The 144,179-nt window shown below is 42.4% G+C and overlaps 1 protein-coding gene across 1 annotated transcript; it reads left to right on the top strand.

Moving 5' to 3' along the window:
• Positions 1-61,963: 61,963 nt before the first annotated feature.
• On the top strand, positions 61,964-142,992 carry TRABD2A (TraB domain containing 2A). The gene is made up of 7 exons (XM_040417400.1): positions 61,964-62,362; positions 83,651-84,211; positions 122,409-122,555; positions 122,720-122,894; positions 129,836-129,926; positions 130,908-131,150; positions 142,537-142,992. Exons 1-7 carry the CDS (start codon positions 62,255-62,257, stop codon positions 142,715-142,717), a joined length of 1,506 nt encoding a protein of 501 aa, XP_040273334.1. The 5' UTR covers positions 61,964-62,254; the 3' UTR covers positions 142,718-142,992.
• The last annotated feature ends 1,187 nt before the right edge of the window (positions 142,993-144,179 follow it).

Here is a 144,179-nt window from a genome sequence, read left to right as displayed (position 1 = left end):
TTGTGTGGCACAGTATAGAGGTATACTGTACATTGTGTGGCACAGTGTAGAGGTATACTGTATATTGTGTGGCACAGTGTAGAGGTATACTGTATATTGTGTGGCACAGTGTAGAGGTAAACTGTATATTGTGTGGCACAGTGTAGAGGTATACTGTATATTGTGTGGCACAGTGTAGAGGTATACTGTATATTGTGTGGCACAGTATAGAGGTATACTGTACATTGTGTGGCACAGTGTAGAGGTATACTGTATATTGTGTGGCACAGTGTAGAGGTATACTGTATATTGTGTGGCACAGTGTAGAGGTAAACTGTATATTGTGTGGCACAGTGTAGAGGTATACTGTATATTGTGTGGCACAGTGTAGAGGTAAACTGTATATTGTGTGGCACAGTGTAGAGGTATACTGTATATTGTGTGGCACAGTGTAGAGGTAAACTGTATATTGTGTGGCACAGTGTAGAGGTAAACTGTATATTGTGTGGCACAGTGTAGAGGTATACTGTATATTGTGTGGCACAGTGTAGAGGTATACTGTATATTGTGTGGCACAGTATAGAGGTATACTGTACATTGTGTGGCACAGTGTAGAGGTATACTGTATATTGTGTGGCACAGTGTAGAGGTATACTGTATATTGTGTGGCACAGTGTAGAGGTAAACTGTATATTGTGTGGCACAGTGTAGAGGTATACTGTATATTGTGTGGCACAGTGTAGAGGTATACTGTATATTGTATGGCACAGTGTAGAGGTATACTGTATATTGTGTGGCACAGTGTAGAGGTATACTGTATATTGTGTGGCACAGTGTAGAGGTATACTGTATATTGTGTGGCACAGTGTATGCTATATGTGTATAACAAACATATTTCACATGAAAACTTACAATTACTTGGCTTGGCCCTTGGGGATCTCGGACACCACTTCAACACTTGGCTGGGGGGCTCGGTGGAGCTGTTGTGTTTTATCCTAATAAGAAAGATTTCATAATAAGGATTTGGAGAAGGGGCAGAGCGATAGCAGAGCAGGGAGAGGCTGGTGCTGCTACTAGGGGGCTCAGACCATGGGGGAGTAATAAAGCCCCCCCCAGTAGAAATAATTCTCCTTATAATGTGACAGTGCAAAAAATACCCCCTTGTAATGCCCCCAGTTGAGCTAATGTCCCCATAGTGCCCCCATAATGTAACAGTATAAAATACCCCAATATAATGCCCCCAGTAAATGCCTCCATAGTGCTCCTCTACCCCCTTCCTCCTAGTGCCCCCCATAATGTACCAGTATAAAATGCCCCAGTAGATGCTCTCAGTGTCCCCCATAATCTGCAAGTATAAAATACCCCTTCTTAGTGCCCCCCATAGTACCCACCATAATGTGTCCCAGTATAAAATTCTACTGTACAGAGCCCCCCATATAAAATACCCCTTCTTTGTGGCCTCAGTAGATGCCCCTATAGTGCCAGTAATAAAAGCCCCCCCCCCCCCCCCCCCAATCATGTGCCAGTAATAAAAGCACTCCCCCCAATCATGTGGCAGTAATAACAGCCCCCCCAATCATGTGCCAGTAATAACAGCCCCCCATTATGTGCCAGTAATAACAGCCCCCCCATTATGTGCCAGTAATAACAGCCCCCACATTATGTGCCAGTAATAACAGCCCCCCATTATGTGGCAGTAATAACAGCCCCCCTTCATTATGCGCCAGTATTAACTGCCCCCCCCCATTATGTGCCAGTAATAACAGCCCCCCATTATGTGCCAGTAATAACAGCCCCCCCATTATGTGCCAGTAATAACAGCCCCCCCATTATGTGCCAGTAATAACAGCCCCCCATTATGTGCCAGTAATAACAGCCCCCCCATTATGTGTCAGTAATAACAGCCCCCCAATTATGTGCCAGTAATAACAGCCCCCCCATTATGTGCCAGTAATAACAGCCCCCCATTATGTGCCAGTAATAACAGCCCCCCTTCATTATGTGCCAGTATTGAGTGGTAGGACCCTTTGCCATGCTGAGTGACCGTGACGTGGTGCATGAAGGGCTCCGATATTTTCCTGACAGGAATATATTGGCGAAAGTCTCAGCTTTTAATATCTGCATTCATGACTAGCCAGTATAGTCAGTGGCATATCCGTTTGGTGCATTTTTTCTGTGATTTATATGATTGTATTTACATCCGCACAATGCTCCGTTTTGTGTAGGATGCTCTTGTGGTGCATGTGGACCGCGCCGACATCCTCCACCGTATGCATTTTTTGCTGGGGATCGTCGTTTGCTGCGGTCCACATGCGGTGGGGCTGCTCCCCCAATGAAAAACACGCTACAGTGTTAGGGGTTGAGCCGCTCCTCCAGTATTGCCACTATATGTCTGTGTTTTTGTCTTGTTTTATATGTAGTGTATTTGCCTTTACCTGGCATTCAAACACTCTTTTGCACCTGGTGACCTCCATTACAGGGTCTGATATGGGTGTGACTTGCAGTCTGGCTTTGTTCACATTGCACTAGTTGTCCTGCTAGGCGTTTGTGTGGAAGCCTGGCTGTGAGCTGGATTACATCACCTTCAGACCTTGTTCACACCATAGTTAGCGTAGTGGTAGGACCCTTTGCCATGCTGAGTGACCGTGACGTGGTGCATGAAGGGCTCCGATATTTTCCTGACAGGAATATATTGGCGAAAGTCTCAGCTTTTAATATCTGCATTTATGACTAGCCAGTATAGTCAGTGGCATATCCGTTTGGTGCATTTTTTCTGTGATTTATATTCCAGTATTGACTGCCCCCCATTATGTGCCAGTAATAACAGCCCCCCATTATGTGCCAGTAATAACAGCCCCCCCCCCATTATGTGCCAGTAATAACAGCCCCCCCATTATGTGCCAGTAATAACAGCCCCCCCCCATTATGTGCCAGTAATAACAGCCCCCCCATTATGTGCCAGTAATAACAGCCCCCCCATTATGTGCCAGTAATAACAGCCCCCCCATTATGTGCCAGTAATAACAGCCCCCGCCCCAATGTGCCAGTAAAAGTATTGTATATATAAAAAAAATAAACACTTATACTTACCTCCTTGGCAGCTATGCGACGCAGGCCTCTTCCGGCCTGTGTCCCTCGCTGTACGGCTCAGGCGGCGCGATGACGTCATCGCGCCGCCTGCGCCGGCCTCTGATAGGCTGCTGGCACTAGGCCGGCAGCCTATCAGAGGAACAGGGAAGGGACACACCTCTCCCCTGCTCCTCTGCACAGCCTTCTGTATCGCTGTCCTGAGGACGGCGATACAGATGACTATGGAGATGAGCGCTTCCACAATGGAAGCGCTCCTCTCCCTGTGCCCTGCCGCCGCCGCTCCCACCTCTGAGCAGCTCGAGGGGGGGGGGCAATTGCCCCGTTGCACCCCCTGGATCCGCCACTGAGTCTAAGTTACTCATTCACGACACCACTGCAAACAAAGGCGACGGTGGCTAGCTTTCAATGGCAGGACACGTGACTAGCACTATGACACCTGGAAAAGGTCCAAGCAGAGACATGAATGTGTAATGCAAGTGCCCTCTGTTTCTGGATGGTTGATAATGAAACTGTGGGAGCCACTCGTGTTTGTTGGCAGATCAAATGATTCTCCTTACTGATATTCTTATCTGGGGTATCTGGAGCCTGTTTGCCATGTGTGGGTGTCCTCAAGTAACCACTGCTCCCAACACCTCCTTGCAGCTAAGTCAGAACAGCCTAGATAGTGGGCAGTTCATTGAAAAGACTATCTTGCTTCTCTCAGTCAAATAATGCACCCACTCTCAAAGTCTGTCAACAGGACAAAATGTCTTCAAGTATGTCATAGAGCAGGGGTGGACAACATTTCATATGGACCCTGGCTCCCTGACCCCCTGCCAGAGCATACCGTATTTTTTGGGCCCTGCTTCCTCTGGGCCCCGCTCTGTGTCCTGATTCGTGCTGCGTCAGGACGCAGTTGACATAGACGTGCACTATGACCTGACAATGTGCGCCATCAGGTCACAGTACACAGCGGGACCTGGAAGATGGGATGCAGAGTGCAGGGAGTCCTGAATCTGCAGCGCCGCATGGAGCAAGCTAGGTAAGGTTTTCAGACAACACCTGTAATCATTTTTAACATATCTGCCTGAGACATAAATGAATGCCAGGTTTTGCAACAATCCTATATTTTTATCTGGGTGTGTTATTTGTATTTTTTTTTTTTTGTCAATGAGTGTATTTTACAAAACAATTACATCCAGTGAATCACATGTAAAAGTCTAAGGCCTATTGTTAAACCATAGACTTTTTCCAGGGCATGGGTCCCCACAGAGAGGGCTCTGAGTGCTGCCTCTGGTACCCGTGCCATAAGTTCGCCACCACTGTTATATACTGTATCTGTATGTTACTTTAGGGGTTTGGGTGCATTAGTCCCATTGACTGTCCATTTTTCATTATCTGGTATTACATAATTACAGTTGGTAATGTTGGGTAAAAGATACCGGTAACCTGTAAGCCTATGTATTGATCCAAAGGAAGGTAAAAAAAAAAACTATGATACATAGTATAAAAGTTAGCTCTTGAAAAAAAACTAAAAAGTAAAGAAAATGAAAACTGGCCCAGTCCTTTAGGCTGGTATCACATCACTTTTTTCCCATCCATTTAACATATGCCTCAAACTGATGCCATCCGCTTAGCATAGAGTTCCATTGTAAAAAAAAAATGCATAGTTTTTTTTCTACCTGACTCTGCAGGATACAAGATCGTGGTGTGCTGTATTTTTGTATCCTTTTTTTCTAACGTATATCTCAAACAAAGCCATAAAACGTGATATGAACCCACCCTAAGAAGGTAAAGGGGTATTCCAGTTAAAGAAAGTTATCCCCTATCTGAGTGCTGTACTCGGCTATCTTCAGCACCCCCTTATCAGGGGCGTTCCACTGGTACAGGGGCCTCCGTTCTCATTGGTGGGGTTCCCAGCAGTAGGACCCCTACTAATCTGAGTACTACTATTGCCAAAAGGAATAGTGCTATAGCCAGTGGGTGCCTGCTATTTTACACATCAGGAATGTAACGGCAATGTCCATGATTAGTGATAACTCCAATCAGGGAAATATAATGCATCAGATGCAAGGTCATCTGAAAGTTAATTTAGAAGAAGATGGCTTAAAAGGAGCATAGCACTTTTGCCATAGACTGCAATACTATTTGAGTGCAGTCTATTGTATAAGCAATCTAAGAATTGCATGTTGAAAGTGATTGGGGGAGGGTTGTGGTATTTTTTTAAACCGTAGCAAAAACTATATAAATTTGGTTTCAATGTATCAATCATACTTAACAGCAGAATAAAGGTAACTTGTCGCACAGGGAACACCATAAAAATTAAATCTGTAAAACGATGATGCAGTTTTGCTTTTTATTTTTTTTATTCCATCCACTGATATTTTCCTCGACCTTCCCAACAGATTGTATGTAATAAATGATGCCCGCAAAAAACAAGCCCTCATAGAGAATTGTGAATAGAAAAATAAAAAGTGGTGAGGAAAAAAAATAAAATGATAAAATGAAAATTTTAAGGAGTTAATAAGAGTGGATATTTGGTATCTGTGTGGTACTTTGCTTTCAGTTAAATTAAAATGGAACTTTTGCGTCCTGCCACTAGATGGCAAGAGTGAGCTCTGTCACACTAAAATCTAGTTCCCTTACGTCCTCAACAGCAGCACAGATGGGGTTAACTGCCCCTGTGGACTGGTAGGACCGGCGGAATTTTAATGAGCCCAAGAACCAATAAACGATCTTCAGCTCCCTGAAAGGGAGGAGATCACCACCCAGCCCACCGTGTTTTTTTCTGTCCTCTGGACAGGTGGACTGGCGTGTCGCTCCCTCCCTGGGAGCTGAAGATTGCTTAGGGGTTCTTTTTCCCTCCTTAAGCTTAGCTCGCTTTCTATGGATCTCAGTGCCTTTATTTTAGGCCTGATCATGGCGATTTCGGTCTGGGGTACCGTCGGGGAGGGGGGCGTCCCCTCCCCTCTTCTCTCATCATCTTAGGTAGAGCCAGTATAGGCTCTGGTTTTTCTACAAGAGAAAAAAAAAAAAGGGAGTGGTGCTGATCTCGTTTCAGGAACCCGCCCATTGGGCGGGGCTTCCTCCTTTTAAGCGCCCAGAGCCCATCAGTCAGTGCTCTGGTTGCGTTGCTTTCACAAGTTAGCTCCAGAGCTCTCCTGTGCTTTGTGATATTCCTGCAGTATTGCTTTGCTTGGGTTTTGTACTTCCTCTTCTTTCAGCTCTATTTCTTCTAGTGCTGGTGGGCCCCCTTAAGGTCTGGTTTTCTCCACCTCCTGATATTGTAGGTGTTATGACCTGTTTTGTTTCTTCCATTACAGACTATGGCTTTCCCTAAGGAGCAGGATCAGCGGAAGGCTGGGGCCAAGAGGAAGCATTTGGCATGTTACGAATGTAACACACCCCTAGATGACAGCTGTCCTTACTCCAGATGTGAGAGTTGTCGCACGGCATCCACGGAACCCACGATGCAGGAGATGTTCCAATGGACCAAGACATACGTGGATGATTCCATCAAGGGAGTAGTTCAGCTGCTTAATGAGAGGCTACCAGGTCCCTCTCAGACTCCCATGGAGGTGGTCGCACCGGTCGAAAGACCTACCCCCTGTTCAGTGGGGTCTTCTTCTTCTGAGGAAGAAGAATCTACTTCTTGCTTTTTCCCTCCAGAAAAGACGCAGAAGTTACTCAAGTCCATCAGGTCGGGGGACCAGGATGTTGACATGGGGGAGTCCTCCGATCCCGCCGGTCGGACACAGCGTGTCTTTAGAGCGGATGAGACCCTCCTCTCTGTGATGCGCACAGAGTGGAAAAAGCCTGAGAAGGGTCCAGTGCTTACCAGAAAATTCAGACTCATGTACCCGATGGCTAAACCCTTGGTGGAATCGTGGGGTTCCGTTCCCAAGGTGGACATGGCTATAGCCAAGTTGTCCCGGCGCACTCTAGTCCCTGCAGACGATGGGTCTAGCCTGCAGGACCCTCTAGACCGGAGGGCAGAGTGCACCCTTTGGAGGGGTTACGCGGCGGCCGCTGCCTCCGCATCTACTTCCATTGCGGCCACTGAGGTAGCCACCTATCTACGCTCTAGGCTTAATCAAATCCAGACGGATGTGGACCAGAGCGTATCAAGAGACGACATCCTGGCAGCCTTCAAGTCAGCCAACCTGGCTATGGACTTTTTAGTTGATTCCTCCCAGATGCAGCTGAAGCTGGCCGCCGAAACTATGGCCCTAGTTTCAGCTGCCCGCAGACCACTCTGGCTGAAACCGTGGATCGCGGATAACGCATCCAAGTTTAACTTTTGTGGGCTCCCCTTCGAACCAGATAGGTTATTCGGGTCCGAATTGGACAAAATAATGCCTCCCCCAGCAGCCCTTTCGGGGACGCCCCAGACAGGAAAAGAAGGGCGGAGGTCGTCCTGGGCAGCAGTCTAGGCGCAGAGATTGGGGGGGGGGGCCGTCTCGTAAATATCCGAGACGCCCCCGCAAACCCACCAGGGAGGCAAAACCCTCCTGACTATGGGCCTCCTCGAGGCTCTTGGATAAGCCCTGCTGCCCCTGCAGTGTCTCCTCTAGATTTTCCCGTACCCCTCCCCCAGATTCCCGTGGGGGGCCGTCTTACCCATTTCAAAGACTCTTGGAGCCGGTTGATTGCAGACCCCTGGGTCCAGGACATAGTTTCCGCCGGGTACCGGGTAGATCTTATCTCTCTCCCCCCAGAGAGATTCATCGCCACACGAAACTTCGGGTCTGCCAAACAGGTGGTCCTAGAATCTTACATTCAGGACTATATTTCCAAGGGAGCCCTAGAGGAGGTACCGGCAGGGGAGAGGGGCCTAGGGATTTATTCACCAGTGTTCCTGGTTCCCAAGAAGACAGGAGATCTCCGGATGATCATCGATTTGAGATTCCTCAATCGATTTATAAGGAAAACAAGGTTTCGCATGGAAACCATAAGGTCAGTCAGCCATATCCTCAATCCTGGGGACGTCATGGCTACTCTGGACCTCAAGGATGCGTACCTTCACATTCCGATCCATTCTGCTTCCCGGAAACTCCTCAAGATCGCGGTCCAGATTTCAGGGGTTTGCAGGCACTTTCAGTTCGCCGTGCTTCCCTTCGGAATCTCTTCTGCCCCCCTTATCTTCACCAAGGTGGTGGTTTCGGTGGTGGCAGCTTTGAGACTCCAAGGACTGACTATTATTCCTTATCTGGACGATTGGCTTTTCATAGCCTCTTCAGTTCCGATCCTTACCCACCATCTTCAGGTCGCAATCTCTTTTCTCTTCCGCCTAGGCTGGATTATCAACTGGCAGAAGTCGAATGTGAGCCCATCGACTTCAATCCATTACTTAGGATTCGTGGTCGACTCTGTGGAGATGTCTCTCCGGTTGACTCCAGAAAGGAGAGCGCGGATTCAGGACCTGGCAAAGGTCCTTTATGTCCCTCGTCGAGTCTCTATCCGGACTCTCATGAAGATGCTGGGGCTCATGTCAGCGGCTGCGGATGCGGTCCCTTGGGCGCTATGGCACCTCCGTCCTCTTCAGTCGGAGGTCTTACACCTATGGAACGGCAGCCCTGCGGGGCTAGATTCCCTGTGCTCCCTGTCCGGTCAAACCCGAAATTCCCTCAGATGGTGGTTTCAGCTACCAGCAGGGAAGTCTATGACCCAACCAGCTTGGGTCATATTGACTACAGATGCGTCCCTTGTAGGCTGGGGCGCTCACCTGGACGGATCCCCAATTCAGGGATCTTGGTCTCCTCTGGAGCGGCATCTTTCCTCCAATCTTCGCGAGATGCGAGCTATCCGGCTAGCCCTCCTTCACTTTGCGCCTCAGATCCGGGGCAAAGCAGTGAAAGTCCAGTCAGACAATATGACTGCAGTTCTCTATATATAAACAAACAGGGAGGCACAAGATCATTGCCCCTTCTGTCAGAGATCGGGGTAATTCTTCGGTGGGCAGAGCTGAACCTTTCCCATCTATCTGCCGTTCACATTCGAGGCTCCCTCAATATGATAGCGGACCGCTTAAGTCGAGGATTACTGACCATGGAGTGGTCTCTGCATCCGGAGATCTTCAGGCAGCTAGTTCACAGATGGGGTATGCCAGAAGTGGATCTCATGGCAACCAGGTTCAACGCCAAGGTGATGAGGTTCTGTTCCCTTTACAGGGAAGACAACCCCCTGGCGATAGATGCTCTGTCAATACCGTGGAGGTTCAGGCTGGCTTACATCTTCCCTCCCTTTTCCATGATACCGAGGGTATTGATGAAAATCCTCAGATTCGTTTTGTAAACTGGGATTACTTTAAAACATAACATTTACTAAATCATTTAAAATAATGGTTTCTGTAAGGTGATGGACAACAACAATATCTCCAATATACCACTTCAAATGCATGAAAAAAGGGTGGATCTTACCCCATTCTGTGGGATCCACATTCAATGGAGAAATTTCCTGGTCTTGAATAGTACCAGGAACCGGTGTGACCAGGGTGCTTGCGTCCGTATTGGCACTGCAGATAACTCCTAATAGGCCCTATTCTGCCTTTCCTGCCTTATTAGGGGTCAGGGGCTACAAGCAGCGCCTACCTATCACACATGGAGCACCCGCCCCGACAGGGGCGACCCCACACCGAACCTTTCCCTCAGTATGGGTCTAGTGTTCTATATGGCCCTAATTACAAAGCCCTACATGCCATGTTTCTGTCTTTCTTTTGAGACATCATCAGGGGACTTCACACATGTATTCAAGGGCAGTAAAGATCAAGGTGGTTTTGGCCTCGTGTCTTCACTCAGGATATTCAGTTGTTCCTATCCATGCTGTACAATGGGAAGTGTCCCATGACAGCCAGTGTCTCACCACAAACAGCAATGATTTGCTGTTTGTGGTGAGACACTGGCTGTCATGGGACACTTCCCATTGTACAGCATGGATAGGAACAACTGAATATCCTGAGTGAAGACACGAGGCCAAAACCACCTTGATCTTTACTGCCCTTGAATACATGTGTGAAGTCCCCTGATGATGTCTCAAAAGAAAGACAGAAACATGGCATGTAGGGCTTTGTAATTAGGGCCATATAGAACACTAGACCCATACTGAGGGAAAGGTTCGGTGTGGGGTCGCCCCTGTCGGGGCGGGTGCTCCATGTGTGATAGGTAGGCGCTGCTTGTAGCCCCTGACCCCTAATAAGGCAGGAAAGGCAGAATAGGGCCTATTAGGAGTTATCTGCAGTGCCAATACGGACGCAAGCACCCTGGTCACACCGGTTCCTGGTACTATTCAAGACCAGGAAATTTCTCCATTGAATGTGGATCCCACAGAATGGGGTAAGATCCACCCTTTTTTCATGCATTTGAAGTGGTATATTGGAGATATTGTTGTTGTCCATCACCTTACAGAAACCATTATTTTAAATGATTTAGTAAATGTTATGTTTTAAAGTAATCCCAGTTTACAAAACGAATCTGATAATTATTTGGGTGTAATCAGATATCGCCACAGATTTATCCAGTGTGGTGATATAATTAATTTTATTATTGATGAAAATCCGTCAGGATCAGGCCTCGGTAATAGCCATCATACCGTTTTGGCCCAGAAGATCCTGGTTTACCCAGCTCATTCAGATGAGTCGGGGACAATACTGGAGACTCCCCCCGGAGCAGACCCTGGTGTCGTGGGACACTCACCTCTGCCTAGATCTGCACAGGTTCAACCTGACAGCCTGGAGGTTGATCAGTCCCTTCCCAACATAGAAGGGCTTTCCGAGTCGGTCCTGAGAACTTTGTCGCATTCCCGAGCAGAGTCTACAAAGAAGGCCTACTCCAGGATCATGAGAATCTTCGAGGCATGGTGTGATTCCAGACAGGTGGCGTCTGCAGATCCGCCCCTTCCTGCGATACTTTAATTTCTTCAGGATGGATTAGATAGAGGCCTATCTCCAGCTACCTTGAAGGTACAGGTTTATGCCATCTCGGCCTGTCTCAACAGGCCACATTCTCGGGACCCACTCATCAAACGCTTCCTGAAGGGAGCTGAAAGACTAAAGCCTACTATACTGAAACCTATCCCCCAGTGGGATCTTTCAGTAGTGCTCAGGGGGCTAGCATCTCCCCCCTTCGAGCCCTTGGAGGAGGTAAATTTTAAATTTTTGACTTTAAAGATGGTCTTTCTTCTGGCTATAGCTTCAGCCAAAAGAGTTTCTGAATTGCAGGCTTTTTCCGCAATTCACCCGTACATTATTTTTCTACAGGATAGAGTACTCCTGAAGTTTTTACCTTACTTCAGACCTAAGATGCCTACTTTCCAGAACATCAATCGGGTAATATCTTTACCAGTTTTGTTTACAGCCTCCTCCTCTGATACTCCAGCTAGAGACCCGCTGGATATTTCAAGATGCCTCCAGATCTATGTGGATAGATCTAGTGAGTTCAGGATAGATGAGAATCTTCTTATCCTGTTTGCCGGTAAGTCTAAAGGCCGTAAAGCGTCTAAAGCCACCATTAGTCGCTGGATCAAGGAGGCCATTATGGAAGCTTTCGTCTCCCAATCCTTAGATCCTCCTGAGTTTGTGAGAGCCCATTCTACTAGGGCGGTCTCCACCTCGGTTGCGGAGAGAAGACTCCTCCCCTTAGAGTTGATCTGTAAGGCGGCCTCCTGGAGCTCTGAGTCAACCTTCATCTCCCATTATAGGATAGATGCTAGGATGGCAGAGTTTTCGGCTTTTGGGCAGACTGTTCTTAGTTCTGCCAGGCATGAGGACCCTCCCTAGGGGATTCTTCTTGCTATTTCCCCATCTGTGCTGCTGTTGAGGACGTAAGGGAATCGTTAATTTCTAACGATAATTTGTTTTCCCTTAGTCCTAACAGCAGCACACAAATATCCCACCCTAAATACATTATGCTTGTTAAAAACACGGTGGGCTGGGGGGTGATCTCCTCCCTTTCAGGGAGCTGAAGATCGTTTATTGGTTCTTGGGCTCATTAAAATTCCGCCGGTCCTACCAGTCCACAGGGGCAGTTAACCCCATCTGTGCTGCTGTTAGGACTAAGGGAAAACAAATTATCGTTAGAAATTAACGATTTCTACATATGATGGATATAGTCACCTTAAACTTGTACACATGAAACTAAGAAGTGAAGCAATAAAGCATTCTAATATTTTTAATTAGCTTGGAGTTTGTACAAAATCAAAATCTTGATGTCTACTTCGCAAGTAAAAAAAAAAGTTAAACTTTTCAGCAACAGTATTAACCGGAAATCGTCATGCATAGTAAGTAAGCAAATTAAAAGTGGTGGTGCCAAATTCTGTTATTTAGCCAAGTACTTTGCTAGGACCCCCACGATCAATAAGTTATTCCCTATCCTGTGGATGGAGGATAACTTGAAAACTTGGTACAGCCCATTTAAATGCATACACTACTTATCCTTGCTCACACTACTTAAAGAGACTGTGAAGTTGACAAACTGAATGATCGTAAGCTGTGGTCAATTTAAAAACTCCCCTGTCTGCAACCCTGCCATTCCTTGTTTCTGCATAATCACCTCACCTGTCCCTGTTAACTAAGAACAAGCAAAAAACAAAGAACGGAGCTTATAGTACCGTATATAAAATAAAATTTTTATTGTAACATGATTAAAATATGAAATAAATGAATAGTATGCCGTTAAAAAGTGAAGGAGAGTAGCAAAAAAGAACGCCATCCTGGCGCTGCACACATATTGAAATAGAGAGATCTAATAATAAATGACACTGAATATATCCAAATGTAGTATAATAACCAACTATTAAAGAATAGTATATGTAAAGAGAATATATAGCAAGTGTTAGCTGAGAATGAAATAAAAAAATGGCTGCGCGGAAAAAGGAGAAGGGATTGCATGCAAGTGCTATGATGACCAAATAGAGGCAATCCACAATGGTGACCAGATGTCAATAGGCACCTACACTCACCTAAAGAATTATTAGGAACACCATACTAAAAGGGTGTTGGACCCCCTTTTGCCTTCAGAACTGCCTTAATTCTACGTGGTATTGATTCAACAAGGTGCTGATAGCATTCTTTAGAAATGTTGGCCCATATTGATAGGATAGCATCTTGCAGTTGATGGAGATTTGAGGGATGCACATCCAGGGCACGAAGCTCCCGTTCCACCACATCCCAAAGATGCTCTATTGGGTTGAGATCTGGTGACTGTGGGGGCCATTTTAGTACAGTGAACTCATTGTCATGTTCAAGAAACCAATTTGAAATGATTCGAGCTTTGTGACATGGTGCATTATCCTGCTGGAAGTAGCCATCAGAGGATGGATACATGTTCTCATTCTGTTTACGCCAAATTCGGACTCTACCATTTGAATGTCTCAACAGAAATCGAGACTCATCAGACCAGGCAACATTTTTCCAGTCTTCAACAGTCCAATTTTGGTGAGCTCGTGCAGCCTCTTTTTCCTATTTGTAGTGGAGATGAGTGGTACCCAGTGGGGTCTTCTGCTGTTGTAGCCCATCCGCCTCAAGGTTGTGCGTGTTGTGGCTTCACAAATGCTTTGCTGCAGACCTCGGTTGTAACGAGTGGTTATTTCAGTCAACGTTGCTCTTCTATCAGCTTGAATCAGTCGGCCCATTCTCCTCTGACCTCTAGCCTCCACAAGGCATTTTTGCCCACAGGACTGCCGCATACTGGATGTTTTTCCCTTTTCACACCATTCTTTGTAAACCCTAGAAATGGTTGTGCGTGAAAATCCCAGTAACTGAGCAGATTGTGAAATACTCAGATCGGCCCGTCTGGCACCAACAACCATGCCACGCTCAAAATTGCTTAAATCACCTTGCTTTCCCATTCTGACATTCAGTTTGGAGTTCAGGAGATTGTCTTGACCAGGACCACCCCCCTAAATGCATTGAAGCAACTGCCATGTGATTGGTTGACTAGATAATTGCATTAATGAGAAATAGAACAGGTGTTCCTAATAATTCTTTAGGTGAGTGTATATCCAATGCCGTATGAAGCCAAAAAAGACAAAGACTCACCTAAGAAGAGGGTGTGCTGTACCAACCAGGATGTGAATCACATATTTATACGTCCTCTCTATCAATCGGATGTTAAACCATGATTGCATATGCTTGTCCCCACCTGTGTATGTATACTGGCGCGCGGGGCACCAGTCAAACTGCACCCAGCAGACCTCCCGGCCGGCGTCCCGCCAACACGCCCACATCACATTACATAGTCATATGATCGGACGGTTGCGGTGTGAGGACGCACAGGCGAGAGCTGCTGGGTGCGGCGCCGGGCACCGCGCGCTCACATCACAGCAGAGGAAAAGAGTAACATTCGCCAGTTAGTGAAAAATCACATAAAATGTCTGTTTATGTTTGCGCATAATGTGAGAAACAGATATAATAGAAAACATAATAATAATAATAATAACATAGAATATCTGATCCCTTTCAAGACTGTACATGATTATAAATATCCATTGCACATGATTATGATAGAACAAAATGGTACATAATAATACATATTATTGTGATAGTAGATGATTGAGGATAACAATCACAAAACACACAACATGAATAACAAAAACTAAAAAAATATATGTACATAAATATATATAAATATATGTTAATAGTGCATACACTGAATGTATAGGCACAAAATAAATATATAAGGTAAAGATTGAGTGCATAAGTGAACAATACAGAAGTAATAATGCATATAATAGTGATAATACATGATTATAGAATTTAATGACAAAAACAATTATATTTAATAATAGTGATGAATCAAGAATTTATTAATTGATTAATATGTGTGAAGAATAAGGTGCAAAAAATAAATAAAAAGAAAAATGTGACAATACATGATTGTGATGATATTAATAATAACATGATTATTGTTATGTGTTGCATAAAGAAAAAAAAAAGAAAGGGAGAGGGAAGGAAAATTCATTGCATCAGTTATTACACAGAAGAGCACGCACGTGGTGGAAGGCATTCCTGGAAAAATATCTCCAGAGAGGCCTTATCCCCCGCGGGCTTAGGATACAAGTCTTTCCCTCTTTTCCCATAGAGGATGAAAATTTTGTCTCCAAATGGGAGGATACTTGCAATCAAGGCTCCTTTAAATTTATGGAGCTTTTGATTGGTCTAAACAAATGAAGTCTGGAACAGATGAACATTGAAATTGATCAACTACAAGCACATTTATCCAGTGACTGCAGTGCAGAATCACTGAAAATTTCCAGGAACAACTAGATATAAAATATCCAATTTGGGAAAAGGAAATTCAGGATGTAAAGGTAAAGAAATTTACCAGAGATTGTAATGATGCACAACAAAACCATGTCTATACATGAAAAAATAAAGAATACAACAGAAATAGGCCCCTCAGTAGATCCTCCTCAGTGTCTTCCCTATCATCTATGGGGGATTCCCAACTACAGGGGGCTAATCCAACCCGCCTGACTCGTAATAAGAGGAAGATGGACCATGGAAATGGACCTGGGAGAAAAAGACAACAAGACCCAGCCACAAATACAAAACATCCAGAGAAAGAGCCCAAGGTAATTCATTTATCTAGTTATGTATTTTCCGATACAGACATTTCACTGTTGGAGAAGGGCTTATCATATGCACCCAGCTCCAACTTTGATCAATTTATTGCCATCAAGGACTTACATTTATTTGGGCGTTCCCTGATGATGAAGAGGTGGCATGCTAGAGGGGATCCCTCAGGGATTTTCATTACTGAGGGTGAACAACAAGCCCTCCATATTTTGGAGGAATTGCGGTTGGAACAAGAGGGGCCTATTACAAATACTGTAAATGATATACCATCAGAGATACAAAAAAGATCCGGGTTCATATCGCCCCATCTCATTAATCAACACTGATAATAAAATATTGGCTAAGATCTTGGCAACTAGACTTAGAGGTGTGGTCCGGGGACTTGTTCATGAGGATCAGACGGGATTTATGGCTGGTAAAACGACAACTGACAATATAATGCGATATTTTGTGAACACCCAGCTTGAACCCACAAACTGTGGTGAACGATTGATTGTTACCATAGATGCCTCAAAGGCATTTGATATCATAGAATGGCCCTTCTTGATTACAGTATTGATGAAGATGGGATTTGGTGACAATTTTATATCATGGGTAAGATTGTTATACACAGAAATTTCAGCAAAAGTGATATTAAATGGGGAATACTCTGATAGCATAAACATCTGCAGGGGGGTTAAACAGGGATGTCCCCTCTCCCCTCTGCTGTTTGCTATAGCTATAGAGCCGTTAGCTGATATGATTAGACAAGATGAAGAAATTGTGGGATTCAGGTTTAGTGAACATGAGGAAAAAATTGCATTGTATGCAGATGATATTATGCTGTTTGAAGGTTCTCATAGATCACTTGTGAAGATTTTCCAGGTTTTTGACCAATATGGTAAATATGCTGGGCTTAATATAAACTGGTCTATATCAGCCTGTATCCCGCTTGATCCTCTGAATGATTTTATACCAGGAGCACTGGAAATTAAGAAGATTAATGAATTCGTCAAGTATCTGGGTATTCAAATAACTCCAAATTCCAAGGACTATATTCCGTTGAATGTGGCCCCTAAAATACAAGAAATTAGGAAGAAAATAGATGTATGGAAAAGATTATACGTCTCGATGGCAGGACGGATCTCTTTGATTAAAATGTGCCTACTACCGTCCCTGAATTAGATATTATGGAATTCTCCAGGATTAATCCCCAAAAAAACATTTAAAATAATAGCTAGTCTCTTAACGGATTTTATATGGAGAGGGAAAAGGATAAAAGCACAAATACTATACATCCAAGAGAGGGAGGGCGGTTTATCCGTCCCAGATCTGGAACTTTATTTTGTTGCTGGCCACATAAAAAACCTAATAATGTGGAGTAACACGTTAAGATATAAGGCTATGATTGCATGGATAAATTATCGGTTAGAAAATAGTAATATCTTCCAATTAATAGAAGCGGGAATTTCGTCACAACGGGGAAGTAGTAAGATTCCGATATTTGAATTGATGGATAGGGTTTGAAAGGAAGCAAGAGGGCTGTGGCCCCAGTCTGGAATCCATGCTGATAACCTTATTGTGGGATAACATTCACCTTACAGAACTAAAATCAATTGAGCAGAAAATTTGGTGGAAACATGCAGTCCATAAACTGGGTCAGGTATGGAGACAGGGGGACCTAATACCATATGAAGATCTTAAAAAGGAGTATGGTCTGGGTAACATAGAGTTGAGTTTTTTTTACCTACAACTAAAACAAACACTGCGAACTCTGTTGGGAAAAGGCACATAAATTGATACCCTCCCGCAGCCGTTAATGAATATCTTTAAGATAACACCAGGGGAGAAATTACTTTCTAAAATTTATGAATGTTTACTATACCAAAAGACCAAGAAAAAAGCAGTAAATAGTTTAATGTATAAATGGAAAGACTCTATAAACCTCCAACAAGAAGAGTTCTGGGAATTGGCTATAAAGGGGAAAAAATTGAGTTTCAAAGAACTTTTCCTACAGGATTACCCAATTCAATATATTATACCGCCTTTATTACTCCCCTAAGATATTAATGAAGTGTTATAAAACTAAAGTGTTTAGTTGTTTAAAATGTGGGGAGGAAAGGGTGGATGATGTCCACATACTCTGGACATGTAAAAAGATTCAAGAGTTCTGGGGTAAGGTCAATGACAGAATAGAGCAATACCATTGGTTTAAAGTCCCTAGCCAGTTTGAGACATGTATACTAGGATCGACCACTGAGGAAGGGACTTGAAAGTGTCCCGAAACGCGTCTGGTCTGAGGAAGCAGTGAGGACTATAAAGAACACAGGGATTTGAACTGAAAATCACCTGTTCCAGCTAAAGAATACAGGGCGAAAATATTTCCAACAGCGGTATTCTTAAAATTCCTTACAGCTAACAAGATTGGCCAATCAGGAACCCGGAACCGTGTGACGTCGGGCTGCATCATCATCACGTGCAGCATCACATGGTAAGGCAAGTGATCACGTGGGACGCCATGCAGGTCCTTGCAGGACGGAGGACAACGCAACAGACTGAAGAGTGGTAAAGTAAATGCACCCTTTACTGTCCATCCGCAATTCAATATATGTACTTTTTTACTGATAACGGCTGTATCCAATAAGATCATCTGGAAAGCCTACTTGTGAATTTCAGTGAATTGAAAACATGTCAGGAGAGACGCTCTCTCTTTAAAAGGCGGGTGATCTAACACTTGGAAACCCTGTAAATACAAGACTTAACACATTCTGCGTCCACTACTGCAGTTAATCTATAGTGTTTTAAAACAAGAACACTGCTTTTATGCTTTTTTAACTTCCTTGCAAGCTTTTATGCTAATTAATGCTAATTAATATTTTGGTTGCGCACAATATATATTTTTACTCAATTGAGTATTTTCTACACCATCCTTTTTGCACAGCCTTTTTGACCTATACTTTATTGGATTTTTTCACATGCGAATATATTGAACACCCTTCAGGAACATCACTACTTTACAGGACTGAACCAATATATCCTGAAGGACCAGTGTGATCTTTTATAGACTTTGTTATATTCACTGAATTTGTTGAATGAACTTTTTGAACATTTTAATATCAGCCGCATTCTCTGGGACACATTGATCCCATTCATCATTGACCATCCTTATTATATATCCCAGTTCAAATCAGACCTCATCCTAAATAACGATCACGATTTGCCACTTCACTTTACCATTTTTTATTTACTTTTCATTTACTTATTTTTACATATTTATTCTCAATAAATAACATTTTAATCAACAATAATAAATACCTTTTAGCTTAAACCAAATGCGAGTGTGCCATCACAATTCTTCTTTTTAATCTTACATGTATACTGGGGGTGATGGATAAAATTGAAACCCCACAACATCGGGAAATTGCTTCCAAACTCCTGTTTCAAGCTAGGAAATGCATTATTGGACATTGGGGAGGCAGTGTAGTTCCCACGGTTAGGGAATGGGAGAAGATTACTAGATGCCAGAGAGGAATTCCATCTAATAAATACCAAGAAAAAATATAGATTTGCTAGAACATGGCAGAAATGGCTAATATAGCTTCCCTCTGGGAGACGATGGGTGTTACAGGTTGGGCCGAGGGCAGTGGGCCTGATAGAGGGGACAGAGACAGGAGGATTTTTTTTTTTTTAGCAGACAATGAATAGGGGGAGGGGAGGGGAATATAATGTTATGTATTTAAAGATTGTTATAATATTGATATATGACTGTATTTTAAAGATGTTATAATATTGTTTTATGAAGTAAAAAAAATTTACAATAAAAATTTTATTTAAAAAAAAAGAGATACGAAAAAGATCGAAAAAATTCCCCCCTCTGTCGCTATGTCCCGCAATAAATTTGTTTGTGAAAATGGTCAGTAAAGATTTTGAAAAAATGTCCACATCCATCTATCATGATAATCTTAGGGACGGCCAGCGACAAAGTCTGAAAAGACTGAAAGACATGTCAGATGTGGTTTATAAACCAGCTGACAAAAGGGGGAAACTTAGGGATATGGCCCCATGATATGTATCTAGCGGAAGCCTACTGACAACTGAGAAATCAAATGTGTTATCAAAAATTAACATTTAATCCCTTATTTTCCTTTAGAGGTGAATTGTTGAAAATCCTGGATACTGGATTGGAGAAAAACATCATCTCCAAACAGATATATGAAGCTCTCATCATTCAGGAACCCTCTATCCCAACCTTGTATTTGCTACCCAAAATTCACAAGAACGCTTCTGTACCTCCAGGTAGGCCCATCATATCGGGATGCAATAGCATGGTAGAAAACATCTGTAAACTATTGGATTTTCATCTAAAACCCATTGTTAAAACTCTACCCTCATATGGTAGGGATACATCAGACTTCCTACAAAAGATACAGAAAATTAACCTAGAGGAGGACACCTTTATGGTGACTTGTGACGTAGAATCCCTCTACACGAGTATTCAACACTCTGATGGTTGCAAGCAGTGGAATTTTTCCTTTCTGCCAGCAACATGTCAAGGGATTTTGCCTCTTTCTTGTTACAACTCCTAAAGTTTGTCCTCACGAGGAATTTCTTTTCCTTCAATGGGTCCTTCTTCCTGCAGCTCCAGGGGACCGCTATGGGGGCAGCATGTGCGCCCTGATATGCGAATCTGTTCCTGGGGCTGTGGGAGAGGGACCTTTTCCTGTCAGACAGACACGTCATCATGGACCGCGCCATGCTTTGGGCGCGGTACATTGATGACATTTTCTTTATCTGGCATGGAACTGAGGTACAATTACATGAGTTTTTCAAATTACTCAACAATAACTCTAGGAATATCAAACTCACCTATACGTATCATAAGCAGAAAGTCGATTTTCTAGATGTATCTGTGATTAGAGACACTGACTGCCATATCAGGACAGATGTTTTTCGCAAGGAGTCTGCTGTAAATGCTTATTTGCATGCAACCTCCTTGCATCCTAGAAGCACTATCAGTGCTATTCCGGTTGGTGAATTCTTGCGCATTCGTCGGATATGCTCTGATGATGCGACTTTTGTAAAACAAGCCAGTGAACTTAAGGATCGCTTCCTCAGAAGAGGTTACAGCCATCGCTCTATCAAGAAAACGTACTGGAGAGCAAAGACACAACAACAAATACAATTATTACAACCAAAAAGGGAGAAAGTACCTGACAATAAAATCAGGTTCATAAGCACATATGACTCCCGTTGGGAAGAAATGAGGAAGTGTTTGGCTGAACATTAGCCCATACTATTGACAGATCCTATTCTAGAACAACTCCTATCCACACGGCCTTTAGTCACAGCTCGTAGAGCAAATACGCTACGAGACAATCTAGTCAGGAGCTATTTACAACCACCATATCCCCAACTTTTTGCTGGACAAGGCAGACCAAAAACTGGTTTCAGACCCTGTGGTAGATGTGTTGCATGCCTAAACATGGAACGAGCAGATGATTTTGTGGATTCCTCTGGGAAGAGGTCCTTTAAGATCTATCACTCTCTTACATGTTGTAGCTCCAGGGTAGTGTATTATGCATCATGCCCATGTTCCAAAATATACGTGGGTCTGACAACGCACGAATTGAAAGTTCGAGTACGCGAACATGTAAAAGATATCATCAATGCACAAGAAACAAATGGGAGTGAAATACTTAAACCCATTGCTAGACATTTTAAGGAATTTCACTCATGCAATCCCAGACTTCTAAAGGTCAGAGGGATCGATTGTATCCAAGTCGATCTACGTGCAGGCAATGTATCCAAAAAGCTAGCTCAAAAAGAGAGCCGGTGGATTTGGACTCTAAACGACAATTTGGGTTTCTCATCTTTCCTGTAACTGCTGGGGCCACGCCTGTGAATCTCTAGTTATTTTTAATTATTTTTAATCATTTTAATTTATCAATCAACATGTTCTCTTTCCTCTATGGTAAATAAATATCATATCCTAATCTGATGTCTGCGCAATATGGATTCTTCCTTTGTCTGTTTCTCCTTCCATTGAGCCTCCATTTTTCTCTGGAGTTGATTCTCATATTTTGGGACAATATGATCTTATTTCTTGACATTTCCTTTTTAATCATTCATGTATTTTCTTATTATAATTGCGATTGTATTTTTATAATCCTTTCACCCTACCATATATTATTTCATTAGTATATTTTTTACATACTCACTTTGTTTTTCCCAACTCTTATATTCATATTTATTGCTTGCAAACATATATTTGTGACAATTTGATGTCCATTATTGTTTAAACATCTATCCACAAGTCACACGTTTGTTTGATTTTGGGTTGTACGCAATATATGTCATTATATTGTTGTGTCACATATATATACATATACGTGGGGTCACATTTTTCACATTTTTCCTTCCCTTCCCCTTTTTCTTTTTCCTCTTCCCCTTTCCCCCTCTCTTCCCTCCCCCCCCCCCCCCCATCCCCTCCTTCTCCTCCCTTCTCTCTTCTTTCCTTCCCTCTCCCTTTTTTATTTTCTTTATGCAACATATAACAATAATCATGTTATTATTAATATCATCACAATCATGTATTGTCACATTTTTCTTTTTATTTATTTTTTGCACCTTATTCTTCACACATATTAATTTCATCAATTCGTGATTCATCACTATTATTAAATATAATTGTTTTTTTCATTAAATTCTATAATCATGTATTATCACTATTATATGCATTATTACTTATGTATTGTTCACTTATGCACTCAATCTTTACCTTATATATTTATTTTGTGCCTATATATATTCAGTGTATGCACTATTAACATATATTTATATATATTTATGTACATATATTTTTTTAGTTTTTATTATTCATGTTGTGTGTTTTGTAATTGTTATCCTCAATCATGTACATCACAATAATATGTATTATTATGTATTATAATTTTGTTCTATCATAATCATGTTTCTTATGTGCAATTGATATTTATAATCATGTACAGTCTTGAAGGGGATCAGATATTCTATGTTATTATTATTATGTTTTCTATTATATCTGTTTCTCACATTATGCGCAGACATAAACAGATATTTTATGTGATTTTTCACTAACTGGCGAATGTTACTCTTTTCCTCTGCTGTGATGTGAGCGTGCGGTGCCCGGCTCCGCACCCGACACCTCTCGCCTGTGTGTCCTCACGCCGCGACCGTCCGATCATATGACTATGTCATGTGATGTGGGCGTGTTGGCGAGACGCTGGCCGGGAGGTCAGCTGGGCGCGATTTGACTGGAGCCCCGCGCGCCAGTATACATACACAGGTGGGGACAAGCATATGTAATCATGGTTTAGCATCCAATTGGTAGAGAGGACGTATAAATATGTAATTCACAATGATGGCTGGTTGGTACAGCACACCCTCTTCTTAGGTGAGTCTTTGTCTTTTTTGGCTTCATACGGCATTGGATATAGGTGCTTATTGACATCTGGTCACCATTGTGGATTGCCTCTATTTGGTCATCATAGCACTTGCATGCAATCCCTTCTCCTTTAGCCGCGCAGCCATTTTTTTATTTCAGACTCACCTAACACTTGCTATATATTCTCTTTACATATACTATTCTTTAATAGTTGTTTATTATACTACATTTGGATATATTCAGTGTCATTTATTATTAGATCTCTCTATTTCGATATGTGTGCAGCGCCAGGATGGCATTCTCTTTTGCTACTCTACTTCACTTTTTAACGGCATACTTACTATTCATTTATTTCATATTTTAATCATGTTACAATAAAAATTATATTTTTATATACGGTACTATAAGCTCCGTTCTTTGTTTTTTGCTTGTTTTCACTCGGGAGCTAGTACCGAGTTATCTACATAGGTGACCTTTGGTTTCATTGGGTGGGCACAGTTTCCACTCTCACCATTTGGTAATCTCTGGTCTTTCTTTTCTAATCTGTTAACTAAGAAGTAGAGGAAGGGGGTGGCAGAGGACATTGATTGAGCAAGGGTGCACTTAACTACTCATTTGCATATGGATTGAAAAACCTTTTTCTCTTGAATGAAGCAACAGATCACTAAGTGAAGGATACCATTACAGTCAGCTGAGCTAGGCCTATAAGATATTCTGCCTGGTTTAAAACTGAATTTCCTGGTGACAGATTTCCTTTAATTTCAAAATATATATTGCTATAGGAATCAAGCCCTGCTTTCAGAATTCCAATTCTCCTGCTTCTCACCCTCACAAAGCTATTGAACCATAGTATACAGTGTACAATCGCTCAATTGTTTCAAAAATTCAATTCGGGTTCGAATCAATTCTACCAGAATCGAAAATGCTCTATTTGCCTTAACAATTGGTATATGAAACTCTGAGATATTCTAGGATTTATATTTTTTTTCTCGCCTCTTTTTTTTTTATTGATTTATTTTTTTATTTTTGCTCTTTCTCTCCCTCTCTCTTTTTAGCTCTTAAATGATAGCAATAACAAATAATGTAAAAAAATACTAACATATATTGCTATGGGTAAATACATGTACAGTGACCCAATAGACCACTACTAAAAGCTAATTTTTTTTTAATAGTTAAATGTTGTGATTTAATACTAAAAGCACTTGTCTCCTTATGCACTCTTTATCCCAAATGGTTGTATATGGACAACAGTTAACACTGGCAGTGCTAGTTTCTATAGTGATGGGCTGGTCATGCACCCTGGCTAGTGGAGGAAGTCATAGTTAATCATAGCTAGAGTCAAGACCTACATGTGTGAGCATCTACCAAGTAGGCCCAAAGAAAAGCCTCATCCAGAATACACCATTCCTGAGACTGAACAGCTGCCAGAGAACAACTTAACTGAGAGACTACCCCTGAGGGAAAGAGAACAGACTTTCATAGAAGGTCTACAACCATCAAGACCACGCTGGAGTCAGACAGTAAGGTGCCGCACGTTTATGGCAATAAGACTTTACTGCTGTGGAAAGGGCATATTCAATGTCCATCACACTTTGAGACAGACTGGCCATCTGGATCTAAGAACTGCATGCTTTTGGTTTTTTGGGAAGATTGCAAAGTGAACTTAGAGTAAGACTCATGCTGGGTTCACACCAGAGCGTACTGAACGTACGCTCTGTATGCGCGATTGTACAGGCGTTTACAATCGCGCCGCGGAGACAAGCGAACGTCCATTGTCGCGCATTCCCGGAAGTCTATGTACGGGAGCGCGCGACACTACGCCCCAAAGAAGCTCCTGAACTTCTTGGGGCGTCGGGCGTTTTACAGCGCGGTGAGAACCTGATAGGGAAGCATTGGTTTCTCCTTGTTGAGCGTTTTACAGTGCGTAGGAACGCGCTGTAAAACGCTCAGGTCTGAATCGGCTGTCAGGGAGGATTACTACAATTTTTGCTACTGCCTGTACACAGCTACTGGAAGAAGCCTACTCTGTAACATAGTTCAGAACTGTTCCTATTGCTACTATATGTACTAATACTATTTACATCATCAGTTCAGTAAAAGAAGACTTTATGTATTGTAACCAATGGGCCTGGTCCTTAACTCCACCATCAATTCCCTGGCCCCTAAATATGCTCTCCTGTCTTTCACTCATCTACCTAACATCAAGGGCACCCCACCTAACACCAGGAAGGATTCCCAAAAAAAACCAGTGTGTAGCCAAAGGCAAAAGGGTGCGCCCTCTCTTCACTGCATGACTCCACAGAGCAATGGAGTGAGACAGCAACCATGAACCACCATCACTCGTATTGGCGCCACAACTACCACTCCTCTCCTCCCTTTTTTGGGAGCAACAGCAGTACAGTGTGGATGTGGAAAGGTCCAAGGTGTGTAAGAGTAATAGCGGCATGTGGCAGCAATAGCAGCACAGCATGGCACAGGCAAGACAGTAGAAGTGTGTGCGGCTGTGTAGGGGTAATAGCAGTAGTAGTAGTATCAGATGGGTAGGGCGAATGGTAGTGGCAGTGTGTGTGCAGGTGTGTGAAAATCCTTATGGATCCATGCCTCACTCATTTTGACAAAAGAGATGTTTTGTACCCTTGTGGACTGTGACAAAACCCCTCTCTGAAATGACACTGGAGGCTTAATAAGACAGTACAGTGAGGGAAAACTGGAATAGTCTAGCCAGAGTTCCACTCTGCCTACACAAAAGTTCATGGGGTCAGAGAAAGGCCACAGTCATTTAGAAAACAATACAATTTTAGAACGCACCTGAATTTTCTAAGAAAGTTTACTGTGAAGGAACAATTATGTTTGGGCATTCCTAATGTTACTTCAACCATATTATTCTCTGATTCAGCTGCACAGCTAGATGCATTTCAGCTAGATTCAGCACCATACTACTGTGACATCCTTTCCCTTACTTCCCACTATGTTTGCTTTCATCTCTGGAGCTCACAGAACAGATCAGGATGGATGAATCACACTTAGGCAGGAGGCTCCTGAGATGTTAAGAAGCTGTGTAGAAGCAGTTGTTTTATCAGGCACAGGACCTCAGCTAGCTCTGACATGCTCCCACTTCCTATCAGCCATCTTCTGAGTCTCTGTTACTAGGGACAGATTTTGCCTAACACTTAGGTGGAAGTGAGAACCCTAGTGGCCATGACAGATTTTTTCAGGTGGATGCAGGCATATTTTTTAAATGAAGTGGTTTAGAAATTTGCTAGTTACACCATTCTCTATTAAATGAAAGGAAATTGTGTGGAAGTACAGTGACTCTTTATGCAATTTCTTTTTTTATGGACCACTGGCCAGAAGTGCACAGAATTTAACCTTGGAGAAGGTACAGAACTAGGCCACGTTTGTTTAACCATGAGAATTTTTATGGACTCTTGGCGAGAGCTAGTGATGCCTGGTGAATTAAATTTTGTGGAAGGCGTGGAATTGCATCAAATTTCCTTGACAATGAGAGAATTTTTACGGGGAGCTGGCCAGTACTAGTAATGATGCCTGCTGAACAGTGGCGTCGCCAGGGGGGGGCCAGAGGGGGCCACGGCCCCCCCTACATCATGCTGTGCCCCCCCAACTAAAATGCCCCCCCCCTAAGTGAGCCGCCGCCGGGCACAGGGAGATGAGCGCTTCCATTGCGCTCATCTCCATTGTAATCTGCCTGTGCCAGCGGAGGTGCAGGGTAGGGAGAGGCGTGTCCCTTCCCCTTCCTCTGATAGGCTGCAGGCACTAGGCCGGCAGCCTATCAGAGGCCGGCGCAGGCGGCGCGATGACGTCATCGCGCCGCCTGAGCCTTACAGCGCGGGACACAGGAAGAGTCTGCATCGCATCGCTTAATACTTAATACTGGCACATGATGATGGGGGGACTTAATACTGGCACATGATGATGGGGGGACTTAATACTGGCACATGATGGGGGGCTTAATACTGGCAACATGATGGGGGGCTTAATACTGGAACATGGGGGGGCTTATTTCTGGCACGTGATGGGGGGCTTATTACTGGCAAGTGATAGGGGGCTTATTACTGGCACGTTATTGAGGGCACTTATTACTGGCACATTATTGGTGGGCACTATAGGGGCATCTACTGAGGCCACAAAGAAGGGGTGTTTTATATGGGGAGCTCTGTACAGTAGCATTTTATACTGGGACACATTATGGTGGGTACTATGGAGAAGGGGAGACAGGAGTACTATGGAGTCATCTACGGGGGGCACTAAGAAGGTGTATTTTATACTTGCAAATTATGGGGGACACTGAGGGCATCTACTGTGGCACGATATATGGGGCATTTTATACTGGTACATTATGGGGGGCACAAGCAGGAAGGGGGGAGAGGAGCACTATAGGGGCATTTACTGGGGGACTATATAGGGGTATTTTATACTGGCACATTATGGGGGACATTAGCTCAACTGGGGGCATAAGGGGGTATGTTTTGCACATTATAAGGAGAATTATTTCTACTGGGGGGCATTATGGTGGGTTTTATTACTCCCCCATGGTATGACCCCCTAGTAGCAGCACCAGCCTCTCTCTGCTCTACTATCCCTCTGCCCTTTCTCCAAATCCTTATTATGAAATCTTTCTCATTAGGATAAAACACAACATCAGCTCCGCCGAGCCCCCGAAGTGGCGTCCGAGCCCCCGAAGTGGCGTCCGAGATCCCCAAGGGCCAAGCCAAGTAACTGTAAGTGTTCATGTGAAATATGTTTATTTTATATATGTACACTCCTGTGTGAGGCGGGGAGGGAGATCTGTGGATGACACTGTTATGGAGGGGGAAATGGGGATGACACTGTCATGGGGTGGATCTGTGGATGACACATATAGCATAAGATGCTATATACGGTATGTGGCATCCACAGATCCCCCTGTCATCCACAGACAGCTGGACTTTTCTTCCCTGTTGCGGTTTTAGGTATTGGGTAAAGTATTGCAGCATTTCTAAGCGTACTTGTGTAAATGTATCGTTGTTATAGCTGCCCCCCCTACTTTTGTCCTGGCCCCCTGTGCCCCCCCAAAATTTGAAAGCTAGAGACACCACTGCTGCTGAACTAAATTTTGTGGAAGGCACGGAACTGTGTCACATTTTCTTGACGAGACAATTTTTACAGGCGACTGGCCATAGCTAATAATCCCTACTGAATTAGGTTTTTGTCAAGTCGCCGAACCTTATCACATTTCTCACAACTATGTGGTATGGCAGCAACTACACCGTCAGCAACTTGGCCAGGGAGTTCAGCTTGCATACAAGCTAATTGCTGTTCACAAATCATTTTCTCATGACCAAACATTAGGGATGTCTCATAATGGGATGGAGTACAACAAGGAAGAGTTGTCTGAGCAAGAGAAGAAACAGCTGATGATGATGACAAGGACACTGTACTGTTTTGAGATACAGACTGGCTGCCACAAAGAAGACTGGGAGAAGGACATACTTGCTCAGATTTGGAATGTTTGCAAGTTTTATTTTGCCACTGGATCCGATAAAGCCGCTTCATGTGTTGCAATAGAGCCCTGGTACCTATGTGCAGTGGGCCAGGATACAAGTATTTAAAGTTCTGTATTTGTCGTGACACCAATTGCAGCGTGCGCAGGGTACTACCCCAGGGCCCCTCCATGTTAGAATGCACGTCCCAGATTAGGAATGCCAGAGTAGTGTAATGGCTTATAATGTCTCTATAGGGTGGTGATAATTGTGTCAATGGCGTCTCCTACCTGGGTACGGCTGGACTCCTGGCTCCTGGCTCCCTTGCAATAAATTTGAGTGTAGTGATAGTAGGAGTAATAGAGGAATTTTGCAGCAGAAATAATGTCCAGACCTTTAGATGAAGTTCAAACTTTTGTTTACTGAAGATAACTTGTATCCAAACAGTATACAGCTTTGGTCTCTGGTCCCAGCAGGTTTTGGCAATGATTGGCAGGAATAAATGCTTCTGCTTGATATGTGGGGAGCTTGCAGGATAGAACGTCTGCTTGGTAGCTCTGTTACTGTGGCAGGAATTAATCTTCTGCACTTTTCTGTACCTTCTGCTTTGTGGGGACAGACTAGCTGAGGAGGAATGGCTTCTCTTAGGTCACAGGACTTAACTCAGAGGATTTCTCGGGGGATGCTTTCTTCCTGGAACTCTGGAGGTTGTTTGCAGCTTTCTGCTTCTTTTCATCCAGTTGAGCTGCATGGCTTCCCTATGCAGGGTCCAACTAGAACTGGTTCTAACTGTTTTCTTCCTCCCTTGCTGCAGGAAGCAGGAAACCTCCACTTCTCATCAGTAGGGGGGGCAGAATAGAACAGGAGTGTTCCACTCTGAACGGCCATAACATTAAGACTATCTCTACCAATGATGCTGCCACCTGCTGGCGGACCTGTAAAATTACAAGGAAACAATTGTATTTAACATAGTTTTTGATGCACATTTGTGGAGACATAATATAACTTATATTTGCTGACAATATACAGGCTCTTAACAGATAATAGCGGTGTAGAGGCGTGTAGTAACACAACTCTGGGGTGTTACATATGTTTGTGTTTAAATGCCCATGGCTTATTTTCATCACACAGACCTTGCACATGGCAGGGATTTTGTGTATCAGCCTTGTGGAGAAAAATCACCATACGGAACATACTTGCACAGATCTAGAAGCCAAGCTTAGACTAGGTCTAGTACGTTTTTAGCTGGTACCCACAGTATGAGCGTCATCACCAGTTCCTGAGGTGACCACCATAGAAGCAGATATGTCCCTGGCAGTTTTTTTTTTTTTTGAGGTTTTGGCCATACGTTGCCTCTGATTTTTATTGCTGCTGTGGCCACCAGCCTCCTCTGATGCCACATCCTTCTCAGCACCCCAATCCTACTCACAGGTCCTGTCAAACACTCAATCATCATTATATTCCTCCCCCTTCCCACCACTTTTATCAGAATATCATATGTCAACATGGGCTCCACCCCCCCCCCCCCCCCCCCAATTCCCTTCTCTGTATTTGCCCCAAGTGCCACTGTCCCTACCACCACCATGGCTAAAAGTGCCCTCGCTGCAAATATTAATGTGATTGAGAGCAGTGGGTCCCTAGCTACTGTTGCTAGGCAGGGCTGGCACCACTCCTTTACCGCTAGGAATAAATGAGTTAGACAAGTGTGAGCTGTGGATCTGTAAAGGAGCAAAGCTGTGCAGGAAAAGAGTTATTAGATTTTACAGAGAGTTTAATAGTTCTTCAAGTAGGAGTGCAAAGCATTCCATCAGAACTGCACCTTGGCTACAGACTTCCCTTCATGTGATGGGATCTAATAAGCTTCGAGTTACCCATCATGCTAAAAGGGCAGACTTATTACCCGTTTAGAGAATGTGCTATATTTAGGGGATAACGATATAGTGAGAGTGAGAGGAACAAGTTGCACCCTTTATTTGAGCTGGGAAAGATTGAGCAGATTATAAGAAAGAGACTTAAAGGAGTTGTCTCACTTCAGTAAGTTGCATTTATCATGTAGAGAAAGTTAATACAAGCCACTTACTAATGTATTGTTATTATCCATATTGCTTCCTTTGCTGACTGGATTCATTTTTCCATCACCTTATACACTGCTCGTTTCCATGGTTACAGACCACACTGCAACCCCTCTAAGCCTCTGCCTTATACATATTCTTGGGAAACTATACATGATGATAGTAAAGATTGTGCTTGACATATTCAGTGCCTATGTCAAGTGAGCCATCTGCAAACTGCCTCAGTAACCTACAGCAAACTGTTTGCACTAAAATTTTGCCTCCTTATTGTACCACACTGACGCCTGTATCACACTGCAATACCAACCTGTCCGCAGGACCCCGGCCTTGCACCCACAAAATCTCTAACACCAAGGGCACCTCCACTATCACCTGCAGAGGGCCCCGGAACCAGAATGTGCCCAGAGGGTGGGCCCTCCTATCACTTCATGGCCTAGGGAGTATCAGAACTAGAACCACCACCATGAATACATCTTTTCCACCGCCACCGTGGCTTGCATAAGGCCTGAACCTACAACTCATGGTAAGCCAAACGATGACTGTTCTCAAACAAGTCATCAACAGGAAGACTACTTTGAGTATCTTCTATAGCCTATGGGATATTGTTGCCTCTTCTTAGATAAAAAGATGGCGCCCCATTAGGAAGGGAAGTGAAGACAGAGATTTTTTTTATATTTATGTATTCAGAGCTGTGTAAGGGCTTATTTTTTTATTTTTTTTGGGGGGGGGGGGGGTGATCTGTATTATTTACTGATATTTTTGAGTGTCATTTTTTATCACTTTTCACTCCATATTTTTTGTGAAATAAAAGGACCAGATAATGCCGAAACGCCTATTTTGATTTTTTTTCCGTTGCACCGTTCACCATACAGGATAAATACTTTTATATTTTAAAAGTTCACACATTTTCGGATGTGGCGAATCGATATCAATCATGTATATTTTTAATAGTTTATTTAGTTTTATTTGCTAAATGATAAGTCGAGGTCATTTGAATTTTAATTCTTGTTTTTTTAATATATTTTGTAAAATTTTTAATATGCCATCTTCTGATTGCTTCTACCATAGACTGCATTGATCTACCATTGCAGTGTATGGGAGAATCAGCACCTTCCAGAGCTTGTTAGGAACTTCAGAAGGCCCCAGCCCTCCCTAGCAACCGAACAGCTTCCACAATCTCATTGTGTGAGAACCGTTTGGTCATTGAGACCGCTCAGATGCCATGGTTACAATTGACCACTACATCTGGGGTTTAAAAGTCCATGACTGGAGTTGTGTAAAATAGTAAGCACTTAATGGCTATGTGGCTGCTAAGCTTCTGAGCTGATGCCATCATTAAAGACCCGACATTCACCGAACATGTATGGCAGATGTTGGGAAGGGTTAATACTTTCTCTCATTTTATGATTCAGAGCAGAGAGCACTCATCCCAGAAATCTGACTTTCTATGTTAGTGTGCCATCCAGTGCTGTGCTGTGGCTTGAAGTGAAGTTTGTTTCTATCCCTGTTCATTGTTCCTCCTACTCCACACACCAGCAGCAATGTGAGCTACTGGGGAAGGGGGGTTAAGGAGGTACTGAAGCTACTGTCTTTCACCTGTCGGTGAAAAAACAGGCAGCAGCTTCTGTGCAGTGTTTTTTATGTGACCCCACATACCACTGCATTCCTTGTGTACCCTCTTGCCCCTTCAGAAACTCCTGCCCACCCACCAGTGGTGCAACTAGAATTGACTGGGCCCCACAGCAAATTTTTAAACATGCCTCTACCCCCAGCATCTTCTTTGCAATCCTCTCCTCATGCAACCCCCACTTCTGTGGATAGTGAAGATCACTCTTTCAGACCAGGCCCAGCAGCCGCTGTGTCCATTTCCTACACTGTATACTATACTGTATGTTATGTCACTATATATAATATCACTGTCTTTGTATAATACTCTTGAGGGGGCCCTGATGATAAAAAAATTTTAGTCCTCCTCTTGGATGGGCCCCTTCTGAGTTTGGGCACTGTAGTAGCTCTTCCACTATTTCTACTATAGTTACACCCCTGCCACCCACTGTCTCCCCTTTACCCTACACAGAGCTCCAGCTAAGCTGTGTCTCCTCAGTGACCCCCTTCTCATCAGTGGTACTTTTAATTTTCCCAGACCCACATCTCCACACAGCTCTGCCACCTAGTGTCTCCCTTTTGATTCCGACAGAGCCCCTGTCCAATTACTGTCTCTTTCTGCTTCTCCACATTGCTCCTACCAGGAGGCGTCTCACGTTTGACCTCCTCTAACCCTGCCATGTTCCAATACCTCCTTCCCTCCTCCCCCTCTACCATACAGTCCTGTCACATAGTGTCTTGTCACGCAAATCCCCTACAAACGTAATATCTCTCCCTCCACAGTCCTTGTCCGGCTCTTTCTCCTCCTGTCCAACCTACTATCCATGTTTTTTTTTTTTTTCCTTTCCACCACAGAGCCCTTACCTATTGTTGTCCCTCTCTTTCATCTCCTCAACTTCCACCTAATGTCTCCCCCTTTCCATCCCCTGTCTCTGGATGTTTCTTCCCCTGCTCTCTTTCCCTCAATGCAAATTTTATGTGTTAAAGCAGCAACTTAGAATAAATGTTTTTGCTGTGAATTCTCAAAATCTTGAAGACTGAGAAGTGGATAGCCTTTTTATCTTTTCTTCAATATGCATTCGGCTGCACTTAACCATACTGCATTGTAGTTGAATTGTGTTGTGCACTTTATTTTATCGTATTGTGAAAGTGTTGGCAGTAGTAACGCTTGTCTCATGAAATGGTCAACTTGGGCGGTTCATTCAGGGCACTACGTCCTGATCATATTTGTAGGTATGACCAAAGAAGTAGTAAGGCATGCCCCATAATGTTTGTTGAGTGGAACCAAAGCCCTGATAAGTAGGGCTGGGTTGACACCAAAAGGTTGTTGGGTGTAGGCCTGAATTAAGTGTGCATCCAGGGGCGTAGCTATAGGGGTGCATAGGTAGCAGTCGCTACTGGGCCCAGGAGCCTGAGGGGGCCAAAAACCCTTGTGGTGCATAAGAAGACACCAGTATTATAGAAAGTGCATGCTGGTGAAGTTACACCTCTGGCTGGAGGGAATGGGTTAGGTCAAGAATTTGGCATGGGTGAGAAGGTGCACTTTAAATTTTTGCCTCAGGCAGAACGAAGGCTATGTGCTTCCCGTCACCTGACGACAAAGTACTGAGGAAAGCTGTGCCCAAGCTGAACTCTTGCACTAGGGCCCATGAACCTACGCCCCTGTGTGCATCTACTGCTAAGAGGTTAGGTCCCCAGAGTGATGCAGGGCTTTTACAACCAAGCAAGTACCTGCAGAGAAGTGACGTCTGCTTAAGTCTGAGGGAAGGTAGTGAGTACTCAGCTAAGATGAGAGAAGGTCCAAACAAGCCTTTGTAGTGGTGGCCATTAAGAACCAGACACATTGTGTAAAGTATTTGCAGAGGAGCGCTATCTCATCAGGTGCCCTATTGGCCCACTGTAGGTAGGAGTGTTAAACCCCTGAGTGTGATCCTAGACATATGGGATGAGCACATTCAATTGCTCATTCCAACCAACTTTTATGTGATTATGACCTATTTCTCTCTTTAAAACAATTCTCTGTTTTAAAGAGATTACTGCTGTACTGTGTTAGAAAGTTTGTCCCAAAGAGGCTCCCATAGAGCAGCGGTGGAGACTGCATGCACTTCACCATAAATGTTGGAAGTGAAATGGAGCAGTAACCTTCTCCATCCACTGCATAATGGGTGGAGCTGTATAGTTCCTTTGCCTATTTTAAGAGTTTAAACAAGCACAGAACAGCTGATCGGCAGGTATTAGGGGTACAGGACCCAAGTGATCAAATAGTGATAGGCCATCGCTTGCAAAGTAGCAGACAACTAGAGTTGAGCAGACACCTGGATGTTCGGGTTCGACGGGTTGACCCGAACTTGACCCCGAACCCCATTGAAGTCAATGGGGACCCGAACTTTTGAGCACTAAAATGGCTGTAAAAATGTCATGGAAAGGGCTAGAGGGCTGCAAATGGCATCAAAATGTGGTTAAGAGCATGGAAAGTGCTCTGCAAACAAATGTGGATAGGGAAATGACTTTAAATAAAATACTTAAAAATGAGGCTACTTTCACACCTGCGTTCGGGTGTCCGCTCGTGAGCTCCGTTTGAAGGGGCTCACAAGCGGCCCCGAACGCATCCGTCCAGCCCTAATGCATTCTGAGTGGATGCGGATCCGCTCAGAATGCATCAGTCTGGCAGCGTTCAGCCTCCGCTCTGCTCAGCAAGCGGACACCTGAACGCTGCTTGCAGCGTTCGGGTGTCCGCCTGGCCGTGCGGAGGCAAGCGGATCCGTCCAGACTTACAATGTAAGTCAATGGGGACGGATCAGTTTGAAGATGACACAATATGGCTCAATCTTCAAACGGATCCGTCCCCCATTGACTTTCAATGTAAAGTCTGGACGGATCCGTTCAGGCTACTTTCACACTTAGAATTTTTTCTAAGTTATAATGCAAACGGATCCGTTCTGAACGGATACAAACGTCTGCATTATAGGAGCGGATACGTCTGAGCAGACATCAGACGGACCCGCTCTGAACGGTAGTGTGAAAGTAGCCTAAAAAATTATAATCTTGATCTAGGAGGACGAGGTCCATATGGAGTAGGAGGTTAAGGTGCCGGTGGATGTGGTGGTGTAGGTGGAAGCGGCTGTGAAGGAGGAGGAGGTAGCCTACACTGCTTTTTGGTTTTAAATTTATTTATATTTTTTAAATTAGGGTACACCCCAAAACATTGGGAAATATAACCTGTGATAACGTCCCCTGACGTGCTAAACACACGTTCAGACAATACACTGGCTGCAGGGCAGCACCTCCAAGGGGTAAAGGGCAAGCTCAGGCCATGTGCCCAATTTGGAGACCCAGAAGTTGCAGGGGCTGACCCCTGTCAGTCAGTTTGTGTAGGCGTGTGCACACTTACTGCCCCACCATGTCGCACGGCCCCGTGATGTTCACGTTCCAATTTGATATCTGCTCTATCAACTTTCGATGTTCTTTTCTGCGCCTACCATGGTGATCACGGGTGGCGGGGAATCAGGGGTCCAGGCCGGAGAGGGAGCCTGAGAAAAGGATACCACATGCAAGGTAGGTCAATGGATGAAATTTAATTGTGATCAAGCGGAAATGTGGGAGAAGATATTAAAACTGAAAAATTTTGAGGAAGTTAGGGGGCGCGCGGCAATTACCCACTCCCGACTGGGGGAGGTAGTGACGATAAATAACAATACAGGACTCTTAAGATGCCCTGTTATTGGAATGATTAATAAAAAATTATAGGGAATGTCACTGTGGTATTTTTGATTTGTAAACGTTAGCCAGGAGAGGCCCTGCTGCTGCTTTGTTGACTCTAGTTAACTTCTGCCTGATAGCACGTCCCTGTGACGTCCACCATCAATTTGGATATCTCCTCTATCAACTTTCGATGTTCTTTTCTGAGCCTACCAGGTTGATCACGGTTATCGGCGAATCAGGGTTCCACGCCGGAGAGGGAGCGTGAGAAAGAGAGACCACATCCAAGGGAGGATTAATTGTTTCAAATTAAAAATGATAGAGCGGAAATATGGGACAAATTATTAAAGCATAAAAGTGGGACAACTTTTTAAAGTTTAAGCATAGAATGAAAGGATGTGGCGCGCATCAATTAATGAAGAATTTCTTAAATTTTATTCCCTGTCAACTATGCAGAGCAGGTGTTTCTATCCGGCAAAATTAGAAAAATGTCACCTGACAATTTAACAGACGATTTTTTTAAATGTATGTTTTTGTCACCTATGTAGAGGTGCCCCAGTGACATCCACCATCCATTTCGATATCTTCTCTATCAACTTTCGATGTTCTTTTCTGAGCCTACCATGTTGATCACGGTTATCGGCGAATCAGGGTTCCACGCCAGAGAGGGAGCGTGAGAAAGGGAGACCTCATCCAAGGGAGGTCAATGGCTGCAATAGGTTGAAGCGGAAATGTGAGAGAAGCTATTGAGGCGCAAATGTGGGACAAATTACTGAAGCGCAAATGTGGGAAAAGATATTGAGGCGCAAATGTGGGACAAATTGATGAAGCGCAAATGTGGGAAAAGTTATTGAAGCGCAAATGTGGTACAACTTGTTAAAGTTTAAGAAAGAGATGGACCTCCCTGCGCTCCCTTTGTTTAGATGTGTAAATGTCAGCCTAAATTGGATGACACCGCAGCTGAAATGTCCTAGGAAGGAGCTGTTGTACTCCTTGGAGTAAGGTAATGATAAGGGCCAAATGTGTCACCCGTGGGTGATACTGGACATGTGCGCAGGAAATACACTCTAAACGGCTACTGTTGCTGGGTGAGGGGACTAGATGGATCGGGGACGCGGTGGATCGGGGACGCGACAAAGAAACTAACTCAATTAGAAGGTGTCACATGAATCCGCTAGAGCTGGGGATATAAGAATGGTACTGGTGTGGTTCCTACCTGACGAAGGAGCCCGCACGGCCCCGAAACGCGTAGGAAGGTTTTTTGTCCTACGGAGGCCACAGTACTCCTACCGGTGACGTCACCATTTTGGTTTCCAGGACAACCACAGTAACCAGTCACCTCGCACCGCGCTTGCTTCCGGCTGGGGCAGCGCTCGTGCTAGCAGGTGAACGAAGAGGACACGCTCACTTGCAACAAAGAATACTAATAAAGAAGATTCCACACAAGCCGTCTAAGAAGGAAGGCTATCCGAACCGGAACAAGAACGCACATCAGGACGAACCTCCCTTCAGGTAGGAACCACACCAGTACCATTCTTATATCCCCAGCTCTAGCGGATTCATGTGACACCTTCTAATTGAGTCAGTTTCTTTGTCGCATCCCCGATCCACCGCGTCCCCGATCCATCTAGTCCCCTCACCCAGCAACAGTAGCCGTTTAGAGTGTATTTCCTGCGCACATGTCCAGTATCACCCACGGGTGACACATTTGGCCCTTATTGTTAAAGTTTAAGCATTGAATGAAAGGAGGTGGCGTGCATCAATTAAAGAAGAATTTCTGAAATGTTATTCCCGGTCACCTATGCAGAGCAGGGGTTTTATTCACGTCCAAAATTGTAAAATGTCAACCCAAGAATGTAACAGAAAAATTACAGAAATTTATTAACCTGTCTACTTGGTAGAGCAGGGGTCTATGACAGAAAAAAATTGTTTATTGTCACCCGAAAATGTAAAATAAAAATTAGGCCTCATGCACACGACCGTATTTTTTTTTCGTGATCCGTGACCGTTTTTTCGTCCGTGGGTCTTCCTTGATTTTTGGAGGATCCACGGACATGAAAAAAAAGTCGTTTGGTGTCCGCCTGGCCGTGCGGAGCCAAACGGATCCGTCCTGAATTACAATGCAAGTCAATGGGGACGGATCCGTTTGACGTTGACACAATATGGTGCAATTTCAAACGGATCCGTCCCCCATTGACTTTCAATGTAAAGTCAGGAGTTAATATACCATCGGATCGGAGTTTTCTCCAATCCGATGGTATATTTTAACTTGAAGCGTCCCCATCACCATGGGAACGCCTCTATGTTAGAATATACCGTCGGATTTGAGTTACATCGTGAAACTCAAATCCGACAGTATATTCTAACACAGAGGCGTTCCCATGGTGATGGGGACGCTTCAGGTTAGAATATAATAAAAGAACTGTGTACATGACTGCCCCCTGCTGCCTGGCAGGTGCTGCCAGGCAGCAGGGGGCAGCCCCCCCCCTGTAGTTAACACATTGGTGGCCAGTGTGGCCGGCCCCCCCTCCCTCCCCTGTAGTTAACTCATTGGTGGCCAGTGCGGCCGCCCCCCCCCCCTCCCCTGTAGTTAACTCATTGGTGGCCAGTGGGCCCCCCCCTCCCCTGTAGTTAACTCATTGGTGGCCAGTGGGCCCCCCCCTCCCCTGTAGTTAACTCATTGGTGGCCAGTGTGGCCGGCCCCCCTCCCTCCCCTATAGTTAACTCGTTGGTAGCCAGTGGGCCCCCCCTCCCTCCCCCTCCTAATTAAAATCTCCATCCTATCATTGGTGGCAGCGGAGTGTACCGATCGGAGTCCCAGTTTAATCGCTGGGGCTCCGATCGGTAACCATGGCAACCAGGACGCTACTGCAGTTCCGGTTGCCATGGTTACTTAGCAATTTGTAGAACCATTATACTTACCTGCGAGCTGCGATGGTCTGCGTCCGGTCGGGAGCTCCTCCTACTGGTAAGTGACAGGTCCGGCCGGGAGCTCCTCCTACTGGTAAGTGACAGTATAAAAACAGTATAAAAACTAACCTACGGCCACGGATCACGGACACGGATGCCAATCTTGTGTGCATCCGTGTTCTTTCACGGACCCATTGACTTGAATGGGTCCGTGAACCGTTGGCCGTGAAAAAAACAGGTCATATTTTTTTCACGGCCAGGAAACACGGATCACGGATGCGGCTGCAAAACGGTGCATTTTCCGATTTTTCTACGGACCCATTGAAAGTCAATGGGTCCCCGAAAAAAAAAGGAAAACGGCACAACGGCCACGGGTGCACACAACGGTCGTGTGCATGAGGCCTTATTGAAATTTATTAAGCTGTCAACTAGGCAGAGGAGCGGTATAACAGCTTCTGTAGAATACAGGCAGGCAGGCCGGGCGGGCGGCAGCGTAACTCCCTGATGTCACGTGCCTGCGCCGCCTACTTTATGAATGAAGCAGGCGGCGCAGGCATGTGACATCAGTGAGTGACACGCCGGCCGCCCGGCCTGCCTGCGTTGTACAGAAGCTGTTAGGATGTACGGTAATATTAGGAGTGAGGGGGCATGTTTAATCACTTTTAATTGAATGAGACATTTTATATTTGTATACTGCAGCACTGGAGCGGTGGGGGGGGGAATCTGTGGATGACTGTTTTATGGGGAACATCTGTGGAAGGCACTGTTAAGGGCTGGGGGGTCTGTAGATGGCACTGTTATGGGGTGGGGGGTCTGTGGATGCCACCCACAGATCCCCCATAACAGTGCCACCCACAGATCCCCCCTGTAACAGTGTCAGCCACAGATCCCCCCTGTAACAGTGTCAGCCACAGATCCCCCCTGTAACAGTGTCAGACACAGATCCCCCCTGTAACAGTGTCAGCCACAGATCCCCCCTGTAACAGTGTCAGCCACAGATCCCCCCTGTAACAGTGTCAGCCACAGATCCCCCCTGTAACAGTGTCAGCCACAGATCCCCCCTGTAACAGTGTCAGCCACAGATCCCCCCGTAACAGTGTCAGCCACAGATCCCCCTGTAACAGTGTCCGTCACAGATCCCCCCAGAACAGTGCATCATCCACAGATCCCCCATAACAGTACCATCCCCAGATCCCCCCATAACAGTGTCCTTCACAGATCCCCCATAATAGTGCAATCCACAGATCCCCAGTAATAGTGCCATCCACAGACCACCATTAGTTCCAAACCCACCAAAAGCACACCTTTTGGTTAAAAATATTTTTTTTCTTATTTTCCTCCCCAAAAACCTAGGTGCGTCTTATGGGCTGGTGCGTCTTATAGGGGCGAAAAAACGGGTAACTGACAAAGTAGTGAAATTACATAAAATAAAATACGTACAAATAAAAAAAAATTGATTTATGAGGTGAGTTCCATATGGAGTAGGAGTTTGAGGAGGCGGTGTAGGTGGAAGCGGCGGTGGAGGAGGATGAGGTAGCCAACACTGGTTTTTGGTTTTAATTTATTTTTATTTTTTTAATTAGGGTACACTCCAAAAGAGTGTGAAATATCCAAAATACAAGAATGAGCAATTGCGCTGCAGTATAGCAATGGCTGGTTAAGGCTGGTATACATGTCTATTCTGCACAAGGTACGGACAAGTCCTGTGGGATCCATGCCTGGTTCATTTTAATGAACGTGAGCTTGTCCACATTGGCTGTGGACAGGCGGCTGCGCTTGTCTGTGATGACGCCCCCTGCCATGCTAAACACACGTTCATATAATACACTGGCTGCAGGGCAGGCCAGCACCTCCAAGGCGTAAAGGGCAAGCTCAGGCCATGTGCCCAATTTGGAGACCCAGAAGTTGAAGGGGGCAGACCCATCATTCAGTACGTGTAGGCGTGTGCACACATACTGCTCCACCATGTTGGTGAAATGCTGCCTCCTGCTAAGACGTTCCATATCAGCTGGTGGTGCTGGTTGTTGTGGCGTGCTAACAAAGCTTTTCCACATTTCGGCCATGCTAACCCTGCCTTCTGAGGTGCTGGCGGTGCCCCAGCTCCGTTGGCGACCTCTTCCTCGTCCTCTGCCTTCGCCTTGTGCTTTCACTGTGCCCCTGCTGTCGGGTGGGAATGCCACCAGCAGCGCGTCTACCAGCGTGCGCTTGTACTCCTGCATCTTACGATCACGCTCCAGTGAGGGAATGTTGTCCTTGTAACGGGGATCCAGCAGCGTGGCCACCCAGTAATAAGCACAAGTTAGAATGTGGGCAACTCGGCGGTCGTTGCAGAGACACTGCAGCATGTAATCGCTCATGTGTGCCAGGCTGCCCAGAGGCAACGAAAAGCTGTCCTCTGTGGGAGGTGTATCGTCTGTGTCCTCTGTATCCCCCCAGCCACGCACCAGCGATGGCCATGAGCTGGTCTGGGTGCCACCTTGCTGTGAACATGGTTCCTCCTCCTCCATCTCCTCCTGCTCATCCTCCACCTCATCATCCTCCAGAACTGTGCCCTGGCTGGACAATTGTGGACCTGGCATTTGTGGGTGCAGGAACCCACCCTCGGAGCCACTTGTGAATGACTGGCCGGAAACCCTACGAAATGATCCCTCTTCCTCCTCCTCCTCCTGTGCCACATCCTCTTCCATCATCGCCAGCAGCGTTTTTTCAAGGAGGCATAGAAGTGGGATAGTTACGCTGAGAACGGCGTTATCGGCACTGGCCATGTTGGTGGAGTACTCGAAACAGCGCAACAAGGAACACAGGTCTCACATGGAGGCCCAGTCATTGGTGGTGAAGTGGTGCTGTTCCGCAGAGCGACTCACCCGTGCGTGCTGCAGCTGAAACTCCACTATCGCCTGCTGCTGCTCGCACAGTCTGGCCAGCATGTGCAAGGTGGAGTTCCACCTTGTGGGCACGTCGCAAATGAGGCGGTGAGCGGGAAGGCCGAAGTTACGCTGCAGCGCTGACAGGCAAGCAGCAGCAGGGTGAGAACTCCGAAAGCGCGCACAGACGGCCCGCACTTTATGCAGCAGCTCTGACATATCGGGGTAATTTTTAAGGAATCTCTGCACCACCAAATTCAGCACATGCGCCAGGCAAGGGATGTGCATCAAACTGGCTAGTCCCAGAGCTGCTACGAGATTTCGCCCATTATCGCACACCACCAGGCCGGGGTTGAGGCTCACTGGCACCAACCACTCCTCGGTCTGTTGTTCAAGGCCCGTCCACAGCTCCTGCGCGGTGTGGGGTTTGTCCCCAAACAGATAAGTTTTAAAACTGCCTGCTGTCGTTTACCCCTGGCTGTGCTGAAGTTGGTGGTGAAGGTGTTATGCTGACCGGATGAGGAGCTGGTAGAGGATGAGGAAGCAGAGTAGGGGGAGGAAGCAACAGGAGGCAAACTGAAGCGCCCTGCAATCCTCGGTGGTGGAAGGACATGGGCCAAACTGCCATCCGCCTCAGGCCCAGCCACCACTGCATTTACCCAGTGTGCTGTTATGGAGATATAACGTCCTTGACTGTGCTTACTGGTCCACGTACTTGTATCCGTAGTGAGGTGCACCTTGCCACAGATGGCGTTGCGCAGTGCACACCTGATTTTGTCCCCTACTTGGTTGTGCAGGGAAGGGATGATTCGTCTGGAAAAGTAGTGGGTGTTTGTTTAATAACTGAATAGAACCACACTATATAGGGCTGTAAAATAGTGGATTTTGCCAAAAAAGGGTGTTTTATTAATAGAAGAATATAACCCCGGTATATAAAGGGTGTATCTCACTCGCCCTGACCCACACTAGGCTGCAATTAAAGATTTGTGCCCAAAATGGGTGTTTGTTTAATAACTGAATATGACATCAGTATTTAACCCTTGAATTTCACACGTGCTCATGGTGCAAGGCCAGAAAAATTGTGTATTTTGCCCAAAAAAGGGTGTTTTATTAATAGAAGAATATAACCCCAGTATATAAAGGGTGTATCTCACACGCCCTGACCCACACTAGGCCGCAATTAAAGATTTGTGCCCAAAATGGCTGTATTTCAAATAACTGAATAGAACCACACTATGTAAAGGCTGTATCTCACAATGACATATACAGCAAAGGCTGCAAAATCAACTTTTTTGCCCAAAACGGGTGTTTGTTTAATAACTGAATATGACAGCAGTATATAACCCTTGAATTTCACACGTGCTGATGCTGCAAGGGCTGTAAAATAGTGGATTTTGCCAAAAAAAAGGGTGTTTTTAAAAACCCAGAAAGTTATAGCTGTATTTCTAGCTTTAATTGCACACTGACTAATCCAGATGTTGGATATTGCCAAAAAAGTGTTTTTTTTTACTAAAAGAATATGAAAGCTGTATATATTAAACTTGAATTTCACACGTGCAGATCTGTAAAATAGTGGATTTTGGCAAAAAAAAAAGGGGTGTTTTTAAAAACCCAGAAAATTATGGCTGTATTTCTAGCTTAAATTGCACACTGACTAATCCAGATGCTGGATATTGCCAAAAAAGTGTGTTTTTTTACTAAAAGAATATGAAAGCTGTATATAACCCTTGAATTTCACACGTGATGATGATGCAAGGGCTGTAAAATTGGGTATTTTGGCAAAAAAAGGTGTGTTTTTAAAAACCCAGAAAATTATGGCTGTATTTCTAGCTTAAATTGCACACTGACTAACTTGCATACAATGTCCGCCGCCCACCTAACTAACAGACGGATAAAATAATTTTTTTTCAGTCACTGGGCTCAGGGCAGGGTAAAAAGATTGTGCCCTGCACCCACACAACTAAATGTATGTAGATCGCTGAGTTAGATTCCAGTTCTGAACAAAGATTCTCTCCCTGAAATCACCAGCAGTATCCTCTCCCTACACTAGTAACAGCAGAGTGATGTGCAGCGCTATGTGACTCAAGCTTATATAGAGCCTGGGTCACATGCTGCACTGGCCAATCACAGCCATGCCATTAGTAGGCATGGCTGTGATGGCTTCTAAGGGCACAGAGTTAAACGCTTGTTGATTGGCTGCTCTGCAGCCTTTCAAAAAGCGCCAAGAAAGCGCCGAACACAGAACTCGAACTTTTACTAAAATGTTCGGGTCCGGGGTAAAAAAAATACTAAAGTTCAGTACGAACCCGAACTTTACAGTTCGGGTTCGCTCAACCCTACAGGCAACCCCTTCAAGAAGTTAATGTCTAACAAAGCAAGGTTCATTTTTCAGATGTGCATATACACATGTGTAAGGATAAGTTTCAGAGTTTGGTTGAGGTTTTCCTTACGTTTTACTGCAAGTATAGCATAGCATGCAGGACCATTCGTGCCATCAAACAGACGGAAACCTCTGCAGAACACTGATGGACCTAATGATAAGAAGACTGTCTGCCATAAGTAATTGGATTAATTACCGGTATATGAGGGATCTGATGTAGTGTTATTGCATCAATTATAAATGGAAGTCATGCCATAGATTTGAGCAAAGCCAATGGCCATAATAATAAAAATAAATGAATAATTCAACATTGTAAATTACAATCATTAAGTCATTAGGTAAGAGATGTACTTAAACCTGAGTAAAATTATGATATTAAACTAGTGACGCCTCTAAGTCATACTTGTAACATATTTCAGGACGTGTACAAGAATGCGTTGGTAAGTATTCCTGTGTGATTTCACATTTCTACCTTCCATAAACTGAATTTATGCTGTATGGTAGAATAGTAGGATACAACACTAGCCTAATATTACACAGCATGAACTACTATAGTCAATAGAACACCCCATGATCTGTTCAATTACTGTGCAAATATCTCAAGTAGGATGAGTGGCAAGAAATGTATGTGCTAATGGATGATCAATTTACTTTAGGCTGAGTAGATGGCCTTTTAACACATCTTTAACAGGTTCATTATAAGGCAATCATTATCTTTTGTAAAGTTAAATGGAGGAGCCACTGGAAAGAGGAAATAAGGTAATTAAATCATCTACTTACATGGATTTACGCACCTCACCTTATTTCCTTCCTCTTGGAATTCATGTTTTCCTAGCTTTACAAGTGTAAGGGCTCAACCTGAAGAGTGGTGAGCACCGCTAGTTCTTTAAGGCTGTCCATATGATATCATTTGTAACACTTGTGTAAAGATGTGCATACGTACGATTCTTGTACTCTCCAGCATAGTGTCCCCTATAAAAACACATAGTAACGATATTAACTGGCTACTGAACAATATGATAAATCAGATCCTTCGTGGTCATAACACTGGAGCACGCACTGCTTTTAAAAGAGTTGTATGAAATTAGTAAAATATGGCTGCTTCCTTCCAAAAACAGCACAGCTCTTGTCAATGGGCAGCATCAAGTATGGCAGCAGTATCAAGTTCAGTCCAGGCTAGCTGTCATCTTGTATTAACTTCATGTGTCTGATGAAGAAGGCAAACACCCTTCGAAATGCATCATACATTTTTTTAATGTTTTTATGCTTTATTATAAATCACTGCTTCCTTATCAACTGAAGAACAGCTCCCCTGTGATATCCTGTTTTTTCTTTGTGTCATTCTTCTTGGATACCCAAAAGACATAGTTAGGCCTCATGCACACGACCATTGTTGTGTTCCGTTCCGCAAAATGGGGTTCTGTTGTTCCGTGATCCGTTTCCGTTTTTGTTTCCGTGTGTCCTCCTTAATTTTTGGAGGATCACCAGACATGAAGGAAAGTAAAAAAAAAAGTCTAAGTCAAGTTTGCCATGCAAATGATAGGAAAAAAATGGACGCAGACGCGGATGACAATCTTGTGTGCCTCCGTGTTTTTTCACGGTCCCATTGACTCGAATGGGTCCGCGAACCGTTTTCCGTCAAAAAAATAGGACAGGTTATATTTTTTTGACGGACTGGAACAACGGATCATGGACGCGGATGACAAACGGTGCATTAGCCGAGTTTTCAACAGACCCATTGAAAGTCAATGGGTCCGCAGAAAATCACGAAAAACGGAACAACGGACACAGAATAAAATAACGGTCGTGTGCATGAGGCCTAAGGGTGGTGTCACACACAGCTTTTTGTGTCAGTTTTTGATGCAGTTTTTTTTCTTTTAGCTACAGCCCAAAGTGGGACGAGGAATATAAAGGTAGTGTGTATACTTCTCCATCCTGCAGGATCCACTTGTGGCTTTGGCTCAAAAACTGCTACAAAAATCTGTGTATCGCCACCCTAAAAACAGGGTTCTTTTTTAACCATGTTTGATTTTGTGGTCATTTCATATACTGAAGGTCTGCAAAATGTACTACAGGGGATTGGCAGTGCTGCCTTATTTATTGGTCCGGACAATCATGTGATTGCTATACGATAGAGCTCTTGGGTAAAACTGGACACAACACTCCAATGAGCAAGACAGACGTCACTTTTTAGGCCTGGTTTCTTTTATAAATGTAATTGCAATACATTGTATATTAAACATCCAAAACGGTAAAATAATTATGCATGTAAAAAAAAAAATACAAAAACAAAGCCCTTACTGTCACAAATAAAAAGTTACAACCATTTAATTGTGCATGTGTACAAAACTGCAAAGCAGCGCCCGGTTTTCAGAACACACAAGAAAACCATCTGTGTGGAGTAGGCAAGGAAAGTTGCACTTAAAGTAAAGCAGGCCCATAAAAATGCAGTGCAATCGGCATGTTATAGAGCAGGAGGAGCTTAGCAGATTGATATATAGTTTTATGAGAAAATATTAACCATAACATGTAATTTGTTTATTGCAATCCCTTCTCTTTCTATACTTAGGAGTTCTGTGGGCAGTCCTGCTCATTGATTGAAACCTTTCTTACAAAGCTGTCAATCACTGAACAAAACCTCCCATTGGACTCCTAATCATACAAAGAACATGTATTGCAATATACAACTAACACATTATACTGAATAATTTTCCACATAGCTATATATCAATCTGCTCAGCTCCTCCTGCTCTAATCTATAACTTATACATTATACTGAATCATTTTCCACATAGCTATATATCAATCTGCTCAGCTCCTCCTGCTCTATAAGAAGCTGCCTGCAGATTGCTCTTCATTTTCATGCTGACAGGTTTAATTTAATTACAGTCTCACTATGTGTGTCCAAGTAGTATAGTTTTTTTTATTTTATTTAAAATAAAGCCTCAAAATATGTATACCAGTCATACAATATTACTAAGTCCAGTGCCTCCCCTGCCTTCCTGAATTCAACTCTACCGCCATTCTTAGGATGATGATGCACAGGAATACTGTGTCGGGGCACAGGTCACAGGGACACAGCCAATGGTTCTTTGCCCTGCCATTAAACATTATAGTCCTCAGATCTAGCAGGTGGTTACAAAGCAATGATCTACCAGGAGTTGCAATGACATCATTGTGACTGCCTGTGCCAGGACAAAGCAGGAATACTTCACTGTGCCAGGATGCAGGCATCTCAGACTATAGGCCAGAAGAGGCCTGCAGTCTGCATCTCAGAGTGTTAGTTTTTTATTTTTTCCTAGATCACTTGGGGACATTATTCAGGAGACATTATTGGGGGCACTATAGGGACATTACTGGGGGAACTATATGGACACTAGTGGAGCACTGTAGGGACATTACTGGGTTCACCATAGTGATATTCCTGGGGGCACTGTGTGAGACATACAGTCAGGTCCATAAATATTGGGACATCGACACAATTCTAACATTTTTGGCTCTATACAGGGAGTGCAGAATTATTAGGTAAGTTGTATTTTTGAGGATTAATTTTATTATTGAACAACAACCATGTTCTCAATGAACCCAAAAAACTCATTAATATCAAAGCTGAATATTTTTTAGTTTTAGCTATTTTAGGGGGATATCTGTGTGTGCAGGTGACTATTACTGTGCATAATTATTAGGCAACTTAACAAAAAACAAATATATACCCATTTCAATTATTTATTTTTACCAGTGAAACCAATATAACATCTCAACATTCACAAATATACATTTCTGACATTCAAAAACAAAACAAAAACAAATCAGTGACCAATATAGCCACCTGTCTTTGCAAGGACACTCAAAAGCCTGCCATCCATGGATTCTGTCAGTGTTTTGATCTGTTCACCATCAACATTGCGTGCAGCAGCAACCACAGCCTCCCAGACACTGTTCAGAGAGGTGTACTGTTTTCCCTCCTTGTAAATCTCACATTTGATGATGGACCACAGGTTCTCAATGGGGTTCAGATCAGGTGAACAAGGAGGCCATGTAATTAGATTTTCTTCTTTTATACCCTTTCTTGCCAGCCACGCTGTGGAGTACTTGGACGCGTGTGATGGAGCATTGTCCTGCATGAAAATCATGTTTTTCTTGAAGGATGCAGACTTCTTCCTGTACCACTGCTTGAAGAAGGTGTCTTCCAGAAACTGGCAGTAGGACTGGGAGTTGAGCTTGACTCCATCCTCAACCCGAAAAGGCCCCACAAGCTCATCTTTGATGATACCAGCCCAAACCAGTACTCCACCTCCACCTTGCTGGCGTCTGAGTCGGACTGGAGCTCTCTGCCCTTTACCAATCCAGCCACGGGCCCATCCATCTGGCCCATCAAGACTCACTCTCATTTCATCAGTCCATAAAACCTTAGAAAAATCAGTCTTGAGATATTTCTTGGCCCAGTCTTGACGTTTCAGCTTGTGTGTCTTGTTCAGTGGTGGTCGTCTTTCAGCCTTTCTTACCTTGGCCATGTCTCTGAGTATTGCACACCTTGTGCTTTTGGGCACTCCAGTGATGTTGCAGCTCTGAAATATGGCCAAACTGGTGGCAAGTGGCATCTTGGCAGCTGCACGCTTGACTTTTCTCAGTTCATGGGCAGTTATTTTGCGCCTTGGTTTTTCCACACGCTTCTTGCGACCCTGTTGACTATTTTGAATGAAACGCTTGATTGTTCGATGATCACGCTTCAGAAGCTTTGCAATTTTAAGAGTGCTGCATCCCTCTGCAAGATATCTCACTATTTTTGACTTTTCTGAGCCTGTCAAGTCCTTCTTTTGACCCATTTTGCCAAAGGAAAGGAAGTTGCCTAATAATTATGCACACCTAATATAGGGTGTTGATGTCATTAGACCACACCCCTTCTCATTACAGAGATGCACATCTCCTAATATGCTTAATTGGTAGTAGGCTTTCGAGCCTATACAGCTTGGAGTAAGACAACATGCATAAAGAGGATGATGTGGTCAAAATACTCATTTGCCTAATAATTCTGCACGCAGTGTACACTACCAAAATGGATTTGAAATGAAACGAAGAAGATGCACTTTAACTGCAGACTGTCAGCTTTAATTTGAGGGTATTTACATCCAAATCAGGTGAACGGTGTAGGAATTTCAACAGTTTGCATATGTGCCTCCCACTTGTTAAGGGACTCAAAAGTAATGGGACATAATAATCATAAATCAAACTTTCACTTTTTAATACTTGGTTGCATCAAATCCTTTGCAGTCAATTAAAGCCTGAAGTCTGGAACTCATAGACTTTACCAGACGCTGGGTTTCATCCCTGGTGATGCTCTGCCAGGCCTCTACTGTAACTGTGTTCAGTTCCTGCTTGTTCTTGGGGCATTTTCCCTTCAGTTTTGTTTTCAGCAAGTGAAATGCATGCTCAATCGGATTCAGGTCAGGTGATTGACTTGGCCATTGCATAACATTCCACTCCTCTCCCTTAAAAAACTCTTTGGTTGCTTTTGCAGTATGCTTTGGGTCATTGTCCATCTGCACTGTGAAGCGCCGTCCAATGAGTTCTGAAGCATTTGGCTGAATATGAGCAAATAATATTGAGAGAAACACTTCAGAATTCCTCCTGCTGCTTTTGTCAGCAGTCACATCATCAATAAATACAAGAGAACCAGTTCTATTGGCAGCCATACATGCCCACGCCATGACACTACCACCACCATGCTTCACTGATGAGGTGGTATGCTTAGGATCATGAGCAGTTCCTTTCCTTCTCCATACTCTTCTCTTCCTATCACTCTGATACAAGTTGATCTTGGTCTCATCTGTCTATAGGATGTTGTTCCAGAACTGTGAAGGCTTTTTTAGATGTTGTTTGGCAAACTCTAATCTGGCCTTCCTGTTTTTGAGGCTCACCAATGGTTTACATCTTGTGGTGAACCCTCTGTATTCACTCTAGTGAAGTCTTCTCTTGATTGTTGACTTTGACACACATACACCTACCTCCTGGAGAGTGTTCTTGATCTGGCCAACTGTTGTGAAGGGTGTTTTCTTCACCAGAGAATTCTTCGGTCATCCACCACAGTTGTTTTCCGTGGTCCTCCGGGTATTTTGGTGTTGCTGAGCTCACCTGTGCGTTTCTTCTTTTTAAAAATGTTCCAAACAGTTGTTTTGGCCACGCCTAATGTTTTTGCTATTTCTCTGATGGCTTTGTTTTGTTTTTTCAGCCTAATGATGGCTTGCTTCACTGATAGTGACAGCTCTTTGGATCTCACTTTGAGAGTTGACAGCAACAGATTCCAAATGCAAATAGCACACTTGAAATGAACTCTGGACCTTTTATCTGCTAATTTAAATTGGGATAATGAGGGAATAACACACACCTGGCCATAAAACAGCTGAGAAGCCAATTGTCCCATTACTTTTGGTCCCTTAACAAGTGGGAGGCACATATGCAAACTGTTGTAATTCCTACACCCTTTACCTGATTTGGATGTAAATACCCTCAAATTAAAGCTGACAGTCTGCAGTTAAAGCACATCTTGTTTGTTTCATTTCAAATCCATTGTGGTGGTGTATAGAGCCAAAAATGTTAGAATTGTATCCATGTCCCAATATTTATGGACCTAACTGTAACTGGGGGCACTGTGGGGGGACTATAGGGATTTTACTGGGGCTACTGTGGGGGCATTGTTATTACTGGAGACACAATAGGGGTTATTATTGTCACTGGTATTACTGGGGGCACTATAAGTGGCATTATTATTCTTGGTGGCACTGTGGGAGGCGTTATTATTACTGAGGGCACTGTGAGGGCATCATTATAAATAAAGGCACAATAAGGGCCATTATTATTACTGGGGGCACATATATTTTTGCAATAGAGTATTTTGGGACATTGAGAAATGCAGTGGGCACAGTATGACACTGTTGAGTCTTCAGGATAGTGACAATGATGGATAAGTGAGGAATCTAGGATGTCTGTGTAACAAACTCTGTAGACATTAGACGTGCCTGAAATAAGTCGCCAAGACAGTCTGGTCCTAATGGAGATAGTGAGGAAAGGGAACGTCTATATCAAAACCTGGAAGCACATGCTACCCCCGGCGAGAATTGGGGGAGCCAGATGCATTGTGCAGCTGCTTCTGTCCCACTGAATGAACAGAAGCTGCTGTACATTAGTTCCTATAGAGCCTCTGCCTGTGGGGCCATGACTGGGAAGACGTAGAAAATGTTTTAAATTTAGGCCGGCAAGGAAGCTTTCTTACATTTAGAACGGCTTTGGATGTGCCAAAGTTATGTAGAGACCGGCGTCTCTACATAACTTCGGCGGATCCACTGCCAGTGCAGAGGCCTATTAAGACCGACGTCTAAAAGACCAGTCCTAATAAATTACCCCCTTAGTGCATTTGCATTTGCTAATGCATTTGAGTCTATTAGAGAAGCAATCTAATGATTGCTTGTTATAGTTCCCTTTGGGGACTATAAAAAAGTTTAAAAATAAATATTTTTATTCTTAAAGTCCCTGGCCCGTTCGTTTTCACCCCACTGTGGGGGAATAGGGGGCTGGAGGAATTTTTCAAAATTACAGAATTTGGTTATTGGACACGTAATGGTATCAATAGGGTGTCTCACCTATTCCATTTAGGACATTTTAAATCACTTTTGGAATTTGGTTTCAATGATAGTTCACCATTAGAGGTATTTATGTATGCACGTTTGAAACATTTATTTGAAGCTTCTAGGAATAGGGGCCGTATTTTTCCACAAAATAATATTTTTTTTTATTATTGTGACGTTCAGAAGGACCAGAAGGGGAAATTATCTAGATTATACGCTAAACTCCGAATGGCACTGGCTACTGTCACACCTTTTAAAAGCCCAAGTAAATGGGAGCAAGAGCTGAATTGCTCTCCTTTACAGTGGCCCACTATCTATAGGAATGTGAGAAAGGCGACAGTTTCCAGTGCTCACAGACTAATTCAATTTAAGATCCTTCATAGACTGTATTTTACGCCCAAAACCCAAGGAAAATTCCCTCAAAACAGGGACCAGGACTGTTGTTGCCCTAAATGTGGATATGTGAATGCGAGCTATGTCCCTATGCTTTGGAGCTGTAGCAAAATAAGACAATACTGGGATGAGGTTTTCTCTGCCCTACAAAAGGAATCCTTAACGAACTATAACCCGGGGATCTTGATAGTGATCTTTGGAGATTGTGGTTCAGAAACGGAAGTCCCCCCCCAGGTTAGACGGATCTGGATGAGAGGATTGATGGTTGCGAAAGCTATATTGGTCAGGCACTGGGGCTCTGTCTCCCAGCCCTCATCAAGGGAGTGGGGTTTATACCTTCAACAAATTAAAATATATGAGGATATGGGAAGGAATCGGAGAGTTGCACGCAGAACCACGTAGAAATAAATTGTTAATGCTTTTTTCTTTTCTTCTTTGAATGAATTGAGGGGAACGACAGCCAATGAGGGGGGGGGGGGGGGGGATATAACGATGTTTATGATTTATATATTATATACATGGTTGTGAAGGCTATCTCATACACTGTTATATTTTATACACTAATGTGATTGACACTGGTCTATGTACTAATTTTATGTGTTTTCTAAAATTAAAATAAAGATAAATTAAAAAAATATATATATTTTTAAAAATTCAAATCACCCCTTTTCCCCAAAATTTTAATAAAAATATGTAAACAATAAAAAAAATATACATCATGGGCATCACCGCGTGCGAAAACGCCGATACTATTAAATATAAAAATATTTTCCCCATACAGCAAACAGCGACATGGAAAAAAAATGTCAAAATGGCTGATTTGCTGTTTTTTTGGTCAGTCATCTTTTCCCCAAAAAAATTTGAATAAAAAGTGATCAAAAAGTCATGCATACCCCAAAATGATATAATTGAAAAATGAGCTCTCACACAGCTCTGTATACTAGTAAAAGTTCTAGAGGTCAAAAAAAATTCAGTATTAAAACGCAAGAAAAACTATACATATGTGGTATTGTCATAATCATACTGACCTGGAGAATACAAATAACAGGTCAGTTTTACCACATTGAAAACAATGTAAAAAAAAAACTAAAACTGTGTGCAATGGTGTTTTTCTTTTATAACCCCACTCTCCCCAAATTATTATAATTCCGTCCCGCAAAAAACAGGCCATAATATGTGAAAGAGAAAATAAAAAAGTTATGACTTTGGGAGGGCTGGGAGTAAAAAAGGAAAAACGGAAAAAGGGAAATTGACCTGGCCTTTAAAGGGTTAAATGGGTGCTGGCTTTTCAATGTAATACATCTTTAATAAAAAGGCCAAAACGAGTTCTTCTAAAGCGTCCACCAAGCTATTCCACAGCACTAAAATATCATAAAATGGAAATGGCCCAAAAACAATCCTGGGGGAAGAGGGAGTTCAAATCCATTTCACTATAAAAGAGGGGCTCAGGGGCTCTCTCCATTATGGTGTTCTTGAGCTGGTTGTAGTACTTGGACTCAAAAACAAAAAAAAAATTTATGATGTATTGTGTATAAGTGTATGATGTAAGTGTAATGATGTATTCATTATGTCTCTGGCATGGTGTCCTTTTTATTACTTAAAGAGGTTGTATAGTCAAAGATATTGATGACCTTCAGAGAAGAATGGCAGAAATCCCCAAATCCAGGTGTGCAAACCTTGTGGAATCAAATACAAGAAGACTGGAGGCTGTAATCGCTACTACAGGTGCTTCGCCTAATACTTAGAAAAGGGTCTGAAATACTTTTGTCAATGCAAAATTTTACATTTTCATTTTAAATAAAATTGCAAAATTATATAAAATTCTAGTTTCATTTTCTTATTATGGAGTATTAAATGCAGATTGATGTGGCACAACTTGAATTTTATTTTATTTCAGCATTTTTTGTCCTCGATATCACAAAATGTGAAAAAATGTCAAAGGGTCTGAAGACTTTCTGAATACATTGTAATTGTCTATTTGCAGTCCATCTGGAAACAACCACCACAAGCTAAATTCCTATATATATTATGCCTAAAGCAAAATGAAGCACTAAATAATAAATAACCGAATCCCATCACCAGAGACAGACTAAGGGAGCCTGGGGGCTAGCATTGACCTGTCTTTCCCTAGTGGTGTAAATGTGTATTTACAGGAGATTAAATCTGCTATGAGGCCATCAAAGGTCACAGCACCTGGGGCACCAATATGATCTGTGATGCTTTCAGGCATGGTTCTGAAGTTTAATCTGTCTGAACTAGCATAGTGGCCTATTCTTGTTTGGGCATTATTTAAATCAACTGCCACAAGGTAAGTTTTGGGAAAATACGAATACACAGTATGATAAAAAACATTCGTGGTCAAAAAAAATGGTATTAGGTTTCTATTAGGGATGAGCAGACCAGTGGTTCGGCCGAACTTCGGGTCAAAGTTCTGGTTCGGGACCCGAACTTGACTCAAACTCGAACCCTATTTAAGTCAATGGGGACCCGAACTTTGGTGCACTAAAATGGCTGTAAAATAGTCATAGTAAGGGATAGTGGGCTGCAAAAGGAGGAAAATGGGGGTAAGAGCTGGAAAATTGCCCTGCAATCAAATAAGTATAGGGAAATGACTTAAAATAACATAGAATATAAAAAAATTGAAAAAATAATAATCTGTAGGTGGAAGCGGTGGTGGAGGAGGAGAGATAGCCAAGACTGTTTTAGTTTTTTTTTCCTTTATTTGTTTATTTTTATAAATTTGGAAAGGCCCCAAAAAATTGGGAAATATAAAAGAGAACGCAAAGAGAAAGTGCGCTGGAGTACAACAATGGCTGGGTGCGGCCGGTATACTTGTCTATTCAGCAAAAGGTATGGACATGTCTTGTGGGTTCCATGCCTAGTTCATTTTAATGAACGTGAGCTTGTCCACGTTGGCTGTGGACAGGCAGCTGCGCTTGTCTGTGACCACCCCCCCTGCCGTGCTAAACACACGTTCGGATAATAAACTCGCCGCAGGGCAGGTCAGCACCTCCAAGGTGTAAAGGGCAAGCTCAGGCCATGTGCCCAAATTGGAGACCCAGAAGTTGAATGGGGCAGACCCATCAGTCAGTACGTGTAGGCGTGTGCACACATACTGTTGCACCATGTTGCTGAAATGCTGCCTCCTACTAAGACGTTCCATATCAGCTGGTGGTGGTGGTTGTTGTGGCGTGCTGACAAAGCTTTTCCACATTTCGGCCATGCCAACCCTTTTGAGGTGGTGGCGGTGCCCCAGCTGCGTTGGCGACTTCTTCCTCGTCCTCTGCCTTCACCTTGTGCTTCCACTGAGCCCCCGCTGTCAGGTGGGAATGCCATCAGCAGCGCATCTACCAGCGTGCGCATCTTCCAATCACGCTCCAGTGATGGAATTAAAGACAGCACGTTGTCCTTGTAGCGGGGATCCAGCAGGGTGGCCACCCAGTAATCAGCACTGGTTAGAATTTGGGCAAACCAGCGGTTGTTGTGCAGGCACTGCAGCATGTAGTCGCTCATGTGTCCAGAGGCCACGACAAGCTGTCCTCTGTGGGAGGTGTATCATCTGTGTCCTCTGTATCCCCTCAGCCACTCTCCAGTGATGCCCATGAGCTGCTTTGGGTGCCACCCTTCGGTTCCTCCTCCTCCTCCTCATCCTCCAGAACTGTGTCCTGGCTGGACAGTTGTGTACATTGCCTCTTTTGGTGCAGGAACCCACCCTCCGAGCCACTTGTGAATAACTGGCCTGTTCCATCAAGGAGCGTTTTTTCAAGGAGACATAGAAGTGGGATAGTAACGCTGAGGACGGCGTCATCGGCACTGGCCATGTTGGTGGAGTACTTGAAACAGCGTAACACGGCACACACGTCCCGCATGGAGGCCCACTCGTTGGTGGTGAAGTGGTGCTGTTCCGCAGAGCGACTCACCCGTGTGTGCTGCAGCTGTAACTCCTTTATCGCCTGCTGCTGCTCGCACAGTCTCTCCAGCATGTGCAAGGTGGAGCTCCCCCTTGTGGCGGGGGGAGCGGGAAGACTAAAGTTACGCTGCACCGCAGACAGGGGAGCAGCAGCAGGATGAGAACGCCAAAAGCGTGCACAGACGGCCCACACTTTCTGCAGCAGCTCTGACATATCAGGGTAATTTTTCAGGATCCTCTGCACCACCAAATTCTGCACATGCGCCAGGCAAGGGATGAGCGTCAAACCGGCTAGGCCCAGAGCTACTACGAGATTTCGCCCATTATTGCACACCACCAGGTCGGGCTTGAGGCTCAGTGGCACCAACCACTCATCGGTCCGTTGTTCCATGCCCGTCCACAGTTCCTGCGCAGTGTGGGGTTTTTCCCCCAAACAGATGAGTTTCAAAACAGCCTGCTGTCGTTTTCCCTTGGCTGTGCTGAAGTTGGTGGTGCGCTGACCGGATGAGGAGCTGGTAGAGCAGGAAGTGGAGGAGGAGCCAATCCTGGGTGGGAGACAATGTGAAGCAACTGGAGGCACTGTCAGCCACACAATCTACTACCACCTCTACTCGTTCTGGCCTCACCATTCGTACACTGGTATTCGGGCCTACAAAATAACGCTGAACATTCTGTCACCTACGTGCACCTGAGGAAGGTGTTTCATTTGGGTGTGTAGCTGGCACAGATCAACCACATCCTCTCCCTGCAACAGGATCTCCACCAACACCAGCAGCACCATGACCAGGGTCATGTCCCTTATTTGATGCTCTCCTCATTCTTTGAGGTTACCCACTAAACTAACAGACAGATTAACTATATTAATTTTCCTGTCACGTATGCAGTGCAGGTGTACCTCACACCAAAAATGGGTATATGTCAACCACCGAACTAACAGACGGTGTGACATAGCAAGGGGTTTGGGAAGGCAGGTATTTGCCTCCCAACATGGGCAGTTGGGCTGATTTCCAGCCAGGTGAGATCAAATACCGGACCAGAGTTTAAGTGCCGGTCCGGGTTTTGGCAGCACCGGGCTGTCCTTTAAATAGGCAGCTGGGCTCAGAATCAAGGTCTCTGTTTTGGGATCTGAGGCATGGTGCCGTGCTAGAGGGCTGAGAGCCGCATGTGGGGAAACATGCCCCCTAAAGCCTGTTGTGGACTGCTGAAAAAACCTTCTAACAAGCTGACTGTTTTGTGCTTTGGACTTTCCTTTGTGTGAACAAACACTGAAGTTTTGTTTTACAAACTGTTTCTTTTGCCTTTGTTCTGCGTCCGCTTACCCTGCCTACCAGAGCGAATCCCCACAACTGATTAACTATATTAATTTCCCTGTCACGGATGCAGTGCAGGTGTACCTCACACCAAAAATGGGTATAAGTCACCCACCGATCTAATAGACGTATTAACTATATTAATTTCTCTGTCACGTATGTAGTGCAGGTGTACCTCACACCAAAAATGGGTATAAGTCACCCACCGATCTAATAGACGTATTAACTATATTAATTTCCCTGTCACGTATAAAGTGCAGGTGTACCTCACACCAAAAATGGGTATAAGTCACCCATTGATCTAATAGACGTATTAACTATATTCATTTCCCTGTCACGGATGCAGTGCAGGTGTACCTCACACCAAAAATGGGTATAAGTCACCCACCTAACTAACAGATGGATTAACTATATTAATTTCCCTGTCACGTATGCAGTGCAGGTGTACCTCACACCAAAAATGGGTATAAGTCACCCACCGAACTAACAGATGGATTAACTATATTAATTTCCCTGTCACGGATGACCCACAGCTTTAGATGCTCCCTCTGTGGCCTTGATAATCCTGCACATGCACCTTTTCTACAAGTATTGATACATGTGCATATAGTATGCCTATGAATCTGCATCTACGAATTTGCATGCATGACAAAACAAATTTTAGGGGTGCATGCACAATCACTGATTCGTTTCTGTAGGCACATCATTGATACTCGCTGTAATAGCATCTGCGTGAAATTAATCGGCTGGCACAGTGGGGAATCCGCTTCAGAAGGACAGTCACTCACAGAGGGATAATTTGTGTAGATGAATGAATCGATTTGTACAAACCAATTTTTTCATCTGCACAAATGTCCCCTGGTGAGGGAGCACCCACACAGCTGTAGATGCTCCCTCTGCTGACAGATTAACATGGCTACACCTCTCGCACGGCCTTCATAATCTTGTACATGAGCAATTACTGTGAGTATCAGTGCATACGGGGATGATATGCCTACGAATCTGCATCAATGAGTTTCCATGCACAGCTTGATTTTAACGGCGCATGCACAATCGCTGATTCATTACACAAGCATCTGAGAGGCCATTTGGAAAGTGGAGGAGCTTGACCCCTTTGGGACCAGGCTAATTTTTGTTTATGTTTTTTTTCTCACCGCCTTCCAAGAGCCATAACTTTTTTATATTTTTATAGCCACATTAGGGCTTGTTTTTGCAGTTTTGGAAGTTTTGCAGTAGCAAGTTGTGCTTTTAAATGGTACCATTTAATTTACCATATATTATATTGAAAAACAAAAACAAATTGTGGGGTGAAATTGAAAAAAATCCACTGTTTTGACATTAGTTTTTGAGTTTTGTTTTTACGTTATTCACTGTGCACTAAAAATGACATGATGGCCATATTCCGCTAGTGTGATTATGGCAATACCAAATTTATATTGTTTTATCATGTTTTATTACTTAATCTAAATTCTTGTTGCATTATCATATTCTGACACTTCTAAAAAAAAAAATTATATTTCTGTCTACAGAACTATGTGAAGGAATATTTTGTGGGACAGGCCGGTAGTTTTTATTGGTACTATTTTGTGGTACATATTGTTTGATAACTTCATTTTTTCAGGGAATGAGGTGACTATCAAATGTCATTTCAACCATTTTCATTTTTTCAGTTATTGCCTTTACTGTTCAGGATAAATACTTTTATATTTTAATAGTTATATCTGATACCAGTCACTGCTGGTGAGGGGGGGGGGGGGGGGGGGTGTATCAGCTGTATTATACAGTCAGCATCTGCTGTGTATGGAATGGACTCCGACATACAGTTATCAAGGTGCGCAAAGAGGTGAAAAAAACTGTAAAGAAAACAAACTTACCTTCAAAAGCAAAGGCTCCTCCAGACATGGGTTGTGTTCATGGGCAGGGAAGACCAGTATGTGTACTTATGGCTATTCCCTTTGTCCCAAGGAAGAAAGTGGTAATCTGAAGTTATTCCATCACTGGTCACCAATATTTAAAAAACAAATGTCAGGGCTGAAGTAAAATGTTTTATTGTGTTGCCTTAAGAAGACCTCCTGTTTTCAAATGGCCCTTTATGAGCCAGAGTGGAGAGCTAGTAACCAAGAGTGACTCTGGCAGTCTCGGCCTATACATGTATTACCATCAATCATTTTAATAATTGGCATGTAATATGACATTTTAAGTGAGCACTAAAATGTCCAAAAATATGATAACAGGTGATCCCTGAGGCTACAGAAACAGGACCCACCTTAATCTGCTGATCTTTGGGCCAACTTCAAGCTGAAAAGGGGTTGTCTTACCTTTAAATATTGTGTTATGGTCTGTACAGTTTATTGATGTAAAGCCCCCCCCCCCCCCCCTACACATACATGCAGTAAGTACCTTAGATATTTAACTTTTTATGTCCATTTTTTACTTAAATTGTGAAATGCAATTGCTGCTGTTTGAATGTTGAGGACATTTAGAGTGCATCATTACACACATTGTAGACCCAAAATGTTTTATGAACTATGAGCTTTTGAAAATGAAAATATATATGCTATGTTGGTGGTCCATGTCTCCTGCTGCTCCTCTCCTCCTCCTGGTTGGCATGGCTGACATATCTTATACCTTGCTTTGGCGCTCCTGTGTCCCTGCTGGTGTTTCCATCCTCCTACACGGCAGGCTTAGAGCTGGAGTAGCGCTGCCATTGTTCCTCTCCTCTCTGCAGACTAAGACCTGCTTCTGCTGTGACTGTAGGTCAAATGCACACACTAACTCCAGGTCTTAAAGGGCGACTCTAATCTTCCTCAGCCAATAGCTGGCCACCTTAGGGTACCTAAAGGGCTTGTGTCACAAAACATTTTATACATTTTTCAAACCAGCAACTGGATGTGAATACTTTTGTAACTGTATGTAATAAAAAATTTAGCATAGCCAGCAAGCTATTCAATAAAATGGATGTGTATAGCACCACCTGCTGTTTGTTCTTTTCCTCATTTTTTTGTCCGTCTCACTGAGCTGGTTGAACATGCTTAGGTTAAATCTTTAACTACCACCAGCCATATGTCCCCTGAGCTGCCAGGCTGAAAATAATCTAGCAGAGCAATTGGAGCATTGAATGCGGAGATCTCTGGACAAATGTGAGGTACAAGGCTGGTTCTAGTTTTGTTAGAAAGGTATTGTGGTACTATATGAGGTCTGATTTTAGTTTTTTACATCAATCATTTACATCAATTTCCCCTGTGGAAAGGTGTCTGAGCAATAGGTTTTAGTTTGATAGTATCTTACAAAGGTGTGCTGTTTCTTCGCTCGCCTGCCCATTTACTGATTTCTGTCTGTTTCCTGGATATGTCCCTTTGCTGCCTGACCTGACCTCTGCCTGATCACTGTTCTGACCCTCAGCTGCCTGCCTTAACTCCGACCGTGTATCAGATTGCACCAACTCTGCCTGCTCTGACCTAGGCTTGTGCCTAGGTACTCCACAACAGTGTTTACCTTTGGACGATCCTCATGTCAAATCTATTCAAGTAACACAACGGATCCACATCCACTTCATAACAAAGTAACTGTGATGTCAGTCATGATGATGATGAAACTGGTTCCCTGAATTCATTATTTCTCAACCTTCTTGACAAGTTCATAAAGTGTGAAAACTACTGGACACGGCTGTCATATCTCATACCTTGCTTCGGCGCTCCTGTGTACCGGCCGCTTGGACCTGCCAGTGTTTCCATCCTCCTACACAACAGGCTATTGTAGCCGGAGTAGTGCTGCCATTGTTCAAGTGACACAACAGATCCACGTCCACTTCATAACAAAATAACTGTGATGTCAGTCATGATGATAATGAAACTGGTTCCCTGAATTAATTATTTCTCAACCTTCTAGACCAGCTCATAAGGTGTGAAAACTACTTGAATGATGCACTCAACTACCAGTCCTGAAGGCCCTAATAATCTCATCTTTGACCATCATTAGTTTTCTGCACTTATTTGTTTGGTGAAAATTAACTGTAAAATGGATCAAAGAACCCAAAACAAAGCATAAATAAAGCAAGGCGTGATCTTTTTAAGTCTGGATTTATTGTAGGTCCATCAAGCATAACCCGTTTTAAAGGAATATCTGAATACATCAATAGAGAATATGTATGATATTCTATTACATACATTTCTATCATGTGATCATTGATGATAATCTTACGTATTAGTAGAATACATGTATTTTTCATAACTGGAATTTTAATAAATTAATTGAATCATAATATTACAATATAAGAGAACAGTAAGAGGTCTGCTGAATAGGCAGCAACACATAATCTTCTTACAGGACTGGATATTTGGTAGCAGTAGAACGTCCTGGACCTGCACAGCTATTTCATTGTAGATAACAGTATGGAGTCTTATAATTTACCTAAGGCTAGTGGTCGACTACAAGTAGGACACCAATGTATATAATGCAGGATAGCGACCAGATTCCAAGGTGTCCCTTATGCAAGCATACAAGAAAGTCTCAGTAGATCACAAGCATGGGGTTAGAGACTTAAGGGGGGAGGAGAAGTCCTCCTGAGGAGGAGACAATTGTATGGAAGCAAATGCAACAGAAGGGAGGACTAGGAGTGCTGTGCACCTCCCACAACTTTCTATTTCACACTGGGCTTGTGAATGTCCTTCCTCACACTTCTCCAAATTTCAGAGCAGGATGGCTGTGAGTGACGTTTGATCAGATTATTATAATCATTGCAGAATAAACAAACTTGTCTAGAGGCGATAAAAAGGCCACAATGGCACAAGTGGCAGGGACTGCTCTGACTGTCTCATTCACAGGAGGCATCAGGCACAGCTACTTCAGCTCATGTCCAGTTTGAAGACTGGATGATGTTACTTTTTCTGCCCTCACCTATGCATTTACTGCATACTTTCTCATTCACTATTGGACGTCACTTCTAGCAAGGCTGCGTTTATCCTCTGGTATTTTGGAGCACTGATGATATGATGATAATCATTTGGAATGTACTTTTACAAGCATTTTTGCTGGCACTGGTCAAAGCAAACCAGAGGAGCTCCAGGGACCCTGCCAACTGCAAGCTCAACAAGAAAGTAAGTGGAAAGTACTCTGGGAAGGGGGAGGCAGAAAGCATAGTCAATGTACTACTGGGCTTGGAGGCTACTTAAGTTATTACAAGTATTGTATATATGATCCCTTTTATTATGTTAGTATGCTGGAAACCACCATAAAATGTTTGTATCTATCTATGTATCTATCTATTTATCATATCTGTGTCGGTCTATGTCTGTATCTATCTATCTATCTATCTATCTCATATCTATCTATCACATATCTATCTATCTATCTATCTATCTATCTATCGCATATCTATCTCATATCTTTTTTTGTTGATCAATATCATCCGTGTGCTTCCATATATTAGTTCTGCAAATTATAGAACATGTCCTATTCTGGTCAGCATTGCGGATGAGCCCTTTCTTTTGGTGGGACTGAGAAAAATATAGACTACACATGGAAGATATCTGTATTTTGCAGATTTGTGATTTGTGGACTGAAATAGGGGCACAGTTGTGTCTGAGTTTATATTTATATATTATTGACAATGTCTCCCTAGACTGTGATGACCTCTATAAAATTGAAGACTGCTCATAGTTGTGTCCAGGAGCAGCTGCAAGCTCCATAGGTTTTATACCATTCCTGATTTCAGAATGTATAACAAATCTGTGAACGATTTCTTCACCAGTGACTAGAGAAATGCTCTTGAAGTATAGGTGAAAAATATAACAATCGGGAGAAATGCATTTACACCAGTGCCCAAGTATAGGCTTAGTAGCAGAATGGATACAAGCAGGACTGTTCTCTGCAGCAGTGAGACTTCTGGTCATTTATATCCTCAGATTTTGACAACTTGCTACCCGAAAAGAGTTGGCCCACCTAAGTAAAATTCTTAACATAATAATGTCTATGATTATAAAGCAATCATTTGTGTCAAATACAACAAATCTATCCAGAAATGTCTATGTAGCATTATAGACCTAATGATTCTGATTATTATTGATAGTCAGAGCGTTACTAGTGTTTCGTATATAAGCTTGCAGACTAGAAGGATAAGATGGAGAAGACATGTGGCTAGGAAAACCTGAGCTTGGTTACTGATTTAGGAGTCACTTTCTACACCTCTATTACATCACTATACATACAGTAGTAGTTTTTTTCTGGTGGTGTTCTCAATAATCTGTTTGGCAGTGTTTATTGTAGCATACAAAATGGTGAAAAATATTTTTATGGCAGTTTTATGACAACTGACCACGCATGGTAATGCACTGTTGAGGGAGCTTTCTGCACAGTATGATACTTTATCCCTTCAGCAACAAGACACAAAACTCCCTGCTGACTAGTGTTGATCACGAATATTCTAATCGCGAATTTTTATCGTGAATAGTGGCACTTCGAGAATTCACGAATATCTAGAATATAGTGCTATGTCTTCGTAACTGCGAACATTCTAGATTTTTTTTCATCAGTACCCATGATCCCTCACTGCTTCTTGCTTGTGGGCCAATGAGAAGGCTGCAATATCTTTGACTTTAGGAGTAGTGTTGATCGCAAATTTTCGTATTGCAAATTTTTATCGCAAATTTTTCGATTGCCGATTTTCACAATCAAGAAAATAATGACTGGAGATCACGAATTCTCGAAATCGCGAATATATGATGAATATTCACCCAAATATTCGCCAAATATCGTGAATTTGAATATTGCCCCTGCCGCTCATCACTGCTGCTGACAACTGTAAACCTGATAATGCAAAGCCATAAGTTACACAAACCCATAAGAAAGGATAACTACAGTGTAGATGAGCCAGGAACTGAAAAAAGTGTAAAAAGTGATTGTGAGATAGCAACTTTGCTGGGTGACCAAGGCAGTATTTCCAGTTGGTGCAGTCCAAGGCACTGTATGGGAAAACACCCACAATTAGCAATTGTCACGACAACATGCTTATTCCCCATTACCCAAAACGAAGCACTTAAAAAGAATACTTGAATAATAAAACTGGACCTAAACTGGACCTAGTTTACCTATGTGGTAAATAAAGCCCTCTGGGCAGCCCCTGTTACTTTCCAAAGTATGCATCATAGAAGTGAAAACTTTTTGAAGTATTTTTATGCATGATTTTAGAAATGTTTGTAGGTTCTAACAGGTTAGAAGATACCATTAGCGATGGTCGAGCTGGAATGGTAATCTATTCTACTGATTGTCCTAATTAAAATCAGTAGGTCTGTGATAAGCATGTCAGACAGAGGTGATGTACTTTGCATTAGAAAACTCTGCAAATGCAAATCAGAGTGCAAATCCCGTCAGATAATTTCAGTGTTTGTATCACTGCAGGAAAAATGATCAGTCATGGTCTCAATAGTAGAACTTCCACTATTAACCCATATTGGAAGGACTTGTCAAAAAGCAGTGGTACCCCAAGGAAGACAAAACCTGTAATATTGTATCCCCTGGGTGTGAAGACATGCTGTTTGGTTACATGCACTTGTTGGCTTAGTATACTAAATCGAAGCGTTTGCCAGAAGCTTTGGATTCATATATAACCTATAGGGATCAGTAAAATGTTTTCTTGACAGCTCAAATCTTAATTGGTTGCTATGGCTTATAGCTATTTGCTACAGAGTCAAATCCTATTAAATCTGCACAAGTTTTTTTTTTAGAAGATGATGCATACAAAATAAAGGCTAGAGCAGGCAATTAATGGGAAGGGACTGTTAATTCCTGATAATTGCTCATCAGTGGAGGAAAGAGCTGCATGTAACAATCACTTACACTGTATTTAGATAGTTTTTTCGGCAGTAGATCGCAGTATACACAGTACAATCTGCTGCCCAGAAATGATGATTGAGGTATCTGCATAAACAACGATTTAACCTGAAGAATTCGTGTTTCGCGGATTCATCAGGTAATCTTCGGCACCTTTACACAGGCTGATAACGTTAGTTCCTGACAATCGGCCCAGTGATTACCCCATGTAAACCTGGCATTAATTACATTACGGAGAAACAGGATTTGAACTAACTGCAATATACAGTTTTGTAGGGAAAAAAAACAGTCTAACTTTCTAATTTGTATCTTTACATCTTTGCTCATTCTGAGCTTCAGAGTCCAATAGGCAGACCTACCCAGTGACTGACAGGTGTCTCTGCAAGTAAACCCATATAGAGAAGACTGTCAATCGCTGAGTAAGACCACCCGATGTTTAGATCATTTAGTTACAAGTTATTCTGAATATTTTCCTTTAAAACTATAAACGTAGTGTATAATTATAAACTGGTACATTGTCCTGTGTAACTGACTGGGGGACTGGTCCCCGAAACGTGTTTTAACTATACACTTTTAAAAGTCATCTGTCAGCAGATTTGTACCTATGACACTGGCTGACCTATTACATGTGCACTTGGGAGGTGAAGCCATCTGTGTTGGTCCCATGTTCATATGTGCCCACATTACTGATAAAAATGAAGTCTTAATATATGCAAATGAGCCTCTAGGAGCAATGGGGGCATTGCCCTACACCTAGAGGCTCAGCTCTCTTTGCAACTACCCTACCCTCTCGACTTTGATTGACATGACCAGGCAGTGTAAACCTAATCATGCCTGGCCCTGACCTTCTAATGTCTTGCACTGCGCCATGCGCTTCAGTATCCGCTGCAGGTGCAGCACTGGAAAGAGGCTCTCAGTACAGAAGAGAACTGTTCTGCTGCTGTTTTCCTGCACAAGTCATCAACATGAACAAACCTGCAAGTGTGAACTCAGCCTAATGAAACTGTCCCTTCCAATACTGATTGCATAATATGGAAATGCAGTTTCTCTGGAAGACAGGAAGGAGTACACATAATTGTGAAGCTCATCTTCCAGGCTGACTCTGAAAAGGTAGGCTTTCTAGTTAGGCAGTGTTTATATACTATTCACAGAGTTTCTTGATCTTGTATTTGCACTTTTTTTATGTTGCTTATGAAAGTTCTGTCTGGAAATTCAGGCCAAAAGTGCTAACTAGCGCTCATTTGCATCTTAAAGCAAAATGAAACTACAAAGTTTGCTGAAGGTTGTTGAATAGGAAACAAAGAGAAGAAAGTTCTTTGAAAGGAGAAGAAAGGTATTTGATATGGTTTAGATCATCATGTGTCTTTATTTGGATAACCAGCACCAGACTTTTTTGAAGTAAGGTTTCATTAAAATTTCAATATACACCAAAGGATTGTAATCCACTTTTTAGATTAAACACTAAAATGGAAACAATTGGCCACACATGCCACACAAAAACAAAAAATTAGGCTTAGTACCAGTTCTGATCAATTGTAGTATTTATATATGAAAAAAAAAAACATTACAAAATATGGGACGCCATTATTAAGACCGGCGTTTTAGACGCTGGTCTTAATAAAGCTCCATCGCTGGCGGACGATCCGCTGAAGTTATGAAGAGGTGCCGGACTCTTCATAACTTCGGCGCATACAGTGCTAATTCTAAAGTAAGACAGCTTCTGAGCTGTCTTACATTTAGATCTTTTTCTACGGCTAAAACTGGCATAGAACAATGGTGGATGAGACGCCCATGCCACGCCCACAATTTTAGACCTGGCGTGAGCGGGGAAAAGTCACAGTACCGGCGCAACTAACCGTTGTGCAGCCATCTGCACCTTAAATGCACCTAATTTAGGCAAATTTCTGATTTGTAAATGACCCCCTATATATTTTTCTAGTTTTTTAAATAACCGTCATCAAAATCAATCGCTCTTAGTGAATGGTAATCAGGATTACTTTATTATATTAATGTAAAATGCTGCAAGAAGGGTTACTGGTTGGCATAGGATTATAAATGTCAGTCCGTTAGTGAAGAAGATGGTTACGGGTCCTCAGAATTAGGGCTCCTGCACACGATCGTATTTTCAGTCTGTATCCGATCCATAGGCATCAAATGTGGACCCAATCATTTCTGTGGCCCACAAAAAATGCGGACAGTGAGATTCATGAGGAGGGAAATTTTTCTTGTAAAGGGACGGATCTTACTTCAAATAGTACCGATACATAAAACTTGGTTCACTCTGTGCTTAACCCTCCACTAGGTTTTTCATCAGAGATTTGATTACCGAAAAAAAAAAATATAATATTCAAACATATATCGCAACCACTCACTTCAACGTCCTAAGTCCTGAGTCCTAAGGATTCATCATTGAAGTCCATTTCACCTGCTTTCCGCTTCCATCTTTCGACTTTTTGTCTCATTGAAGTCGGATTTGTTGCAGTATAATGGATTTTCATGGTATACGTTTAAATACTGTTGTCGGATATTCAAATGTAAGTCCCTGACAGAAAGCCCTGTGGAAGGCTAGACACTGTGTGGACCTGGTCTATGGTTCAGTGGTTCTCAGAACCTAAACAACTGTGAGACTCGGCAGTGCCATCATTCAGACCTTGGTGTAAAGAAAACACATTTGACCATTAACTACACTGCTCAAAAAAATAAAGGGAACACAAAAATAACACATCCTAGATCTGAATTAATTAAATATTCTTCTAAAATACTTTGTTCTTTACATAGTTGAATGTGCTGACAACAAAATCACACAAAAATAAAAAAAATGAAAATCACATTTTTCAACCCATGGAGGTCTGGATTTGGAGTCACACTCAAAATTGGAAAAAGTGGAAAAACACACTACAGGCTGATCCAACTTTGATGTAATGTCCTTAAAACAAGTCAAAATGAGGCTCAGTAGTGTGTGTGGCCTCCACGTGCCTGTATGACCTCCCTACAACGCCTGTGCATGCTCCTGATGAGGTGGCGGACGGTCTCCTGAGGGATCTCCTCCCAGACCTGGACTAAAGCATCTGCCAACTCCTGGACAGTCTGTGGTGCAACATGACGTTGGTGGATAGAGCGAGACATGATGTCCCAGATGTGCTCAATTGGATTCAGGTCTGGGGAACGGGCGGGCCAGTCCATAGCATCAATGCCTTCGTCTTGCAGGAACTGCTGACACACTCCAGCCACATGAGGTCTAGCATTGTCTTGCATTAGGAGGAACCCAGGGCCAACCGCACCAACATATGGTCTCACAAGGGGTCTGAGGATCTCATCTCGGTACCTAATGGCAGTCAGGCTACCTCTGACGAGCACATGGAGGACTGTGCGGCCCTCCAAAGAAATGCCACCCCACACCATTAATGACCCAATGCCAAACCGGTCATGCTGGAGGATGTTGCAGGCAGCAGAACGTTCTCCACGGCGTCTCCAGACTCTGTCACATGTGCTCAGTGTGAACCTGCTTTCATCTGTGAAGAGCACAGGGCGCCAGTGGCGAATTTGCCAATCTTGATGTTCTCTGGCAAATGCCAAACGTCCAGCACGGTGTTGGGCTGTAAGCACAACCCCCACCTGTGGACGTCGGGCCCTCATATCACCCTCATGGAGTCTGTTTCTGACCGTTTGAGCAGACACATGCACATTTGTGGCCTGCTGGAGGTCATTTTGCAGGGCTCTGGCAGTGCTCCTCCTGTTCCTCCTTGCACAAAGGCGGATGTAGCGGTCCTGCTGCTGGGTTGTTGCCCTCCTACGGCCTCCTCCACGTCTCCTGATGTACTGGCCTGTTTCCTGGTAGCGCCTCCATGCTCTGGACACTACGCTGACAGACACAGCAAACCTTCTTGCCACAGCTCGCATTGATGTGCCATCCTGGATAAGCTGCACTACCTGAGCCACCTGTGTGGGTTGTAGACTCCGTCTCATGCTACCACTAGAGTGAAAGCACCGCCAGCATTCAAAAGTGACCAAAACATCAGCCAGGAAGCATAGGAACTGAGAAGTGGTCTGTGATCACCACCTGCAGAACCACTCCTTTATTGGGGGTGTCTTGCTAATTGCCTATAATTTCCACCTGTTGTCTATCCCATTTGCACAACAGCATGTGAAATTGATTGTCACTCAGTGTTGCTTCCTAAGTGGACAGTTTGATTTCACAGAAGTGTGATTGACTTGGAGTTACATTGTGTTGTTTAAGTGTTCCCTTTATTTTTTTGATCAGTGTAGTAATAGCTGAAAAAAAGGAAAATACAAAGTCAATAGAATGAACCAAAAATATCTATAGGTCTGACCCTGCCAGCAACTACTAATAAAAATAGCATTTTCCAATGTTATTATCAAAATTTAACCATCTAGCCATAGGAGTATTCCTTTAATAACCTTCATATTCCCCATGGCTTTACTACTGCCTCCAGCCAAAAACAGTATACCCACCATTACAGCTCCAACTGGGCAAACCTCATATGTTATTTAAGTAAGGCCTCATGCACGTGGCTTTGCTCTGCATGGTCTCCCACTCTAAAGCCTACCTCCATATCCCATGCATTTCATAGGGAGGTACGGTATCTGACGGTTTTTCTGTTATGTGCAGAGCTTTACTCCCCTACAAGTATATCTTCCAGGAAAGGATAGCTTTTTTTTTACATTTATACCAAACAAAACCTGTAAGGCAGCATTATGGACTTCATGTGGCTCCAAACTAAAGATCATTAAACTTTATCCCATACACAGATGCAGCAGAGTTAACAGTCACAGTCATAACGCGTTAACTAGAAGTGTAACTGTTAACTCTGCTACATCAGTACATAGCTAGTGACAACTGCCAGCACACTTTTGGGTTTTGATCAGGTTTTCTGATGCAAGTTTTGAAGCAAAACCGCGTGTGGATCATAAAAGGATCATTAAAGGGGCTGTGTCACTTCAGCAAATGGCATTTATCATGTAGAGAAAGTTAATACTAATGTATTGTTATTATCCATATTGCTTCCTTTGCTGTTTGGATTCATTTTTCCATCACATTATACACTGCTCGCTTCCATGGTTACGGCCACCCTGCAATCCAGCAGCGGTGGTCGTGCTTGCACACTATGGGAAAAAGTGTTAGCCTTTCTGGTGGCCAGGACCATGTGAGCTCACTGGCGTAGGGATCGCCATAGCAGCCATAGCAATGGCTATCGGGCCCTACGCCACTGGGACCCCGGGCTGCCGGCTGAGGATTATTATATATTTTTTCATGTGGCGAGTGGTGGCGTACAGGCGTAGCGTCGCAGGCTCCTCCAGCAGGACAGACCGAGAAAGCGCTATCTGTGCAGGCCAGGGCCATGGGCGGTGTGATACGGGGCGGCCGGAGGCAGAGAGGCGTACCTGCAGTCAGGAGAGGGAGTGGTCCCGCGCCCAGTCTGGGAAGAAATCCTGACTCCTACTGGCCGGAAGTGGAGGAGTCGGAGTCTTGGAGTGTACAGCGAAGCAGTGCATGCTGCTGGGCCTGGTTGGTAGCGCTGCTAGAGTGTGGGCAGCTGGGTGCGCAGAGTGCAGAGCAGACGGTCAAGTGGCTGAGGTGAGGGCTGGCTGACTCTGGCTGGGGAGTGAGGAGGGGACTGGTAAAACTTACTCTGGACTGAAGTCCGACCTGGACCATTATGTCTGGGACTGGGGAGGAGGGAGCAGGACCCTGGCTGGAGGTCTGGACCAGTACAGGAGAAGGGGGGAGCAGGACCTGGCTGGAGGTCTGGTCCGGACCATTATATAGGGGGAGGAGGGGGCAGTGCGATCCCCGAGGTCTGGACCATTATATCTGGGGAGGAGGGGGAGCAGGACCCTGGAGGTCTGGTCTGGATCATTATATTTAGGAGAGCAGGACCCTGGAGGTCTGGACCAATTTATTGAGGGGGGAGCCACAGGATCTTCAAGGTCTGGACCATTATATTGAGGGGGGAGCAGGACTCTGGAGGTCTGGACCATTATATCTGGGTAGGAGGGGGGAGCAGGACCCTGGAGGTCTGGACCATTATATTTAAGGAGAAGGGCCCAAGAGGGGAGCAGGACCCTGGAAGTCTGGACCATTATATTTAAGAAGGGGGGAGCAGGACCCTGGAGGTCTGGACCATTATATCTGGGGAAGAGGGGATATCTGTGACATCAGGGGGTTATATAGTATATGATGCTATTAAATGTCATGGTATTATACACGGATATTTGGATGATATTGTCTTTTCAGCATAAATCCCAAGTATTAGGCCTGTACTGAAGGGCCCATGGCCAGAAGAGCCCCTCATCCGCAATCTTATTGCAGGGCCTGCAGATCAGATAACATGCATGATGCATATCTTAGTAGTAATGTTCGGACGCCTTCACACACGGCAGATTTTTCTGCGACTGTAAATCAGTTCCATTCCTCTGAATGGCGCTTGGAGATATCCATGGAACACAGACCCTGGTCGCGTGCATGCCGCCATTTTATTTAGTCCTTGAGGGGTGTGGGGATGTTGGGGTGGGCGGTCCTGGATGGGTGTTTGGGGGGAGCTCTGGAAGGGGTGGGAGGTCCGAGAGGTATGTGGGGGTGGGAGATGTGGGGGTGGGAGATCCGGGAGGGGGGGCCCATAATTTTTTTTTTGCTATGGGGCCCAGTCATTTCTATCTACGTCCCCTGTGTGAGCTCACATAGACTTGCGCTTTTTCCTATAGTGTGCAAGCATGGCCACCGCTGCTGGATTTTAGGGTGGTCGTAACCATGGAAACGAGCAGTGTATAATGTGATGGAAAAATGAACCCAGACGGAAAGGAAGCAATATGGGTAATAACAATACATTAGTAGGTGCCTTGTATTAACTTTATCTACATGATAAATGCCATTTGCTGAAGTGACACAATCTCTTTAAGAGAGAGCAATAGTACAGCCACACATTCAGGTTTTTGATGCAGTTTTTTTAAGCTAAAAACAGGTGTGGATTGACAGCTTTCAATGACAGGACCAGGCAGTGGCAAAGCAGCGAGAGAGGGTCTGGCCACAGAAAGGAGTGGAGCTTGGGTGCAACAAGAGCAATTGTGATGCCCTCATTGAACCAAAGGCCTACTTTGCCTATTAAGATAATGTATCATAACTCGGGAACGGAGCCTCAGATCAACGAAGGAAAAACAGGGTTTTAATCCGGTGAGCCACAGCTAAGTGTCTGTGCAAACTGTTTGATAGGGAGGTCACTGGTGACAGACTCCCTTTAAATGGGTTCACCTAGCAAATGGCTGGATGGAATTTCTAACAAACTGACATAAGAGAACAATCTTTTACTAAATTATTATTATTTATTTTGGGTGGAGGGGCATGTTCTTCATATAGAGAGATAACTGCACAGAAATCGTATTTATTCAGCCAAGTGATGGCATGGACACGAGTCTAATTGACATCTTGTTATGTGTGATCTGTGGGTAGAGCGCTGTTAGGCCCCTTTCACATGGTCAGTGTTTGGTTGGTGATTTCCATCAGTGATTTTGAGCCAAAGCCATTAGTAGATCCTACACAGAGATAATGTAAAATGGAGAGATTTGCTCCTGTTCTGTTTTTGACCTTCATCTGGTTTTGGTTCACAATCCCTGATGCAAATCGCTGATCAAACACTGACAAAACACTGACTATGTGAAAGAGGCTTTAATGAGATCCAGTGGGTGATATAGTTATGTGGCTTGTGCAAGGGTTTTGTTTGCCTTGTGTCTTCCTTTTTACTAGGGACTATTTATTTTCCCCAGTTCCCATCTCCCTGCCAAGCACTTCATTCACTGGAACCTGACTCTCTTCCTCTGCAGCCACTGATCAGAGGAGCCTCGACATAGCCATTACTGCTTCATTAGCTCCTTTTATTCCATCTCCTGTTCCCTTTATGGTAGTTTCTATTTGCATTTTAATGAACTGAGAATTACACTGTTTGCTCTACCTTTCTTATACAAATTGCACAGTTAGGTTGGATTATACTTTAATATGCAACACCTTTTACGTTGCATGCAAATTCGGAATAACTTCACTCTCATTACTTGTGTTACTAATTACTACAGTTAGACTAGCTTCACGGTAATGTTAATAGCCATTTCTGATACTTTTTATGGCAGAAAAATCATTTGACAATCATATTTATTTCTATAATATGTATACTTATTTCGATCACTTGAGTTGGGATTATAATTTTTCAGGATCTAAAAAATGCATGGGCACTAACCATCCTGGTGTTTTTGTTTCCTTTTTTTTTATGGAGTTGAATGAGCTGCAGAACGAAACAAGTTTTGGGGGGGGGGGGTCAAAAAAGCGGAAACAAAAATATCTGTGTAAGGCTACTTTCACACTAGCGTTGTTTTAATCCGGCGTTCAATTCCGACACCGGAACTGCCCGCCGGATCCGGAAAAACGTGTGAAAACGGATTACATTTGAATCCTGATCAGGATTTTGATCACAATGAAAAAATGCATTGGAAAAAACGGATCCGCCATTTATGGACTTTAACTTTTTTTTCACATTTTTCGGGTTTAACTTGCAAAAGTCGGATCCGGTTTGACTGAACACACGGCGCCGGAACCGGCGTTAATGCAAGTCAATGGGAAAAAGACCGGATCCGGCGTTCAGTCAAAGTGTTCAGGATTTTTGGCCGGAGGTAAAAATACAGCATGCTACGTTTTTCTGAAAAGCCTGATCAGTCAAAAAGACTGAACTGAAGACATCCTGATGCATCCTGAACGGATTGCTCTCCATTCAGAATGCATTAGGATAAAACTGATCAGTTCTTTTCCGGATTTGAGCCCCTAGGACGGAACTCAGCGCCGGAAAAGAAAAACGCTAGTGTGAAAGTACCCTAAGAAAAAACATTCCAAAGTGATGCAGGCTGACATTAGTTTATGCATTAGTTTCCAATCAGTATTAAAAGGTTAAAAATATAAATGTGCAGAAAAAAAAATTCTGGTATGATTCACCATAATTCAATCTAGCCGTATCAACGAGATATTCAACCCACCAACAATCTGACAGTGGATCCTGATGCTCATCCTCTTGAACTCCTGAGAAGCATAGCCACTGCAGATACCCTCACTGCACAACTCCCGCAGGGGTGACCTAGAATGACAAGTTATCACTTATACATAGTCCTTAGGGTCCTTTTACATGGGTTGAGGATTAAGGCAATTATCGTCCTCAATAATTGGGCTGTGTAAATGTGCAGCCTATCACCCAATAAGTGAACGCTCATTAGTTGGGTAATCACATTGCATTTTCCATGTAGCACATAAAATCATGGTTTCTCAGCAGCAAATGCCTGTTTACACTGGATGATCTGCTGATAACAAAGAATGCAACTGCACGGGGATGAATGATCGCAGTAACGATCATTCATTCCCACACAGTAGTGATGATTGCTACATGTGCATTGATTGGGAATTAACCTCCTAATTTCCAATCTCTGAAACTCTATCTGCCATTGTAAAAAGGCCATAAAAAACGGCGGAATCTTTATCAGCATATAAACAAGTGAAAAATATTGCATTGTAAAAATCATACAGAAAGGAACACAGTATATATCTTCCTAGCAGCAGCTGTTCTAAGCTCCAAGATTGTAATAAGATATCAGGTAGAATTTTAGATCAATTGTGTTTCATCCTAGAGAACTCCGCACCCAACGCCACATTTCAGACACTGCTTAGAGTGGCGTAGCACTTACATATTATTTACATCTGCTGTAAGTGGGTAAGGGTGAGATTAGACTGTGCCACGGTCACCAAATGACCACACAGTTTTGCGGCAAAATCATGCAGGTGCCGTGGCTTACCATGGGCAGCCAGCTAAACCATCTGGTCTCACCCCAGGTATACTTCATAAACTAAGACCCCATTAGATGAAACACTAATGTTTTTTTTAATAAATAAGTGTTGATATATGAAAACTAGCAAACTGCAAGTAATTGTTTTCTAACCATTACGTGTCTGTAATAATATTGGTGGGAATTTTTAAAGAGGCTACACCAGTTTTTGTAGTGTAAAGAAAGCAACTAATATTTGCTTTCTTTACACAATGCTCGATACTTTTCTTTAAACTTGGTATGGCGGAGTAGGGGCCAAGCTGGAGAGTCATGGTCTCCCATGGCCCAGCAAATTGATTAGAATTTGTGCCAGAAACATTATAGCTCAAGTCTGTGCCAACTATAATTAGATTTTCTGGAGCCAGAGATATGTCCTGTGTCTCTGTGGCATCAATATCATATTTTGGAGCTCCAACACCCGGCATCCCACTAATCAGAATTACCTTCAGCCTGAGAACAGAGCCTGAAGCAGAGCTCTGTTCTCGGTGGCCATGCCAAGTTACTGGGGCGCAACTCCAGTTCAAGTCAATAGTTGAAAGGTTGCAGTAACCTGGAAAGGTCACCACACTGAGAACGGAGCTGGGCTTCCACCACCAGCAGCTGCCGCAACCAGCTGCTTGGTGGAGATGATGAGTGGCGGACTCCAACAATCTGAAAACTGATGCCCTATCCTAAAATAGGTCATCAATATTGTTAACCCAGAAAACCCTTTTAATAAATTTGGTTCATCTCATTCCAGTGCCAGGTAGATGTATGAAACGGCAGCCTTGAAAAGTTCCCCCATTGTATCACTTTAAGATAAATTTGGAGCTATATTGTGTGAGATTAGAAAACAAGATACTCCTGTCTAATGGGGTGTTTGACACCAAACATTTACAGAATGCAGCCAGAGATGCAGTAATGCGGAAAGCTAGGTGTTAATCCCATCGGGCACTGTGATGGCTGCCTATAGGCGTTCTCTCTCATTATTATCTTTTACCTTTATAGGACACTAAGATAACTCTGAAACAACGTAATGGAATATTATGTGAACAGTTCAGAGGATGTGGCTAAATGGTCAGGCTTAAATGGCTAAAAAGTGTTTGAAATTAAAAACATGGATGGCAAGAACTGAAAAGGAAGAAATAATGGCTCAGTACTTGGCACTGTCCCTAGAAACTGGGGGGAAGAGGCAAGAGACTGATATGAAAGGGGACAATCTCTGTACACCGATCATCCATAACAATAAAACCACTTACAGGGGAAGGGCATGACATTGAATATGTCCTTACAATTACAACAGCCAAGGGGTGGAATATTGGTGTTGATCTAGAAGCAAAATCTGAGGAACTATGATCAGGTCTAAGTAGTAATGGCTTGATGACTGGTTCGGAGCATCTCCGATATGACTTCAGTTTTCAGGTTTTGTAAGTTGTTACCAGTATATAGTGTTTATATCCACCAAATGTGGTCCAAGGAAGTACAAACGGTGACTGTGCCAAGGGCTCCCAAGACACACTGATGTGTGCGGGAGCAAATACTAGCCCATCCCACAGAAGAACTAATTTAGCACAAATTGCTGAAGAAGTTAATGTTGGCTATGAAACATGTCAGGACACACAGTGCATCACAGCTTGTTATGTATTGGACTGTATGGCCGCCTAGTACACAATTTGTGGCACGTGGTTTTAATGTTATGACTGATATATTTTGGCGCAATATAAGCAATTTGAAATAAATAATGAAAATACAATATAAGTTGGAAAATTCAGATCTGGCAAAGGTTGGATTTGCAGATGTAGATAAAAGTCCCTCTAAACTGGACGATGCAGCAGACGATTGTCAAGAAGGAAGCGTTCCTTCCCAGCAATCGGTTGTTTGTCAGTGGAGGAGAATTCTGCATTTACATGTAGCAATCTTCTCCATAGTATGGGGAGGAGCAATCGCTAATACCATTGCTCTTCCCCATACAGACTCGATTTGTGTGTCCGCACAAATGATCTATTACCCGATGAACGAGTGTTTGGCTGAACGCTCATTAGTGATTATCTGGCGGATTCTCGGCCCATGTAAAGGGCCCTTAAGACCTTTTTTTAGTGAGTTCTTCATGCATGCTTACAGCCAACCATCACATGTCTTCTAAGAATAAGTACCTTCTAGAAAACAGTTGTTAGGGCACATTCACATAGTAGTTGTATTTTCAGCTATACAAATGTAACCTAGACCTCCATTTTCCACAAAGTATCTAGTGATGGAGGACATGAAAAGGAGACATTTAAATACTCCTGTGTGATGGGTGGAGGTGAATGTAAATGTTCCCTTAGTATATTATAGTAATGTATTGATTGCAGAATTTCCACCATGCTAGTGCATTTGTACTTATTTTCTACTTTATATGCTCCTTGTACCTTATTCAAACACCATTACTACTATCCTCAGCGGAGAACAGATGGGAACAATGTCATATATACCTTGTAGCAATGTAGTTCTATAACTGAGACACTGAGAAAGAATTGAATCCCTGTTACAGTAGCGTTGTAGCTGACTTTTCATATGAATGGTATTAGGTCCACTCCTTGCATGTGTACTATAGCTCCGTAAAGCGTGTGAAGGAAGTGCTGGCTGCTTCTTCTGTATTGCTTAATTGGTTTGTTTACATGCCAATGGCCCACTGCTGTGCTTAGGAACTGGGCTTAATCCAAAATGTCTACTAAATTTCCTTTACTAAATCAGAATCCAGGTTTCTCGTACACAACTGGTTTCAGAAAATTGCTTTTGCAGTGCTGCATTGCCTGCTTGGAGTATAGAATTAGTTTGATATTAGGCCTCGTTGACACACTTCAGTGTTTGGTCAGTGATTTCCATCAGTGATTTGTGAGCCAAAACCAGAAGAGAAGCCTCCACAGACATAAGGTATAAGGGAAAGATCTGCTCCTGTTCTGCCTGTTCTGTGTTTTTGACCTGCATCTGGTTATGACTCACGAATCACTGATGGAAATCACTGACCGAACACTGACGTATGAATGAGGTATTATACTGATTCTTGGAAAGTGACATGATTCTGGGCAAAATTTTCTTAGGCAGATATGTTTTGTATAATACCAAGTGCAGACCTAAAAGAAGGTTAGCAATCGTTCAGAAACCAGTTTTCATTGGCCCAGTGCAGGTTAGACTATAGAAGCAATGATTGGTTGCGTTTTCCAACACCTCACTATTTTCTGTATTATTTTTATACATTAAGCCTTGTAGCCCTGTCAAGGCGAATTTGCATGGGGCAATTATTGGGAACGAACATTAGTACAAACGCTTGTTCCCAATAATCGGCCCGTGTAAAGGTGCCACAGATCACCTGACGAACAAACGAAATGCTCGTTCATTGGGGTGAAATGATCGTTTTTTGTGGACACCTAAATCATTGTTTCTAGACAGCAGGTTTTTCTGTGTAAACAGTGATCTGCTGCCCAGAAACAATTAATCTTTTTGAGGCCGAGCAATGGCAGTATTCATCACTCATCTCCATTCAGTGGAGAAGATTGCTGCATGTAAATGTAGCTCTTCGCCGTCACTGATGAGCAGATAGTTATTGGGAATAAAAGGCCCCATTCCCGATAATTGCCTGCTCGGTCAGCAAATGTAAATGTGCCTTTAGTCTTTATATTCGTTGGGGAGATTTGTTAGAAGTGACCTTTCACTCCAGGATAGGTGGCTATGGTTCACGCTACTAAGGCTGGATTCACATGTCTGTGGAACACGGTCCGTGTGATATACCGGCCAGGATTTCTTCTGAGTGCAGGAGCGCACGGCGTCGTTGGTTGCTATGATGCCGTGCGCTTCCTGCTGCCGCCGCAGTACAGTGATGCACTGGTATGATATATACCAGTACATTACCGTAGTGCGGCAGCAGCAGGAAGCGCACGGCATCATAGCAACCAACGACGCCGTGCGCTCCTGCACTCAGAAGAAATCCTGGCCGGTATATCACACGGACGTGTGCATTCGGCCTAAACGTCAGATGAACAGTGGCATAAGGCCTCATTCACACATCAGTGTTCGGTCAGTGATTTCAGTCAGTGATTGTGAGCCAAAACCAGGAGCGGCTCTAAACTCAGGACAGGTGCAGACCTTTCCATCATACCTTATGTCTGTGGAGGCTCTAATCCTGGTTTTGGCTCACAATCACTGATGGAAATCACTGACCGAACACTGACGTGTGAATGAGGCTTTTAAATCTTAGAAAAAACTGCATCCCTGATTTTGCAGGCCTCCGAGAATATTCCTGCCTGTTATAGACCAAAATACTTCAGGGTCTTTCATAAAGACTTGTCAGTTTAAGGGCTCATGCACACACCCGTATGTACTTTGCAGTCTGCAAAACACGGATCTGCAAAAAAACAGATGGCATGCATGTGACATCCGTGTTACATCCGTTTTTTTTGTGGATCCATTGTAACAATGCCTGTCCTTGTCCACAAAACAGAGAAGAATAGGACATTTTCAATTTTTTTGCGGAAACGGACTTGCGGACCTACGGATACAGATTGCATACAGAGTAATTTCCATATTTTTTTTTAGGCCCCCATTGAAATGAATGGTTCTGCATACAGACCGCATAAAAAACGGAACAGACACAGACGAAAAATAGATTTTTGTGCATAAGCCCTAACACAGATACCAGGTGCTGGGCCCCAATGCAAAATCTATATCAGGGCTCCCACCTGCCATTTATAATAATGGGATGTCGGAGGAGCATTTGAGCCCCCTTAGGCATCAGGGCCCACATCCAACCTTTTTTAATATAAGTATGCCTCAAACACAAACTTTTTATTTTTATTTTTTATAATTTTATTTCAGCAAGCATAGCCCGAGCTTTTTCTAGTTTATATGCCTTTATGTGCTCACGAGATGCTGTTGATATAAAAGAATGTGTATTTGTTGATGTGCATCCATGGTGATGTATAGATATCAAAACCCTCTGGATTTCATATGTCATTTTTAAATCTTTTTCATTGCTTGCTACCTGAATTACCTGTACATGTGGATAAACATCTGCTAGGTTACAACATTCGGATCCAATTATCCATGAGTGTTCACAGCTAATCCCAGCAGCTATTGTTGTAGAGATTGCATATTTTCCTAAAATTACTTTCCGCTTCAGCTTTAAAACCTGTTTTTGCTTACTTTTCTGGTTGAATCTTAAAGGGGTTGTGCACTTAGATAATAACCAGCTTAGTAGAAATCCGAAGTCAAATCTGTTCAAGTGACACAGCAGATCCGCATCCGCTCCGTTGTAATGTACGAGGGATACCACCAGTGCTTAAAGTGGAGTCTAGCAGAGTTTCATTCGGGTTTCTAAAGTTTTGACGGAAAAAATGGCCTCCAAAGCAAATGTGAACACAGCCTAATACAGTGAGTGCCTAACAATGCAATCATCTCTAGCTTGTACACAAAAATCACTTAGAAGGAATGACTTCCGCCATCCAGGATGGATACAGGTTAAAGGGGTCATGCAACTCTGGATGGGGAAGGGGGGGTGTTTGCCAAAGTATGCTTCCCTTTGCAGTTCTGTACTGGGTAACATCCGCCCCCCATCCCAAAGTTGAACAACCCTTTTAACCTGTCTCCAGCCTGGATGCTGCAAGTCGTTCTCTCTCAGTGGTTGTTGTGTACAAGCTAGGGATTATTGTACTTTATTAGGCTGTGTTCACATTTGCATTGACTATTTTTTCCATGAAAGCAATAGAAACCAAATGGAACCAGGACAGACTTCACTGTAAACACTGGTGGTATCCCTTGTACATCATATCGGAGCGGATGTGGATCCGCTGTGTCACTTGAACAGATTTGATTGGTGCTACTCCTAAGGGCTCATGCACACAACCGTATGTATTTTGCAGTCTGCAAAAAATACGGATGACGTCCGCGTGCATTCCGTATTTTGCGGAACGGAACAGCTGGCCCCCAATAGAACAATACTACCCTTGTCCGTAATGTGGACAATAATAGGACATGTTCTATTTTTTTGCGGAACAGACATACGGACACACGGAAACGGAATGCACACGGAGTACCTTCAGGTTTTTTTTTTTGCGGACCCATTAAAATGATTGGTTCCGCATACGGTCCGCAAAAAAAACTGAATGGACACGGAAAGAAAATGATTTCATGTGCATGAGCCCTAAGGGTGTTATCTAAGTGGCCCCCCAGGTCTTCACCTTTTTACCCCTGCACAGGGATCTGGACTCCGCTACAGGGCAACTACCAGGCCTCTACCTTTTGGAGTAGTCTCAGTTCGACTGCAGACTCACAGGGTTCAAGAAACACTAGTTTCTTTGTAAAGAGACTTTGTAAAGAGAAATGTATAAAACAAAAACTCTAATCCTACTTTAGTCTCACTAGCTGGTATCTGGAGCAGTAGATCCTTGGTTCAGCATTGACCCCTTAGTGAGCTTCCTTTTTTTTCTAATTTCTTTTATATGGATATCTTTGTAGACTGGGAAGGACAAGCATCCAACCTGCTCCATTCTCCTCTTCCACTTTTTTTGTTTCATCACAGGAAACCCTTTTGGGATGAATTCACTCTGAGAAACCACTTTCTCTCTTCATCCGTCTCTATGAACTCTTTCATATATATCGTGTATAAAATTGCTTTTCATCTACAATGAATCCTGTAGCTCAACACCCTTGTAGACAAAGGGCAAATTGTCATCACAATTCACAACATGTGGAAAAATGGTATGTGTGAATCTGAAATACTTAGCTCCTTCCTATAGTTCATCAGTCCCAAGTCTCCATTGATGTAGAAGCTCCACAACGTCGGACACAAATAGTCATCATTAGGAGAATCACCGAGCAGCTTCCACTCACACTGTATCCTCGGCTTCCTCTGCAATGATCCTTGATCAAACTAGAGGTCGAAATCCCACAATAAGTATAAAATCAAGCACTTTGACACCGAGTACGGTAAAATGCTTTGCAAAATGCAGAAAAGTTGTGCAACAAAAAACATTTGTGCAACTTCCTGTGAAACGGCTATTTCAGAGCTGTGATTTGACTGTAAAAACACAACTAAATTGCAGAAAAGTCACAGGTAAGTCGCACGTGACTTGCATTGTGGTCTATAATAGCAAAGTCTAGTGTAACTTGTACCATGTAATGAAAAAGCAGTGTTGTATTTTCTGCAATTGTCACGTGTTGCACTGCAACACCATTGGCAATCATTAGATGCAACGTCACACCGTTTCCATGACACATGTCGCCATGTAACCCCAGCCTAAATCTCTGGAGACTTGGAACTGCTGAAGACTATGCACTTTGGAAGGAGGTAAGTGTTGCAGATTTGCACATGCCATTTTAGCTCATGCTGGGAATTGTAGTGACTGGTAGTACTTTCTTTGCCCTTTGTCTACAAGAGTTTTGAGATACAGGATTTACTGTTTGCTGCATCTTCAAGTGGCTTTTTCCAAACGGTTCCCCCTTTTTTCTTCCTGTATTGTTCCTCCCTGTTTGGTAGTTCAGTGCATTTTCACTTTTACATTTGGCATTGGTTTATATCTGTTTGTGATCAGGATAATCTGTCTGGACGGACTTTTTGATAAACCATGTATATCACTGCTTTATATCTATCTCTTTGGACTTTGCAAGTAGGCTTGAGCGAATCGAGCTTCAGATCATAGATCCGAAATCAATTTGTTAAAAAAAACTTAGCTGTTAATGCTGTTTTGTACAGTATTAAAACGTATGGGCTCCGTGTAGCCAAACTTCGTCTCGGTCGAGACCAGTGAGTGACTACAGTATCTGTGTATTTTAAGAAAATTTTAAAACAGGAATCTCAAGAGGGCTTTGGTATTGGCTGGTATCTCGGTACCAAAGCCCACTTCAGATTCCTATTTTTAAATGTTTTTAAATATGCAGATAGGAATACTGTAGTCATTGCGCACCTTCGGCCAAGATGAAGTTTGGCTACACGGAGCCCATACATTTTAATGCTGGATGGAAACAGCATTAACAGCAACGTTTTTTAACGAATTGACTTTGGATCTATGATCTGTAGTTCGATTCGTTCAAACCTACTTATAACATTTTCTCCCTTCCTTCTCCCTTAATTCTTTCCTTCATCTGTCCTACCCTACCCCTTTTTTCTAATTTTGTTATTCTGTTCACTTAAGTGTTCACTTCAGGATAGATCATCAATATGTGATCGGAGGGGGTTGACTCCTGGCACCCCTGCCAAGCTGTTTGAAGAGGCCGCAACTCACCAGTGTGCACTGCAGCCTCCTCACAGCTTACCAAGCACAGCACCATATATTGTATAGGAACTTGATGTTGCAGCCCAAATCCATTCACTGGAATGGGAAAGAGCTGTGCCTAGCCCATGGGACTGATGGACTTGACATCTCTAGCTAGGAAGAGGTCGCAGCATTCACAGGAGCGCCTCTGCCTCTTCAAACAGCTGATCGATAGGGGTATTGTGATCAGATATTGATGACCTATCCTGAGGTTAGGCCATCAGTATACAAATCCCAACCAACCCCTTTAATGACAAAATGTTAAAAAAAAAATAACGCTTTTGTATAATGTGTGATATGCAATTTTGAGTATGGTCCATGATAACAAAAACAATATGGCTGCCTTCTTGCTGTGAATATGATGATTTGAAGGGGAAAGCAAAGGCTATAACTAAGGTTTTGTAATGTTCTTTTTTTATTTTTCAGCAAAGTCAGTTGAACTCCTTTCTCTGGACCATCAAACGAGACCCTCCAGCATACTTATTTGGCACCATTCATGTTCCTTACACAAGGGTGTGGGATTTTATCCCAGAAAACTCGAAGAAAGCTTTCCAGCAGAGCAATATTGTATACTTTGAGTTGGATTTGACAGATCCCTACACAATCTCTGCGCTGACCAGTTGCCAGATGCTGCCTCAGGGTGAGAATCTACAAAGTGTTCTTCCTAGGGATATTTATCGCAGACTCAAACGCCATTTGGAATATGTTAAACTCATGATGCCCTCATGGATGACTCCAGATCAAAGAGGGAAAGGTCTTTATGCTGATTATTTATTCAATGCCATTGCTGGAAACTGGGAACGAAAGAGACCAGTATGGGTAATGCTCATGGTGAATTCCCTGACAGAGGTTGATATTAAATCAAGGGGAGTCCCAGTACTGGATCTTTATCTTGCTCAGGAAGCAGAGCGTCTTAAAAAAATAACTGGGGCAGTCGAGAAAGTAGAAGAACAATGTCACCCGCTTAATGGGTTGAGTTTGTCACAGGTAAGACTTGTCAAATATTCAATAGATATAAAATGTAAGCTACATCCTGGAAGTCTCCTTGACATTAAAACTGAGAGAGACATGAACTTTTCTTTGACATTAATATACATTGCATCTTCTTTATTTTTTCCACAGCAATGGCTTAAAATGGTTGTTGACCGGGCTGGAAAACCTAGAGCTTTTATGCTGTGAGCTCAGCCTAATGATAGGTGGTCTCACCTCTGGGAGACCTCATGATTAGCTGTTATTGGCAAGGGCTGCAAAATGTGTCCTTCCCTGTAATGCCGCTGTTGGCTCATTCTAAAAGCCCATATAACAAGTCATAATTACCCTTCAAAGCATACCTCAACTCTTAATATCATTTGTCTGTATAAATTTACATGTTTTGGGTAACTAGAATTCGACTTGTGCCTTGTGCATGGCATTGTGGTGGGTGCACACCATAATTTAGCCCTCCGGTAGGTTTTCCATCAGGGGTATATGGGTATATGGTTGAATGTCTGAATACCTGAAAATGGTGTCCAAACTGTTCCATTCTTTTTCTTGAGGCAAACAGAGTCCTTAGGAAAACACTTTGCACTCTACACTCTATCACAGTGAGGGCGAACCGTTTAGAGGCCGAGTGCCCAAACTGCAATCCAAAACCCACTTATTTATTGCAAAGTGCCAACACAGTAATTTAATCTGAATACTACAGGCCAATATAGTATATCTTCCATGTAGTTTTTTATTTAGCTATAATAGCCTGCCTACATTTAATGTGCTGTACATAGTGCGCCCTGCGCTGATGAATGGCAGGAAAAGTTTAAGGCATATTGGTACACCATAGACTTTTTGCAGGGGGCGGGTGCCCACAGAGAGGGTTCTGAGTGCCGCCTCTGGCACCCGTGCCATAGGTTCGCCACATCAGCCTTTCAAAAAAATTCACAAAATTTCTTCTTGTCTATCCATATACTCTCTATATATGACTGCTTGCAAATATCTACTGGTTGTCCTTGGAAATTGACTTATGGTGTTCAAACATCTGACTCTTTTTGACCTGTTTCCAATAGTTTCCTTCTTTTCTTGGTAGATAGAATAGTCTGATAAACTATGGACCTGAATTGCTTCAATAAAGCTTATTAGTTTTGATGTGAAAATGCATTAACAATTATAAGATTAGGAAAATACAATCCCCCACATTTTTTCTTTGAATTATGAGATTGTTGAGTGAAAACATTTGCTTGTACAAAATACATGAAATACGTGGATGATTTGGTGCATGGCATTAGTCTACAGCAGTTGTGTTTTGTTTGCCGATCTTAGTTTTGGGAAAATAGCAAGTGTGACAATGACCATTTCTTTTAGTTCCATGTGCACTTCGCATTTTCTCACTCCCATCAATAGAAATGACTATTCTTGTCCGCAATACAGGCAATATTAAGACATGTTCTATAATCTGTGGAATGAAGATGCGGACATCACACAGAAGACATCAGTGTGCTATCTCGTTTTTTTTGAGGACCCCTAGAAATGAATGGTTCTGAGTGCAATCTGCAAAAAATGCAGATCAGACATGGATGCAAAATACAGTCATGTGCATGAGGCCTAAAGAATGATTACCAGTCTTAATAGCATGTATTTACAGGTACTGAATATGAGATAGAATTTCATTAACATAAGAGGCAACATTGGTGTTCATATAAAGACCAGTTTCATGTGGCTGTAACATAACCACAATATTCAGACCTCCTGCAGCTGTACTGGATCAGCATATGGCTTTAGTAGAACCATGGAAGGTCATGACAATGAGGCCGTTATAGGGAGCTGCATTAAGACTGCCTAAAAGTAGCCCTATAGATACATTATATACTGTATCTTCTATATTTTCAACGAAATCCAGACACATAACTTTGTGACATATTTACTATTTTCTCCCTTATAGAATAACATAGTTTATCACACTATTCTATCTGCCAAGAAAAGAAGGAAACTATTGGAAACAAGTCAAAAAGAGTCAGATGTTTGAACACCATAAGTCAATTTCCAAGGACAACCAGTAGATATTTGCAAGCAGTCATATATAGACAGTATATGGATAGACAAGAAGAAATTTTGTGAAATTTTTGAAAGGCTGAGGTATGCTCTTAATGTGTTTAAGTATCAGTAATAGGATGATCTATAATGACATGTGTTGGCACATCAGTAGTAACCTAATGTAGCCTTATCGCATAACTCATAAAATTATAATCCTTTATATTTTGAGTAAAAGTTAATAAATCCCATTTACAATGTGTAAGGGCTGTACAGTGTATAAGTTCTAAAATTATTTCTATGCACAATATAACACAATGCTTATAGGTCAAACCAGGAACAAACTTCGGCTTTTTTCACCCAGGGCAAAGAGTTAGTTAAGTTCCCCTTCCCCCACAAAGTAATACATACCAACACTTGTATACTGACGGCACATGTGGATTTGGACTTTAGAAGTCCAATTGTCAGCCTACCAAGGCACTGCAGCCACATGCTGGCCTCTTATTATTAGCAATAACCGAGAGAGCTTCTCCAGTGGGTTGCAGGGGGGAAAGTAGAGGTGTTTGCTAACATTAGCAGCTATTTTTTTTTCTTTCTCACAAGCTGGATAATCCATTTAAACTTGCTCAGACCGTATGGTTTTGTACCTATCAGTGGCTAATTAAACATACCCATTACTTATAGACATAACAAAATAATCTGTCAATTTGTGCAGAAGACTGAATATCTCTGAGTATTGGAAAATTATATCTACAAAAGAGCAGCTAGTAATCACTGCCTTCTCACCTTCTACCCCTGAAAGTTATCAATGACGTGAAATCAGCAGAAGGTATCTTGTGAAAGGTGACAGCTGTAAAAATATTTGACTCTAAAGAGCCATCAATGAAACAGATAGGTGTCTACAGAGAGGAGGAGAGGGGTTAAAGAGGTAACAATAACATAGAACAGAAGGTGGATGATTGAGAAGACAATGGTTACATGCTATCTAGGAAAAAAGGTTTCATTTGCATCTCCATCAATGTTGAGGAGATGTTACAATAGATCTTCAGCCTTTTGAGTTGTGCGCAAGTGGTTTAGCGCATATTTCGTTTTAGCTTATAGTCTACCAAATTCTCTTTTTAGAGTATTCTGTAGGGTATCCAATGGCTCATTTTGGCTATATCGGTTACTTTAATTTTGTGGTGCACTTTTGATATTGATAAAGCATGCCATATCACTGGCCATATGTGCACCCTACCCATGATTACAGATTACATTCACAACCTTAGGTAAAATTCTTTTTTTTTTTTTTGTGGAATAAAATGGTCATAAGTTTCTTTGTTAACTAAACAAGGCCATTCATGATGAACCTGAATTGGTTCAAAAAAGCTTATTAGTTTTGATGTGATAATGCATTAACAATTATAAGATTGTTGAGTGGAAACATTTGCTTGCACAAAAAACCTGAAATATGTGGATTATTTGGTGCATGGCATTAGTCTACAGCAGTTGTGTTTTGTTTGCCGATCTTAGTTTTGGGAAAATAGCAAGTGTGACAATGACCATTTCTTTTAGTTCCATGTGCACTTCGCATTTTCTCACTTCCATCAGCAGAAATGACTATTCTTGTCCGCAATACAGACAAAAATAGGACATGTTCTATAATCTGTGGAATGAAGATGCGGACATCACACAGAAGACATCAGTGTGCTATCTCGGTTTTTTTTGAGGACCCATAGAAATGAATAGTTCTGAGTGCAATCTGCAAAAAAAAAGATCAGTCATGGATGCAAAATACAGTCATGTGCATGAGGTCCAAAGAATGATTACCAGTATTAATAGCATGTATTTACAGGTCCTGAATATGAAATAGATTTTCATTAACATAAGAGACAACATTGGTGTTCATATAAAGACCAGTTTCATATGGCTGTAACATAACCACAATATTCAGACCTCCTGCAGCTGTACTGGATCAGCATATGGCTTTAGTAGATCCATGGAAGGTCTGGGCAAGGTCTTGACAATGAGGCCGTTATAGGGAGCTGCATTAAGACTGCCTAAAAGTAGCCCTATAGATACAGTATATAATGTATCTTCTATATTTTCAACAAAATCCAGACACATAACTTTGTGACATACGGTAATATTTAAGCTCAGTTGGCTATGAATATTACTTGAGTTGAAAGGTAATATAGTAGGCATGTGTAAGACGATGGGTGGCCATCGTTCATCTGACAGCTATCTGTCTCAGCTGTACCCCGGCCAAAAGTGTGTGTCTATTTAATGGGGAGAGGAAAGAAAGCCATTGCCAGATACTTCTGGCACTGGCCTATCTCCTCGGAGAACAAAAGCATCAGGCTTCACCCAATCATTCTCTCTCTCCATTGGCCAGTTGCCATTCTTGGGGTTTGTCCGATAATACAATAATGTGTATGGGGGTCTTAACACTGAATTATAGGAATTGTCTACAAGAAGCTCTCAATAGTATTATGTACTAGTAGTAGTATCTAAACTCAGGTTCCTCTGGTTACTCCCCAGCTACTCCTTAGCAGTTACTGTACAAATGATAGACCAATTCATCCACAAATGACTAAGGGCTGCATTAGACCTGCAGATGGTTGGCCAGATGAACGCTAACAAGTGTTTGTAGGAACGCTCATTAGCGATAATCTGCCTGTGTAGAATTGTCACCAATTTCCAGATAAAAGAGCAAACGCATCTTTTACGCAGGCGAAAACATCATGGTTTGCTGGCAGCAGATCATGCCATCTAATCACGGTCTACTGCCAGCAAATAATGATTTTCTATGGGGAAAAAGGATGGCATTCGCGATCACTCCACATACTGTGGAAGAGATTCTACATGTAATAGCAGCGGTCTCCTTCACTGACAAGTAGGCGATTGTCTGAAAGGAACGCTTCATTTCTGTCAATCAAAATGCTCATCTGCAGGTGTAATACAGCCCTAAGGATAATTCCTTTGTAACAAGGTCAAATGTGCAGTGCAGAGATGATCCAAGTCATGATCTGGGATGATGGCACTGGTTGAGTTAGGCCTGTATTACACTGGCCGACAGTTGGCTAGATCTTTGCTAACTAGCGTTGGTAGGAATGCTCGTTAGCTATGATCTGGCAGTGTAATACTGCCGCTTATTATCCGATGAACTTGCTCGTTCATCGGGCAATCCAGATTTTTAATACTTAAAAATAATCACTTGCTGGCAGATCATGCTCTCTAATCTGCTGGCGGCAAACAATAAGTCAATATGGGGACGAGCAATGGCATTAGTGATCACTCCTCCACAGATTGCTGCATTGTAATAGCAGCACTCTCCTACACTAACGAGCAGACAATTGCCGGAATGGAGCGCTTCCCTTCCAAAAATCGGCTGCCTGATTGGTCTGGTGCAATACTAGCCTAAGCGTCTAAAAGCAACTCTGCTTAGAAATGCGGATCAGATGCAGATACTCAAATGACTCCTGAATTATCTACTGTAAAAAAAAAATTATCTTGCATATAAATGTTTTCACAGCTAATCTTGTCTGTAGATAAAAACAAGCAATTATGGCAAAAGAAGTTTCTGTTATTGTCAAGCTTACTCAGATAAGATAACCTTGTGTTAACCGTATAATCTCATTAACCATGTTTTACATAGAGTGCACAGTATACTGACAAAAAAACTCCTTCAGCACCACAGTGGAAGATTCAGCTGAGAGATCTATAATTTCTTTCATCTTGTTTTCTTCAATATTTTTACTAGTTGGTTTAAATCAATACAAACAGAAAATAAAAGATAAAAGATCCCTTAAAAGCAGAATCACATTTACAAGCAAGATTGTGGAGTGTATGTGGTTTTCCAGGACACGGCCAGAGCTGAATGACTGCTATTCCTGACTCGCCAATACACATGTACGCTTTACTTGACTAAGCATGTATGCTTTCTCAATGGAAAGAGAGGAATAAACTTCTACCGGACACCTCTTTTGGCTTGTCTCCCATGAGAACAAGTGATTGGGCAAGTTGCAATCCAACATGCCCAACACTTCTTTCCTTCAACATCTGCCGACATGGGAGAGTCGGAACACCCCCTGCATATTAGATGGCCAGGTTCTAGTGCCCTGGAGCAAGCATACTTTGGATGATGGACATTTGTAGACATTTGCCCTTATTGCCACTATGAAAAGCCATCAACTCCCTACTTTATTGCACTTTGAAGGGTTAACTTGCACTGTGATTTATGCTGTTGTGTGCACTTATACTGTTTTATATTGTTTATCTGCATTTATATGTTTATTGTAATATATCAGCTTTATTCGCACTGTTCTTGCACTGTACTTGCACTGTACAGTATTGTGGAACCGGTTAATGCACAGCCAGTTAATACTAAGAGACTTTATGATTTTCTACCTATGAAAGGTTTTGCAGGGAAAAAAAAACAGACTCACTGATCTTTTTACTGTCTGGTTTAACTCTATTCTTTATGTCTGGAGACTTGTTTATTTGTGGAAAACGGATTATTCATTCACATAGACTTGCATGGAAGCTCTATATAAGTCTATGATAGACAGAAATTGTAACAATGTTTCTGTTTAGGCTGTGCTTCTCCATGCCACTGTTTTCACTAGAAGGTTCTCGTTCAGCTAGAAACTGTATAACACAGTCAGAGCTCCTAGTTGTCTGCAGATAGAGAACAGTGCTTAGCAGAAGAGACTGCACAAGTGACCAGAAGAAAACTCTGAGATGGAAATACTCTGGCACAGATTCTGGGTTACTAGCCCTGTGACCAAGTGTCAGCCGGACAACTGAGCCACAGACCCTGGGCCACCAGCTTTTGGCCAGGAAGCTAGCCTTCTGAAAGAGAGAGGGACAGCTAGTTCAGGCCTTTCCTCAGCAAAAAACCTCCTTCTGCCAGGGAGGAGACTGGAGAAGCCAGCTCAGTGCATTGCCTGTATTGTTTTCCACTTGATTAACCCTCCAGTAAATTACCTCACTGATTTCCTGCAAACCCTGACTTGCTGGACTTATTTTCCATTGGGGTGCACTACGTCTTACCATCCCTTCCAGAGAGCAGCGACATGTGGTGACACTTTTACAGTGTTCTGGGGACCCAGCGTAGCGTTAGGGCTATCCCAAACTCGCCCACCGCATATGTATCTGATGCTTGATATTTGAGCTACATCTAAAATAGAAGCTGCGCAATATATTGCATATCAATAGTGTTGAAAATCTGCTAAGATGGGATCTTGCTGGTCAGTGGTATGCTTCATTGCCTCAAATTAACGGTTTCAAATATGCTATATAAAATAATGTTATATTTTAGCAAATGTAGACTTTGCTGTGATGCATGTCCAAAGACTATTTAGATTTCACCTCTGGTTGTTTCAAAGAGGCCACATTTCTTTTGTTGTTCAGTTATCAGAAGAGATGATGACGCCCACTATTTGACAGGAAGCAGATACTGATACACCTGTTATTCTTCATCTAGCATGGGGAGCCAACACCGCTGGTAGGGCAAGAGATGGTGATGGCTCCTTGAACAGTTTATGGGCTGAGAAATGGGAGGGATCAGAGGGGTGAAGCACTTCTGTGGGGGAGTAATATGCTCTATGCCCTAAGTGCAATATAGTAAAAGGCTTAAATGTAACTTTCGCAGGTGAACATGCATAGGGCCTATGTTCTAGTGGTGATAATTGTCCAACATCTACTGGTATAGAATAAAGCAGTATTTGTGCACAGCGCTCTCCCTTGTATATATCTCTCTCCTGATTGAAGTTTTTTTACTGGAGAAGAACATGGCTTCCTGTTACGCCATTCACTGTGGCTGGTTAATCCGAGTACAATAAACTAGAACACAACAAGTGATTTTCATCTCACCCAGGATGAATATGACATGGTGATGAATGGGCCCCGATATCATACATAGATATGTTTAGCTTTTATTTGCTTTCATTGTTTATGCATTATTGGCTTTTTCACAGATTGTGACCAATATCTCTTCATGTTCACTGCTCCCAAGGAATGTTGTCTCGAGCCTGCTTGTGCTTGTTGGTAATGTGCGCCTTAGAGGTTACACTCATTTTTTCTTGTCTGATAAATGATAACATTAGACTCCAGGAAAAAAGATCCTAACAATTTTCTAAAGGCATTTGTCATTTATTTACTTAAACTGCTGTCGTCTGGTGCTGCTCTGATTCCTGGTAGCTTTGGGATGTAACCCAATAAGCTACATTCACCCTAAAGTGGAAAAACAAACATTAAAACTGGCAAAAAGGTTTGTTTTTAACATTAGAAAAAGGGACTGTCGGTCAGTGAAAATATTTTTTGATGTCCATCATACACTGGCCATAAAAAAAACTGCTGAGTGAATAATGCCATTCAAATAAGTATGGAAGACAGAATTCTTTTCATCGCATTTACTAACGTATTACCCGTCTACTTGCCTTCATACTGATTACAAAGCTGTAGATAAGGCCCTGTAAATATGTAGTCTTTTGCCAGCAGAGTTTGGTGCAGACTTCCTTTCTTCTCAATAGGAGGCCACGCTGAAGTTGCACCAAGGAAGGAAATGTCTTTTCTTGGCGCAGTATCCTGTTGGATTCCGCTGGAAATTGTGGCGGGTGTCCACTTGCAGTTTCCCTCTATTCAATGGGGCCACAGCCAGGGGAGGGCTGGCAGCCTTAGTATAGGGGGGCAAATCCAGTCAAGTGGCCCATTTTTATTTTGCAGACTTTTATTTCCTTTTATACAGGAAAACATTGCATTTACTGCCCCCCAATGTGGCACGTGTAGCGCGCTGCGCCAATTCTTTTGCCCGCCCATTTTTCAAAGGCCTCTTCGTATTTAAAAATGCGGCACGCATAGCGTGCTGCGCCAATTCTTTTGCCTGGCCATTTCTAAAAGCCCTGTAGGAATGAATGTTTTAGCCCTGCCCATTATTAAAGCCCCTCCTACATATAATAGGCCACTTCCAATAAACACTGTTCAGCTGAAATTCTATTGTTGAGGCCTGTCTCTACACATCATACAGAGAGGGGAAGCTCCTCTGCTCTCCTTCCTCCCCAGATCCTGCTCAAGTCTTGTGGTTCTCCCCACGATCTGCCACCCGCCCATGGCCTGCTGCCCCCTTTGGCCGTCCTCACCCAGCTCTGAATCCTCCTTCTGCAAATGGCAGGGGGAGGAGCCGGAGCATCTCCTCTCCTACATAGCGCCCCATACCTCTTACATCCAGTGATGTCACCTTTGTTGTAGACGTTCTCTTTCTTTATCTTCTCCATTCAGACCAGACCGCCATGATGATTTTTTTAGCCATCTCCCGTCTCTGCAGAGTTTGACAAACAGACATTAGTTTCCCACATTTCCCTCTTCTTCACATCTTCTGAACACCCTTTCCTGCCACCCCCAATACTATACTGCAGAAATAGTCCCCCTGGAAATACTACTACCACACAGATAGTGCCCCCTTCAACAAGATACTGTCCCCCAAAAATAATTGTGCTAAGGTGATACTATGCCAGGGTGTGCCCCCCAAAGTAACAGTGCTCCCCAAAATCACGCCAATAGAAATAATTCTCTGCCAGAGCACACTTAGTAGTAATAATGCTCCTATAGTGCCCATACTAGTAATCATGTTCCTCATAGCCCCCCAGTAGTAGCAAAGCTCTGCATAATACCCCCTAGTAGTAATAATTCTCCCTATAATATGACAGTACATGAAATACCCCCGCTTAGTGCCCGCTGTTGAGCTAATGTCCCCATAATGTATGCCAGTATAAAATACCCCTATATAGTGCCCCAGTAAATGCCCTCATAGTGCTCCTCTTCCCCTTCCCCATAGTGTCCCCCATAATATGCCAGTAAAAAAAATGCCCCTTCTTAGTGACCTCAGCAGATGCTCTTATAGTGCTCCTCTCCCCCATAATGTGCCAGTAAAAAATGCCCCATAGTGCCGCTCTCCCCTATAGTGCCTCCCATAATGTGCCAGTAAAAAAATGCCCCCTTAGTGCCCCCCCAAGATGCCATAGTGCCCCCCATAATGTGCCAATAAAAAAGGCCCCTTTAGAGCCCCCACTTTCCCATAGTGCCCCCAAATAATACCCCTATAGTGCCAACAGATGCCACATAGTGCCGCTCTCCCCTATAGTGCCCCCCATAGTGTGCCAATAAAAAAAAGCCCCTTTAGAGCCCCCAGATGCCCCATAGTGCTCCTCTCCCCCATGGTGCCCCCCCCCCCATAATGTGCCAGTAAAAAATTCCCCCATAGTGCCCCCCCAAAATGAGCAAGAAATAAATGCCCACTGAGTGCCACCCCAAAAAAAATGGACCTGTAAGAAATGTCAGATGCCCCCATAATTCCAACTCTTCCAGCAAAGAAAAAAAAATAAAACACTAATACTTACCTCCATCAGCAGTGATGCGATGCAGGCCTCTTCCGGCCTGTGTCCCTGCTGTGTGCTGCCCGCCGGCAACTAGAACCAGGGCCCCGCTGCCTGTGGTGATCGGCGGTGCGGCCCTGAGGAATTAAAAAATAATAATAATTATTATTTGTTAAAGACTGGGCCATTTTTAACATGCTTTAGGGTGGCCTGGGGGGCAATTGCCTCCCTCCCCTCGTCCCAGCCCGCCCCTGGCCACAGCCATAGCAGAAATAGGATGGGTTTCCCCCAGGGGCATGGCTAAAGGCTCATGTGCCCTGGTGCAAGATTTCAGCTTGGCCCCCCTTCCCTCAGTGCTTTGTGGCCAGGGGCAGGGAACCACATAGCCTTCGTGCTGCCTAAGGCAAAAATTGAAACGGCACCTCCCCCCCATGCCAAATTCTTGCCCTAACCCCTTCCCTCCAGCCAGAGGTGTAACTTGACCAGCATGCATTTTCTATAATACCGGTGTCTTCTTATGCACCACAAGGGTCTTTGGGCCCCCTCAGGCTCCTGCGCCCGGTAGCGACTGCTACCTCTGCACCCCTTATAGCTACGCCCCTGATTTCTGCCTTGAAATACATGACGGATTTTGTCTTTGCCTTGTGAACAGAACCTTATAGTGCATACACATGTAGATTTTTGTGTTTTGTTATCTGTTTTTTTTCTGCACTTTTGTGCTTTGGACATTAGCTCCAGATGTTAGCTAACTGTCTATGGGAAATGTGAAAGCCAGGCCACACAAGTGTTTTTTGCTTCTGATGTTTTTGTTCATTAGATAGAGTTTGTTATTTTTCTTGCTCCTTTTAAAAAAAATTCTACATTTTACATTCAGCTTCTTTGCATTTTTTGCTATAGGGAAAAAACCTCATGAAGAAAACGCTAGTGGTAAGACACAAAATATACAAAAAATTACAGGAAAAAACACAAAAGGAAACGCAGATGGACAAAAAAAAAACACCTTCAGTTTTTTTGCCATTGTTTTAGTGCCAGTGCCAAATTCTTGTGTGTAAGAACCCTTAAGATGATTTAGCACACAGTGGCCCACATATACTATTGTGGCTATGCCTGGATTCTGGCAAACATTTGGTACATATTTGAAGTGAGAAAGCCAAAAATGCAGACAGCACACGTCCATGAAAAACAGAAATGTGAACAAGGCCTAAGCCAACCAACACATTACCGTATATAAAGTTAGAAAAAGTGTCTATCCCAGCACCACATTTATCATCCAGTCCCTGTGATAAATCTGGTGTACCTTTAGACTGTCTGGTTTACACTAGCTACATTTTTGATAGGATTAGTAAATCAGAGTCAGACCCAATGTTTACTGGAAAAAAGCCACTGCAATTTTTGATGCGTTTTTTTTTTAAATTATATTTTATCATTAAGTTGACAAAAGCTGAGCTAAACAATGATTGAGGCAGTTTATTAAGCCAAAATGAGAATTAGATCCAGCAGGAAGGAGAAGTATGAGTCCTTCCTTTATATTTCATATTCCTTTTGAATAAAATACTGCAGCATGAATTCACCCTAAGGACTCCACCGCAAATTTTGCTCTGGCATTTGTTTTGCCACTAAAAAATAGCTATATATATATATATATATATATATATATATATACACACACATTCCTTGTGCGGATTGGCTGAGGTGGGGTCACATGGTCCGCCCCATCTCTCCCTCTGTTGTGGGCGACGCGATCTCCGTCAGCACGTCCCCGGTCACGTAGGCGATAGCTGGGAGGAGTGCCGCTTGCACCCAAGGGGGGTGGGGTTGACTGTCCAGCCCTGCGCTTGCGTGGTGTGCACAAGGGAACGCCGACTGCATGCGGACACACAGAACCACCAATGGTATGCTGGTTTTGTGATATGTAATTAGGAAATATAGGTCAGCTGTGTGTTAACTAACTAGACTTTATTTTTTTAACCCTTCACTAGCACTAGGCACTTGCACTTTATTATTTTATAGCTATACACAGAACAATGTTTTGAGGATGTGTCCTTTTTAAATATTGTTCAAAATCTCATTGGTCCTTTTAGTATTTATGAACAATCATGTATTTATTTTGCACTTTTTGGAAATTTAGATTGTGTAGTAATCATGTGACTAATTGTTTTGATGTACCATGTGCTCAATTATTCCCCTATGTATCATGTGACCAATTTTGGGTATATATACTCATGTGTGACACTATTGCTTTGCTTGACAAAGGCCTCATTGAGTGGGCTGAAACGTTGCCTGGGAATAAATTGGGTCATCACCTTTCACCTTGATTTGGAGTGCTGCTAGCAAGGTGTCAAACAGCAACTGCTGCTGACACAGACAACTGGCTCTTACTCCACCGAGGCCAGGAACCTCGGTGACACATACCTATAATCTATGATGATTCCTTGTACCTTCTTACAAAATATATACTACCTGCAGTTTTTGCCTGTAGCTAGCTGGGTGAGAGGAGCTATAAACTAGTTGGGCATTGTTAGGGGCAGTGATAGGGGAGTATCTATATAAATAGCTGGTGGGAGGAGCTATAAACTAGCTGGGAGTTGTAAGGGGCAGTGATAGGGGAGTGTTTATTGAAAGAAGGAAATCCGGCACTCAAAATTGATGAAGTCGTAGGTTCCTTTATTTGGTCATGTGATATATCAGGTACAGAGGTACAGACTGACTGACTGACAAGGGCATCACTGGTTATGAATTACTCTGTACCCGTGTACCTGATATATCACATGACCAAATAAAGGAACCTACGACTTCATCAATTTTGAGTGCCGGATTTCCTTCTTTCAACTTATCACAACAAGGCTTCATCCTTTTTATCCGTACACCTTGTAAGAAAAGGCGGGTGAGCTGGAATCAAATTACCCAAAGACTATACAAGGGAAGTGTTTATGTAATAAGCTGGGTGGGATGAGCTATAAATTAGCGGGAGTTGTTAGGGGCAGTGATAGGGAAGTGTTTATGTAACTAGTAGGGTGGAAGGAGCTATAAACTAGGTGGGTGTTGTTAGCGGCAGTGATAGGGGAGTGTTTATGTAACTAGTTGATGGGAGGAGCTATAAACTAGCTGGGTGTTGTTAGCGGCAGTGATAGGGGAGTGTTTATGTAACTAGTTGATGGGAGGAGCTATAAACTAGCTGGGTGTTGTTAGCGGCAGTGATAGAGGAGTGTTTATGTAACTAGTTGTTGGGAGGAGCTATAAACTAGGTGGGTGTTGTTAGCGGCAGTGATAGGGGAGTGTTTATGTAACTAGTTGATGGGAGGAGCTATAAACTAGCTGGGTGTTGTTAGCGGCAGTGATAGGGGAGTGTTTATGTAACTAGTTGATGGGAGGAGCTATAAACTAGCTGGGTGTTGTTAGCGGCAGTGATAGAGGAGTGTTTATGTAACTAGTTGATGGGAGGAGCTATAAACTAGCTGGGTGTTGTTAGCGGCAGTGATAGGGGAGTGTCTATGTAACTAGCTAATGGGAGGAGCTATAAACTAGCTGGGTGTGGTTAGGGGCAGTGATAGGGGAGTGTCTATGTAACTAGCTCATGGGAGGCGCTATAAACTAGCTGGGTGTTGTTAGGGGCAGTGATAGGGGAGTGTTTATGTAACTAGTAGGGTGGAAGGAGTTATAAACTAGCTGGGTGTTGTTAGCGGCAGTGATAGGGGAGTGTCTATGTAACTAGTTGATGGGAGGAGCTATAAACTAGCTGGGTGTGGTTAGGGGCAGTGATAGGGGAGTGTCTATGTAACTAGCTGGGTGGGAGGAGCTATAAACTAGCTGGGCGTTGTTAGGGGCAGTGCTGGAGCTGTGGCAGAGAAGGGAGAATTGCATTATGGGTGTGGTTGGATAGAGAAACAGAAAGTGCTATATACAGGATGGAGACAAACCAGAGGGATTTGCTTACATGGTAAAAACGGGTCAGGAGAGTCCACATTGAAAAAGAAAAAAACAGGGGGAAGATGTACATGAAGTAAGCAACTACATGAGCATAAAACCATAATAATCCCAATAAAACCCTTTAAGGTACCAATGAAAAAGTCTGCTTATAGATGGAGATCATTACATATTCTGAGTTCTAACACCTTCTGCGGAAACCGGCAGAACATTTTTTGTACATGTCTGCAGTGATGGTCAGTTCGCAGTGTTCGCCAGCGAACACATGCGGGCTGCCATCTTGACTCACCCGTCTGGCGATGCCCTTACCTGTGCCTGTGCCGGGAGCCGGTCTGAAAACAAATGCGGTCACCGGGAGCAGGCAGTTCCGAGAACAGCCCGATGAAGGCCCCCGGCGGCTGTTCTCGGAACTGCTTACCTGTGCATCGCCGGACGGGTGAGTCAAGATGGCAGCCCGCATGTGTTCACTGGCGAACACTGCAAACTGACCATCACTGCATGTCTGTGTCCTATACATTAATAACATCAGTAATAACTTTTCCTTTGCTATAATACTGCTCTCTTTATTAGTTCAGTGATGGCAATATAAGTGTATAATATGAAGTACAGAAGATAAGCTGTCGCTCCTCGGAGCTGCAGATATCTATCCCACTGATAGTTCCAATGACTACAGCCTGTATTTCCCGCCACAAATGGGAGATGGAAATCCAGTAGAATATGGTCCATATTATTTTAAGTAATATTATCACAATTTCTTGCATGATGGCAATTAGAAAGGTAGGTTTGCCCATTGTAAGATATCATAGCTGTAAATCTTATACTTCTATACTCCTTATTGATATGTTCTTTTTTCCCTTTTTCTGCAGTTGTTTATGAGCCGGTCTCTGCAGCCAAAATGAGCTATGCTTAGCTTTTAAAAAATAATATTTTCTTCCTTTCTCCACCATGAAATATTTCCATACAAAGCCATTCCTTAACCATGGCAGGCCTTCATAATTGCTGGCTTTGCACTTTATTAAAGGGGAAACATTTTAGATGGTCTCAGGTCTAGGAGGGCTTGTCCAGCTGTCAGTTTCAATAGTTTTACAGGACCTAAATCAAGGGAAGTGCATATTATTCCTCAGTTTGAAATTAGCATGACAAAGTCAGATTATTGACTTTCATAGCTGTTTTAGCAAAAGTTCAGCATTAGTGTAGATGTTTCAGGTAGCAACTGAAAATCAAACGTGTTACTATTAGATGACCACCACTATGACATCCAGACTGTCAGAATAAATATGCAGGAGCTCTAAAGGACTGCTCTAAGCCATTTACATGAGGTTCACCATGTTTCCAAAACTATAATTAAAGCAGTTAAATGGCTTTCAACCCTTTCGGGAGTGAGAGCAAAGGGACAGAATATGGGGCAAGAGTGTGAGCAGATGTGAGAGTTTAGTTGTGTATACTTCAATGAGGGGTGGCGTTTGGCTAATTTGAGTTGCATAATACTATAACCCTTTCATATGTAAAGTGCGGCTTTGATCCAAGTTGGATGAAAGTTCTGAAAAGTAGAGATGGTGGCAGTGGGTCTTTTGTCTTTAACAAAAAAAGGCATCTGCTGTACTCTGAACTCTCTCCCAGCCCCCCTTCAGACTGAGCATCCAACAATGAGTACAAGGAAAAGGGACCAGCAGCAGAAATGTAAAAAGAAAATATGCGTTCGACGTATTGGAGGACTTTAAAACAGTTAGAGTTGGCCACTTTCTGGCTACTTGTGACCAATGTGTATGTAAGATGACTATATGTCCCTTACTAATATAGTCTTTGCTAATATTATGTGCCGTTTGCTATATTTCATAAGCCATGCTCTCTTATTAGGCAAATCTTCTGTCCTGTCCACATAGAGGTCCTGTCCATAAGATGGCCGCTGAAAGAGTGGACGCATCCCTCCTTCTCTGCCATTCAAACACACTGCACCTGCACTAAACTCCCAGCAGCTGGCAGTGGAAGTGATTTGCCTTGTCACACTACCCTCCATCAGTAGCCATTTTATGGACAAAACCTCTATAGACAACACAAAAGACTTGGCATACAAGAGGTCATACCTTAAGAAATATAGAAAATGGCACACAATTTTAACAAAGGTTATATAAGTACCATATAGACATCTTACAAACACATTGGTCAACAGTAGCCAGAAAGTGGACAACCCCTTTAATAGATTTACAATGCTTGACTGAAGATATATTTTTTTCTGAATATAATGTATTATTATTAGTATTCATGCATATATATATATAATGATCACATTGACCATTAAAGCACATTGAAACTTACAACAAATAAAAAACAAAATTAGTGCATACAGAATTTATAGGCAAAACTTCCTGTGACAGACAATTTTAACCCTGGTCAGCTTCAGACTGGGGTTCCTCGGGACCACCAGAGGAAATTATTCTTGGGGGCAGGGTCGGACTGGCCATAAACCCTACAGGGAAATTTTCCCGATGCCCCATGGGTCCACCTGCACCCTCCTCATGGCTACCAGCTGGGTACATAACAATGTGAAGCTCTCAGCATAAATTAATTCTAGGTGCAACAGGTACAAATGCACCTAGCCGGCAACTGTATAGTTGTCCTCAGGAAGGTTATATAGTTAAATACTGTGGTGGGGTGGCAGTATCTTGTGCTGCACTGTGGTATTTAGTTCTGCTGGAGTGGAATTTTGTGCTGGACTAATGTATTGCTGGCCCAGTCTACTTGTGTTGTCCTGCCTTATGTCAGTTAGAATTCACCTACAACATGGGGACACTTCTAGTTTTGGTTTTTTCAGGGCAACGTTAAGTTCTCAGTCTGTCCCTGCGTGTAGCCCAACCCTTATTTCATCAGTAAAGTCTAATAGGTTATTAATCAAAGAAATAGATCCTAGTGGCAAGTTATTATCTCCAGAGGTGGCAACCTGGAGCTTTGGGGCCCACTATTGCATCAGAGCCTGTGCCCACTGGAAGATCATGTGGTATTCTGGTGTGCCAGGTAAACACTGCTCCTGGTCCCGAGGTGAATATGTAACTGGATTCAATTTTTTCAACTTGCTTAAAAAGACAGTATGAAAGAACAGCACAGTTCACCGTATGCTAAGTACGGATTACGGTACACACCAAGTACGTCTTTACAAGTGCCTAGAACCTGTCAGTTGTATGGGAGATTTAGCATTTTTCAGTAATTCAGCACTAAAAATCTGTAATTTGCAAGAATATTAAAATCACGTTACAATAAGGTCCAGTCTGAGCATAATCCTCAACTCATACGCATTTCAAATCAAGTGGACCATATTGCAACTAGTGTTGAGCACGAATATTCGAAAAGCAAATTTTTATCTCGAATATCAGGACTTTGAGAATTCGCGAATATTTCGAATATAGTGCTATATATTCATCATATCAAATATTCGTCATTTTTTCCATCTGAACACATGATTCCTCCCTGCTTCTTACTTGTGGGCCAATGAGTTATTGGCCAACAAGCAACTTAAGCAGAGAGGAATCATGACTTCAGATGGAAAAAATGACGAATATTCTAAAAAACTAATATATAGCGCTATATATTCATTTTTTAGAATATTAAATAAAAAAAATTTCCATCTGAAGTGAACAGTGTTCAGTGTTCACTTCAGATGGAAAAAAATGACGACTATTCTAAAATACGAATATATAGCACTATATTGAATATAGTGCTATATATTCCTTTTTCAGAATAGTCGTAATTTTTTTCCATCTGAAGTCATGAATCATGACTTCAGATGGAAAAAAATGACGACTATTGTAAAAACAAATATATAGCACTATATTCTATAGTGCTATATATTAGTTTTTAACACACCTGTATTGATTGCGTAATATTCGCATATTGCGCGATCATTACCTTGCCGATTTTCGAGTAAAAAAATAAAAGAATTTAGAATATAACAAATATTCGAATTCGCAAATATTCAACGAATATTCTACAAAATATTAGCGAAATATCACAAATTCGAATATGACCCCTGCCGCTCATCACTAATTGCAACATGATTTTAATATTCTTACAAATTAAGAGTGATTTTTCTGGTTTACTAACAAATTTCTTGCAGTTAAAGTGTCCCAATTTTCATGCATTTTTGTATGATCTTGTCAATTTGTTGTCTATTAAGCCTAAAATACCAGGAATACTTGGGATCCATTTAACTATTTGGTTACCACTTTTTTTTTCCATTTCTCACTTCCTGCCTTTCTGGAGCCATAACCTTTTTATTTTTCTATTCACAAAGCCGTAAAAGGGCTTGTTTTTTGCCTCCATAAGAACTACAGTTGTAATAGTTTTCAAACAGACTGAGGCTATAACAGAGAAGGAGCGGTTTCCCCGATCTCTGTGAGAGGAAGCCGTTCAGGCCCTGGGAGTGCAGCTCTCCTAGGGAAAGCCACCTCAGATACTGTGGTCCCAATGGACCTCAGTATCTGAGGGGTTAAATGTCTGCGTTATCATCGATCACAAACATTGCCTTTGGGTGTCTGCTGTTAAAAACAGCAGAAACCCAGCAGGTATGAGCATCTTTAAAGACCCTACTGCCAACGTATATAGTCGTATGACTGTATGTAAGTGGTTAATAAAGGTCAAACTGGGTATTACTAGTTGGGGTTGTTCATGGACACCACCCTAGCTGGTAACACTCAGTTGTACCTTTACAGCAGACTGCTGGCAATTCCATTATAACTTCTAGAAGGAATAATAAAGGAATGGGACATAATAAGAATAGATGCCCCAGAACTATTATTTCATGGGGAATGCAAGTAGTTTCTAAAACAGACATGTCAAGAGAGGTGACAGATTATCTTAAAACTGGAGACAAAATTATTCTAAATATGTTTTAACTATGTCCCATCATCGTAGAGAACCTATGTGTAGCTTCTATGCCACCAATATTCTTAGTATTTATATTAGGAATGGAGAACTGTCTGTACCTGCAGACATAATAATAGAGCACAATAGAAAATGTCTGTGTCTCTTGCTTGTGTACAGTGTATAGGATCAGGTGCACCTTGACAATACATATGAAGATATCCATGCACATTAGAAAAGAATCAACTGAAGCCACCATTTCCAGACAGCAAATTTTAGGACAGAGATCAGCAACCTTTGGCACGCCAGCTGCTGTGAAACTACAACTCCCATACTGCATACTTACTCTGCTGTTATTGCAACTTCCATAGAAGTGAAAGGAGGATTCTGGGAGTTGTAGTTTCAGAACAGCTGGAGTACCCAAGATTGCCAAAAGAAGGTTTGTGCAGGTTAGATTTCAATTTGGATTTCCCACAGTAGTTAAAGGGGTTGTCCAAGGGTTTTATATTGATGGCCTATCCTCAGAATTGGACATCAATATCTGATCGGCCGGAGTTCGACACACGGCACCCCAGCCAATCATCTGCATGAAGAGGAGGTGGCGCTCCATGTGTGTTTGGCCAACAACCATTCAAGGTATATGGGTGCCTTATGTATAGGAAGGGAATTCAAAGAGATAGTAAGACAGGCTAACGAAAAAAAAAAAAAGGCAGGAGAGTGATGCCATGTCAGCGTTATAGGTATCTCCGGTGGCATATAGGCCTCAAATGTCCTTGGAATCTAGACAGAACTGTTGTGAAATTGATGAAGCAGATGAAATGTCACCATATTCTCAGTTCTTCCGTAGGTGATTGTGTGAAATCATTTTAAGCCTTCCTCCTACTTCACTTTCATGTAGACTTTCTTTATGCCAAATTGCACTTGTCAAATATGACATTTACATCTGCTTTCGCTCATGCTGTAGTATACTACAATGACGCCACTAGTAATAAAATGGCCAGCAATCACAGAATAATGTACATTTTCCCAGCAGAAAGACAAAGTGTCAGAGACATCTGTGACAGGCAAAATGAATTTCATTATTCGCAAGGTTTCAGAAATCTTTTTAGAATGTTTGGCTGCGCAGATATAAGAACAATGATGGAGGACAAATAGTTTTAGGAAGAACAGTCTCTGCTGTGTGTTTACTTCAAGGGATTCTTCTCCTACAGATGACTTGATATGCCGCTTTTTGAAGTTTTTACTGCTTTACACATCTGTATGTTTGTCCCTAAAAAAAAAAAAATTGACTATTGGGGTAATTTATCAAACTGATGTAGAGTAGAACTGGCTTAGTTGCCCATAGCAACCTATCAGATTCCACCTTTCATTTTCCAAAGGAGCTGTCCAAAATGAAAGGTGGAATCTGATTGGTTGCTATGGGCAAATAAGCCAATTCTACTTTTCACCAGTTTGATAAATGACCCCAAATGTCTGCAAAATGCACAGCACAGACCCATTATGATTCATTTCAAATAAAGTACAGACAGCACGCAAAACACGCAATTTGCGGACCACAAAATGGATACGGTCGTTTACGTGGGGTCTTATGCTTCTTTCTAGGCATGCAGGACTTTTCTCTCCTCTGTGATGGAGACCCAGAATGGAGCCTCTGATGTAGATGTGAACAAACCCTCATTTCAATGACTAGTTTACAACCTGGCATCTTTGTTTCTCATTAGCACAGTAACAGTAGAACTGCTCATGTCATAGCGGCTGAGTGCTATTCTAATACTTTGCTACACTTGATTAAGTCCTGATATTAAGTACCTTGTTAGCATTCAGGCCTTGAAGGAAAATTTTGGTATGCAGTTTAGTAACACCCAATAAGGATATGTTCACATGAGGCAGATTAGTTGCAGAATTCATGTAAATGAAGATCAGCTCCACTCATGTGACTGATACATTAAAAGGCATAATAAAGGTTATCATAGACACTGTACTAGCTACAAATTATTACCATAGGCACTGTACATTTATAGGGAATGTATATAAGCTACTGTATGTCTAATAACCAAACAATGGCGTATTTCCAGTGGAGGTAGACCACGAGGCTGCTATGGGGTCAGTGGTATAGGGACTGCCCCCCGCATCCCACCTAATCCTATCCTGACGTCTCCCCTCCTACTTGTATTCCCCATGTAATAGCAATTCTGGATTATCTATTCTCATGGCTCCTATGTTGTGTCATTCCTTTAGTTTTCCTACTAGAAGTTATGAATTCATTTTTTGCAGTCTGGAATAAAGGTCCAGATGGGTGTTACTAGTTGGGGGGGTGTCTATTTTAGTCTGACACCTGCAGCATTGTTTGGATAGCATCAGACTGTGCAGGGACACACCCCAAACTGGCAACATCAAGTTGGATCTGCAGTGGCACGGGAGGAGTGCACAGAGGATAGGAGTGGTAGTTATGGCTCGGAGGAAGGCTTGGTACTCGCAGGTCACACTGGCGCTCCCTGGGGCCACGCAGTGACAGGTGCACCTTTCCATCCCTTGGGGCACTCCTTGGAGTTGAGGCTCCTGCCTGGTGGTAGGTGTAGGTATGGATGCAAGGCAGGAAAGGTGCAATGACTGGCAAATGATGGAGTCAGTAACCAGGCGGTTAAATAAGTCTCTTTTTTACTAAAGTGCAGAACAGTTCCAAAGCAGATAACAGAGTGCAACCCTTCCCCAATAGTAGCATATGGACAACGGCAATGATAAAGGTTATAATACTCCTTCCCTCTAAAGTCTCTCTGCAGAACCTTAGGCATGCAGTGAGGTTCTTGTTAAATATTTCTGCAAATTACTGGACTGAGGGGTACAGATTTAAGATATGGCTGGCCAAACCATCTCAAAGTGTGGAAGGGAGCATTTTTAGAATACCCAGCTGAATTTGCTAGTCAGGCGCCTCGAAAAGCTGAGTGATAATGCCAGTGACAAATACTGTATACTGCAGCATAGCGAGACAGATTTGTCATTCAAGGTCCCAGGATGATGGATAGCTATTTCTGTACAGTCAGTGTACTAGTACTGTCTAGTATCCCTACACACACACACACAGAGGAGGAGGTTTTGTCCATTAAAGTGAGACTTTGAGGTCAGGGTAGTGCATGTAAACTCATAGCAGCCTGTCTCCAACCGAAGAAGGAGAGGCAGGTGCAGCGACCAGGTCCGCAGGGGCAACACGCGAGGCTACGGTGGGCCGATAGGGGTAGTAGTAGTTTTTAGTACTCACTATTAGCAGAGCCTCCCTGGGCCGACGTGCAGTGATGGGGAAGACAGTACTAAATCCTCCGGGGCACTCTCTATTGCAGGGAACACCAGCCAGATGGAAGTTGAGGTGCACTTGATGATAATGGGTATACTTAAGGTGCTTTGGTGGCTGGGCCCCTGTGTTCGTGACGTGTTAGGTGCAATTGAAGTTGGTAGAAAGGATGAGTAGTCAATTGTAGTAAACAACAGAACTTTTACTAAATTACTTGTCTTCGGGTAGTCAGTACAGTCCATTAGTACAAAAGAAGGTAATAGTTCAAATATCAAATATGTTGTAATCCTCTTATCAAGCTGGGAAGTTGTCAGTTAAGGAGTTTTCCTAAGGCAGTTGCTCCAACAGGCTAGAAATAGATTGTTACTGATATCGTTTTACACTAGGTCCACTTGCTAGCACTCAGGTACTGAATGTAATGTTTTCTTACTTATGATAAGCAATCCAATAAGGACGTTCTCCCTCATGGCAGGCAAACTCTCTGCTACATTATTAATGCAGGATGCTCTCCTGAAGATTTTCAGGTCCACTATGTCCATAGAGGCATGTGGTAAAGGACAATTAGGCGCCTTTAATCATCCGGCTGTGTCCAGGTACTTTTAAGTCTCTCCCGGTCACTGGTGCTTGTGAAGTCCATTGGCTAATCTCTACTAGACTTTCTCTATATTCATACATAGACTTACTTGTCCATGCTGTGCTGCTGTAAATACTTTGTCCTCTCTAGGCTTTATCAGGGCCCAGAAGGTGAAAAAGCAGCTACATTGTGGACTGGGCCTGTTCTTCTCCTCTATACAATTACTTCCTGTCTTCTCTCTCAACTCTACTTCAACTTCAACTCTCTTTATTAGCATACCCCAACTACTTATATAGATTATGCCAGCACCACCTAGGGGCGACTAGATGAAATAACACTGCCAGCCTGGTATTAGGAATTACAATACATTCAGAAATTAATTCAATACAGATGTAGAAATTTTAAGTGTCACCTTGTAGTGGGACACTGCACAGGGAAGAATGATGGATTTGACTGCAGGAAATCTCCTGAATCTGCTTTCTGTAGCACTTTGAAGATGTCCAAGCAGAAAAACGTAAAGACAAACTTTTCAGTGGCTGTCCTGTGGTCCCGGTATGGGGGAGGTATGTCCTGCTCTCAGGCAGCTGACCCCGCTTCAGCAGAGACATCTGCCTGTAATGATGAAGCAGAGAGGTGGCACAATTCTGGGCATATTACTGTGAGGGGACACAATTGGGCATATTACTTTGATGGGGGACAATCCTGGGCATATTACTATGAGAGAGCACAATCCTGGCCATATTACTGGGGGGGGGGCACATATCTGGGCATCACTACTGTGAGGGGGCACATATCTGGCCATAACATAAATACTGTGTGGGGGCATTTAGGGGACTGGCTGGGATTAGGTGTTTAGTTATGTTTTGGGTGGAGTTAGAGGCGTGGCCTAGTGCAGAAAAAGCTTGCACATAGTATCCCTCTTCCATCTTTTTAAAAGTTGGGAGGTTTGCATGTCTGTTTTGCTAAATGGTTTTATTCCCATGCAACAATGATTCTGGAGCATCTTTTCCTATATGTCTATGTTGTTCCATACGTCTATTATTCCTTTTAGAAGTTATTTTAATGAACCTATAGCTGGGTGTTACCAGGGGGGGTTGTGTCCCTGCAAAAAATCTTACACTGTTCAAAAGTGCTGTCGGTGTCAGACTGTGCAGTGGCACACCTCCAACTGTAAAACCCTGCGGCAGATGAATTAATAAACTTATAGTATCGATAGCTGAGGAACAGAACAACATAGAGTTCCATGAGAAGATGATCCAGAATTGTTAAAATACTATATGTGTGTATATATGTATATACAGTTAGGTCCATATATATTTGGACAGACACGAAATTTTTCTAATTTTAGTTCTGTACATTACCACAATGGATTTTGTACAAAACAATTCAGATGCAGCTGAAGTTCAGACTTTCAGCTTTAATTCAGTGGGTTGAACAAAATGATTGCATAAAAATGTGAGGAACTAAAGCATTTTTTAAACTCAATCCCTTCATTTCAGGGGCTCAAACATAATTGGACAAATTAAAAAATTGCAAATAAAGTGTTAATTTCTAATACTTAGTTGAAAACCCTTTGTTGGCAATGACTGCCTGAAGTCTTGAACTTATGGACATCACCAGACGCTGTGTTTCCTCCTTTTTAATGCTCTGCCAGGCCTTTACTGCAGCGGTTTTCAGTTGCTGTTTGTTTGTGGGGCTTTCTGTCTGAAGTTTAGTCTTTAACAAGTGAAATGCTCTATTGGGTTCAGATCAGGTGACTGACTTGGCCATTCAGGAATATTCCACTCCTTTGCTTTAATAAACTCCTGGGTTGCTTTGGCTTTATGTTTTGGGTCATTGTCCATCTGTATTATGAAACGGCGACCAATCAGTTAGGCTGCATTTGGCTGGATTTGAGCACACAGTATGTCTCTGAAAACCCCCAGAATTAATCTGATTGCTTCTGTCCTGTGTCACGTCATCAATAAACACTAGGGACCCAGTGTCAGTGGCAGCCATGCATGCCCAAGCCATCACACTGCCTCCACCGTGTTTTACAGATGATGTGGTATACTTTGGATCATAAGCTGTACCATGCCTTCGCCATACTTTTTTCTTTCTATCATTCTGGTAGAGGTTGATCTTGGTTTTATCTGTCCAAAGCATGTTCTTCCAGAAGTGTGCTGGTTTTTTAAGATGTTTTTTTTTAGCAAAGTCCAATCTAACCTTCTTATTCTTGAGGCTTATGAGTGGCTTGCACCATGCAGTGAACCCTCTGTATTTACTTTCATGCAATCTTCTTTTTATGGTAGATTTGGATATTGATAGCCTTTATCCTGGAGAGTGTTGTTCACTTGGTTGGCTGTTGTGAAGGGGTTTCTCTTCACTATGGTAATTATTCTGCGATCATCCACCACTGTTGTCTTCCATGGGCGTCCAGGTCTTTTTGCATTGTTGAGGTTACCAGTGCTTTCTTTCTCAGGATGTACCAAACTGTAGATTTTGCCATTCCTAATAGTATAGAAATTTTTTGGATGGGCTTTTTCTGTTTTCGCAGATGAAGGATGGCTTGTTTCACCTGCATGGAAAGCTCCTTTGACCGCATGTCAACTCCAGGCCTTTTATGTGCTTAATTGAGAATGAAATAATGAAGGAATTGCCCACAGCTGCCCATGAAACAGCATTTGAATGATTTGTCCAATTACTTTTGGTCCCTTTAAAACAGGATGCCACATGTAAAGGAGCTGAAACTCCTAAACCCTTCATCCAATTTTAATGTGGATACCCTCAAATGAAAGCTAAAAGTCTGGACTTTATGTCCACATCCATTATATAACTATAACTTGAATATGTTTTAGTAAACAGGTTTAAAAAAAAAATTGTCAGTGTCCAAATATATATGGACCTAACTGTACATATATATATATATATATATATATATATATATATATATATCAGACTCTAGAAATAGGGGGCCGGTGGAAAATATGCTGATGACTGGTTGCCTCTGAACCTGCCGTAGGACTACTCAGGTATCATGTTAGCAGTAATAATCCAGGTAGCAAAATGCCACGAACAAGTATTGATTTACCATGCTGGTAACTTTCACAACTACAAGTGTTTTGTCACTGTCCTCTCAGCAGACCTCACATGATCGATAAATGTAATTGTCAGCAAGATTTCACTTTGTGCTAAATAGCTAATGATATATCATGTTTAACCCCAGCTTGTGTTGTGCCTTAGTGACCAAGCATATTATTTTTTTCTTCTTCACATTCCAAGAACTATGTATGACATTTTTTTATTTTTCCATGTATGTAGCCGTATGAGGGCCTGTTTTTTTTGTGGCTTTTAATGGCACCATTGTGGGGTACACATAACTTAATAAACTTTTATCAACTGTTATTGGGGGGAGAGGTGGGGGAAAAAAACAGCAATACCACCACTGAGTTTTTATGTTATAAATTTTGCAGCATTCATTTTTAACCTCATGTTGATTGACAGGACCAGCCAATGCGCTCGTCCTCTGACTGGCCCTGTCTGCGTTTTAAATCTCGCGCCAGTCTTCAGTTGGCGCAGGCGCACTGAGTGGAGGCCGCTCGCTCGGCCGCTCCATCCTCAGTGCGCCTGCGCCGATGACGTCACATGTACACCCGGCGCAGGCGCACTGAGGGCCAGTCAGAGGACGAGCGCATTGGCTGGTCCTGTCAATCAACATGAGGAGGGGGCGTCATTATGAATGGAGGATGCGGCTGCTAGCAGCAGGTAGCCGCCCTACCTGCTGCTAGAGAGATAATTTGCATATTATAAAAGTCAGTTTTTTTATATAACTACTGAACCAAACTGAGTAATAGCCCTATATATTGAGAAATCGCAGCATAAGGATTTTAAGGAGACAAAAATATATAATGAGTTTAGTGGAGTGACAGAAGCCCTTTAATATTTAACCACAAGGGGACTTTAACAGGCAATCTTTTGATCACTTTTCCAATACCTTGTACTGCGGTACACAGTATGATACTATCTGTGATCTATTGACAGTCACTAGCAGAGAGCCAGAGAGGCACAGCCAGATGCACTGCTAAGACATCAGCACCCTGGGATCTCATTAGGAGACAGTGGGAGATCCTTCCCTCTAAACCTCTAAGATGCCGCTGTTGATATTGAACATTGCATGATCTAAGGGGTTAAAGGATGGAATGGTGCTTCTTAGAGCAGGAGTCTGGCCATCATATGACAGCCGAGCCATTGCTCTCCACTGCACAAGAGACCATAAAAAGGCAGCGGCCTATCCTAAGACCCATAAGTGACCGTCTTAAAAAGGCGTCTAGGTGGTCACTAATGGGTTAACCAAAGAAAGTTGCAGCAAATTAAAGAAAGCAAAGCTGAAGTAACTAGCAGATTGCAATAATAGCTCATTGATTCAAAAATGATGCAGTAAGTTTGGATATGCCATTCGTTTTACAAAATTACAACAATGTCACAATATCATCAAGGTCCCTTTAGGGTATTTGGCCGGGGAAAATACCGCAGCATGCTGCAGTATTTTCTCCGGCCAAAATTCCGGAACACTTGCCGGAATGCCGCATACGGCATTAATTCCCATTGAAATGTATTAATGCCGGATCTGGTACCAAGTGTTTAAAAATGCTAAAAAAATAAATACCGGAACCGTTTTTCCGGATGACACTGGAGAGACGGATTTGGAATTTCAATGCATTTGTCAGACGGATCTGCATCCAGATCTGTCTACAAATGATATCCGTTTGCATATGGATTTCCGGATCCGGCAGGCAGTTCCGGCGACGAAACTGCCTGCTGGATCTTTACAACGCAAGTGTGAAAGTAGCCTTACATGGGACGACTGTCAGGCCAATTATCAGTCAGGCCGACGATGTGCCTGGCAGCATGCAGCCAAGTCACATCCACCGGTGGCAATGGCCTCATGATTTTGCTCTAAGATTGTGCCAGCTGTATTCTTTTACAGGTCATTTATCAGGAATAAGCGTTCGCATGAACGTTCATTCTCGATAATCAGCATGACCATGTGTCAACCCATGTAAAAGGGCCTTAAGGTCACCTTTTCTATGCTTGTTGATGTGGACATTAGAATTGTTTCTGGGCAGCAGATCTTCTTGTATAATCTTCTGCCCAGAAACAATTAAACTGTGTGGGGATGAGCGTTCATCTCCATGTAAATTTAGCTTTCATCATCTCTGACAAGCAGGCAATTATTGAAAACAGTATGGTCGACCGCCATAATAAAAAATGTATTTCTAATGCCAGTTACCAGCTGTGGTGGAACTCATAAGTCATTACAAACTCCTCCTTCCAAGTCCTGATACTGGTCATGGCTAGTGTCAGGATGTTCTGTGTAGGTGACATGGACACTGCAAAATATTACTTCTCTGTTAGTTTTCTCCTCACTATTGCTCACACTCATCATTCCATCTTTTGAAAGATCCATCTGATCCGACAACCCGTAGACTTCCTTGCAGTCTTTTCCACATGGCTTCTATTCCAGAACCAGGCCCTCTTGGCTATTTTTGGAAGTCGCATATAACTGAATTGAGAAAGCTGTGCATGTGTGGCCACCTCTTCATTCAAAGCTGCCACAAGATAGGGGCCTGTTTTCGAGGTTCCAGAGGTGGGATAGTGGGCTGATTTTGTACTAGGGAATTATATGACTTCTGTAAAAGCCTAATATCATTCCCCTCCAGAGATTATATCAGCCTCTACTGTAGTTGCATGCACCTACAGAAGATATTAAACCAGGGGTGGCCAACCTTACAGACACAAAGAGCCAGAAAAAAAAACGTATGACTGCCACAAGCTATACATTTACACATAAGTATTACTGCAATTGAGTTTTCAAACATTCAAAAGTGTATTTAAACCACCTTTCCTACCTGTAGTGTAGACAGCTTTAGTGAGACTTCTGGCAAACTTTGTTTTTCACAATGTGTTTCAAATCTGGATTGTATTCAGTTGTTGCTACTCGAGGCAATTCTTTAAAGGTACATTCACACTAGCGTGAAAGTTTTTCGGTATTGAGTTCTGTCATAGGGGCTCAATACCGTAAAAAAACTAAACGCTTCAGTTTTGTCCCCATTCATAATCAATGGGGACAAAACTGAACTGGACGGAATACTCCAAAATATATTCCGTTCCGTTCAGTGGGTTTCCCAGACATGATGCGGTTTTCTTTCCGTCCTGGGATGCGGACCAAGAGGGATTCGTCATGACCCCCAATGCAAGTCAATGGGGACGGATCCGTTTTCTCTGGCACAATCTGCCACAATAGAAAATGGATCCGTCCCCTATTGACTTTCAATGGAGTTCATGATGGATCCGTCTTGGCAATGGTAAAGATAATACAACCAGATCCGTTCAAACAGATGCAGACAGTTGTATTATCAGTAATGGAAGCAATTTTGCTGGACCCTGTCGGATCCAGCAAAAACGCTAGTGTGAAAGTAGCCTAACATGTGTGTCAGTAAGAATCATCAGTAAGTCAGTAAGTAATCATCTCAATTTGAGTTGTTGCTTTATCTGTCACCAGAGGGGGTTTCAAACAAATTATGTGAGATGGTACTTTGGGGATTACTTACTATTAATGTGAGGCACATGGGGTCCAGTCCAAAAGCATGTACCCAGCCTGACATTAAAAATAAATGGCCCCCATCATGTTTAAAACATCGCAGTGGCAAGATTGGGGTTAATGAGTCACAATAACCCCAATCTTACTGGCTGCTGATACATATGTTTTTTGCCTGCCTCTATTTTGAGGCAGGCTACTCTTGCACTGTGTGGGGATGGGGTACCTGCTATGCTGGCTGCTCAGTGCACTAATACACAATGGAGGAGGAGGAGGTTGCTGCTGCTGCTGTTTGTCAAGCTCACTAGCTCAGACGGTGCAGCAGTTTATTCCCTCCCCTGTCCCTCCTCCTGCTTTAATTAGCCGTCCATTCATTGGGCTCAGCGGCAGCCGCGCCATGGGATGGGAGGGATTCCCTCGGGATTCCCTCCCTCCGTCCTTCTACACTGTCTTGCCAGAGAGAACATAGCGCGCGCCGAGCGCGGCACACACCATGTTCTCTTATAAGAGGAGATACTAGGCTGCGCAGCCTAGATAGTAAGAGCTGGACGGACCGTTCCCCTGCGAGCCGCAAATGAAGGAGCAAGGAGCCGTATGCGGCTCGCGAGCCACGGGTTGGACACCCCTGTATTAGACCATAAAGCTCATACAAGCCACTGAAGTTTGCAGGCACTGTTAATAGCTATATGCATGGCACTTCTATAATTTCTATGCATGGTTCTGTTACTGTATATATGCAGGAAGTTTGGTGCTGTTACCATATCGATATATTAAGCTTGATTTTGTTACTGTATCTATGTAGTTAGCATGGTTCTGGTATCAGATCTATATAATAAGCTTAGTACTATTAACATATCTATTTAGCAAGCCTGATTCTATTACCATATCTATGTAGTAAACTTTGTTCCATTACTGTAAAGATACAGTAAAGTTGGTTTCAATACTATATCTATGCAGTGAGCTTTGTTCTGTTATTGTATCTATGTAGTACAATTGGTCCTGATGCTGTATCTAGGCAGTGAGCTTGGGTCTGTCACTATATTTATAGAGTAAGCTTGGTTCTGTTGTTGTATATAGGCAGTGAGCTTGGGTCTGTCACTATATTTATAGAGTAAGCTTGGTTCTGTTGTTGTATATAGGCAGTGAGCTTGGGTCTGTCACTATATTTATAGAGTAAGCTTGATTCAGTTGTTGTATATAGGCAGTGAGCTTGGGTCTGTCACTATATTTATAGAGTAAGCTTGGTTCTGTTGTTGTATCTAGGCAGTGAGCTTGGGTCTGTCACTATATTTATAGAGTAAGCTTGGTTCTGTTGTTGTATATAGGCAGTGAGCTTGGGTCTGTCACTATATTTATAGAGTAAGCTTGGTTCTGTTGTTGTATCTAGGCAGTGAGCTTGGGTCTGTCACTATATTTATAGAGTAAGCTTGGTTCTGTTGTTGTATATAGGCAGTGAGCTTGGGTCTGTCACTATATTTATAGAGTAAGCTTGGTTCTGTTGTTGTATCTAGGCAGTGAGCTTGGGTCTGTCACTATATTTATAGAGTAAGCTTGGTTCTGTTGTATATAGGCAGTGAGCTTGGGTCTGTCACTATATTTATAGAGTAAGCTTGGTTCTGTTGTTGTATCTAGGCAGTGAGCTTGGGTCTGTCACTATATTTATAGAGTAAGCTTGGTTCTGTTGTTGTATCTAGGCAGTGAGCTTGGGTCTGTCACTATATTTATAGAGTAAGCTTGGTTCTGTTGTTGTATATAGGCAGTGAGCTTGGGTCTGTCACTATATTTATAGAGTAAGCTTGGTTCTGTTGTTGTATATAGGCAGTGAGCTTGGGTCTGTCACTATATTTATAGATTAAGCTTGGTTCTGTTGTTGTATCTAGGCAGTGAGCTTGGGTCTGTCACTATATTTATAGAGTAAGCTTGGTTCTGTTGTTGTATCTAGGCAGTGAGCTTGGGTCTGTCACTATATTTATAGAGTAAGCTTGGTTCTGTTGTTGTATATAGGCAGTGAGCTTGGGTCTGTCACTATATTTATAGAGTAAGCTTGGTTCTGTTGTTGTATATAGGCAGTGAGCTTGGGTCTGTCACTATATTTATAGAGTAAGCTTGGTTCTGTTGTTGTATATAGGCAGTGAGCTTGGGTCTGTCACTATATTTATAGAGTAAGCTTGGTTCTGTTGTTGTATCTAGGCAGTGAGCTTGGGTCTGTCACTATATTTATAGAGTAAGCTTGGTTCTGTTGTTGTATCTAGGCAGTGAGCTTGGGTCTGTCACTATATTTATAGAGTAAGCTTGGTTCTGTTGTTGTATCTAGGCAGTGAGCTTGGGTCTGTCACCATATTTATAGAGTAAGCTTGGTTCTGTTGTTGTATCTAGGCAGTGAGCTTGGGTCTGTCACTATATTTCTAGAGTAAGCTTGGTTCTGTTGTTGTATCTAGGCAGTGAGCTTGGGTCTGTCACTATATTTATAGAGTAAGCTTGGTTCTGTTGTTGTATATAGGCAGTGAGCTTGGGTCTGTCACTATATTTATAGAGTAAGCTTGGTTCTGTTGTTGTATCTAGGCAATGAGCTTAGTTCTGTTACCATATCTATATATTAAGCTTGGTTCTGTTACCATATCTAGGCAGTGAGTATGTATATGCTTCCCTCTGGCACTGTAGTAAACCTATGTATTTAGTGTACACTATATGATTAGGTATTCCTCTACTCCACTTTTATTTTCTTTTTTGAGATGAAGGTTTACTTTACATATTTATGGTAGATGTTTGGGTTGTGACCAAGAAAAGGAAAATTCACTACAGCATGCATTGCATGTTACTATTTTTCCATGAATTTATATGTAGGCTGGTGGGACTTGTGTGCCAGGGCTGCTTTTTAGTCCCAGTCAAGCCCTGATAGCCAACAATACTCTAATTTGTATGGGGACCTTTAAATGATCATGCAGCTTTTACTGTAATTTCACTAGGCATTGACTGTCATGGTTGCTTAGGTTTATTTGGTTAGATTGTTACATGGAAGCGGACTTTCATGCAATGACTGAGCCAAGAGTTCAGACCACGACAGGGTATTTGTCTAACTAGATATCCTTCAACCAGAAAGATAATAAAAATCTTTATTTATATGAGGCCAACATATTCCACAGCACTTTACAATCAGAAGGTTCATGTATAAACAAAATCATACATTACATAGCTACAGTCAATCAAGTCAACAATTAAAATAAGAGGAGCAAGGACCATGATCACAAGAGCTTAAAATCTATGAGTTCCAAGTCGCAAATTATTCATAGTATTAGACTATTCATATTTAACCATAGGACCTTTTGGACTCTCTCAGGCTTCAAGGACCAGTTGTTACTAAAAACTTTGGGACACATTTATTAAGACCAGCGTTTTAGACGTCGGTCTTAATAAAGCCCTAAGCTGGCGGTGGCTTCGCCGAAGTTATGAAGAGGCGCAGGCCTTTCCATAACTTCGGCGCATCCAGCGCCAGTCTAAATATAAGACCGCTTCCTAGCTGTAAAACAGGTGTAGAAAATTATGAAGGTCCCCTTCCCCACCCACACCTTGCCCACAATTTTAGACCTGGTGTGAGTATATTTCAGCATAGTAAATGACCCCCTTTATACCTCCTATCACTTCTCAATATAGTCATACATCTATAAGTGTCAGGGCTTGAAAATACAGTAAATGCTCACTATTACCAGTAACATGGAATAAAAAATTCCAAGGCGTGGGTTATATTTTACTAGATATTACACTGTGGTCCAAGCTTGTAGAGTATTGGCTTTTTGCCATTGCATATAAAGAATTATATTTTTGTGTTCCTGCAAAATTTCCTTGGACACATCTCTGCAGTTCTAAGACTATTAATTATTTGGCAAACAAATGAAATTATAAGTAAATGTCAGCCCAATTAACACAATAAGCTGGTACTGTTTTCTCTTGGAAGAGGCAAACTAATTAAAGCAATAAAATTATGCTAAACAAATTAAAGTGGGAGCTTTTATGAGTGAGGTTTTAGGGACAACAGCTTCATAAAATGGGAAACTCTTCTCTTTCTGTTTGAATATTACCATATTTAGCATAGAATAAAGAGGCTAGTTTACAAGTTGTTTAGAGCTTGAATAAATAATAGATTATACAACACTTTATAGCGCCAATGTACGGTATGTGATTTAATGCAACACAATGTAAATTCTACAAACAAAATGCAGAATTTCATTCGGAAACCAATATACTGAGTTAGTACTGATTTTCTAGCCAATACACTAACCCTATAACAAGCCTTTTGCATGGTATAGGCCCTGAATACTTTAAGCACACCGGGCAAATTCATTATGGACAAAAATGTCTATGTTCTTTTGTTATGTTTCATCATTGTCTTAATTCAAGGGCGTAGGTAGTCCAGAGCTTTACAAGACGAAAGCCGCACAAAAATGGACTGAATGTGTATATAAACCAATGACTATTACTTTTAATAGATGCTGTGTCTACAATGGTTCCTGCCACTTACACTGCCCATAGAAATGTGTCAGACGATAGTGCCACCATTATAAGTTCCTATGTAACCGTCTCTGCCAAATCTGGCAGCTGCTTAAGGTAGCTGGACAGTGATTCCTCCAGATAATCCCACATGCACGCCTGGCAGATTTCACAATGGGGATAGGGGAGTAAGAAACCGCCACTAGGGCAGAATAAAAGATTGGACATGATGAAATGTAACATGTCCTATTTTCTCTCCCCTGACCTCATCAGCACATCCCCCTCACACATAAGATAGTTAGTGTTCCCCTTACTGTATGTGTGTGTGAGGCCACCTTCAGGCTACCTGTATACAATGTGGATTACATGAGTTATTTACTGATGTGGAAAAACCATGGCATAATACAGAACCATCAAAGTATGTGAGATTAGACAAATCTCATGTACACTTTGCCTTTTAAATCCGTGTGCGGAGATTAACCTGCCATGTGGATTTAGAAATCCGCAGCATGTTAATTGTTTGTGCGTTTTTTGTGCAGATTTCACCCTTTGCAATGCAAGGGTGAGATCTGTGGCAACTCCACATCAAATCCGCAGCAAAAACCGTAAGTAATATATGCAGTTTATGTTGTGGGTAAAACCATGAAATCTGTCTTGATTTTCTGTTAGTAAACCTGCACTCGTTACAAAGGTTTATATAATGTTGGCAAGAAAGGTTTAAGCATCACCCAACATCTACTGCCAGGGGGGAGTAAAGAGTTCTTTAACGTGGCTAGTCTACATGAGATGAATATTGCCAGGGGAGAGTTGAGTCCTTTAAGGTGGCCTTCACTACAGTAAATAAATATCTGCAAGACTGGCAAAGGATTGTGTATTGGGGCAGCCTGAATGCTTCCATCAGGGGAAAGAAGGTTCAGGCATGTTGGATTTCAAGGAGGAAATATGGAAATACTGGCTAGATGAGGAGGAACTGATCTCTGAACATGTATGTCCAGCTTGTGACAGATCCAACAGTGGTGTAATTTAGGAATGTCTGGCGTAGATTTGATTATAACCCTTTGTAGCATTCATCGATCTGTGAGATAAGAGATGACATAGGTGCCCATACACCATTTACCTCCTTCCCATAAAGTTCTCAGTAGAAGCAATTGTCCTATTTTTCGACTTCCAAACAGAAGATATTAGTCTAAATAATAGAAATATTAATTAAGATTTCATTCACACATATGCTGCGGATCATATTTAGTAGTGTGTTAGGGAAGCTAGGTCTAAATCATTGCTTCAGGAATGTAATGAATGACCTTTGTAAAAACCTACAGATATAAACCTCAATACAAACAATATTGGGCACTCTCTGGTTATATTTCTCCAGCTGTCATGTTCCCTCTGCAAAGACAGTTAGCTCAAGAGGGTGGGAGAAGAAGAAGGCTCCATCAGACACTGGATTCTTTTTTAAGACAAAAGACCCCCTGCCTTGCACTTTTATCCACATGGGATCAAAGAGACAATCTGCATATGAAAGGCTTATAGTATTATGCAACTTAAATTAGCCAATCGCCACCCCGCCAGCTTTGAGGCCTTCACAACAAAAAGCACTCACATCTGTTCAATCAATTGCCCTATGTTCTCTGTTTGCCATTCTTAACTTTGCTTGTCAAATCAAATCAGTTTATCGGATTATGCCTCTGAAAACCACACTCCCAGCTTAGTTCTGCAACCAGAAGAAATTTGATAACATATTGGTTAAACTTTGACTTGTCTGCCTTTTTATTGATTTTATTGAAGAACAGAAAATTCTGTTTCATGACCCCCTAATGGTATACATCTAAATTTTATACAATTTTTATGTTCAGTCTATTTTTTGTGAAAACATTTTTTATAAAAACAAAAAGTCTACAGAAAAACAGTAAGTAATCCAACATAATCCACAAATCATAAACCACCACAAATCAGTATATAAAGTATTATAGCCAGGGCAAGGGCTTATGAATATGGTAAAACCATGCATATGGACCTTGTATTACAGTACACTTAGGGTTATATTACACGGGCCGATGACGGACCAATAACTAGCACCAATGGATGATAAACTAATGACGAAAAAGTCAATTCATGCTAATTTAAATGGCCTTAGACACACCCTGATGCAAAGTGAAAGGAGGAAGAACGATCGTGATTATGATTGTTTGTCCCCCATTCACTTTGTATATTGTCGGCAGCATGTTCCCTATTTAAACAGGGTAATGTGCTGGCAAAAAACAAAGATTCTTGGTCCAACATGAAAAAATGCAGTCACTTAACGAACAAACGTTTGCTTATTTATCGGGTGATCACCGGCATCTTTAAATGGGTCAGTTATCGGGAACGAGCATCCAAAGAAATGTTCATCCTCAATAATTAGCCCGATTCACAGCCTGTGTAAAAAGGAATCTTAGGTACTCCATGTGGCACTGTGTGGTGCCGCTGTGAGCAGTGTAATCTCTCCACTAGAAGCAACATATGAAGTAAAGATACGTGTTTCTTTCACATGGATGTGCATTATAGGCCCAGAACAGGACATGGGCAATGTATTATGTAATACAGTCATGTGAAAAAATATTTTACATTGCATTGAAAGGATTGGAATTAAATAAAAAAAATCTAATTACTTATTGTAGGATTTAAAGTATACCTCTCATTTCAGTTTATTTATAATATTGCATAGCGACAAGTATGATTAACACACTTTATTTGGGGAAAGTGTTTATTTTTGCTAGAAAACTGTGTATTAAGAGTCTTCTTAGTAACCATCTAAATGAGCATTGCTAACGAGAATCTGGATTCAGCACCTACTGAATACTATGTGTAATATACTAAGGCAGGCTTCTCAGCCTGCCTCTTATCTCACTAGCATTGCTAGTGCAAGTTTTATAGCTATTGGAATACAACAAAAAAAATTGCTTGTTCACTAAGGCCCAAAACAGGCTGGTATTAAAGGTTGAATCTTGATATAAATATAACTCATCTTATAGAAGTATATACATAAGTGTTTTAACATGCCCCAGCTATTTTTCTGTATTAGCTTTTTCATCTAGCCTGCTCTTTTCTCTCCTTGGATATTGTTTTCTGAATTTTTGTGGTACTGTATATTTAAAATAAATTGTGATATTGATTATGAATTGCTTTAGTTGTTTTTTGATCGTACTCTCAGTTGAGTATTTATGAGATCAGATTGTGATCCATTTTTAATTGAGGAGTATATTTTAAGTTGTTTATGGTCACTAACAGGTTAATGAAAGGAGAGAGAGGGAGGTAAACAGAAAAGAGTGAAAACAGGAGAAGGATGCAGGATAAAAAAGGCATAAAGGAGGGGAGAACAAGAAAAGTAGAGAGGAGACATCATCAAGGCACAAAGAAAGAATATCTTATAACACTTTTATCAAAGCATCTTGATGTAAATATATGACACATCAATGATAATGTAGAGAAAACTAAAAGGGGTTGTCTCACTTCAGCAAATTGCATTTATTATGTAGACAAGGCATTTACTAATGTATTGTGATCACTTTATCCACTATTCATTTCCAGGGGTTAAGGTCACCACTGCAGCACTGGTACGAGGAGGCTGGGATGGGAGTTGCCGCACATGTGTGCCCATGCACTCTCACACAGTCCCAGCCACCAGACAGTTTGACCCTTTTCCTATAGTGTGCAAGCACAACCACCACTGCTGGATTACAGGGTGGTTGTAACCCCTGGAAACGAGCAGTGTATAATGTGATTGAAAAATTAATAAAGCCAGCAAAGGATGCAATATGGACAGTCACAATACATTAGTAAGTGCCTTGTATTCACTTTCTCTACATGATAAATTCCCTTTGCTGAAGTGAGACAACCCCTTTATTCCAATATTAGAGTTGCAAATATATGCAGATTCATGAGAGTTTGTGCCAGTATAAATATGTTCTTTCATCATCCCAACAAGGCTATGGTTTTGACTTTCTGATTTGTCCTTGATAATGGTAGATCATAAAGTTTTACCTTTATAAGGATACATTTCTTCTCAATAGAATAAAGACCTATATACATCTTGACTTCACAGATCATAATATCTTCCATTATATTAACTTTTCATTTCATTTATTTTGTAGGTTATATTTGCCCTAAACCAAACTCTCTCGCAGCAGGAGAGCCTTCGTGCTGGAGGTCTACAAGCTCCATACACCACCGAGGACCTCATCAAACATTACAACTGTGGAGACCTGAACGCCATAATATTCAACCATGATTCTTCACAAGTACGTATGCACATTATGGAGTCTGGCAGTGATAAATATAGGATTTTCTTCTACTATACATTAAATACTGAATTTTCCAATGACAAAGCAGGAAGGGAGATTCATTTCTGTTTCTATCTGTTGTCCAATGGATATAACAGGGAATTGCAATTCTGCTATTTCAGGTGCCTAATTTTATAAATGCCACACTCCCACCACATGAACAAACAACTGCACAAGAGATCGATAGCTATTTTCGGCAAGAGCTAATCTACAAAAGAAACGAACGTATGGGGAAGAGAGTGAAAGATCTATTAGAAGAGTTTCCGCAAAAGAGCTTTTTCTTTGCTTTTGGTGCAGGTAAGGATAGCACCAGTTTAGACTTCATGAGCCTGTGGGCTCAAAAACTAACATCATGCAGTACAAAAGTAATAGAGACATGGCCAACAATCCATGCAGAAAACTACTTTTATCGGACAAAGTCAAGTATAATACAACTAAGGGTGTATTCACACTGTGTTTAAAGTGTTTGCTTTGCATATGTGCTGTGAAAGCTCCTAGCACCTAGGCTAAACATGTCCATAAGGTCCTATTCAGTCGATAGATGCCAAGAGTGTTCTTTTGGCATCTAATATACATTGTTATGCCTTTTTTTAACTGTGGAATAGGAGAGTAGACTATGTAGACTATGCTATTCCATGCATCCGGTAAAAAACAACAACTATTCTTTGTGGTATATGTGTACATGATATATTGTGTGTGTATGTATATATATACAGTACAGGCCAAAAGTTTGGACACACCTTCTCATTCAAAGAGTTTTCTTTATTTTCATGACTATGAAAATTGTAGATTCACACTGAAGGCATCAAAAGCTATGAATTAACACATGTGGAATTATATACATAACAAACAAGTGTGAAACAACTGTAAAGTAGCCACCTTTTGCTTTGATTACTGCTTTGCACACTCTTGGCATTCTCTTGATGAGCTTCAAGAGGTAGTCCCCTGAAATGGTTTTCACTTCACAGGTGTGCCCTGTCAAGTTTAATAAGTGGGATTTATTGCCTTATAAATGGGGTTGGGACCATCAGTTGCGTTGAGGAGAAGTCAGGTGGATACACAGCTGATAGTCCTACTGAATAGACTGTTAGAATTTGTATTATGGCAAGAAAAAAGCAGCTAAGTAAAGAAAAACGAGTGGCCATCATTACTTTAAGAAATGAAGGTCAGTCAGTCAGCCGAAAAATTGGGAAAACTTTGAAAGTAAGGGCTATTTGACCATGAAGGAGAGTGATGGGGTGCTGCGCCAGATGACCTGGCCTCCACAGTCACCGGACCTGAACCCAATCGAGATGGTTTGGGGTGAGCTGGACCGCAGAGTGAAGGCAAAAGGGCCAACAAGTGCTAAGCATCTCTGGGAACTCCTTCAAGACTGTTGGAAGACCATTTCAGGGGACTACCTCTTGAAGCTCATCAAGAAAATGCCAAGAGTGTGCAAAGCAGTAATCAAAGCAAAAGGTGGCTACTTTGAAGAACCTAGAATATGACATATTTTCACTTGTTTGTTATGTATATCATTCCACATGTGTTAATTCATAGTTTTGATGCCTTCATAGTTATGAAAATAAAGAAAACTCTTTGAATGAGAAGGTGTGTCCAAACTTTTGGTCTGTACTGTATATATACAGTATATACACACCCCATATTTTTGGGGGAGAATACTAATGAGCTCTTCCATTATGTAAGCGCTCATTAGTACAGGAGGAAGCGGTGAATGCCGCGCTCCCCTGGCTCTGTACTTAACACTTCCTGGTCTTCCTCGGCCGCTTGCAGTGCTGTGACTGCACACAGTGTGAGGACGTCGGCGCTCTGTGATCTCACTCTGTACGCATCAGGTCACAGCATAGCGCGCAGCAGGAAGGACACAAAAGAGAGCTGTATGACAGGGGCGGCAGCATCCAGAGCAGGAGGATTTTTTTTTCTTCTCTGAGCATGGGGGTCTGAATGGAGGTCATTCACATTGGGTCTCTGATCTGAGGTCTGAATAGGGGCTCTTATTTACATTGTAGCTCTGATCTGAGGTCTGATTGTGGTTTTTCACGTTGGGGGTCTGATCTGAGGTCTGATTGGGGTCTTATTAACAGTGGGGGTCTGAGCTGAGGTCTGATAGGGGGTCTTATTAACATTGAGGATCTGATTGGGGCTCTGAGCTTAGGTCAAATGAAAAAAAATTTTTTTCTTATTTTCCTCCTCGATAACCTAGGTGCATCTAATGGGCACAGTAGTGCTTAAAAGTTTGCGAGCCCTTGAGAATTGTATACATTTAAATATATATATATATATATATATATGAATTGTCTATATTTCTGCATAAATCTGACCTAAGACTATGATCCAATATCACATGTTTATGAGTGGAAATAGTATGAATGTATACCATGCATACCATGTATAAAATTAAAGTCATGTATATTCAGAACATGGTCTTGTTACCAGTGGGGTACCTCAGGGATCTGTTCTGGGACCCATATTGTTTAATATCTTTATCAGCAAAATTGCAGAAGGCCTCGATGGTAAGGTGTGCCTTTTTGCTGATGACACAAAGTTTTGTAACAGGGTTGATGTTCCTGGAGGGATACACCAAATGGAAAAGGATTTAGGAAAACTAGAGGAATGGTCAAAAATCTGGCAACTAAAATTTAATGTTGATAAGTGCAAGATAATGCACTTGGGGCGTAAAAACCCAAGAGCAGAACATACAATCAGTGATACAGTCCTAACCTCAGTATCTGAGGAAAGGGATTTAGGGGTCATTATTTCAGAAGACTTAAAGGTAGGCAGACAATGTCATAGAGCAGCAGGAAATGCTAGCAGAATGCTTGGGTGTATAGGGAGAGGAATTACCAGTAGAAAGAGGGAGGTGCTCATGCCGCTCTACAGAGCACTAGTGAGACCTCATTTGGAGTATTGTGCGCAGTACTGGAGGCCATATCTCCAGAAGGATATTGATACTTTGGAGAGAGTTCACAGAAGAGCTACTAAACTAGTACATGGATTGCAGGATAAAATTTACCAGGAAAAATTAAAGGACCTTAACATGTATAGCTTGGAAGAAAGATGAGACAGAGGGGATATGATAGAAACATTTAAATACATAAAGGGAATCAGCAAGGTAAAAGAGCAGAGAATATTTAAAAGAAGAAAAACTGCTACAAGAGGACATAGTTTTAAATTAGAGGGGCAAAGGTTTAAAAGTAATATCAGGAAGTATTACTTTACTGAGAGAGTAGTGGATGCATGGAATAGCCTTCCTGCAGAAGTGGTAGCTGCAAATACAGTGAAGGAGTTTAAGCATGCATGGGATAGGCATAAGGCCATCCTTCATATAAGATAGGGCCAGGGGCTATCCATAGTATTCAGTATATTGGGCAGACTAGATGGGCCAAATGGTTCTTATCTGCCGACACATTCTATGTTTCTATGTGTTTTCAATCAAATGGGGTGACATCAGATGTGAGTGGGCGAAGTATTTTATTTAAAGAACAAGGATCTATCAAAGTCTGATCTTCACAACAGAAGTGTATCATGGCACAAAAAAAAAATTCTTAGGACTTCAGAAAAAAAGTTGATGCAAGCCTATAATCCACAGAAGATCTGTGGTTAGTTCTCCAAGAACTAACCACAGATAACCACAGATCTTCTGTGGATGTAGGCTTGCTCAAATTCTTCTGTCTCTTCATGTAATCCCAAACATATTTGATGATTTTCAGATCAGGGCTTTGTGGGGGCCACATCATTACTTCCAGGACTCTTTGTTCTTCTTTACACAGAAAATAGTTCTGTATGACATTGGCTGTATGTTTGGGGTTGCTTTCCTACTGCAGAATAAATTAAAATTTAAAAGGGTTTTCCAAGATTTTAATACTGATGACCTATCCTCTGGAATAGGTATCTGTTTAGTAGGAGTTTGACACCCGGGAACCCGCCAATCAGCTGTTTGAGAAGGCACTGGCGCTCCTGTGAGCATTGAGAAGGCACTGGCGCTCCTGTGAGCACTGCTGCCTTGTCCGTGCTTAGATTGTATAGCGGTTGTGCTTGGTATCGTGCTCAGCCCCACTAAATTCTATGGGGAGCTGCTCCTAGGCCACGTGATCAATGAACATGTTGTCACTGACCTAGGAAAAGCTGAAAGAAGGCTGCGGTGCTCTTATTCATGGATCACTGGATCACTTTTTAGATTTCAGCTTGAAACATTCATACACCTAAACATACCTAAGAGTTTAACTAAGTGAGTCTAATGCCATGGAATTTGTATCAGGTTACACTCTATTTCTTTAAAAACCATCTGCAAAGGATAATCCTATTATCCAATAGTTTACGCACCCAAAGCCTCTGCCGTCTTACAATACCACCGTATGTAAGGGTTTTTATTGCAGGATTAAAAATATTTGAATCTCAGGCAGTTCCTTCATTGTACTGTAACTGATAAAATATCGTACTTTACATTTTTACATTTCTAGGGTTTACTTACACCACATATGCTAACTGTAGATCGATAGAAGACAGATTAGATAGATAGATACAGACAGATAGAGACAGACAGATATAGATAGATAGATAGATAGATAGATAGATAGATAGATAGATAGATAGATAGATATTTTGTACAGCATCCAAGTAGGTTTCCAACAGCTGCTCTAAAATTAAAGTGACAGGTGGAGGAAAAAAACGCATTTCATGTATTTTTAAGGAAATGCTCCTGGAGTTTTCTCAATGTGTGGTACCGCATGTAAAATTTAAGTCTGGTTTTCTCATTGCAGTGAATGGGGAAACATGTTTGAAAAAAATGTCATATTATGGGTAAAAAATGCAAAATGTAAAAAATTGATACAAATGTGCTTTCAATGGAGGGAAGAGGAGAAAGCTGCTGCCAGACACCTCTAGGGGTTTATCCCCAGGGAGAACTAAAAGATCAACGCACCCAAAGTGCAACGACAGCTACCCATACACAGTAGACTGTTGGCTGGACCAGCCTTTACCCTAGTTTCCTACATTCTCACCCCTGGCAATCAGTTATTGTCACAAAAGGGTTACCTGTATTAATGACACACCTCTACGGCATTCTTATACAGTAATATTGTATGCAGACTGGAATCGGGTTGATGATGACACATTCCCTTTGAAGTGCACCTGTACTTAGGCTACTTTATCATCTTCGTTTTTATTTTCTGATATTGAGATCCAGCGCAAAACCAGATCCAGCACCATTGACTTGCATTGTGTGTCAAGCTGGATCCTTTTTCTCTGACACAATAGAAAAAGGATCCGGCGCCTATTGACTTACCATGGTTTTAATGCCGGATCTGTCATTGCTGTTTTAAAGATAATACAACTGGATCCATTCATAACGGATGCAGTGGGTTGTGTTATTAAAAACAGAAGCGTTTTTGCTGATCCCTGCCGGACATTACTAGATGAATATAGCACAGAAATCTACCAGGGTATACAGTAGTTTCTAGCAGTTCTAGTTTATCTTTACAAAAAAATGAGTCTTGTCAATTCATTACAATAGGAGTCACAAAGGTAAGCTCCAAACTAAATTTGAGAGCGAAGGGACATAGGGAGAGGTTTATCAAAACTGGTGCAAAGGAAAACTGGCTTAGTTGCCCATAGGGATAAATCGTATTCCACCTTTTATATTTCAGAGTGCCGTTGGAAAATGAAAGGATCAATCTGATTGGTTGCTATGGGAAACTAAGTGAGTTATCCTTTGCATTAGTTTTGATAAATCTCCCCTGCAATGCTCCTTTGGGGCACCTTTAGTAAGTCCTGCACTTACAGACACTATTCATCAAGGAGCCTGGAGCGCTAGCTAATAAGTACAATAATAGTAAAGTCTCAAGCAGTGTGGTCTATACAGTATAATACATTGGTGAATTTTGGATTCGCAGATTTGTGACTTTTACCCTTCTTTGGCAACAACACCACTATTAAAAAAAAAAGTAGGCCTTGGGCAGTGGCGTGCATAGAGAAGCAAGGGCCCCATAACAAGGATCAAACCAGGTCCCCCACACAGGACAGAAGGGTTTCTGCCCAAACCATTTTCAATGACCCTTGGCCCATTTTATAACTGCCTTACTTACTAAAGGTTGTTCCTTTGAAGGGTAGAGTCCTGACCAAGTTTTTACCTCCAGAAGGAAGCGGAGATAATCCCAACTAAGACTGGGCCCCCTCTTGCCCTGGGCCCCATAGCAGTAGCCTGGTCTGCCGCTATTACGCATACCCACGGCCCTATACATTTACCAATATGTGTGCTAAAAAACTGGTATACATTACATCTAAAATCTACGCCAGCTTCCTGCTGACATACATTTCATTTTCTGGCTCCTGGAAATACCAAATATGATCCCCAGGTCTCCTGCTCAGCTCAGCAGGCGTGATGATGTCACTGCTGAGGAGCGTACAGGCTGCCGTTAGGGCATGGTAGAGTAGGGAGCTAACATCCTCAGGTCGCAGATACAGTTGAAATCAGGAAATGCCACAACTGTCCTGGAACCACAGGACAAACGCCAAAATCCGGGACTGTCCGATTACTCTGGCACAGTTTGGAGGTATGTTTCAGGTATAGCATACAGATTTGAGGGACAACACACAATTAAAAACCATAGCTTCAAAAACATGAGCCTCAGTTGAATCTCAACTTTGTATATACAGGGCAAAGGAAATTACATCACCTCCCGAATTACATCACTGCCTTTATTTTCACTCAATTCAAAACTCTCCTGAGAACCTGAAGTTGCAATGTGACAATAGTGGCCCTGTATTCAAGGTGAACACAAAACAGAAGGAACTATGGGGAGGACTAGGTCGGATTAGTAAAGCACTGGGCATATCAGATATAAGAACAAAACCATTTATGGCCATTCCATAGTAGCTTGAGCTAATCCATCTGCACGCTGTGGGTCTTGAGTTTTTTTTTTTTACATGTAAAGATAACACAGAAGAAAAGGAAAGCAAAACATGTGTAGACATTTTGGAAACTTATGACTGTCCAGTCCAACCTCCAGCACACTATGCCATAAAAGATCATATATGAAAATGTGAGCCACTAGGCATGAAAACTGACCAACCTCCTTCATTACTATGGAAGCGAATTGGTTGATAGAAATAACAGGCGTGGGAGCCTGCTGTGAATGTCCACACTGGATGACTATCAACCAACTTTTTTCTATTGTAGTCAAGCAAGGTATTGGTGGCAAATGGTAATCATTCACACTATTCTTCTAATCTCTGTGCAGGTCATTTCATGGGTAACAATACTGTCATTGATGTCTTAAAACGATACGGCTATGATGTGCATCACACCCCTGCTGGAAAGTCAATCATGAGGTAAGTCGCTACATTGTGTTTATGCTCTACGTTAACTAAATCACCAATTGGCATAGATAGCCATCGTTGCAGTGATCATATGACACATTTGTGTAGCAGACCCTGTAAGTAAATGTATTTGCATTTGCCCTACACGAGGTGGAGGTTCTGGTAGGAGCATCCATCTCAGATTCTTGCAAAAAAAAAGGACAAAATACCATAGCATGCTGCATCATGTCTAGCAGAATGCAGATATCCAGGCCAAAAACCTGACGGACCTTATTATGGGATCCATTTGGCATCTGTGGTATATAGCATATGCCGGATCCAGCAATTTTGGTTTTCTGGTTGGACGCCAGAACAGGTTCCAGCACCTATAACAGCATTAATAGCTCCAGTGAGCTATATCAGGCGCCCTTCAAATCCCTCATACAATGGAACTTGTGCAGTTCGATGGGCGCCGTAGTGCAAATGTGAGCAGAGTCAAAAGGTGGGTTTAGATGGGGCAATAATTGGGCAGATTATTGGGAATGAACATTCCTGTGAATGCTCGTTCCCAACAATCTGCCCGTCTAAAGCTGACATCGATCATCCAATGGACTAGCGAAATGCTTGTTCATCGGGTGATTCTGTAGTTCATCCAGGCACCTAAATTATTTTACTGGGCAGCAGATTGTGGGGTCTAAACAGCAATCTGCTGCCCAGAAACAGTTCAGCTGTATGAGGATGAGCAATCGCAATAGCAACCCCTCGTCCTCATACTGTGGAGGTGATCGCTGCATGTAAATACAGAGCTTCACCTCCACTTAACGAGCAGCCGACTGTCAGGAAGGAATGATTCCTTCCCGAAAATTGGCTGCTCCTCAGCACGTGAAAATGTGCCTTAAGAGCAAGCCTATTCTAACCTAATTTATTTAATATTTTAGACTTGGTTTTAGTAAATCCATTTTTCACATAAAAATGTTTCTAATGACTGCATCTGGTTTTGTTTCTTTCTGAAAGTGGCAAAAGTAAAAAGTCTCCTACCTCAAAGTTGTCACCTTCTCCAGCTTCAATGTTATCATCCCCATGCGCATCTATGAGGCCTAAAATAAACCCACTCAAAGAGAAAGAGATGATACCCAACCTGCTCATGTCTGATAATGTAGATGGAATGGCCAAGGATGACAGGAAGTACAAAAAGAAGAAGCCAAAGAAGGAAAAACACCGTCACTTTAGTGACCTCTGGGTTCGCATTCAAGATAGGTAAATAAGAACACCTTTTAATTTCAAATTGGCATGGATGGGAAATACAATCAGCGGCATATACTTGTATGGCTGCTACAGTAAGTAGACATGCATCTAAAGGCATCACTGTTTTAGCGTCCCTACACACATGCATTTTTTTGCAAAAACTGTGTTTGCCCACTAGCATTTTCTTCATGGTATTTCCTTATAGAAAAGGTGATGTGTAAATTCCTGAAACAATGGCATGAGCTACAGTATGTTATATTTTTCATGAGAAGCCAGAAACACAAAAACACCACCTAATGAAAAGAAATGCTAAAAAAAAATGCAAAAGTGCAGAAAAATGGCAAGCAAAATGTACATGTGAACCCACCCTCTTACAGACCACTGGGGAAGATTCTAGGTGTATCAGTGAGCTAACCACACGTGGTTCACCGTTTACTGCTGGCCTGTACCTGAACTTGCAACTTGAATTGTCACCGCCTTCTATGTGGGGAATTCGGCTGTCACTGACAACCGACTCCCCGCTCCTGCAGCATCACAATCTCTATGCTGCTGTAGACTCAGTAAGGACATTCAGAAATCCCCTGTGAGCCACCTGTGGATCCACCAGACATTTTAAGTTGTCCATCAGTCCACAGATATTTAAAGGACCACTAAATCCTAAAAAAAACAAGGGGGGGGGGAGTATAATATGTGGAGTACAGTTTGTCTATAGCTCTTTCTACCTGGACATCTGCAAACTGCTACAGAAAGTAGTTTTAGCAGATTTTAAGCAGGAATGCTTCCTTCAACCCTGCCCCTCCAACTTCAGCTGGTGACCGGCTTTGTACACTAGGATGACTTCACAGTCAAAACCGGAAGGTCAGGGAAAGGATTAATGCCCATTCAATGGACACCCAGAGCACTGTGAAAAAGGAGGAAACTGCTAAACTTGAGCAGCTTCTTAGAAACCCTCCCGCTGAATGTGTGCAGGCATACTATACAGTATCAGGGCACTGACACTACAGAAAATGCTACCTAAATGTCATTTGCCTAGGGGTTTCTCACTGTCTGTCTATGCACATTCGATATTCATTCATCCAGAGACCTGGATTACGAGTCTTGTAGAGCTGTACACACTGTCCATATAATGTTACCATTACATTATGGTAGATTTAGCATTCTGTAGTCTCTATTAAAGTTCCACATGGTGGTAACCCAGTTTTCCCAGGACCCTGAAAGCCAAATCTGCCTAGCTGTGGCACTATTTAGGAGTTAGGAGGGGGATTTGTCTTGGTAGATTTAGTATTCTTCAGTCTCTACTACAGGTCAACATGGTTATCACACAGCTTTCTCAGGATCCTGAAAGCCAAATCTGCCTAGCTGTGGCACTATTTAGGAGTTAGGAGGGGGATTTGTCTTGGTAGATTTAGTATTCTTCAGTCTCTACTACAGGTCCACATGGTTATCAATCTGCTTAGCTATGGCACTATTTGGGAGTAAGGGTACGGATTTATTTGGGCACACTTAGTATTTAGTGGGACCTATTACAGCTCCACATAATGTGTTACCCAGCCTTTCAGGGACCCTGAATGACAAATGTGTCTAGCTATGATACGGTATAGATTTGTCACAGGGATTTTTCATCAACTTCTCATGGCTCCTGTCTAGGAAATACAACTAGGAATTCTAGGATACTGGGGATTTACAAATGTATAAACATGCTGATCTGGCATTCCATGAAGTCTAAGGGCAAAAGTTGAATGACTTTCCATGTAGAGCTGTAAACGAGGCCTAATTAGCTGTGTTAACACTACTTGGTACTACTGGTACTATGTATTACAGCTGGTATTATGACTGCTACATATAGTTTACACTGTTGGTAACTAGTGCAGTGACCGGGTGTGGGGGCGCAGTCACAGGGAGTGTGTGAATGAGGGTGACCAGATGTGTGTAGTGATAGTTTGTACTCCCAGTTCTGAGGCTCCCTGGGTCGGTGTGCAGTGATGGGAAGGGAAGACCTGTTATTCCCTTCAGGGCAGACTCCTGTTCTGGGGTCCTTCTGTGTGATGATGGTTGAGGTGACCTTGATAGTGAAGGTTTTAAGACTCAAGGCAGGGTCCCAGTTATCGTAATGCATAACGCCTGGAGGTGTAAATTTAGTGCAGCATGCAATGATGAGACATCTGGGCAGCTGAACAGTTTTTTACTGAAGAATTCAAATGCAAACACATCAGGACAGTTCTTAAATGAAATGGGCTGGCTGATGTTACACAGAATGCAGTCTCCACAGATGTTACAGTTCTCACAGCTGCACAAGTCATCACAGAGCAAAAGGTGTCTCTAAAATCGTTGAAGCAATCTTCTTTACTCTGCACTTTTCTAACAGACCTGTGCTTTAGCATCCAGATGTGTGGTTTAATACTTCACTAGTTAAGATCTAACAACATTTCCCTCAATGGCCGGCAAACTTTTCTGCAACATTCTTTGAACAGTGCAGGAAAAACGTGGATAGATCGGCACCCAAATAAAAACAAATTCCTTTATTAACTCAGAACATAGTAGAAAAATATTAAAACCACTGTCGCTTACGCGTTTCGGGTATACAAGCCCCTTTCTCAATGCCCGAAACGCGTAAGCGACAGTGGTTTTAATATTTTTCTACTATGTTCTGAGTTAATAAAAAAAAATGTTTTATTTGGGTACCGGAACTATCCACATTTTTCCTGCATTGTTCCGGGTTGCCAGCCCAGATCGCGTGCACCATACCTGCATGGAGGTGAGCTGATCCAAATTTATTTTTTATTGTTATTATTCTTTGAACAGGCTGCTAATCCACACTTCCACCTTGGGATGTGAAGATTTTACACAGTGGGCCAAACTGTGCTTTGGTGTTCTCAGGCACCGGAGGCTTCTCTTGAACACGGGTGCTTTTTAAGGCTATTTATCCCTTAGAAATTATTCTGTGGATGATTGGCACTCTTTCTGGACTCACACTGAAATGTATATTCTCAAATAAAATAATCACTTTACTGGTGAAGCTACAATATATAAAAATATAATAAAAAAGAGGTATTGATGAGGATATTAAAAATTGAGAACCACGATATAAATATCAGTAGATAACCCTATCAGTAGATAACAATATATGATAGTGAAAGAGCTATTAATATTGGACACTAGATAAAAAACACAATCAGTAGTTAGCAAAAATGTCAGAAGATAGTAAAATTGTATATACACTGTTAAAAAAAATAAAGGGAACACTTAAACAACACAATGTAACTCCAAGTCAATCACACTTCTCTGAAATCAAACTGTCCACTTAGGAAGCAACACTGAGTGACAATCAATTTCACATGCTGTTGTGCAAATTGGATAGACAACAGGTGGAAATTATAGGCAATTAGCAAGACACCCCCAATAAAGGAGTGGTTCTGCAGGTGGTGACCACAGACCACTTCTCAGTTCCTATGCTTCCTGGCTGATGTTTTGGTCACTTTTGAATGCTAGCGGTGCTTTCACTCTAGTGGTAGCATGAGACGGAGTCTACAACCCACACAAGTGGCTCAGGTAGTGCAGCTTATCCAGGATGGCACATCAATGCGAGCTGTGGCAAGAAGGTTTGCTGTGTCTGTCAGCGTAGTGTCCAGAGCATGGAGGCGCTACCAGGAGACAGGCCAGTACATCAGGAGACGTGGAGGAGGCCGTAGGAGGACAACAACCCAGCAGCAGGACCGCTACCTCCGCCTTTGTGCAAGGAGGAACAGGAGGAGCACTGCCAGAGCCCTGCAAAATGACCTCCAGCAGGCCACAAATGTGCATGTGTCTGCTCAAACGGTCAGAAACAGACTCCATGAGGGTGATATGAGGGCCCGACGTCCACAGGTGGGGGTTGTGCTTACAGCCCAACACCATGCAGGACGTTTGGCATTTGCCAGAGAACACCAAGATTGGCAAATTCGCCACTGGCGCCCTGTGCTCTTCACAGATGAAAGCAGGTTCACACTGAGCACATGTGACAGACGTGACAGAGTCTGGAGACGCCGTGGAGAACGTTCTGCTGCCTGCAACATCCTCCAGCATGACCGGTTTGGCATTGGGTCAGTAATAGTGTGGGGTGGCATTTCTTTGGAGGGCCGCACAGCCCTCCATGGGCTCGCCAGAGGTAGCCTGACTGCCATTAGGTACCGAGATGAGATCCTCAGACCCCTTGTGAGACCATATGCTGGTGTGGTTGGCCCTGGGTTCCTCCTAATGCAAGACAATGCTAGACCTCATGTGGCTGGAGTGTGTCAGCAGTTCCTGCAAGACGAAGGCATTGAAGCTATGGACTGGCCCGCCCGTTCCCCAGACCTAAATCTAATTGAGCACATCTGGGACATCATGTCTCGCTCTATCCACCAACGTCACGTTGCACCACAGACTGTCCAGGAGTTGGCAGATGCTTTAGTCCAGGTCTGGGAGGAGATCCCTCAGGAGACTGTCCGCCACCTCATCAGGAGCATGCACAGGCGTTGTAGTAGGCCACACACACTACTGAGCCTCATTTTGACTTGTTTTAAGGACATTACATCAAAGTTGGATCAGCCTGTAGTGTGTTTTTCCACTTTAATTTTAAGTGTGACTCCAAATCCAGACCTCCATGGGTTGAAAAATTTTATTTCCATTTTTTTTATTTTTGTGTGATTTTGTTGTCTGCACATTCAACTATGTAAAGAACATAGTATTTCAGAAGAATATTTAATTAACTCAGATCTAGGATGTGTTATTTTTGTGTTCCCTTTATTTTTTTTAACAGTGTACATATACACAATTGTAAAAGTTTGCACTAAAGCAGTTTGCGCTAAAAAAAGAAGTAGATAACAGTGCATGTGTATCGGTATAAACAATTAATTGCAAGTATATAACTTACACTATATCAATTCATGCAACACTGCTACCACAATATCTATGGTGGTGTATTTCTGTAACAGTGGCCGTTTTTTGTGTCCTTTTGGTGGCACTTATTTTTGAATATGTATAACAGTAAAGGAATCCAATGTGAATTATTCACAGTAGGTTGGTAAATATCCAAGATCCTTCTTACTTTCAGTTTGTTATCAGCCTAGGTACCTCAGATCTCAGTTGTAGAGATCTCAGTTGCAGTTGCATGCCGGCCGTGGCGTCCCACATGAATATAAAGGGGAGACTGCCGTATGCAGCATATTTTTAATAATTCACATTGGATACCTTTACTGTTAATTTTACTATCTACTAACATTATTTTTATCAAGTGTCCAATATTAATAGCTCTTTCACTATCATATATTGTTATCTATTGATAGGGTTATCTACTGATATTTATATTGTGGTTCTCAATTTTTAATATCCTCATCAATACCTCTTTTTATTATATTTTTATATATTATAGCTTCACCAATAAAGTGATTATTTTATTTGAGAATATACGTTTCAGTGTCCACAAAGAGTGCCAATCATCTACTGAATAATTTCTATTTTTATGTGTGGGTGAACCATATTGATTAGAGCACCTACATCCTGGTAGTGGACAAGTGAGCCACCCTATTCACCTCTTTTTTATCGTATTTATCCCTTAGGTCTCTACACCTCTCTTGCATTTGGCCTACTTTTTGGAGATGTTCTGGATCAATCCTGAGTGGTACCAGATCCAGGATGAGCTACCCTGTCAGCTACACACATATGCTTCCTTCTCCTAGCCCTACCTAGCCTAGTCTCAAAACTGACTCTCTCTAGAATGCTATGTCTCCTGTTATTTTTCATAGTCTGCAATTGTGATATCAGGCAAAACAAGATTATGTTAGTTATTTTTTTTTTGTTGTTTTTTTGGATTCTGTGTTTAGTGCTCTAATAAGCTTTGATAGTCAAGCAGTGCTTTACCATCAGGGGGTTCAAGTTACAAACAGAGTCATAAATAACATAGCAACAAAGATGTCAACAATTAAAACAAGAGGACTGAGGGCCCTGCTTGCAAGTTTACAATCTATGAATGATTCTATATCACTTAAAAAGTACAGTGTAAGAAACTCTCTTTCAAACTGGTGTGTGCAATGTGGTAATTAGCCACAAGTAGTCATCTGGATGAGCCATTCTTTTGAATAGTCATGCTGTCAGGGCTGTAACTACACCTAATGTAGTGTGTTTTACATGCTAAAGAGGGTCCCATGTCAGCAGAAATGCTACTAAAATCCTGCACCTGCAGTGTTAATTCCTGTGCCTGGCAGCTCGGTGGGATGCTCCATCACTATGGCTTAGTAGGTCACTTCACATGCCTGGGAAGTGGAAATCAACAGTGTGTGAGCAAGATTTCAGAAGCGTTTGTACAGATGTGGGACCCTCTATGGCATGTCAATCAGGATGGCTTAAAAAAATAAATAAAAGAAGCAATATTGGACCCTCTTTGGCATGTCATTCAGGATGCCTTATTTATCTCACCGATTCCCCACCTGTCTCTACTTTCTGGTGCTTCTTGACATGGTAATGTGAGCCAACCTTTGGCCTCATGCACACGACCGTTGTTGTGTTCCGTTCTGCAAAATAGGGTTCCGTTGTTCCGTGATCCATTTCCGTTGTTGTTTCCGTGTGTCTTCCTTTATTTTTGGAGGATTACCAGACATGAAGGAAAGCAAAAAAAAAGTCTAAGTCAAGTTTGCCAGGCAAATGATAGGAAAAAAACGGACGCGGACGACAATCTTGTGTGCCTCCGTGTTTTTTCACGGACCCATTGACTTGAATGGGTCCCCGAATCGTTGTCCGTGAAAAAAATAGGGCAGGTCATATTTTTTTGACGGACTGGAAACACGGATCACGGACACGGATGACAAATGGTGCATTAGCCGAGTTTTCAACGAACCCATTGAAAGTCAATGGGTCCGGAGAAAATCACGGAAAACGGAACAACGGACACGGAACACAACAACGGTCGTGTGCATGAGGCCTTTGACTGAGGTTGATCACTTATGCCGCTTGTGATGGGCTGAGCAGTTACATTTCCTTTATTGAGAGGAACCAGGAAGTAGAGACATGAAGAGACTTGGAAAGTGGTGGAACTGGAGGGCAAGGGAATCAGTCAGATGAGTATGACTCTTTTATTCATTTTTTTTTATTTTATAAAGCCATTCTCACTTTTTTATCAGATGGAGAACCCCTTTAATAAGATCCAGTATTTAGTACAAAGAGAACAGCATAGTCTCACTCTCATTCTTGATATTTATCAGACTACTGAAATGAGTTGTGTTGAATTTCCGAGGTTAGACATAGCCTTGAGCAATTGGATAATGCTAATAGTAGTTATACTTACAGAGTAGGTTATTTATTAATCTAGAGTCTAACCAACGTGACTGACCATTTATCAGCTTAATAAATGACTTTTTATTGAACTGTATGAGCTCGCTGTTAATGACAAATGAAGAAGGCAAACCTAATATTACTAAGACTATGACACGTATAGAGACTGAAGACAGCAGCCCTGTGCCATTTTGTGTACTCTTTCTATACATTGATGATCTTCACATTTTTGCCAAAATGTACATTTCTGGTTTATTTTTGCCTTTGGTTTGTGGAGGTGATAAATGTTTGTATTATTGTTTGGCAGAAGTACTGCCTATTGGTCGTCAATTTGAAGGCCAGTTTCTCTAACAAACTTATGAAGGTGAGCTCAAATAGATTTTTTAACTCCTATATATTCCTTCCACATATCCTCACAACTTATCCTGTAGTTACCATCTACCATAATTACTCTGGCTTTATGGGTAGAGCTTCCCTGTAGGTAGTTCTCTGTGGCCACTGCAAGAGGACATGATGTCATTTGGACATTACTTAGGAAAGAAGGTAGCATCGCATAGGTAGCAAACATAAGTAGCAAACATTTTCTTTAATACAAATATACAAAATTGAGGTTCACACATAGTAGATGCCGATCAGACAGACCGGCAGAGACACCAGTGCAGTCATCATGTCACTGCTTAAACTAACAGAGCACTTCTGCCATGCGATAAATGAGTTGATATGGCAGCCACCCGGCCCAGAGCACAATGTCTGACTAGTGTCAGCACTCTCAGGGTGCCTTCACATGCGGCGGATGTTGTTGCAGAAAATTCCGCAACTGAAAATAAGTTTATTCATTTGAATAGGGCTGAAAGCACATGGATTTCTTCAAGCGAATGGAACTGATTTAAATTTGCGGAATTTTCTGCAACAAAATCCGCAGCGTGTGAAGACACCCTTACATATCAGGAATCAGTAAGCGTGGTAGGCGGCAGTCACATCAGCTGATTTTTTTACAGTACCTCTGTCAGCTTTAGTCTGGGGACACACATAGTTTTTTTTTTTGTGTTGGCATTTTGAGGGGTTTTGTAGGTTTTGGTGTGTTGTTGTTGGCGTTCTTTTAGTTTTTTGTTTTTTTTCAGTACGTGCCAGCTCCAGAATTTACATGGAAGTATATGAGAAACAGTAAATGCAGCACACAAAAGTGTTTTTATGTAGTGGTGTTTTATCACACTTGAGGTACATATTGGGGGTCAATGGTGTTTTCGTTTTGATTTGCAGCATGCTCTGGGTCTGGCATTTTCTCAGGTTTTTGTCGAATAGATATCCATTAGTTATGTTTTTTGCATTGCTTGAAAAAATGCCAGAGTGTTACATTTTAATGGTGTTTTACATGTTTTTTTTTGTTCCAATGTTTTTTTTACCGTATTTCTTACATTTAGGGTTCATTCACACATCCGTTGTTTCTTTCCTGATCTGTTCCGTTTTTTGCTGAACAGATCTGGACCAGATCTGTACCCATTCATTTTCAATGGGTCCTGAAAAAAAATCAGACATTGAGCTGTCCGATTTTTTTCAGGACCCATTGAAAATGAATGGGTCCAGATCTGTTCCGCAAAAAACGGAACAGATCAGGAAAGAAACAACGGACGTGTGAATGGACCCTAACAAAGGTGTCCCCTCCTATGCTGAATCCTAGCTGCAGCTGGGGAGTGCCCCACCTATCCTCAACTAGTTGCTTCCCGTCTCAGACCACAGCTGATATATAATTGTATAATATATAAATGGAACTCTCAAACTCCTTAAACACTGGGGGAGATTTATCAAAACTGGTGTAAAGTAGAACTGGCATAGTCACCCATAGCAACCAATCAGATTCCACCTTTAATTTTTCGAAGCTCCTTTGGAAAATGAAAGGTGGAATCTGATTGGTTGCTATGGCCAACTAAGGCTACTTTCACACCAGCATTTTTACTGAATCCGGCAGGGATCAGCAAAAACGCTTCTATTACTGATAATACAGCCATCTGCATCCGTTATGAACGGATCCGGTTGTATTATCTTTAACATTGCCAAGACAGATCCATCATGAGCTCATTGAAAGTCAGTGGCGGACGGATCCGTTTTCTATTGTGGCAGAGAAAACGGATCCGTCCCCATTGACTTGCATTGGGGGACATGCCAGACCCGTCTTGCTCCACATCCCAGGACGGAAAGCAAACTACAACATGCTGCGGTTTGCTCTCTGGTATTGGAACGCAACTAAACGGAACGGAATGCATTTTGGAGCATTCCATTCTGTTCAGTTCAGTTTTGTCCCCATTGACAATGAATGGGGACAAAACTAAAGCATTTTTTTTTTCCGGTATTGAGCCCCTATAACGGATCTTAATACCGTAAAACTAAAACGCTAGTGTGGTAGCCTAAGACAGTTTTCCTTTACACCAGTTTTGGTAAATCTTCCCCATTGTGTGATAAAAAAAAACTTTCATTATCAAGTGTCATCTTTCCACATGTATCTATGACATAGAAGAACATTTTGACAGGAGTCCCCCTTGCTCTAGTTCCTCTTGACCATCAGGATATCCATGTGAGGGACAGACCTTTGTAGCAGCCATTCTCAAAGTTTGCTAATTTAATGGCATCTTCATGTGAGAATTATATTGACTTCAGTGGAGAAACACAAAGCAAACAAAAGATCTTTAGCACTGAGATGTGAAATGCCTCACCCACTAACAGGCTAAATCTCTTACTGTGTGCCTGGTGTGCGTGTTTGTGAACGTAATAAACCTGCTTCCAATTGCAGCTGTCCTATTTAACACAAAAATACTCTTGGAAACCATGCTTGCAATGGTAGATACTTCGCTGTGCTTGATTTTGTCTAAAATTGTGGCATATTTGTTGCAAAAAGTCACATCGTGTATTTTTCCCCACATTCGAGCAGGTTTGTGGCTTGGAGGAAAAGGGTTATGGGGTCACACGTAGCAGATTTTTTCCCCCAGAAATTTCTGTGACTGAAAATCACTTTGATTCATTTAAATGGGGTTGTTTTGGCAGCAAGCACATGGATCTCTGCAAGCCTCCTGAATGGAACTGATTTTCCAGATTGCAGAAGTTTGTGTAAAAAAACTTTTCTGCCACACGTGAATTCACCCTAAGACAGTGTTCCTCAACTCCAGTGCTCACGGCCCACCTGCCGGTCATCTTTTCAGGATTTCCTTAACATTGAGCAGGTGATATTCTGCGGGATATTCTGAAATCATGAGCGACAGGTGGGCCCTGAGGACTGGAGTTGAGGAACACTGCCCTAAGACATCTAAAAGGGGAGCAGCCTATAGATGTGCCAGATTTATCATACAACCTGAGCCACTGTGATAATGGTGACACATTTATAGATTGCCCGTCTAAATGTCTACCTTGTCTAAAGATCCCCACACATATTCAACATATGCTGGCCAAACCATTGCTTCTGCCAAGAGCTATGTCTCCTGACTCCCTCACAACTCCCTCATACAAATACAGAGAAGAAAGTCACTGTCAGATACTTCTGGTGGCAGCTTATCTCCCGGGAGAATTGTTGGGTACACTAATGTTTATGGGGGCCTTAACTCTAAATCTGGGCCATTGTTTTCAGAAGGGGACAAACTATAATGGTGAACAATGACAATTGCAACAATTATTTGCCCGATATTTAACCTACAGTATGTCTCACTGCCACACCAACCTACACTCTACCAATAAAGAAAGGTTCAATTGTAGGTGGAAATGTCTTCCATGATGATTGGCCATAGTTTATTAACTTGATACCAGGGTATGGCAGGTCTGAGGGAAAAGTACAAGTGAGGCAAGGAAGTGGCGTCAGTGGACCTCAATATTTGTACCTCCAATGCCAGCTGTAATTTCAGTCAAGGGGGCTACACTGTAAAAATACCAGTGTCTGTGTTGTCATAATTGTTACAAGCAATGACAACGACCGCAGTTCATAGTCACAACTGTGATTACCAATTTGGCAGAAAGTGGTGGTGCTGGGTCATTTGTGGAAATGTAGAAGCTGGAGTGATGGTATTGTTCTTTAAATTCGCATAGTTTTTGTCTTCCTTTCCATAATTGACTATATTTTCTTGTTTTATTACAGTGTCACTGACCCTCCCCCACACATCCAAATTATTAATGGATATATAACACTGGAACCACAACCCAGAAGATATGGAAATGACTCTTTTATGCAGGCAGTTAACAGTGGCTCTTCAGCGCAATCAGTTTTCACTGTTCTATTACTGTTTATTTGCCATTTACAGCAAATGCTAATACAGTGAGGATCTGAAAGAATAAAACACCAATATACTTGAATGGGCATTCATGCAAATGGAAAATACACTGGTCCCTCAAGTTACAATATAAATTGGTTGCAGGATGACCATTATAAGATATAAAACCATTGTAACTTAAGTTTGTAACTCTAAGGAAAAAATGGAATTGGTTCCAAAGCCCCAAAATGTCAGACCAAGATAAAAGAAAATGAAGATTTAAGAAAAATAATCAGATATCTAAGACAGATAAAGCAAGTCCTTACATATGAAAGTCCGGAATAGTTGCTAATTACTTTTGATGATGAGGACAGGAGCTTTTTCAGGATCCTGTGAAGCACACAGTATACCAGGAAAATAAAATTGAGCCGCCCTCACCTGACATCCAAAGGAGCAGCTCATCCTGGTACAGATAGAGGGCAGTACAGGACATGTAGAGAGGAGCTACTGGACAAATAGTACAGGTGTTTCACCAGAGAAATGGCCATGTTGATTGGTTAGAACTGAGTCTGAGACAATGTATATTGAGACTAGTTTCAACAGATGATGGTTCAGGAAACACCATTGTAGGTATTGTATCCGGAGGCCATTGTATCTTGAGGGACCACTGCAGTGTGTAAGCCAGCACCGGAAAAGAGTCTATTGGCATACAAATGTTTAGTGACTTCTGCCCTAAGTGCTTTACCTTGTAATGGACAGTTAATATAATTTTGCAGATTAATAATGAACAGATAATATACTTTTTATTGGAAAAGTTATAATTTTTCTTCTCTTGAGGAAGGATGTTTCATGTTAATCCCATAATGCACTTGGGAAATGTACATTGTACAATGACATAGATGTATTTTAGATTTATAAAGTCAAATAAAATTATTTTTTATCTAAAAATGTATGCTGTCGTGATTGTATGTCTGTCATTTACTCTTCAGTGAATCACTAGAAGAACACATGTATCATTTCATGAGATAGCTCTACTGTAACAGAAAGATATTCATGCGGGGAGTGTATGGCGCGTCTGCTTCATACACACTCCATGCACACCAAGTGCCAGCATCAGGAATTAGAAATAACTGTGATCCTGGACTTTTAACTCATCTGACCCAGTTAATTGTGGGATGTCAAGCAGTTGTCATGGCCGTTGGGATTCTTATGAAGGCCTCAGGCCTGCCATTTTAGTAGGCAGGTTAAAATATGCAGAGGCAGATGGTAATAGAATGACACTGCAGGTCCACAGAAGTATTGCAGTATTCCTTTAATATTCAGATTTCATCTTTGGATCTTTGCAGTACAAGCAAATGCATGTTCAAGTCCCCTTAAAGGAGTATTCCAGGATTTCACTATTGATGTCCTATCCTCAGGGTCGGTCATCAATTTCTGTCTGCTTGGGGTCCGTCACCCTGTGCCCCAGCTTTTAAGGAGTAGCTCCAGAAGCCAATCTCAGATCTACACAGCTCTGGCCATTGTGTAGTAC

The sequence above is a fragment of the Bufo bufo genome, chromosome 2 (genome assembly GCF_905171765.1).
Source record: "Bufo bufo chromosome 2, aBufBuf1.1, whole genome shotgun sequence".
NCBI classification, from domain to species: Eukaryota; Metazoa; Chordata; class Amphibia; order Anura; family Bufonidae; genus Bufo; species Bufo bufo.
The sequence above is the reverse complement of the archived record's forward strand: the minus strand, read 5'-3'. Positions and strand labels throughout refer to the sequence as shown.

Coding starts and splice junctions, on each gene's coding strand:
- TRABD2A (XM_040417400.1), top strand. CDS start 62,255: ATGATGATAATCATTTGGAATGTACTTTTACAAGCATTTTTGCTGGCA. Junction 122,556..122,719: donor TCAACCATGATTCTTCACAA/GTACGTATGCAC, acceptor CTGCTATTTCAG/GTGCCTAATTTTATAAATGC. Junction 122,895..129,835: donor TTTCTTTGCTTTTGGTGCAG/GTAAGGATAGCA, acceptor ATCTCTGTGCAG/GTCATTTCATGGGTAACAAT.